The following is a 144,179-nucleotide window of genomic DNA, read 5'->3' as shown; positions in this document are numbered from 1 at the left end:
TCGCTACCGGTCAGTACTATACCCAGTTCGGCGACGCTCCGCGTGCAGCGAGTGGGACGTGACGACGCACGCCGGCCTCAGCGTCGCGCACGTGCTCCGCTTCCACGCGCGGGCCGTGCTCGTGGACCCCTCGCTACCGGTCAGTACTATACCCAGTTCGGCGACGCTCCGCGTGCAGCGAGTGGGACGTGACGACGCACGCCGGCCTCAGCGTCGCGCACGTGCTCCGCTTCCACGCGCGGGCCGTGCTCGTGGACCCCTCGCTACCGGTCAGTACTATACCCAGTTCGGCGACGCTCCGCGTGCAGCGAGTGGGACGTGACGACGCACGCCGGCCTCAGCGTCGCGCACGTGCTCCGCTTCCACGCGCGGGCCGTGCTCGTGGACCCCTCGCTACCGGTCAGTACTATACCCAGTTCGGCGACGCTCCGCGTGCAGCGAGTGGGACGTGACGACGCACGCCGGCCTCAGCGTCGCGCACGTGCTCCGCTTCCACGCGCGGGCCGTGCTCGTGGACCCCTCGCTACCGGTCAGTACTATACCCAGTTCGGCGACGCTCCGCGTGCAGCGAGTGGGACGTGACGACGCACGCCGGCCTCAGCGTCGCGCACGTGCTCCGCTTCCACGCGCGGGCCGTGCTCGTGGACCCCTCGCTACCGGTCAGTACTATACCCAGTTCGGCGACGCTCCGCGTGCAGCGAGTGGGACGTGACGACGCACGCCGGCCTCAGCGTCGCGCACGTGCTCCGCTTCCACGCGCGGGCCGTGCTCGTGGACCCCTCGCTACCGGTCAGTACTATACCCAGTTCGGCGACGCTCCGCGTGCAGCGAGTGGGACGTGACGACGCACGCCGGCCTCAGCGTCGCGCACGTGCTCCGCTTCCACGCGCGGGCCGTGCTCGTGGACCCCTCGCTACCGGTCAGTACTATACCCAGTTCGGCGACGCTCCGCGTGCAGCGAGTGGGACGTGACGATGCACGCCGGCCTCAGCGTCGCGCACGTGCTCCGCTTCCACGCGCGCGGGTCAGTACATACTAGCAAAGAGAATTTGTAATGTGTATTGTCAAAGAAAAGTTTGTAGCGACATAAATTTAAAGACATCGTTCGACACACAAAACTTTTAGAACGCCATTTGACTTTGATGCTTATTATTTTACTGATATGAGTTGAATTTGTTAAATATCAAAAAGTGGCGCCGTCTAATAGACCAAACGCCAAAGGTATAGCATCGTTTTGAGCGATGGCGCCCTAACCTTTAGGTAGTGCCCGGTAAGATGGCGCCACTTTTTGATATTTAACAAATTGAACACATATCAGTGACAGAATAAGGATCAAAGTCAAATGGCGTTCTAAAAGTTTTAATTATATTTCGAAAGATGGCAGTAAATATACGTCGCTACAAAGTTTTCTTTGACAATACACCTCTATTACAAATTCTCTTTGATACTAGGTAGGTTTGGCTATATATAGGAATGCCTCTTAAAATTGGACTCTTTGGAAGCAGAATACAGTTTATTTTGCGGCACGAGTGGATCGCGTACCTCTCGATCCCGTTCTGGCACCAAAGAAAGAACCAAAGAAAGCGAACCGGGCCGCGAGAAGCTACGCGCTACTGCATCTCGACTGCTCGATGTGGAAGCCACTCTGTGGAAACAGTATGAGCACATTGGCGGTGTCGTTCGCCGCACCCCACCGACTTCTGCGTTTCCGTCCGTCATTCCGACGCTGGAGACCACGCTGACTTACAACACAGTGGCTCCTGCTGCCGCACCCATGCTGGCGTCTCCCACGCCGGTGGCGGCCGCAATGATGGCGTCGCCGAGGGAAACAGTGCCGACGCCGCAATGGCACCGCCAATTTTTTTTGTGAACGGCTGCTATGACGATGCATACAATTACAATTTTAATACCGTTCGGTATCTACAAATCTCGTTACACTGGTAAACCTAATGTCGAAAGAAATAGACAATAAAAACAAGTTGACGTAATTTATTTGGACTTCCAAAAAGCGTTCGATAGAGTGGATAACGACGTTCTATTGACCAAATTGGGTAATATGGGGTTTGTACCTCAGCTGCTCAAAGTATTCGCCAGTTACCTGTCGGGGAGGAGACAGTTTGTAAAATACGGAACGTACCAGTCAGAGCACACACTCTCCGGCATAAGCCAAGGATCGAACCTAGGACCGTTGCTATTTAATATTTTCATTAATGACCTGCCAGATAGTGTAGGATTTTCTGAAATAATGATGTTTGCGGATGATGTCAAACTAATAAAAACTATAAATTCCGAAAAGGATTGTAAAGATCTTCAAAATGACATCATCTCGGTATATAGGTGGAGTATATTGAACAAACTCAATTTTAATATTTCGAAATGCGAAATGATGAGCTTTACTCGGTCGTCTCTACCGCTTCACCATAGATACACCTTGGGTGGAGACGAAATAACGAGAGTCGCTACGGTCCGCGATCTAGGAGTCTTGTTCCAACCACAACTTAACTTTCGAGAACATGCCCTTAGCGTCGCCAAAAGAGCGGCACAAAAGTTAGGATTTGTGTTAAGAAATTCACAACATCTAACATCGACAGCTCTTAGAGCCCTGTACGCGGCCTTGGTCCGTAGTGTTCTGGAGTCAAATTGCACGGTCTGGAACCCACACGAGGCTAAATATAGCCTAGTATTGGAAAAAATACAGAAAAAGTACTTGCGAAGTTTGTATAAGAAGCAGTTCAAGAAAAACGAATGAATGAGAATTCTCTCTCAAATCCGTTTAACTATTGATTCAAACCTAGGGTTGCAGTTTAAATTCTCAATTTCCTATAAGTAATGCATAATTATAGCGTGTGACTATGATTTCATGGGTTGAAATAATATGCGTATTTATTCTTTCTATGCCAGTAGCTGTAGCCCTAACGCTTGCGCGCCCGCTGACTCGCCACCAGGAGATAATAGACAGAGGGCCTACTGCGAACCACGTTCGCAGAACCGCGAAACGCGAACCGTCACTTTCTATTTGGTACTAACTGTAACTGTGTATACCTGGCTCACTATCTCATTGTTACAGTATCCGGAGTTGGCAAGCGTAGCACCGTTGCGGCTGCAACCAGCGGACACCACGATTCGAAAAACGAGCGGCGCCGACGTGATCATCACACACGTCGTGTCGCCGGACAAGTTCTACGTCAGAGAGGTATGTCGCAGGTCGCACCGTCTATGGTGGGTTTCTATGTTGACGTCATAGTACCTTTAGGAAAGCAAGAGCAAGGTGAGGTGTATTAGCGTGCTGCAACCAGCGGACACTACGTTTGGAACCTTGAACGGCGCTGACGTGATCATCACATACGTCGTGTCGTCAAACAAGTTCCACTGCCGACAGCCAATATTGTCGGACACTTTATTTTTATTTTATTTTATGTTGTTTGGAAAACCAACAGCTTAAGTAACTAAAACTAGGTTAAAATATGTACCAGAGTAGTGAGAGTAGCCAGTTACAGGTTTCCACAGACAGGATACAAAGGTAAGTAATAGTTATTTGTGCAACATGAGAGGAAAGTTACTTTTTCTTGCGAGGGACTCGAAAACACGAGATGTAAAATAACTTTGCTCTCGTGTGACACATACAACTTTTCACCTCAGTAGTGAGAACATTATATTAGTTTAAAAAAAAATCAACATCAAGAAAAGTTTTTATTCTTGTATTCGTGGCCTTCACTAAATTAAAAATCTATTTTTTCTCACCTGGAGTGAGGAAAGTCGTACTTTCGTCACTGCCTGGAGTGAGGAAAGTCGCACTTTCCACACTCCCTGAAGTGACGAAAGTAGGCTTGGTCGAGCTGCTGAGGTGAAATAGTTATTTTTACAACAAAGTTTGATATTTCTTCGAGTGCTTGTTTTGAGTCCCGTGCAAGCGAAAGATTCTATAATAGATTCACGAGCGAGTAGCGAGTGAATCTAATTTAGAATCTTTAGCGTAGTAAGGGACTCGAAAGCGCACGAGATGTAAATAACTTTGATCTCGTGTAGTACACAAAATTTTTCACGTCAGTCAGCCATCAAAAAATACAACCTGAAAAAATGTAATCCGTCTTCAACACTATTTCACACGTTTTCTGAAAATATTCTAACAATTAAGTTTAGTTACCGCAATAAAACAAAACGAAAAAAATTTCAATAAAATAATACGAACGTAATGAATTAACGAACATCAATTGACAGTTCAATCGCCAACTTTTTTTTGTAAATAAAAACTTTGTATGATACGGTCCGAATTGCGGATACTACTATTTGTCATCTATAGTAGAGATCGTTAAAAGTAGTTAAGTAGAATTATTTACTGCGTAACAATTGCGTAAATTTGTATAAGTTTATCGTTTTCATTGAATAATAAAATACGTATAATATGGTGTTTTTATTAATATTTAAACTTTTATTTCATTAATTAATTATTACGAATGAAGACTCGTAGGTAATTTTGGAACGATGTGGTCTGACTTATTTCGGGGGTCTATTATAAGCCGTCAATATACCGTTGAATTACGTATGCACTTTTTTTGTCTCTTTCTTTTTGCTAATGACGTGAAAGGGACAAAGACAATAGAATCCAAATAATTCGCACTTGTATTAGGCCCCGCACGTTGAAATGACATTCGAATATAAAGGTCACTTGAATGTTATTTTGTCTCTCCCAGTGAGCAAAATGCGATTTTGCTCACTGTTTTTAAGCAGCAAATTACCCTTGTTCTAGCTGCTGACGTGAAAAGTATATTACAGGCTAGCACAACATCAAAATTATTACACATACCAAAACATGTCACGAGAAAAGAAATAAGTAATTTGTTTCTTATTTAAATTATAAATTAAGTTTTACTTTAAATAATTTAGAGGTTTTTGAATATTGCGGGTTTCCAGTTGAACGTTGCTATGACACAGTCAACTAAGAGATGTATTTAAGAGAGAGCTACCGCAAAATTGTAGTTTTTAAGCGGTAATCGCTCGACGTAAAACGTAGATTGGCAGTTACTATTATACTATTATATCGTTCAAAGGCTTTTATCCAGCAGATTATACCGTGTATTAAATTTCTATGGTGTTGTTACAGAGTCGCTTGCAAGCGGACTACGTGAAGCTTTGCGAGGAATTGAACAACGCTTACGACGTTCGGGACGAGAGCGATCTCATTTTCCTGCCAAAGGAGGGTTAGTTTTTCATTTTCATTTTGGACCCGGGTATGTCCTTAAACTACGTCCACAAGAGAGGTATGGGCATTGTGAATGTCATCTCGCTCTGTGTGGTAGGGCACAACACAGCGAATGTCATTCCAGATCTAGAGCAGAGCCCAACTGGGGAAGTACCTCCACCTTACAGAAAATCGCAGCCAAATAACACTAGACCCTACTCATAGTGTTGTGTTCCTGCCGGTGAGTAAGGTTGCCAGAGCTCAACGAGGGTGGGAGGGGGTTAGGGTCGGCAACGCGCTTGTAACTCCTCTGGATTTGCAGGTGTACATAGGCTACGGATACTGCTTACCATCAGGCAGGCCGTATGCTTGTTTGCCACCGACGTAGTATAAAAAAAAAAAAATTAGTTACCAAGCTATGTTACTATAAGTCTTCTAGCCCCACAGTAAGCCATCTAGTGTAATAATGTCCTATAATATTTAGTTGATGAGTTGATGTTGAGTTGTAGTTTGCTGCCTATGGAACTGATGGTCCTGGGTTCGAATCCCGGTAAGGGCATTTATTTGTGTGATGACACAGATATTTGTTCCTGAGTCATGGATGTTTTTAAGTATTTGTATATTATAATATACCGAGTGTGGCCTGTAACACGAGCAATAAATTTAACTGTAGGTTGTCCTCCTCAAACTTACCAATATTTGTTCAGCGATTTTCGAAAATTATTAATTCTTTAGACTTCCTATTTTTCATACAAATTAAATATTACCTTCAATGTACGCTGTCATTAATGTAATTGACGTTGATTGTCACGCTTTAAACATAACGAAATTCGCAATACATTGCTTCTTAGATTAAACTTTAATGTGTTCTAAAAATTAAAATAAAAGTTATTAAGTTGCTGAACAAATGTTGGTCAGCTTAAAGAGTACAGCGTATAGTTTAACTTTTTGCTCCTGTTACTGACCACATCCAGTATATTGTTGTCTGAGTACCCACAACACAAGCCTTCTTGGCTTACCGTTAAACTTAGTCAATTTGTGTAACAATGTCCGTATTATATTTATTTAGTTATTTATTTATAAGAGTTTTGACAAGACTTGAACTTGTCAATCTACTTCATTGTTTGGTTGATCAAGAGTTATTATTTATTTATTTTATTATGTAATCAGCATACATATCACTCGTAACTTTGATATTCAAACGTTATGGGGATCCTATAAACTATACTTGTATAATGTATATATTATCGTTCTTACTTAATAGCACGGTTCGCAGACATTTCTGCTTGTTAAAAATTAATGTACTTGTATATGCCTAAATGAACATATTAACAGTAACTATACGTTACTGCCTGTTACATAAATATGCGACGCACGTAATTGTATAAATACGAGTAGCAAGTAAGCAATAATAGCTTATATTTTTATTTTATTTTATTTATTTAAGGTTTACCAACAGATACAACACTACAAAAAATACAGATAAAGACCCAAAAATACATGAGTAAGTGTCTATCCAATAATAGGTAAACACAACATGCGTCAATCAATCAATTAAGACATAAAGTATAATGTAATATAACATACTTATCGTTAAATTTGGTACTTCGTTTACATGCAGCTAGCGTTTTTATACTATAGCATTTTTATACAAATAATTCTTATAACTACTTTGACTTAAAGATAATATGTCGACTCGGGATGCTTTAAGTAACTTATGTTTAGTTTTTAAATTATAAATAAGTTATGTTTAGTTTTACCTGTTCTCTATACAAGGTGGCCAAAAAATATGTGCATTCCCGTTGCCAGGGAGATTTTGGGATTACACTGAGCAACTTTTACTATGGGACCAACCCCGAAATCGCGAAAAATTTTTTTTACCCTCCCATACAAAATGGACCAGCTAAAATGTATGAAACAGCCAGAATTTTTTTTCGCCATTTCGGGGTTGGTCCCGTAGTAAAAGTTGCTCAGTATAAGCCCAAAACCTCCCTGGCAACGGGAATGCACATATTTTTTGGCCACCATGTATACTTGTAATCCAAGAATACAACACATCTTCGGCAATGTTTGGTTTCACTTAAACTCCATTCGACTCCGACTATCAACGTATTCGAAAACTTTGATGTGAATTTCGTAGGTAGTTTAAGTGTTTTCCTTTAATTTTAGCTATAGTATTTGAATGATCCAGGTTCGGTGTGCGTGGCGCTAGTGGGCGAGGAAGCAGGCATGTTCTGGGCGCGCGCACAGGTGCTGTCGGCGAGCGTGGCGTCCGCAGTGCGCGTGTGGCTGCCCGACACGGGCCGCCAGCTGTCCGTGCCGTGGCACCGCCTGCGCGCCGTGCGGCCCCGCTTCACTGCGCTCCGAGCGCTGGTCAGTCGGTAACTAGTCGCCGGGGACGGTGTGTGTAGCGTCCGTAGTGCGGCTGCCCCACACGGGCCGCCAGCTGTCCGTGCCGTGGCACCGCCTGCGCGCCGTGCGGCCCCGCTTCACTGCGCTCCGAGCGCTGGTCAGTCGGTAACTAGTCGCCGGGGACGGTGTGTGTAGCGTCCGTAGTGCGGCTGCCCCACACGGGCCGCCAGCTGTCCGTGCCGTGGCACCGCCTGCGCGCCGTGCGGCCCCGCTTCACTGCGCTCCGAGCGCTGGTCAGTCGGTAACTAGTCGCCGGGGACGGTGTGTGTAGCGTCCGTAGTGCGGCTGCCCCACACGGGCCGCCAGCTGTCCGTGCCGTGGCACCGCCTGCGCGCCGTGCGGCCCCGCTTCACTGCGCTCCGAGCGCTGGTCAGTCGGTAACTAGTCGCCGGGGACGGTGTGTGTAGCGTCCGTAGTGCGGCTGCCCCACACGGGCCGCCAGCTGTCCGTGCCGTGGCACCGCCTGCGCGCCGTGCGGCCCCGCTTCACTGCGCTCCGAGCGCTGGTCAGTCGGTAACTAGTCGCCGGGGACGGTGTGTGTAGCGTCCGTAGTGCGGCTGCCCCACACGGGCCGCCAGCTGTCCGTGCCGTGGCACCGCCTGCGCGCCGTGCGGCCCCGCTTCACTGCGCTCCGAGCGCTGGTCAGTCGGTAACTAGTCGCCGGGGACGGTGTGTGTAGCGTCCGTAGTGCGGCTGCCCCACACGGGCCGCCAGCTGTCCGTGCCGTGGCACCGCCTGCGCGCCGTGCGGCCCCGCTTCACTGCGCTCCGAGCGCTGGTCAGTCGGTAACTAGTCGCCGGGGACGGTGTGTGTAGCGTCCGTAGTGCGGCTGCCCCACACGGGCCGCCAGCTGTCCGTGCCGTGGCACCGCCTGCGCGCCGTTCGGCCCCGCTTCACTGCGCTCCGAGCGCTGGTCAGTCGGTAACTAGTCGCCGGGGACGGTGTGTGTAGCGTCCGTAGTGCGGCTGCCCCACACGGGCCGCCAGCTGTCCGTGCCGTGGCACCGCCTGCGCGCCGTGCGGCCCCCGCTTCACTGCGCTCCGAGCGCTGGTCAGTCGGTAACTAGTCGCCGGGGACGGTGTGTGTAGCGTCCGTAGTGCGGCTGCCCCACACGGGCCGCCAGCTGTCCGTGCCGTGGCACCGCCTGCGCGCCGTTCGGCCCCGCTTCACTGCGCTCCGAGCGCTGGTCAGTCGGTAACTAGTCGCCGGGGACGGTGTGTGTAGCGTCCGTAGTGCGGCTGCCCCACACGGGCCGCCAGCTGTCCGTGCCGTGGCACCGCCTGCGCGCCGTGCGGCCCCGCTTCACTGCGCTCCGAGCGCTGGTCAGTCGGTAACTAGTCGCCGGGGACGGTGTGTGTAGCGTCCGTAGTGCGGCTGCCCCACACGGGCCGCCAGCTGTCCGTGCCGTGGCACCGCCTGCGCGCCGTGCGGCCCCGCTTCACTGCGCTCCGAGCGCTGGTCAGTCGGTAACTAGTCGCCGGGGACGGTGTGTGTAGCGTCCGTAGTGCGGCTGCCCCACACGGGCCGCCAGCTGTCCGTGCCGTGGCACCGCCTGCGCGCCGTGCGGCCCCGCTTCACTGCGCTCCGAGCGCTGGTCAGTCGGTAACTAGTCGCCGGGGACGGTGTGTGTAGCGTCCGTAGTGCGGCTGCCCCACACGGGCCGCCAGCTGTCCGTGCCGTGGCACCGCCTGCGCGCCGTGCGGCCCCGCTTCACTGCGCTCCGAGCGCTGGTCAGTCGGTAACTAGTCGCCGGGGACGGTGTGTGTAGCGTCCGTAGTGCGGCTGCCCCACACGGGCCGCCAGCTGTCCGTGCCGTGGCACCGCCTGCGCGCCGTGCGGCCCCGCTTCACTGCGCTCCGAGCGCTGGTCAGTCGGTAACTAGTCGCCGGGGACGATGTGTGTAGCGTCCGTAGTGCGGCTGCCCCACACGGGCCGCCAGCTGTCCGTGCCGTGGCACCGCCTGCGCGCCGTGCGGCTCCGCTTCACTGCGCTCCGAGCGCTGGTCAGTCGGTAACTAGTCGCCGGGGACGGTGTGTGTAGCGTCCGTAGTGCGGCTGCCCGACCGAGACGAGCTGCACCTCTTCTATTCTATTGTCTATGTATTCATATAATAGTATTTTATGCAACCGTTGTTTAAGAGAGGTTAAAAAAGGCGAGTGGCGCGAGTAACAATTTGAGGCGAAGCCGAAAATTGTTAATAAAGACGCCACGAGTATTTTTGACCAGTTAAACAACGTTGCATACAATACTTTTTCTACGACCAAACACTTACTTTGAAATAAAATTGTAAATTTAACAAATATTTTTCATTTCATCTATCGCGATTTTGGAGGCACCAAATTTTTATTGACTTCTTTGGCCATCACTGATATTTCTTCAGGCGTAGACACTATCCCCCTTATTCATAAACGTCTACTAAAGTTACGAAGCCGCTAATAATCGTTTGTCCCTTTCCATCATACCGATACGTCGGAAAGGGAGAAACGATTATTAGCGGCATCGTAACTTAAGTAGACGTTTATGAATAAGGGGGTAAGTTTTCGTCTTCATCCATTTTAACTTAAAATACACACTGTTTTTAACACAAAAGTGACGTTTTTATTCGACAACCACAAAAACCACATTCAAGATGAAAGTAGCAAAGAATGGAGAGTACGGGCGGGAAAATAATTGAATTAAAGTAAAAAAAACCTTGTCTAGGATTCACTTATTTGTCAGAGAAGGCCTTTTTAAATAAGGTTGGCAACAATGTATTTCATACAATATTTTTTAAGTTGTAGTTATTACACGAAGTATCGAAAAGTGCCTAAAAGATACTGCGTGTATGGACAAATGTGTTTTTGGGGAATAGACTAAAGACTTGTCTTGACAACTTTAAGGTAGCGTTTTAAAGATGTGTGCACATCCCTTTAAATGACAAATAAAAGTACGGGAGTAGAAAAAATATATTATTGAACTGATGATCATTCCTCAACTTCTCACAGGCAATTGAAAGTCACCTAGCGGGGATAAGTCCAGTGGGCGGGCGCTGGCACGAGTCCGCCAGCGAGTTACTCGCACAGCACGCCGGGCGCGACTTACAGCTGCTCGCGCACGACTCGCGCCGCCGCAGCCTTGGCGCCGTGCTGCTCGACCTGAACGGTCCCGCCTGCCTCAACCGGGAGCTGCTCGCTAAGCAGCTGGCTACCGCGGACGGGTGAGTGACTAGCAGCCGTGCAGGACTCGCGCTGTGCTACCCGATCTGACCGGCCCCGTCTGCTTCAATCGGGAGCAATATTATTAGGATGTAATGGGTTTGTTATTTAATTTGTCTCTACGTGTGTACAATAACAAATTCTAACATTTTCGTAATAAAATTTTTTGATTATAACGAGTACACGTGTACCAGTTGATACCAGTATTAAACGCATAAACTTGCTGTTGTTTTTTGTAGGTCCATTGACTTTGAAGCCCTCACTGCGGAATACTATTCCGCTGAAAAAGAATCAATGCCACAGTCACCTGTGAGTAATGAAAACGCCACATGCAAAAATTATGAAGCGATGACAAGAAGTTACCAGGATGAGTTCCGACCCGGCTCAAAAGAAACACTCCGATTGGAAGCTAAGATCCTTCATTGCGAGTCCCCGTCATTGATATACATCTCATTGGTGCACCAGCAGAAAGCATTCAACGAGCTGTTTGAAGATATTCAGAAATTCTACGCAAAGCGCAAAACTCCGCGCCGTGAAAGATGGAAAGTGAACGATAGATGCTGCGCATTTTGTATGCAGTCACAGACATGGCGTCGAGCGACCATACTCAAAACGAAAAAGGACCAAGTCATCGTATTCTTTACAGATTTCGCTCAAACCGAGACTGTCCCGATTTCGAACTTGAAAAAGGTGCATCCCAATTTTGAAGTGATAGGCGACGCGGCTATAAAGTGTCATCTAGCGGAGTTGATGCCGGCGAACGGGGAGTGGCCCTCGCTCACTAAGGTAAAACTTACTGTTTGCGCTTCACTTTCGGCATACCACTAATGTGCATTTCTTACTTCTTTCAATGTAATTGCATATGATTCATTATATATTTACAGGTTATGACTTGAGAAATTCTAAATATAATTATGTTAAAATTTTAAAGGAGTTCCTGAAAGACAAACTGGAGGAGTACAAGCGCGTGTTTGTGACAAAAGTCGGCGAGTTCAAGAGAGAGGACAAGAGCATGCCGGTACAACTGTGGGTGTACCACACGGAACTGGGCAGCGCGCTTGAGCCCAACGAGTCCGAGTGGCGCTGCCTCAACGCTGAGCTGGCGAGCCGCGGCTTGGCCGTCGATACTCGACAGGTGAGGCGTGAGGGCGCGTACAGCCAGCTGTAGATAGTTGACCGAGGCGTAGACTCGGGCAATCTGCTTTCGTATGTCCGGATGTTCTCCTCTACAGGTCGCAATTCTCAACCGATTCGCGTGAAAATTTATGACCATATTCTATAATTATTATTTTTTTTTGTCGATCCAGTTATTGGATTTTTTTGCTGCATGTGTTTTTTTGTTTTTTGATGCTGTCGTTTAGCTGGCAACCGATGGGGTCTAAAACCCAAAATTGCCTTATGGCTGTACACATCTATAGTGAGGCCGATAGTGTCTTACGCCTCTGTAGCATGGTACAGTAAACGACGCAAAAGGTAGCGGTGGCGAAGCTTGGCAGCCTGCAAAGAACTGCCTGTGTTATCGTCAACGGAGCCATGTCATCCTACCCGACGGCAGCCCTAGAGGCCATACTAAATCTGTCGCCCCTTCACCTGCATCTGTATAGCGGCTGCAAGGAGAGGTAATTGGCTATCGCAAACTCGTGAGACTGTTAAAGGAATCAGTGCACGATATACCTTTTCCTGGGGATGCAATCCGACACTATGGCACTAAAATTTTGTCCACTCAAACTCTACTCAGTGGAACTCCCCAATAGGGAATGCAAACCGGTTTTAACCGAAACCGAAAAACCGGTTAAAACCGGTTTTTTTTACGGAAACCCAAGACCGGGTTTTTAGAATTTGAAAAAATCGGTTTCGGTTTTATTCGGTTTTTTTATTTACCTAACATGCATGCATATTTGCATGTTTTATTCATTAAAAGGGTATAAATCGGTTCTAAACCGGTTGAATCGACATCAAATCAAATAATGTGGTGTTGTGTTAGTTTGATCATTTGTAACGCTAAATGAATTTTTACGGTACAAAATACGAAAATACGAAAGATTTAAATAATTTAAAGTACTGGCAGTGGCAGGACATCCGTGCTGGTGTACGAATTGTATAGTAGTACTTTTTAATAAAAATGGGTATAAAAGGTCTTACTTATAATTTTATTATGTAATGCGCTGTAGAAAAATTCCACGTAATCAATTATATCAATGGCAGCTTTAGAGTCTTTTGTTGGTTCGGTGATACCGACAACCTTTTTTGTCTCTCGCACTAATAGGAAAGGGTAGTTCAAACCCTAAAGAATGGAATTACTTGACTACCTGTGTTTGCCCAGTTTAAGCTAACACCATTAGTTTCTAATATACTAGAAGACAGCGAAAAACTTAGAGCAAAATTTCGGATTGGGCCATTTGATTTAAGACAAAGAACATGAAATTATTAATTGATATTGTCATATATTTAAGAAAAAATGACCTATCCCATCGGTGTCTAACCAACAAACCAAAAAAATAATTTAATATAATTGGTTTGTTCCCATTCCTAGTTACAAATAACTAAGTCATTTGACAATTCCCATACAAATATACAATACAATAAAATAGTCAGATATTCTGTCTTTAATTTCGTGATAAAATCGTGTATATACTATACTAGCATTCGTTTTTACACGTGAATCAATCTTTTCTTTATTCCATGGCGATGAATTTAAGAATTGTTTATCCTAAAAACCTTTTTTTTTTGTAAAACCGAAGAAAAAACCGGTTTTGAAAAACCTCCGGTTTTTGCATTCCCTACTCCCCAAAAGGGAGGACTGATCAAACAGTCAAATTAAGTGGAAAGAAGGAAGCCTAAGGTGGTACACTGATGGCTCCAAATCCGGATCTGAAGTAGGCTGCGGAATATATGGTGAAGCGCCCAGGAAAGGCATCAGCTTAAACCTTGGACGATTCTGCTCCGTATTCCGGGCAGAAGTATACGCCATTAAATTATCCCACTTTTTTTCAACCACCCTATTCGATAATTATGTTTTTTTATCAGTTTAGTTTTTATATGTTCTTCTAAACAGCGGAGCCATACATTTATTAAGTTTTAAGCTATGCTCGCAAGGTCTATAGCTCACAGACTTATTAGTACTAGATAATTCCACATTTTATTCAGATTGAGGGCGTCACCTCTGGACAAGACGACGAACTGCGTTTCCTGAACGTGCGCGGCTCGGTGCAGGAGTGGCTGCTGCCGCCGCTGCCCGGCTCCACCAGCTCCGACGAGGTCGCCGAGTGGCTGCCGGCCGAGCCGCTGCGAGCCGTCGAGTTCACCGCCCTGCCCACGTGAGTGCCAGCTGACGCTCGGTGCAGGAGTGGCTGCTGCCGCCGCTGCCCGGCTCCACCAGCATCCCACGAGCTCGCCGAGTGGCTGCCGGCCGAGCCGTCGAGTTCACCGCCCTGCCCACGTGAGTGCCAGCTGACGCTCGGTGCAGGAGTGGCTGCTGCCGCCGCTGCCCGGCTCCACCAGCATCCCACGAGCTCGCCGAGTGGCTGCCGGCCGAGCCGTCGAGTTCACCGCCCTGCCCACGTGAGTGCCAGCTGACGCTCGGTGCAGGAGTGGCTGCTGCCGCCGCTGCCCGGCTCCACCAGCATCCCACGAGCTCGCCGAGTGGCTGCCGGCCGAGCCGTCGAGTTCACCGCCCTGCCCACGTGAGTGCCAGCTGACGCTCGGTGCAGGAGTGGCTGCTGCCGCCGCTGCCCGGCTCCACCAGCTCCGACGAGGTCGCCGAGTGGCTGCCGGCCGAGCCGCTGCGAGCCGTCGAGTTCACCGCCCTGCCCACGTGAGTGCCAGCTGACGCTCGGTGCAGGAGTGGCTGCTGCCGCCGCTGCCCGGCTCCACCAGCATCCCACGAGCTCGCCGAGTGGCTGCCGGCCGAGCCGTCGAGTTCACCGCCCTGCCCACGTGAGTGCCAGCTGACGCTCGGTGCAGGAGTGGCTGCTGCCGCCGCTGCCCGGCTCCACCAGCTCCGACGAGGTCGCCGAGTGGCTGCCGGCCGAGCCGCTGCGAGCCGTCGAGTTCACCGCCCTGCCCACGTGAGTGCCAGCTGACGCTCGGTGCAGGAGTGGCTGCTGCCGCCGCTGCCCGGCTCCACCAGCATCCCACGAGCTCGCCGATTGGCTGCCGGCCGAGCCGTCGAGTTCACCGCCCTGCCCACGTGAGTGCCAGCTGACGCTCGGTGCAGGAGTGGCTGCTGCCGCCGCTGCCCGGCTCCACCAGCATCCCACGAGCTCGCCGAGTGGCTGCCGGCCGAGCCGTCGAGTTCACCGCCCTGCCCACGTGAGTGCCAGCTGACGCTCGGTGCAGGAGTGGCTGCTGCCGCCGCTGCCCGGCTCCACCAGCATCCCACGAGCTCGCCGAGTGGCTGCCGGCCGAGCCGTCGAGTTCACCGCCCTGCCCACGTGAGTGCCAGCTGACGCTCGGTGCAGGAGTGGCTGCTGCCGCCGCTGCCCGGCTCCACCAGCTCCGACGAGGTCGCCGAGTGGCTGCCGGCCGAGCCGCTGCGAGCCGTCGAGTTCACCGCCCTGCCCACGTGAGTGCCAGCTGACGCTCGGTGCAGGAGTGGCTGCTGCCGCCGCTGCCCGGCTCCACCAGCATCCCACGAGCTCGCCGAGTGGCTGCCGGCCGAGCCGTCGAGTTCACCGCCCTGCCCACGTGAGTGCCAGCTGACGCTCGGTGCAGGAGTGGCTGCTGCCGCCGCTGCCCGGCTCCACCAGCTCCGACGAGGTCGCCGAGTGGCTGCCGGCCGAGCCGCTGCGAGCCGTCGAGTTCACCGCCCTGCCCACGTGAGTGCCAGCTGACGCTCGGTGCAGGAGTGGCTGCTGCCGCCGCTGCCCGGCTCCACCAGCATCCCACGAGCTCGCCGAGTGGCTGCCGGCCGAGCCGTCGAGTTCACCGCCCTGCCCACGTGAGTGCCAGCTGACGCTCGGTGCAGGAGTGGCTGCTGCCGCCGCTGCCCGGCTCCACCAGCATCCCACGAGCTCGCCGAGTGGCTGCCGGCCGAGCCGTCGAGTTCACCGCCCTGCCCACGTGAGTGCCAGCTGACGCTCGGTGCAGGAGTGGCTGCTGCCGCCGCTGCCCGGCTCCACCAGCATCCCACGAGCTCGCCGATTGGCTGCCGGCCGAGCCGTCGAGTTCACCGCCCTGCCCACGTGAGTGCCAGCTGACGCTCGGTGCAGGAGTGGCTGCTGCCGCCGCTGCCCGGCTCCACCAGCTCCCCACGAGGTCGCCGAGTGACTGCCGGCCGAGCCGTCGAGTTCACCGCCCTGTCCACCGGAGTGCCAGCTGACGCTCGGTGCAGGAGTGGCTGCTGCCGCCGCTGCCCGGCTCCACCAGCTCCCCACGAGGTCGCCGAGTGGCTGCCGGCTGAGCCGTCGAGTTCACCGCCCTGCCCACGTGAGTGCCAGCTGACGCTCGGTGCAGGAGTGGCTGCTGCCGCCGCTGCCCGGCTCCACCAGCTCCCCACGAGGTCGCCGAGTGGCTGCTGGCCGAGCCGTCGAGTTCACCGCCCTGCCCACGTGAGTGCCAGCTGACGCTCGGTGCAGGAGTGGCTGCTGCCGCCGCTGCCCGGCTCCACCAGCTCCCCACGAGGTCGCCGAGTGGCTGCTGGCCGAGCCGTCGAGTTCACCGCCCTGCCCACGTGAGTGCCAGCTGACGCTCGGTGCAGGAGTGGCTGCTGCCGCCACTGCCCGGCTCCACCAGCTCCCCACGAGGTCGCCGAGTGGCTGCCGGCTGAGCCGTCGAGTTCACCGCCCTGCCCACCTGAGTGCCAGCTGACCCCCAGTGCGGGAGTGGGTTCATTTACCGTTTCACTAGTCTATAATTTTGACGTATATTTTATTTGGAGGACCGTTTAGCGGCATTTTCTTATGTTTTCTTTTATACGACCTGCTAAAAATAACAAAGAGAATTGTCAAAGTAAACTTTGTAGCCTCAGTAAATTTACTGCCATCTTTCGACACATGATTAAAACTTTTAGAACGCCATTTGACTTTGATCCTTATTCTTTTACTGATATGTGTTAAATTTGTTGAATATCGAAAAGTGGCGCCATCTTCACGAGCATAGGCCGTAGGTATGGCGGCATCTTTTCAAGTTTTCAGTTTTTCACTTATATCTTGGAAACTTTGCGTCTTAGCGACATTACTTACTCAAAACAAAATCTGATTAAATATGCTACAAATTTAATTTGGTCAAGTTTTTCGATATCTTGATTACATTTTGAGATATTCTATCTTGAAAGTTTATTTTAGGGCTCTCAATTTTACGTTGATATCTAAGGTCTGTTTTTTATTCCGTAGACTAAAATGACGTTTCATATGTAAGACATGACATTTCTTAGTACCACATGAAATGTCATTTTAGTCTACGGAATAAAAAAACAGAATATACATCAGTGAAGCTACTAGGCCATGTTTGGTATCGTTTTTGTATAAATCGGGAGTGCCAAATTTACCAATATATTTTTTTCATTATAACACATTTACTTCAGGATATATTCGTCACATTAGTAAACCTTCTTCGACCTTTTATATTAAAAAAAAAGTTAATAAAATTTGCGTGCATCATTTATATACCTAATTTCCCCGTAACCCCGTAACGCTTTATGTCATAAACACAAACATGACTCAACCGCTGAACCGGTAACCCCCCGCACCCAGCTTTCAACCTTAAAAAAAATATTTAAGGGATGGTTTTTGAGATAAAATCTATCTTATGTCTAGTGATCGTTATCAACGTGCAGTTTTCATAGCAAAGCGTGAAGAGAAGATAAGAAGTCAATAATTGTGTTCCAAGCATTTCCCTCTTTAAATGTTTTTGAGCTCTGGCCTATAGGATTGTATTATTCTCCACAGATACATAGACAACGAGGGCGTCATCTACTTGCACGACGTATCGCAGGAGGACGACTTGGAGTTCATCCGCGACACGCTCGAAATGGCGTTCAAAGAGGAGGACCCCAAGGCGCCGTACTGCACGTGGCGCGTCGGCGAGCCCTGCGTGGCGCGGTATTACCTCGACTCCAAGTTCTACCGCGGGACGGTGCTCGAGGTCAACCACGACCAGGCCAACTGCCTTGTTCAGTACGTCGACTACGGCAATTCCGAGCTCTGCGCCTTTACCGACCTGAGGTGAGATTATTCTTGTATACATTTGTCGCTTGTGGTGTGTCGACGAGCCATGCGTGCGGTACAATAAATGGTGCCAATCGTTCCTATTTTTATACTTCGATTACGGTATTAGTAAGTAAAAGGAACCCAACATGTAAAATCTTGGCTTTATCCTGATACATATGTGAAGTAACCGTGTGTTTTAGACAAAGAGAATTTTTAATAGAGGTGTATTGTGAAAGAAAACTTTGTAACGACGTAAATTTACTGCCATCTTTCGACACATAATTAAAACTTTTAGAACACCATTTGACTTTGATACTTTATTCTTTCACTGATATGTGTTCAATTTGTTAAATATCGAAAAGTGGCGCCATCTAATAGATCAAATGCCAAAGTCAAATGGCGTTCTAAAAGTTTTAATTATGTGTCGAAAGATGGCAGTAAATTTACGTCGCTACAAAGTTTTCTTTGACAATACATCTCTATTTCAAATTCTCTTTGGTTTAGGCTAATAGTATCAATAATACTATGAAAATAGAATAATTAGTCATATTAATAGTTTTTATGTAAAAATACTTTTTTTCTATTTCCTTCCAAACTGCAAACTTATATTTTCAGGCTGGGGCAATTTGAATATGGACCAGCTTTTTGGTCCCTAAATTTGTATTTTTATTTTAGGAAACGCATTGCTCTACACCAGATCCCCATCCAATCCCACAAAGTCTCGCTCGCCCGCATCAAGCCCGTCGGTGAGCAGTGGGACCAAACCGTTCTCGACTACATACACAAAGCCATCGTGGAGAAGAAATGCTTCGTCAAAGTGGTAGCTCCGCAGGTCAACGGCGTCACGCCCGTCGACCTCAAGTATGACAAACTCTGGATTAATGACCACTTGGTCGAGTTTGACTTGGCTGAATACATTGACGGCTCCAAGCCTATAGATCGCAAGCTTAAAAAGAAATCTATATATGCTTCAAGTAAACCAGAAAAAAACAATAGAAATGAATCTGAGACAAAAGTTATTGAAATAAACAGTGGTTCCGAACCCGATTATATTGTTGAGGAGGATATAGATTCCTCGCAAGCGTCAGGCTCGCCGGACTCCTTCAAAATGCGCACGCTAGTTGATCAAAACGGCAGTGCGAGCGAGAAAGACAGCTCTAACTTAGTCTCGTATCTGCGACACGAGGATCGAGAATTTAGCTGTAACATACCCGTGATAAACGACACAAATTCTTTGGAATTAATGATCATTCAAGATGCGGAAAGCCATGTGACATATGAAGCACTTTTAGATATTGTGAAGGAAGTGGGAAAGAATATGCCGCCGTTGGATGGTATATACGAGTACAAACCGTGCATCGCGCTCTTCGAAGACTACTGGTACAGAGCATCTATACTAAAGTATAGTGAAGAGAAAAATCTGGTTAAAGTTCACTACGTTGACTACGGAAACATTGGAATAGTTCCTTTGTCTAACGTGAGGGAGATAAGTAAAGATTGGGTGTGTTTGCCGCCGGTCTGCATCACGGCGCGCCTGCACGGCGTGCGTGTGAACCCGGACCGTGTACAGGACGACGTCACCAAAGCCTACGTCGATACGTTTCTCGACAAAGGACCGTTCCGTGCTACTATTGTGGACTATGACAACTTGGTGCCCCTAGTAGAATTAAGGAACGCCGACGGGGAACTAGTGTACAAGAAATTGATTGAAGAAAAAGTGCTATTACATGATACACGCGATTGTGCTGCTTCTGAAGATAATTAAGCTAAGTAATTAAACGATCTGAGGACTGATCTGGAATATGATCTGATCAAAATTTCGAAACTATCATAATCATAAGTTCGAGGCCTTCCATTTTATAGTATCACTATACAGTCTCATTATAGAAATACAAACAGACACGCAATGCACAGCCCAGTTGAAAATTTGAAGGATTTCTTGAAATTTCAACCCTAAGAGGGGGAAAATTGTTTTGAAAGTTTTAATGGTTTCTACGCGGTAGAAATTGCTACTGGATTCTAGAGCATTTATAAAATCTATGCTCCAGTTACTGAGATGTGTAATTAATCCGGACTTAATTTATGATAATTATGATTATTCCTAAACATCCCGTAGATTTCTAATAACCCCTGAAAGAATTGATTATGTTATTAACTATGGTTTATTGTTAAGTTATAAAATTGTTTATTAGGGCAAGTCCTATCTTAATTTTATTATATCCACATGCCTGTGACATAAAGTATATTTTTGTTTGATTTTGTTTATGAAGGATATACACACGGGAAGCGCCCTGAGCCTGAATTAATGAAATATATGAAAACCATCAGTAGCGGCCAAAAATCTATTATACTTTTATTTTCTGCAGGCATTCATTTGAAAATTCGTAAAATTAGACTTTATATTATGTAAACAATGATTGTATCGTCTTGACGAACATATACATTTGCTTACACGTGGTAACGTAGGCAGCCACGTTAGCACAGTGCAAATTGGGGACTTCACACACACACACACACACCAATGAATGTATGTTATAAATATTGAATTTCTTATTTGAAAACAAAGTGAATCTTACCAACAATAAAACCTATATGGATCGATTTTTCATCCTCTATAGCCTCTGGTATAAAAATTAAATTGCATCATTACTTTACAATTTACCTAATACCCACAGGGCTACTGTGAAAACTCGGGCAAGCTAATTATTATATGAGCCCTCACCTATTGCTATTATTTGAGCTTTACAGTTGAGGAAATAATGCCGAAATGACAATACGATTTTTATTTTTGAAAATAAGTCATCTAGCGTCTTGTAGCCAAGCTACCCAAACCCAGTGAACGGCAATAAAACATGGAAGCATTCTGTCCGCTCAATTATAGCCCCACGTAAACTACCCTGAGGTGGGCGGCGCTTACAAACTACTCGATTGGCAACTGCAGTTCGACCGAGATGACAGCTAGGAGGGATGGCTACATTGATTGATAAAAACGTTTTTTATATATAATTAAATTGTTTTCATGTGTCGTGAAGTGGTGCAGAAGTTATTCTGGTCATTCAGTCAGGACAGTGGAATCACCTTTTTGGATATTTTCTATATTGGAATGGGTTGTCAGTGGTTTTGCTTGTTGTAAATTCTAAACCAATGGATAATATTGTGATTTATATTGTCAATAATAAACAATTTTTGGTCTATAACGGTTATAAAGTTTCTAAACCGGTTTTGACTGCACATGTTCATTGAATACTTATTCAATTGACTGAATACACTTAAATAAAATTTTGATACCGATATCTAAACTATTTGAAAGGTAAAATTTATAGAATGTGCGCTTGCCTTGAAAACTTGTCAACACTAGACGGCAACATGTGTCACGCACGGTTCCAATCTTCGAGCAACACCGGCTTCCGACACGTCCCAATACCCATGTCCATTTCTTATCTTTATCTTTTAACACTTTTATAAATGAACAGTTCGCTCAATTGTTTGTTACGGCCGCTCTGTGACAACCAACCCGTGAGATAACCATAGCCGGTCTCCTATATCAATTAAATTAACTAATCATTTATTGCAGAATTAAATTTCCGTACCTATTTTATTAGTAACTTACTAATTATACTAAACCTATGTTATATGTAGATATGTTTTTTGTCACTCTTTCAATGAATTAGTTTAACAAATACACATCTGAAAATATTGATCATTTGAATCTACCCACTACTGTGAAATTTTAACCACAGTGGCGTAGCGTGCCTTGGCGGGGCCCCGTATAAAAATTTGTTTGGGGGCCCTAAGGAAGGGTAAAGATTTCTCACAATAACTCACGTTGGGGGCCCCGTATAATTGATACGGAAGATACGGCGGTAGCTACTACGCCCCTGTTTAACCACCAGCCCTAGCCCTACTCTGCGTAGTGACTTTGTAGGTCATACTGAACAACGTTTATTATAGAACCAATGCCGAAATCGCGAAAAAAAAAATTGGCTATCTCATAGAAATCAGCGGCATCACATCAGATGGAATGTATGAAACCAATTTTTTTTTCGCGATTTCGGCATTATATACCCATAAAGTCACTACGCAGAGTATGGCTGGTCTGGCCTAGTGGGTAGTGACCCTGCCTATGAAGCCGATGGACCTGGGTTCGAATCCCGGTAAGGGCATTTATGTGTGATAACCACAGATATTTGTTTCTTAGTCATGGATGTTTTCTATGTATTTAAGTATTTGTATATTGTATATAATGTTGTCTGAGTACCCACAACACAAGCCTTGGCTTACCGTGGGGTTTGGTCAATTTGTGTATAAAATTTATTATATTTAATATGTTTACACAATTATGAATATTTACTTATGTTGGGTTAGTCTGTCATTTCATTACAACATTTTAACTACATAGTTATCTTTTAATATGCACAAAATTATTAAACGTGGATTATTTGACTGGTTCTTCAAACTATTATGGCATAAATCTATTCCTGTCCAGGTCATATTCTAATCAAAATATGAACCGCGAACTCTCAGCTGCCACTACATACAGCAAGAAGATTATTAAAGTCAGACAAAGCTAAGTAGGCAGCAATTTTGATAACCCAGCCTGTGCAAGTGTTAAGTATAAACGTCATAATTTCATAGACGTTTGACGTTTAAAGTAACACCTGCACTATAGGTTGTCAATATCGCTGCCAACTTATATTGGTATGACTCTAGCGGATTAATGTTATTAGTGTTATTACGCTTATTATTATTGGTAGTTATTGACATAATATGCATTTCATAGCTGTGTACATTAGCGTAATAGGGATGACTACTATTTCGTTTACCGGTATTGATTACAGGCTCTATAAACGTATCGTCTTATTTAAATGTATGCGTAATTGTTTATGTATGCTAATTACCCCGAGAATTTGAACGGCAATGTTCTCTCAAACGCGGCTTCCATGTTTTATTTCCGTTCACTGCCCAAACAACATCCACACATTGAAATTCAATTACTCCATAACAGATGACGCAACTAGCGCCTATGCTGAGTAGCGTCAAATAGTTACTTATTCGAGAATATTCTGCAGTTGTATGTTAAATTGATATCTACATTATCGTGTTAATAAAAAGATCATTTTTGTATTCAGCCGTATATAAGCGTGTTGCAAAAATCCAATTATGTAATAGTAGGTACATTACGATACAAGTGCGAAAAATAGGAAATTCAAACGAGTGGCGATAAATTAAAACACGACCGAAGGGAGTGTTATAAATCGACACCAGTTGCGAATTACCTATTCGCACATGTATCGTACAACGTTTTACAGTACATATGGCCCATTAAATGTTCGACATAGTAACGTAATATGCTAATTTTCGCACTAGTGCGGTAAAGTAGCACCATATGTACTGTAATTGTACATTACGATAGAAGTGCAAAAAATAGTAAATTCGAAACGAGTGGTGATAAATTGAAACACGACCGAAGGTTTAGGTAGTTTTTCAAGTTCTGTCGATATAAACTTGTCTACATGCATTAGATGCGTGTTTGAAACTTGATGGTGCTCAAATTGTACGATAGCGCTTCATTGGTGACGTTTTCAACCAAAAGGTACCTCATTGTACCTTTTGCTTGAAAATGTTACCTTAAATTTTTTATAGGTATTCTATTATTACCGAGGTGTTAATAAAAATAAATCAAATTCTGGTTAGTTTAATTTCACAACGTACGCGTATTCGCCTTAGAGAAATGAAATTCAAAGCTTTTTATATGAAGGGTAGCTAAAGTTCGAAATCTTTCCGGTGGCGCTAAGGTAGCACAAGGACATGGCATGAACCAAAGAGTAAAGTAATCATACTTAGACGTTACTGACCTGACGGAGTGAAGTGCGCAGTCGGTGATTTGAATTTTTTACAAAGTCAAAAATTAGTTCGCTATGTATTGTGGCGCAACCTATTTAAGGTTTTTTGATGGACACTTTTCATACACATAGATTGTTCTCCTTATCTCTATCCTCCATAGGTTATTAGTTATTAGGCTTTTTAGTCGGCAATGTATCAAAAAATCACGCTCGGTTTGTTACAAGGTCTGTAGAGCCCTATAATTTGTCCTGTACTGTGCGCTCGGATATCGATAGAAGATCTTGAGATTTGTTGAATATCACGATGTCTGATATATTTTTAATGTTATTGAAACACGTTTCTTGTGATAATAAACTATTCTAATTTAAGGTAATTAGGTACATCTCTTTTACTAGAACACAAGAACTTGAGTGTATTGTGGAACCATCGTGTAACTAGTTAGTTAAATATTGGTTAAATAGTTATATCTGAACGGTACCCAATTTAACCGTCATTGTCAATGTCACTGTCATGTCATGCTTCCTTAGCCTTACCCCTTTCCACATGATGCCGCTCAAAACAAATACATTTATACATTTCACTGAACATACAAAATGATTTTAGAATACGTGCTCAAATACCACCTCCAAGATTGTATCAATATACTTACGGAAGAGGACATATTAGCATTCTATAGTATAAAAATTGAGTAAGTAAACTAGTATTTACCTATTGCTTCAAATATTATTTTACAAGTATTATAAAATTTAATTTCAGTTTTTTAAAGCTCTTCGAGATATATCCTGATATAGGCGATAAAATACTTTGTAGTCCAGTAGATAGTCTACCACAATGCCACGAAGACATAATAAAGGCGCAACAATATGTACTGGAACAAAGCGAATATAAATCTATCATCGAAAAGCTACCTCATTGCTTTTTGAAGAAAAACGTCCACGCTCGTATCTTTGGACTTCCCGTTTGCCCTGAGCTCCATCGGACAATATTTCCCAAAAATGTGGACTTAGGCTGCTTTTTGAAAGTTACTGGTAAGTCTTTAATAAAAAAAATAATAAATTAGCTTCTGATTGATCATAAGGAATGCTTTTTATTATGATTTAATTATTGTAGGGACAATTGTAAGAGTAACACAAGCTAAAATGTTGGAATATCAACGCAAGTATGTTTGTGTAAAATGCAAGTTTGAGAACTGTGTGCAAGCAGAATTTGAGCACAGGTATGTTCTGAAAGCTCCTTCGAGATGTGGCAATAATCAGGTCAATAAAGCCAGGTGCACGAGCTCAACATTCACACAAGTTAACTTAGTCTCCAGGGAGTACTGCAAAGATTATCAGGAAATTAAAATTCAAGTGAGTTGTTCTGGGTCTACTATAAAGTTTTTTTATTCACAATAATAATTATTACAACTTCCATATACTTGGTATTGATATAACTGGTAATGGCCCTTACCACACTGGATCCAATTCATATGTTGATCTGATGTTTGAGTGAGACAACACTATGTGCTTATAGCAACATCATTTCTTAATGTCCTAAATAATTTTTAATAATACTAAAAACCGAATACAAATAATACTTCATTGGAGTAACAATCATATATATATATATATATATATATATATATATATATATATATATATATATATATATATATATACATATATACAATGTATAATCTAAATACTAATGACAATTGGTTACAAAAAAAAATCTGTATCAGGAGCAGGTAAATAAACTTGGCATAGGCACTATACCAGGTTCCATGTGGGTTGTGCTGGAGGATGACCTGGTAGATTCCTGCAAACCTGGAGATGATGTTCATATCTGGTAAGTGCATACACTTATTATGATATCAATCACCAGTGTAAAGAGTGATTATTACCTGGAATACATCATAAATTGCCATAATAGATGCAAATAATCAAAGATGGTCAAGTGAGAAGTCAAGAACTGGAAACCACTGCAGCAAATTTGCTATTTGCATGAACAAGCTACCAAATGGGTCTAATTGTCTAAGTGCCTCACAAAATAATCTGAAAATATTATACATGCATTTGGGCAATTTTAGTGGAACAGTGCGTCGCCGCTGGCGTCCTGCCATCCAAGCCAAGCAGTCAGAGGTAGAATTGGTACTACAGGCTAACTACCTCGAGGTTTGCAATGCCCAGAAGTCAGAGGTCCTAGCAGCTGCTCCTGATGTCAAAGAGTGCTTTGATGAGTTCTGGGCAAAGTATGGAGCTTGCCCTCTGAAGGGCAGAGACCAGATTTTGAAGTCAGTGTGTCCACAGGTAAGTTCCATCTGTAAATATGATTTGCCTAGTTTATATTTTAAAAATTTGCAATGTAGGAAGACATTGCAAACATAAAGTTAGAATATCCTACAACACCTAACCCACACACCTACTGACATAACATTTTCTTTTTTTTAATTCCGCTACCTAAAGGTTGTCTGGAAGAGATCGCTTTTTAGCGATAAGACCGCCTGTTGTTTACCTCTTCTTTATGTGTTGTATTATTTGTACTGTTTCTGTATTGAGGTGTGCAATAAAGTATATTTGTATTGTATTGTAATATCTTTTAAAAAAATCTATATCCCTGGGCAGACTGGACTTCTACCATGAAGCTAATCTGCTTGTACAGGTATATGGCTTATATTCAGTAAAGCTGGCCCTACTGCTGACCGTGCTCACGGGCGCGGGCGCAGCGGACGCGGAAGCGGGGGCAGAGGCGAAAAGCGGCGCGGGAGACGACAACATCACGCGCGTGCGTGGTCAGTGCCATCTGTTGCTGGTGGGAGACCCAGGTAAATGTCTGATCAGCCTTTTAACTAATGCCATGTACAAGCACAAGCGGTAGGCATTCTATGCTGTGACTATTATCAGCGCTTAACCTTGATTACATGAGACAATTTCTACGAATAATGTTGAGTACATTACAAAATCTTGTACAGCAGCAGTTTTTGACATCATATGTACACGTGGCTGCAAAAGTACATATCCACAATATACATAATTTTTTTTTATTAAAAATACGCACTACAAAACGTATACGTATAAAATAACCATTCTTACACAAATGTCACGAATTGACTAAGTCCCACGGTAAGCTCAAGAAGGCTTGTGTTGTGGGTACTCAGACAACGATATATTATATATAATATACAAATACTTAAATACTCAGGAACAAATAACGGTGCTCATCACACAAATAAATGCTCTTACCGGGATTCGAACCCAGGACCATCAGTTTCATAGGCAGCAGGGTCACACACTCTCACTAGATCGGTCGTCGGAGTTGCGCCAGAAACTGCACTAGGTGTACAGTGTGCACTGTTAAGTGTACAGGGCAGATTTCCATTGATATACTCGTATATGTCTCAGTACTTCCAAAGTGTGTACCTAATTAAATACGTACAGGTACGGGAAAATCGCAGCTGCTGCGTGCGGGCGCTACGCTGGCGGCGCGCGCCGTGCTGACCTCGGGCGCCGGCAGCACGCGAGCCGGCCTCACCTGCTCGGCGCTCAGGGTAACTACAACTAGACTTTCAGTTAATTTGCTTTAATAATTGTGGTCAGTGGTTAGTCATAAGTGTAGACGGTGGTTAGACCACTGTGTTACGACACAGTCTGCGCTTGCATCTGTGCATGATGTTTACGTTAATTATAATGTGACCTGGTCCGACCATTTTCCACTTATGTTACAGTGTAATTTAAAACTACTTACACCCAGGTTAAACAGATTAATTGGCGTATCTAATCAAAACGTAATATGGGGACAGAGAGGGTCGGAGCAAATAAGCCGTTATAAAGAAGAGTGCAACAGTTTGTTAAAATGTATTGACTTTCCTATTGAGCTTACACATTGTGCCGATAAATATTGTAGTGAAATAAGCCATAGGAAAGTCCTAGACACTCTGTATAAGAATATTGTGTCTGCCCTCTGTGTGGCTGCGACGCGAACCGCAAGTAGGAAGCGTAAGTCCAAGAAACAGATAGTGGGGTGGAATAGGCATGTCAGCGATGCGCACAGGGCTGCGAGAGAGAAATTTCATGAGTGGACACTTTGTGGTAGACCGGAAGGTGGCAGGTTATTTAATGAGATGTGTGAAACGCGACGAATATTCAAGTCTCGCTTAAAGTGGTGCCAAGACCATCAGGTCCAAATAAAAATGAATATTCTAGCTTCACAGCACTCCAAAAAGGACTTCCGGTCATTTTGGAAAGCCACAAACAACATGAATTTCCGACCTTCATGCCCTGTGAGTGTTAATGGCAAAACTGACACCAAAGACATAGCTAACACTTTTAAAGATCATTTTATTGTTAAATCGTCTCTAGGACTATCGCAGGATGAGATGAGCGATGCTGAGATCAACGCAGAGCCTGGACCGGGGTACCTTGCTAAAGATGTAGCCAAGGCTATCAAATCTATCTCCCGAGGCAAATCTCCAGGGCACGACGGCCTCAGCATCGAGCATCTCCAGAATGCGGGTCCCCACATCTCAAGAGTGTTAGCTTTGTTTTATACGCTTTGTGTGAGGCACTGTTATTTGCCAGAGGATATGATGAAGACTATAGTTATCCCTGTACCTAAAAATAAAACTGGAGATTTGTCCGACACCAATAACTACAGGCCCATATCCCTTGCGACTGTTGTTGCTAAAGTATTTGACAGTGTGATTAATGTACAGTTAAATAAGTGCGTGAGCCTTAACCCAAACCAGTTTGGTTTTCGACCAGGGTTATCAACAGAAACTGCAATACTGTGCCTTAAGCACACTGTCAAGTATTATTTAAACAGAAAGACGCCAGTTTATGCGTGCTACTTAGACCTGTCTAAGGCTTTTGACCTGGTTTCCTACAATATCCTATGGAGAAAACTAAAAGACATTAATTTACCTAATGAGACCATACAAATTCTGAGGTATTGGTATGGAAATCAGGTCAATAGTGTTAGATGGTCAGGTATTTTATCAGACCCGTACAGGTTGGAGTGTGGGGTGAGGCAGGGGGGTTTGACCTCGCCCACACTTTTTAACCTTTATATAAATGAGCTTCTCGAGGCGCTCGGCAAAACGCATATCGGCTGCCATATTGACACAGTTTGTATGAATAATTTGAGTTACGCCGACGATATGGTTTTGTTGAGCGCATCGGCTTGTGGTTTGCGAAAACTTTTAAGTATATGCGAAACCTACGCCATCCAACATGGGCTAAAGTACAATGTGGATAAAACCCAATACATGGTGTTTGAGCCTACCGGCTATCGAATACCTAAGGTACCTCCCATAAATTTGAATGGTAGTCCTCTAGAAAGGGTAATGTCTTTTAAATACTTAGGCCATGTTGTCACCTCAGATTTAAAAGATAACATGGATATTGAGCGCGAACGGAGGGCCCTGTCGGTAAGGGCAAACATGATTGCGCGTAAGTTTGCGCGCTGTACTAGGGAGGTGAAATTAACTCTTTTTAGAGCATATTGCACCTCCCTGTATACGTGCAGCTTATGGACGTACTACACTCAGCGGGCCTACGGGGCCCTTCGGGTTCAATATAACAACGCATTCCGGGTATTGGTGGGGCTGCCCCGCTTCTGTAGCGCATCAGGGATGTTTGCTGAAGCGCGCGTCGATTGCTTTTATACAACTATGCGCAAAACGATGCACATCCCTGGTGCGCCGGGTGCGGGCCAGCCCCAACCCAATCCTGCGCTCGATTGCCGAGAGGTTTGACTGCCCATATTTGAGGCATTGTGATGACATGCATGTTTCTAGAAGTACCTATTATGTCTAACCACTAGATAGGTGCTTCTAGAAACATAGCTGTCTTAGTAATTATTTAGTGATAAGTTTGTACATATTAACATAGCTGTAAGTGCATACTAACATACTTATGAGTCTAAAGTTACTTGAAATAAATGATTAATAATAATAATAATAATTAGTGCTGGCCATGTTCGAGGCAAAATTACTGCATTAATGTGTATAGCGCCCAAGCAGTTTTTAGGGTTCCATAGCCAAATGGCAAAAAACGGAACCCTTATAGATTCGTCATATCCGTCTGTTTGTCCGTTTATGTCACAGCCACTTTTTTCCGAAACTTTAAGAACTATACTGTTCAAACTTGGTAAGTAGATGTATTCTATGAACCGCATTAAGATTTTCACACAAAAATAGAAAAAAAAACTATACATTTTGGGTGGGGAACCCTTACTTAGAACTGAAACTCAAATTTTTTTTTTCATCAAACCCATACGTGTGGGCTATGGATAGGTCTTCAAAATTTATATTGAGGTTTCTAATATCATTTTTTTCTAAACTGAATAGTTTGCATGAGAGACACTTCCAAAGTGCTAAAATGTGTCCCCCCCCGTAACTTCTAAAATAAGAGAATGATAAACCTAAAAAAATATATGATGTACATTTCCATGCAAACTTCCTCCGAAAATTGGTTTGAACGAGATCTAATAAGTAGTTTTTTGTAATCGTCATAAAATTAAAAAAAAATCATCAAACCCATACATGGGATAGGCCTTCAAAAATGATATTTAGGTTTCTAATATCATTTTTTTCTAAACTGAATAGTTTGCGCGAGAGACACTTCCAAAGTGGTAAAATATGTGTTCCCCCCTCCCCCCCTGTAACTTCTAAAATAATCATTTATTTGTAAAGCTAATTTACAAGTCACTAATAATAATAAAAATGTCAATACTTTCAAAAGAGAGTAATCAAAGTAAATAGCACAATTATTAATTGGTCATTATGAACTCGTCATAATTGTAGAACGGGCGCTCAATAAGCCAACTTCTTAGGCGATGTTTAAAGCTGCTTACGCTTGGGGCCCCAGTTATATTTTTTGGTAGATGGTTATATACTGTGGGGCCCGTCACATGAGTCAGTTTCGAGGACTTGGCAAGCTTGCGGCTGATAGCAACGAGCTTATGTGCATTTCGAGTATTGCGCCCATGTATCATGCCATTTGTTTTATAGGTGTGAATATTTTCACGCACATAAACTGCTATCTGCATAATTACAATAGCAGGTAACGTAAGAATGCCTAACTCTTTAAAAAGGTCTTTAGCCGGTGTATCAATTGGTACTCGTGCAAGGATTTTAATGGCACGTTTTTGCAGGCGAAAGACCCTTTCCCACTCAGCACAGCGACTCCAGAGTTCAGCTCCATATTGCAAAAGAGAGTGTACGGTTGCAAAGTAACACGTACGGGCGACCTCTGGAGTCACTGTCCTAGCAACTCTGCTTAGAGCGAAGCAAGCACTAGCTATTCTGCTGTACAACTTGTCGACATGCCTATCCCATTTCAAACCCGAGTCAATTTCGAACCCTAGAAAGGTTGTGGTGGTGGTTTGGTCAAGCGATGTTCCATCGATCTGAACAGGGAGCGGTGTCATAGAGCGGCCCGCTAAATTAAAGTGAATGTAGTGAGTCTTTTTTAGGTTCAATGAGAGGCCGTTTGTTTTGAACCACAGAGCCAGCTGCGCTGCTGTTGCGTTCAATGCCTGACAGACGCCATCTATGGTTGAAGCTGTTACAATAGCGGCAACATCATCAGCATACATAAGGATGTCACCCGTTTTTATAGCGTCCGGCAGGTCATTTAGAAGCAAAGAGAAGGTTCGATACAGATGATCCCTGAGCCACGCCCATTTGCGCTCCCGATGGATCTGATCTCGCCTTCCCCCCATCACCGACAACGACTTGCGATCTATTTTGCAGGAGGCTTTTAAATAGAGATAAGACAGTGTCCTGGATGCCATAATACTGTAGCTTGCCCTCGAGCACAGCGTGGTCGGCGACATCAAACGCCTTTGAGATATCACAGCACAAGACGGCCACTTGCTTCTGATGCTCTCTGGCGGCCATGATGCGCCGAACCAGCTCGCGGGTCAGGGAAGTTGTGGATCGGCCCGCGCGATACGCATGCTGCCTATCTGATAAACTACCGGTGGAGACTAAAAAGCTAGTGAGTCGAGTACTTTATGCGTATTGCGACTGGTCTTTATGCGTCTATATCACCTCTGCTACCCTTACCTTTAAAAATAGGGGCTACTTTGCTTATTTTTAATGATTCTGGGTAAGTGCCTTCATTTATACAGCGCTTAAAAAGCGCCGCCATAGCAAATGACAAGGGAATTGGCGCTAGTTTCAGTAGTATCATACTTATACCGTATACATCTTTAGAAGCTTTCGGTGGAATGTGGGAAGTTACTAAGCGATATACCTCATCCGCTGTAAAGGGGCGGAGAGCGAGTAGGTAATTCGAGGCGGGCCGAGTATCGCGCAGCGCGCGCAGGGCACCGGCGACGTCTGCGCGCGGCGCCCCGCACGCTGCTGCAGCGCTCAGAAACCTGCAATTCATCGCGTCGACTACCTGTTTCTTACTGTCGAACCTTGACCCATCTTTACGAATCACATCTGTAATATCTAATGTCGGACTGTTATACTTTCCACGTTCTTTATTTATTACACTCCACATCGCTTTAGCTGTGTTTGTACTAGATTTAATTATATTATTATGGTGACTAGATTTGCAACTCTTCACTATCTTATCATATTGAACTTTCATGTCAGATATAGTATTATTCAGTAAGTCATTATTTGGAAATCTATTTCTAAAGTCTAAAATGTCAAAAAAATAAGGATTTATATAGTTTTACTTCTGTGGTAATCCAAGAGGAGTCATGCTTTGTAATTGCTTTTCTTTTCCGCAAAGGAAAACAAATATCAAACTTGCTGACTATAATGTTTATAATGGAGAACGCAAGTTTTTTTGCATCACTATTTTTTATAAGTATCTCGTTCCAATCTACACTATTTATAGCTGCCGTAAAGTTTGCTTGATTGAATTCGGATATAAGAGAATGATAAACCTAAAAAAAAATATATGATGTACATTACCATGCAAACTTCCACCGAAATTTGGTTTGAACGAGATCTAGTAAGTAGTTTTTTTTTAATACGTCATAAAATTAAAATAATTTTTTTTCCATCAAACCCATACGTGTGGGGTATCTATGGATAGGTCGTCAAAAATGATATTTAGGTTTCTAATATCATTTTTTTCTAAACTGAATAGCTTGCGCGAGAGACACTTCCAAAGTGGTAAAATGTGTCCCCCCCCTGTAACTTCTAAAATAACAGAATGAAAAATCTAAAAAAATATATGATATACATAAATAAATAATAAATAAATATTATAGGACATTATTACACAAATTGACTAAGTCCCACAGTAAGCTCAATAAGGCTTGTGTTGAGGGTACTTAGACAACGATATATATAATATATAAATATTTATAAATACTTAAATATGTAGATAGAAAACACCCATGACTCAGAAACAAATATCCATGCTCATCACACGAATAAATGCCCTTACCAGGAGGCTTACCGCGAAAATCGAAGTTCGTCAATTGCGGGCATTTTTCTCTGTCACTCTAATTAGTAATTACGCCTTAGTAAGAGTAAAAGAGAAAGATCCACGCAATTTGCGAATTTCGATTTTCCCGGTAGGCCCCCAGGATTTGAACCCGGGACCATCAGCTTCGTAGGCAGGGTCACTACCCACTAGACCAAACCGGTCGTCAAATTTCCACCATTACCATGCAAACTTCCACCAAAAATTGCTTTAAACGAGATCTAGTAAGTAGTTTTTTTTTAATACGTCATATGGTACGGAACCCTTCATGGGCGAGTCCGACTCGCACTTGTTATTTTGCATGGTTTATAAATAGCACCCTACCATATTTGCGGTACATAACTTGGATCTGAACGTACCTTAACATTAATTTTATTAATTGTAGACTGGATTAAGTATTTATTTTCTTGATCGCAGGAAGGAGGCGAGTGGCAGCTGGAAGCAGGCGCGTTGGTGCTTGCCGATGGGGGAGTGTGCTGTGTAGACGAGCTGGCTCAGCTAAGGCCCCACGACCGCGCCGCCGTGCATGAGGCTATGGAGCAACAGACTGTGTCCGTGGCCAAGGTAAGCAGCTGGCAGCGGGGGTTCTCGACGGGGGAGTGTGCTGTGTAGACGAGCTGGCTCAGCTAAGGCCCCACGACCGCGCCGCCGTGCATGAGGCTATGGAGCAACAGACTGTGTCCGTGGCCAAGGTAAGCAGCTGGCAGCGGGGGTTCTCGACGGGGGAGTGTGCTGTGTAGACGAGCTGGCTCAGCTAAGGCCCCACGACCGCGCCGCCGTGCATGAGGCTATGGAGCAACAGACTGTGTCCGTGGCCAAGGTAAGCAGCTGGCAGCGGGGGTTCTCGACGGGGGAGTGTGCTGTGTAGACGAGCTGGCTCAGCTAAGGCCCCACGACCGCGCCGCCGTGCATGAGGCTATGGAGCAACAGACTGTGTCCGTGGCCAAGGTAAGCAGCTGGCAGCGGGGGTTCTCGACGGGGGAGTGTGCTGTGTAGACGAGCTGGCACAGCCGCTATACCGTGTCACCAAGGTAAGGTGCTTCACACACGAGCTGAATTTTTTGAGAAATTCAGGCTCTAAATCTCTTAATGAATTCAGTTATTGTCTATGGCACCTGTCTTTTTGTGTAAAAAATTCTCTGTGGTCTCGGATTATCTGAATTTAGGTATTATGTGACCATAGAGGTTAAGGCTCTTAATTTCTGAAAAAGATCAGCTTGTGTGTGATGTGCCTAACCGCCAGGCCCCGACATTGAGCGACCGGTGGCGGCGGCGGCGACCGGCGGTGAGTCGCAACCCAGCCACAAATAAAGTATGCCACGAGCCTTGTCGCCGAGGCCCGGCACGAACATTTGTATGGGGTTGGGTCAGCAAGAGCGATGCCGCGACTTTAGAGCGGTGCGACCGGCGGTGGCGGCGAGACGGATCGAGCGGTGCAGCGCAAAACAATTTTTTTTTGTTTTTTTTTTTTCGAGTGGCATGGACACGGAAGCGTTTTTTACTGAAATTTTAAATGTACTTTCGCGTTTTCAAGTACATATGTAGTAATGTCTCCACACTATTTCTTGTGTACTCATATTTTTTCTCTGGGTGCTTTCTAATATACACATGGTATGAGCTACTGAACTAAACTCTTCTGTACAAGATGTTATTGACAAATAAAAACCGGCCAAGAGCATGTCGGGCCATGCTCAGAGTAGGGTTCCGTAGTTACTCTTCCGTCACAATAAGCTAAACTGAAGCTTAAAGTATAGTAGATTGTTAACCAAGGGATGAACTGTGGATGTAGGTACGTCTTTTTACTATGAAGGGGAAACATTTTGCAATAACTCAAGAACAGTTAAACTGATCATGTCCGCTATAGTTTTCATTTATTTTCTTTCTTAAGCTCTACTTCCAGGATTTTTTTTCATATTTTTTGGACCTACGGTTCAAAAGTTAGAGGGGGGGGGGGACACATTTTTTTTTCTTTCGGAGCGATTATCTCCGAATATATTCACGTTATCAAAAAATGTTTTTGAAGTCCCCTATTAGTTTTGAAAGGCCTTTCCAACGATACCCCACACAGTAGGGTTGAAGCAAAAAAAAAATTACCCCCACTATACGTGTGGGGGAGGTACCCTAAAAAAAATATTTTTTTAGATTTTATTGTACGACTTTGTCGGATTTATTAATTTATATATCCATGCCAAATTTCAGCTTTCTAGCACTAACGACCACAGAGCAAAGCCTCGGACAGACAGACAGACAGACGGACATGGCGAAACTATAAGGGTTCCTAGTTGACTACGGAGCCCTAAAAACGAAATATAGTCTAGGCACTGAAGAGCCAATAAAAAAAAGAAGATGTTTTTAAAAACGACTACGTTCCATCCGCTCTTAGTAGCTGCCGGCGCTACTCAAAGTACGTGGCAGTGTTGCATCTCTCATACCCAACCCCCTTCAACCCAGCCGCTGGCGGCCCGGCCGGCGTCTCGCCTTTAGTCTATGTTGTAAAATTACTCGACCAATTTAAGAAGGCTCTGTCTCCATACATATTATTAGCAATTAGTTACAATCTTAACTCGGATTATCATACATTACCGCAAAATGCGATTATATAATAAAAAAAAGCACGCGTGTGTAATATCTGGGGTTATGAGCCTAAAAGCGGTTCAATAAGTTCCACGTTACGAGCAAGTGTGTTAAAAAAAATAATTACATGCGTATCATTCCGCAGGCAGGGATCGTGTGCAAGCTGAACACGCGCTGCGCCGTGGTGGCAGCGTGCAACCCGCGCGGCCGCTACGAGCCAGCCGAGCCGTTGCACCACAATGTGGCGCTGGGGACCCCTCTGCTCAGCAGGTATGTGCTGCTACTGCTGGCGCGTGCAACACACCGCCGCCGCCTGCCGAGCCGCTGCACCACAACGTGGCGCTGGGGACCCCTCTGCTCAGCAGGTATGTGCTGCTACTGCAAGCGCGTGCAACACACCGCCGCCGCCCGCCGAGCCGTTGCACCAGAACGTGGCGCTGGGGACCCCTCTGCTCAGCAGGTATGTGCTGCTACTGCTGGCGCGTGCAACACACCGCCGCCGCCCGCCGAGCCGCTGCACCACAACGTGGCGCTGGGGACCCCTCTGCTCAGCAGGTATGTGCTGCTACTGCTGGCGCGTGCAACACACCGCCGCCGCTCGCCGAGCCGCTGCACCACAACGTGGCGCTGGGGACCCCTCTGCTCAGCAGGTATGTGCTGCTACTGCTGGCGCGTGCAACACACCGCCGCCGCCCGCCGAGCCGCTGCACCACAACGTGGCGCTGGGGACCCCTCTGCTCAGCAGGTATGTGCTGCTACTGCTGGCGCGTGCAACACACCGCTGCCGCCCGCCGAGCCGCTGCACCACAACGTGGCGCTGGGGACCCCTTTGCTCAGCAGGTATGTGCTGCTACTGCTGGCGCGTGCAACACACCGCCGCCGCCCGCCGAGCCGCTGCACCACAACGTGGCGCTGGGGACCCCTCTGCTCAGCAGGTATGTGCTGCTACTGCTGGCGCGTGCAACACACCGCCGCCGCCCGCCGAGCCGCTGCACCACAACGTGGCGCTGGGGACCCCTCTGCTCAGCAGGTATGTGCTGCTACTGCTGGCGCGTGCAACACACCGCCGCCGCCCGCCGAGCCGCTGCACCACAACGTGGCGCTGGGGACCCCTCTGCTCAGCAGGTATGTGCTGCTACTGCTGGCGCGTGCAACACACCGCCGCCGCCTGCCGAGCCGCTGCACCACAACGTGGCGCTGGGGACCCCTCTGCTCAGCAGGTATGTGCTGCTACTGCAAGCGCGTGCAACACACCGCCGCCGCCCGCCGAGCCGTTGCACCAGAACGTGGCGCTGGGGACCCCTCTGCTCAGCAGGTATGTGCTGCTACTGCTGGCGCGTGCAACACACCGCCGCCGCCCGCCGAGCCGCTGCACCACAACGTGGCGCTGGGGACCCCTCTGCTCAGCAGGTATGTGCTGCTACTGCTGGCGCGTGCAACACACCGCCGCCGCCCGCCGAGCCGCTGCACCACAACGTGGCGCTGGGGACCCCTCTGCTCAGCAGGTATGTGCTGCTACTGCTGGCGCGTGCAACACACCGCCGCCGCCCGCCGAGCCGCTGCACCACAACGTGGCGCTGGGGACCCCTCTGCTCAGCAGGTATGTGCTGCTACTGCTGGCGCGTGCAACACACCGCTGCCGCCCGCCGAGCCGCTGCACCACAACGTGGCGCTGGGGACCCCTTTGCTCAGCAGGTATGTGCTGCTACTGCTGGCGCGTGCAACACACCGCCGCCGCCCGCCGAGCCGCTGCACCACAACGTGGCGCTGGGGACCCCTCTGCTCAGCAGGTATGTGCTGCTACTGCTGGCGCGTGCAACACACCGCCGCCGCCCGCCGAGCCGCTGCACCACAACGTGGCGCTGGGGACCCCTCTGCTCAGCAGGTATGTGCTGCTACTGCTGGCGCGTGCAACACACCGCCGCCGCCCGCCGAGCCGCTGCACCACAACGTGGCGCTGGGGACCCCTCTGCTCAGCAGGTATGTGCTGCTACTGCTGGCGCGTGCAACACACCGCCGCCGCCCGCCGAGCCGCTGCACCACAACGTGGCGCTGGGGACCCCTCTGCTCAGCAGGTATGTGCTGCTACTGCTGGCGCGTGCAACACACCGCCGCCGCCCGCCGAGCCGCTGCACCACAACGTGGCGCTGGGGACCCCTCTGCTCAGCAGGTAGGTGTTGCTACTGCTGGCGTATGCGAGCTACATACGGCCGTGGAGGCAGTGTGCAACCCGCTACCTGCTTAGCAGGTATGCGCCCGCTTGCTACACTCAAATGTAGTATAAATGGGTATTTTTATATAGAAATGTTCCGATAACATGTATAACTTTTTTATAGCTCCGTGCGTATTTCATTCATTTTCACTTAATAATTGAGTAACGCCATCTAGTGAGTTTTCTGGTAGAGTTAACATAAATGACGTTTCGGTGTCACCTATTTCAAATTCGATGCTCTTTACGATATGTGACTTTGTTTAAGAATCTCTTTATTAATAACTTTTCATTATCCGAGCCGGATGTACATCTTTGACATTTTTGTTGCACGTAGTCGAGAAAAATCATACAAAAAGTCATGACACTTCATTAAATTGGTTTGTAACTATCTCATTATGTTTGTTTACAGGTTTGACTTAATTTTCATTCTTCTAGACACGAAAAATAAGGCTTGGGACAAGCTCGTCTCTTCGTATATATTATTTGGCGGCGCTCAGACCATTGATAGCAAAAAACAATGGAGTATTGAAAAACTGCAGGTATGATTACTCCAGTTTCTAAAATTCATTTTTGATTAAAAAATTAAAGCTCAAGTATGGCGCAGCTTAGAACCGCCTGGGGCTAAAGTTACACACAAATTGCATCAATCATTTCTTCCAAAGTGGGTTCACTTTTATTTAGTCGGTGGGTGGGGCGAGTGGGAATATATTTTCGTGGATAGATAGGCTGAGCAATTTTTTTTAAACTTGATGCTCTATGTTTGTCTTTATTGATAAGTGTAAGCCACATAAAACAGATGTTTATACTCTAGGTAGTTCATTAAAATACTTACAATTTTATTTAAATACCCTTAGTAATAGCACCCATATCCACGAACCCAACCTCCTGGCGGAGCCAAGTCATTAACCGCCAATCCAAGTAGACACCTCCATAAGAACGCTATGTACCTAATCCCTTCTTGTGATTTTGATGTACTAAATTTACGGTGCGTCAGCGTATTTTGAGCAGCGGTATGGCGATCCTTTTATTTGTACTTTGATTAAGATTTGATTTTGATTTGATTTTTTTTAGATTAAGGTCCGGTTACCGATTACAGATGTACATCGGGCTCGTAGGAGGCGTTCGCACGGAAATGACAGCGGCGGCCAACACGGTGCTGCGCGCCTACTACATGTCGCGGCGCCGCGCGCCCGCGCGGGAGCCCGCCCGCACCACGGTGCGGATGCTCGACAGCCTCGTCAGGTGCCACAATATACCCCCTTATTCATTAACGTGTACTAAACTTACGATGCCGCTAATCATCGTTTAGCCCTTTCCATTATACCAATACGTCGGAAAGGGACAAACGATGATTAGCGGCATCGTAACTTTAGTACACATTTATGAATAAGGGGAATAGTGCTTTAGTACGATTCACATTTACCCGTACCGGGCTAGGCATTAGGGCTAACGCCGCATCGCAGCGGATGTGCGAATGTCCGGCTGGGGGTGGTGGACCGCGTCCGGCGGATAAATCTTAGAAATATTTCATACGTCGAATGAAGCAAACCGCGCGTAATGACATCCTACGTATATTTAAACGGAATCAAAGGCAGCCAGTTACGACACCCGTCCACAGCTAACCGATTAGAAGAAGCTATGTCACATTTAAACCTTTTCCAGGTCGTACCTAGATTGGTGTAAGGTTTCCCCAAAAATCCAAATATGTAGTTAAGTTTCGGTGATTCATTTGAGGGTAAAACTCACTAAACTCATCACATAAATAAATGTTACACAGTTTCTTGTCATATTCTTGTACCTACACAGTTTACACAATAAATATTTCTAATTCTGATGAGTCACATTTCGCGAAACGCCAATCCTATATGAACGCTATATTGGATAGCTAAGATTGAAATTAACCTATTCATGGCCAAAACCCGTCGAGCGTACACAATACGCCGGGCCACCATACAAACCGTTTTTAGCTAAAACATATGACTCAGCTTATGGGTCTCTGGCCTGGCGCGCACGGTAAATAAATCGCCGCTTATGAAGCCGGCCAGTTAAATAATATTATGCAATTTTTTTTTTTTTTTTTTTTTTAATTTATTGAGAAACAAACAGTCTTAAAATAAACATGAGCAACTTAGCTAATAGCTATGGATTGATTTCGTTATAGACCTATATTTTCCTAATTTTAAATTATTCAATGTACAATTGAAAAAATAATAATAGTGTAAACTTATAGCGTACATAACAAAAGCGTAAATTTATATATAATATATATATATATATATATATATATATATATATATATATATATATGTAGAGAACTGAGAAAATACTTAAATCATAGGTACCTATTATCAGGTTGCTGCAACTTTTAACCGTTATTTTAGAAAAGAATATACTGCTCTTTTAAAGAGGCCTAATGAATTGCAAAACAAATCTGCGTCCATACATTTTTCATTGTACTGCCTACATGCAACATTTTGTAACAACAAAACGTAATTTTTTCTTCTTCATTATTAAAAAGTAAAGCTCGCGTTAGTTCCGAACTCCTATTGCCACCTAGCTAAGGATTGGGTTACTTACGAACGAACTTTTTTCTCTGCCTATCAAAAAAAGATGTAGGAATGAACCAAGTCGAGCAAAAAAGCATCACGGCCGTACCATCCTTTTCTCGAAGCAATTCAGACCATTTTCGACCCCCTGTAACTTCGTTGTGGATAAAACTAGAAGACTGAAATTTTCAGTAACCATGCAGGCATCGTAAAGACACGGTATATTTCAAATTTCATTCAATTTGAACCAGTATTTTAAGAATTATAACTGGTCAAATTTCTTAATTTTGTCACTCACTGACTCACCGATCATCAAAATTCTAAGGCACTTCTACCAGACCTAGAAGCTTCAAATTTGGAATATAAGAAGAGTTTGGTGTATGAATCAAGGAAAAACTAAAAAATCTAGAAAAGACCGCAAAGAAAATTAAGCCCATACAGCCAAGTCTTCAGTTAAATTTTTCAATATTGGCTTTATTCGTAACGATGTTTTATTTATGTTTTACGGCAGTTATTATTATTGCGTGCGAAGCCGCGGGTTTAAGCTAGTCCCATATAAATATAGGCGCATGGTAGTGCCCCTGCCAAATCGAGCAAAAAATGGGTATTCCCGTCATGAAAAACGTCATGAAAAAAAGTTCATAAGTCAGAGAGAGGGCTTTAAGAAAATTCGTTGCTGGTAGATATACATATATACAATAAGTAGAAGGTACCGAAAAGGAAAAAAGTAGAACTGTCTACAAAATACAAAAAGAAATGAGATCCCATCAAAAACAATACTTGTCAAAAAAACCAAGTCTCGCAACTCAGTTGTTTTGCGGTAAAAAGTTGTGAGATCCATGTAATACCAAGTCGGTTATTAATTTATTCAGTCTCTACTTAAGCGACTTTCTGTCTTAATACGTCCAGTCTCTAAGACCACGATCGTGGTCCATAACAATTGAAAATCAATTGTCATGGACCACGCCTCGTCAATCAATCGCCTGAAAACACATGTAAATTCAATTATTTAGTGCGAGTTAGAATTTACACGTGTTTTCAGGCGATGGCCAAGTCTCAATATATTTATATAAAACATTAAAGAATTTTAATATTGATATGCGTCACTATAAGATGCTGTTAATTATTACGTAACAACTTAATGCTTCGAGTACGGAGATTCCAGACACAATTGATTTTCAATTGTTATGGACCACGATCGTGGTCTTAGAGACTGGACGTATTAAGACATTTTTAAGGTGTAAAAAGCATTTTTAAGGTGCCTCTATAAAAAACTGCATGGGTACTATCCCTATCTATACCCTACTAAGTTCTTGCTTGGATCACTTGGCTTCAACTCTCTGGAAGTAAGGCGTAATTACAAGTTTTTGACACATATGTGTAGCATATTGAGGGGAAAAAGTGACTGTCCCGACTTGGTGTCAAGACTTGTAAGACTTTCGGTACCGTTCGTGCCAAAGAACCAGCTCAGGCCGCGGTGCTCTAGTATTTTAGCCGTTCCTCTTGCGCGTACAGTTTCGTGCAGAAACTCTCCAATTCTTCGAGCCCTCAGGACAATTAACGCGTTCTTGTCATCAGCCCCTGACTGCGATGTGTTTGCTAGCAGATGGGTAAATGTATGTCGTGAATGTTTGAAATACTGTGAGATGATGGATGAATGATTTGTTTTCTATTGTTTATTGTATTGTTTGACATGAAATTGTATAATTGCATATTTTAAACCACTTGACATATTTTTAATTTATAATATTTGCATGACTTAATTGTAATTCAATAATTATGTACTATTTTGCATGTATACATTTGCCAGCGCTTTGGTGCGAACTGTAATGCTGTGTAAATATATCGTAATAATAAAAAAGTCGCTTAAGTAGAGACTGAATAAATTAATAACCGACTTGGTATTACATGGATCTCACAACTTTTTACCGCAGAACAACTGAGTTGCGAGACTTGGTTTTTTTGACAAGTATTGTTTTTGATGGGATTATATCTTACATATTTAACTTGCTGTGTTTGTTGTTGTTTTATAGGTCAAATCTCGGAAGTTCAAAGTGACCCATTTCCATTGCCTTACCCCTCAAATAAAACAAAATATTTTTAAAAAACTTGTAAATATTTGTCACACACTATTATGATAATACAATATTAGTTAGTGGTGACTATTTCAACTGCCTTGTTATTATTGAAACGAATAAAAAATGAATGAATATTAACATCATTGTTAGTAGATAATTGCCTAAGATATAATACAACGATCACTAAATATTATGACATAAAAGTACAGTGGGAGAAAATCCTCGTTACCTTACCCCTCACACAAAACAAAATATGTATTATTATACTACGGCTTGGTAAATGTTGCTTGCCATCATCTAAACAGTAATCGGTCGTAAAATGGTACAACATCAAACAGCTTTAACACGAAATAAGCTTTAAAACCAGCCAATAAAGTTTATTTTAACTTGCTACGGAAACATTTCTAGTTTTTACAAGTAGCGCCAGGCCACGATGACCCATACCCTGAGTCATGTCAATAACGTCTAAAATATACATATTTTTGGTAACTTTGACATATGGATTTTTTGTTTGCTTGCATCGCGTATGTATCTAGAATACCAGTATGTTTACTATTTTAATAAAAAAATTTTTTTATCGTAATATACCTTATAGAAATGGTTGTTAACTTAGTGGGTACGTACTTTATTACGTTTCGTTTATGTTTAAATTTGAATGGGTTAAATTGACACATTTGTGGTCGATAAATCGTACTATGCCTGGAAATGGGTTAAATATATAATCTTACTTATGTATATTGTAAGCTTCAAATTGTAGTGACATCTAGTTCGGCGTGCTCCGAACTGTTGACACTGGATTAACTAGTATTGTCACATGTTTTCCTCAAGACCCCTCAACAACGTAACGGAAAGTTTGTATCGTTATTTTATGTACCTATCAGACTATCTCAGGCGCACTGCCGGCTAATGCGGCGCGCTAGCATCCTGCCGGCGGACGCGGTGGCGGCCGCGGCGCTGCTGGACCTGTCCATGCGGGACGGCGCGCTCGCCGACACCAGCGACGCGCTGCACGACTGCTTCCACAAGCACCCCGACTTCCACTACCTCTGCACCGCCCGCGCGCTGCTCACCGAGCTGAACCTCCCCGAGATCTGGCAAAACGAACTCTTGTCCTACGCCAAACTGCTCCAAGTCGATCATAAAACTCTAGAAAGCGAAATAGAAAACAAAAGTACAAAGCTCTTCGAAAAATTCGACGACGTCTCCGATGATAATATCCCGTTATCCTCGACTTTAGTCACGAGCTCGTATTTTAAAAAGAAAAACGATGACCATGTGGATTTTGTAAATAGCGATACTGACGGTCGACCCGTATTCGATACTGGGGATAATGTGAATGAAAAGTTTGCAGCGACTTTGAAGAAACATGCGGCGCTTAATAAACTTGAAAGAAAACCACCACTAGTGCAGAAACCAAGGAAAAGGAAGAGGAAAGAAAATTTAAAAAATCTAAAATTAGGTAAAAGGAAAATCGATAACTCTTTAAAAAATCATGTCCTTGGCAATATTTCTGACAGCGATTCAGAAGAACAAAATAGTACAGTTAATTTGAATGGTGTCCCCAGTGTAAATGATATTTTCAATGAAATTGGTATAGATTTTAACTTTGATGACAGCGGAAAAAGCAATAAAGTAATAGAAAATAGCAAGATTTCAGCAGACGGGAAAGCAGAGTCACGCAAGGCTGATGTAGATATTAAAGTAATACAGAATAAAAAAGACAAATCAAGTAAATCATTAGTCGAAAACAAAGAGTGTGAAATAAAATCTATCAGTACACTAAGTCCTAATACTTCGTCAAATACTCTGAGCAAATTAAGACAATTCCAGTGTGTGGAGACACGTGATATAAGTAAATATGAAGAAAAGGTAAACACAAGCAAAGTACATAAAGAAAATGAAGTAGTTCTTAAATTGGAGAATGTGTCTGATTCAATACATAACTCAAGTTATGCAAGTAAGAAATCTGTTACTAGTTCTCAAATGTCTATATTTGAAAGCTCGGATTGTGATATAGATTTAGATATATAGGTAAATAAAGATAAATCATGTATTTTAGTATTTTTTTAAACTATCAGTTTTACCCAGAATATGAATGTTTTTTAATAAAATCTCTTTTTACATTTACTTGCTGGTTATCATTATAACATTTATAACCTATGCTATCGATACATAATTAACGATAACGATTCCTCCGTTCATTAAGTAACCAAGGTATGCATTAGTGAAGCAACGAATAGTGCTTTTCTAAATTTTACAATTACGAATTATAGTAGTTCACCTCGAACTGAGAACTCGCGGTTCACGAAAAACTATATTACTGCCGCAAATGTCAAAAATCGGGCCGCGCCGCAGAAATCGTTTTTGACATTTGAGGCTGATGCAGTCGGCAAAATTGTCGCGCTGCAATATTGCCGCAATAGTGCAGTTGCGGTCAGAATCCGAAAGTCACCTTTACGTCCTTTCGCCCACCCTCAGGTCTCAATTTCCAACTCAATCAGACTAGCGAAAGTGATACTGATACATTACCTACTAATATTTTATATGCCTCCTAAAACTCCCAGTTTGCGTGCCCATCACAATTGACCAAACAAATTTAATACGCTGAACTACAAACATGCGTTTACCTAGTAATTTTATTTAAATTAGAACAACTTTAAGTTATTGCGTAATGAACTCTGATAGTTCGGTTCAGCGACATGGCTACCAACTGCATGTATAACTTTTATTTTCGGCTTTTTCCTTTACTTCTGCTATAAGATATTCCTCGTGCCTAATTTCAAGTTTTTACGAGAGCAAGAATATTAAGAGCCTCGGTAGAGAGTACCATTTTGTACCATTTGGCGTTGAAACTCTAGGTCCATGGGGTCCTAGCGCGCACAAGTTTTTTGGAGAAATCGCGAAACGTCTGGTTGACGTAACTGGTGACTGAAGAGCTGGCGGCTTCCTCGCACAACGTATCAGTATTGCGATACAACGAGGAAATGCCACCAGCATCCTTGATACAATGCCTCAAGGACCTATTTTAGATATAAGCTAGTTATAGTAATCATCTGTATATCCATTATGTATTTTGTTATTGTAAATAAATACTTTTACCAATGATGAATATGATGATTTTTGTATAAAGCATGCGGCACAAACGAAAGTATCTTTTGATTGATACCCTCATGCGTTCTGAAAAATATTATAGTCCAAGATCCCAGAGCCGCCTGACCTTAATTATTTTCTCATGAATAAAATGTATGGGATAATTGATGATCAAATATAATATCGATCGAACTTCACTTCAAGAAGTTCGTTTAATCATCAATTATATTTCGTCACTTCATTTTTCAGATATAATTTTATATTAAGGGGCTGTCAACACCCAATGTCCTTGAAATTGATGTTACTTAAACAGATTTTTAAGAAAGACTATTTGTTTTAGTCAAGTAAGAAAAATATATGTTCATATTAATTATATTTCAAAGACCGTAATTGTACTCGATACATGATTGAACGAAATCGGCTCGATAGAAAATAATTGCAAAGATTGGTCTTAAAATCACAATTAAACGGTTCTATGTCTTTATTGTTTTGACTTATGGGTCTGCAATTAAAATCACAATTTCAAAACATTTATATCTAAACCGCTGACGAGTAAAATATTACACTAATAATCCACTTTTTTTTATTTAAATAAATTTCTTATTATTCCCTTACCCAGGCCCAGTAACATGCGACAGTGCTATCTCATTTACTCCGATACAAATAGACAGTGTGCGCGCTTTAGGTATTGACAGCCTCTTAACCATGTAGATGTTTAGAGATATAAGTTTTGGTTGAAATAAGACGAAAGCTTTGGCTGTCTGAGTGCCTGGTTTAAGTTAAGACGTTCCTCCTAACTAGCACATGGACGCCGGGACGTCCCAAAGAGAAAAAAAAAACTGCCATGCCAATGACCGCAGGGTTTTTATTTTATTTACTGTACGTGACGTATACACCATACTAATATTAGAAATATATTATTAAAAAACATCATAGTGAGACACTAAAAACATATATCTATCTTAGTCCGAAGTAAAATAAGTCATTCAGGTGAAATTTATTTGTTAATGTTAACCAACAAATAAATATTATATATATATAATATTTATTTATCTGACCTACTGTATTTGCAGTTAGGCCGTTACTCATATAAAATATGCTTGGTATGAGATATTTATATTATAGTTTAATATTTCAAATTATTATATTATAAGTTAATCGCCGTGTATTTTCAGGTGCTAGGGATTTATTTTGATCAGAATTTCCAAAACGTGTCTAACGTCATTAAAATTCGTTAAAATCTGATCTATTCAAGAAGAAATATATTTTGGATTTTATCAAATCATGTTCTTGAATTATGAGAAATATATGAACGTGCATAATTCCATATACTTTCTTATTTATTTATTTTCTTTATTGGGGAAAAAAACAGACAGGCAGATGATACGGAAAAGAGGATATTGGTTTTTACATTATAAGTGCAACCTACATCCTGAGACAATTCCCACTAGGATTTATAAATTAATAATTTATAAGTGGCATTGCCTTCGGATTGAGTAAAATAGGTACTAAACTAATATTATTACACTGACGATAATATTAGTAGTTACAGTGCTGAGAAGATTCAAACATATAACATTCAAAAAGCGAAAAGAGGGACTTACACATATACAATGTTAAATATAAGACTAAGTTTATATTGGGCCAAAAGTTCCTACTTAAATTAAGATGAACTTCGGAAGTACGTAATGCTTCATAACAGTAAATTTACTTTAAGTTTGAAATTTGCACGACTATTGTTAAAAATGTCAACCGAGACTAGGTCGTTACTGTACATTTGACACATTCTGCGAAGCGGGGCACGGACTCCGGCGTTACTCGACGCAGCAGGCACCGCGAACAGGGATGCAGTTCGTGTTCTATAGGTTGGAGCACGGAAACCTATGTTCTAGCAGTTCGGGACAGTTATAATGACCCCTACATATATTGTATAATATATGTAGGGGTCAATAAGGCAATAGCGTCTTGGGCGTTCCGTCTGCTAGTCAAACTCTTAAGTTTGTACCGTTCAAGGAGCTTGTCGTATGACAATGGGGGATGGGCCATTCTATAATGAAGAGCTCTCAGGAATCGTTTTTGGACAGCTTTAATCGCGTTTTTGTAGATTGTATAATGGGGGTTCCAAACTTGTGATGCATATTCAAGGTAGGGACGGACTAAGGTAGGACTTACTAATTATATAACAACAAGTAAGATGAGCTTTTTCTTAGAGGTTTGGCTGCCCTAAGAACGAACCCCAGCATTTGATATGCTTTGGTTGTAATTTTATGGACGTGTTGATCGAGAGTAAGCTTTTCATCTAGTGTAACCCCAAATCCTTAACATGGTTTACTCTTTGAACAAGTTCTCCATTTTATATTTGTTTTTTGTAAAAGTTACTTATCGTAGGCTAAATACAGTTTGTTGGTTAGACAATAGGCGTGGAAGCGGTTAAGGTCATCCTGAATAAGTTTGCAGTCGCTTTGGTCATTCACAGCCTTGTAAATTTTTAAATCGTCTGCAAACAAAGCAAAGTTGCAGTTCAAAAAGCATTTATTAATGTCGTTAATAAACAAAGAATATAGCAACGGTCCTAGTATAGATCCTTGGATTACACCAGATGGTACAAGGGATGCTCGAGATTCAAAGCCGTTTATGGTTATTTTTTGTGTGCGATTATCCAGGTACGAAGCGAACCACCTTAGCAAGTTACCCTTGATGCCATTATACGCTAGCTTACGCAGTAACAAGACATGATCGACCTTGTCAAAAGCTTTACGGAAGTCCGTGTAGACCACGTCAACCTGAGTCCGCTTATCCATGGAGATAAAAAGAAAGTTCGTATACACAAGAAGATCGTGACTGTCGATTTTTGTTTCATAAAGCCATGTTGTTGTGGTATAATGTTTTTTTGAACCAGTGGGTAGATCACATGAATTAGGGACTAGCAGTTTGGAGATACAAGATTGTATAGAGATCGGCCTAAGTATAGTTCTTTATTTGGGATTTAGATCCGGATTTATGAATAGGAGTTACATAGGATATTTTCCAGCATTCTGATAATATTCCCTCTATAAGGCATTTATTGAATAAAATCACAAGTGGGTGTATTATTGCTGGGGATGTATGTTTGAGAAAATAAGGCCAATTTTATCAGGGCCCGGGCCTTTGTTGGCGTCCAGTTGTCGAAGCTTGCGCTTAATATCTGAGCCACGTATGTGTAATGTGTATGCCGGGGATAATATTAGCATCCGGTGAACATGGGAGGTCGTCGAAATCGGATATATTATATTTACTTTTAGTTTCGAATACTGAACTAAAAAACGTCGAAAATAATTCGCATATATTATTTGGGGTGCTGGCAGATATATTGTCCAAAGACATAGTGTGCGGGTAGTTTGATTTAGCTTTTTTAAGGATGAGAGTACCTGGGCGACCGAGCTTTGCTCGGTTATAACTATTTATTGTAATATGGTGGTCTATAGGTGATAATCTTAACTACATTTTTTTACTAAATTAAACTTGTCTAAAACAATGAAAATTAAAAAATTATATATAAACCTGAATATGTAAAAAAAAAAACAAAAGTTAGTCACCGGGCGAGATTCGAACCCGTAACACTCGTTTAGCAGTCTGCGTCTTAACCCGCTAGACCAGACGGACAGTGGCCGGCAACACGAAATTAGCGACCATATTCTGCGTCGAAAGAAAAATGCATGAAAACTCGAAAACACGCGTTTTCCCAAACATAAAACTAATCTAGATCGATTGTTTACCCCCAAAAACCCCCATATACCAAATTTCAGCAAAATCGTTAGAGCCGTTTCCGAGATCCCGGAAATATATATATATATACAAGAATTGCTCGTTTAAAGGTATAAGATATATGCCCAAAATGATTTAATATTAGTCTTCATCGCGTTTTGATGAAAAAACTCGTCTTCCTCTAATTCAAGTGAAGTAAGTGTACTTATTATAATTCAATGATTCAATTGAATTAATTATCCAATATCACTTTAAGAAAAAATCTAATTTTCTAACAGATAATAAGTACTTACTGCCATCGCTTATAAGCGACCATGACAATTACTAATTTATATCAAGTTTTGTTATATCTTATTTTGAGAAATAAAGATTCTTAAAGCTGATATTATAAATAGGTATATTTTTATATAAGTATTCATTTGGTTGACTCTTTTTTATGTTATTTAATATAGGGGTAAACCAAAATTGCACATAACATTATTGACGTACGTAGCCATATTATTATAGTTCGATTTATGAATGTTTCTGCATATCAAAATCATTTAAAAATCGACACCAAAATGTAATGTACTGTCAGGGCACCACTCTACATATTAACAGGATATTTTATCAAGATTAAGTTTAGAAATTTCTTTCAAATTCACTACACGTCAGAAAGAATATACTTTAAATAATACTGTGACATGATGTAGGTACACGTAGCAATTCCCACTTTTAGAGACAAGTTATACCTACCCACTGTATTAATATTATATTTATGTGGGTAGTGTAGTATAAAAACAATGTACTATTGTGTTAAATACAACATTTGTGAGTCACTTGTTGATTTACATTCAACCTATGGGCGGGGATTCATACTTCTTTTTTCATTTAATACCGTACTATGGGTTAGGTGTGAGTAAAATTTGGATATTAGATATTCAAATATATTTTAAGTGTTGGGCCATCTAAAACCAAATAAAAAGAAAGCCTCCCTCAGCTTTATAACACAACATGATTCCCATTTTTAAGGCAATAAATTTCCCACAAAATATATGGGTATTATGAAAAATGCACCAATATAAATGTCTAGGCCCTTTGTTTCGTTGTGCGTTATCCGATCTTATGCCTTCGTGTTGGTTCACGAGTTTCACAACCAACCGCCGCGCCGGGCGAAATCGGTGTTCTGAAATACGAACAGACTTTCCTTCGTGTTGGTTCACGACGAACCCCCAGGATGATTTATTCCTTTGTTTCGTTGTGCGTTATCCGATCTTATACCTTCGTGTTGGTTCACGACCAATCCCCGGGCGAAATCGGTGTTCGAAATACGAACAGACTTTCCTTCGTGTTGGTTCACGACCAACCTCCAGGATGATTTTTTCCCTCGTGTTAGTTCTCGACTAACCTCCAGGATGTATGTATGTCCTTCAAGTTGAAGGATTGCACAACGATTTTAAAAACAAATATCTCACAGCTAACACCATAGTACGCAACGAAGATCGTTATAAAAAATGTGGTCTTTTGCCGTAGGTATTTGTGTACTTTCACTTGGTTATATAATTTTGAAAAATACTTTATCACTTTTCTGTTGCTTACATATTATTGTGATACTTGCTCAGATTAATATGACAAGTGATATGTGTACATATTTTTGATTGGTTAATCTGTTCAGATGCATATGTACCTTTCTATGCTCATTTATTTTTGAAGCCTTGGATTTGCTCATATATTTATGAACTCGACTGTACCTTAAGTGATGGATTTATCTATGTATCAGTCGGACAAAGGTCAAATTGTTTGTACGTAGCCGTGACTAATTCTTTGCAATTATTACGTACCTACTGAAATATTTCCCTTAGGTCGCATGGTCCGACTGGCTAGTCCGATCAATCGGAATACGAATATATTTTTTTCCCGCTGGCTCGATTGATCGGAGTATAAGGACTTCTCTAATTCTCGTAGTCCTACTATCGGAGTAACGGGATTTTAAAAGTTCGTCTAGTTCGATCGACCGAACCACGAGGTCGTGTTTTCTTCCTGTTGGATCGATTGATCGGACATAACTGTAGACTTGATATTATTGCTAAGTCCGGCTAATGACACATAAACGTTATCTCATCTTAACTCACTACTAGACACTGGCAATTGATAAGTTTTCTATATTTTCTCTGATAAATATGTAAGATTTTAAATTAAAATAAAATTTGGGTTAAGAATATACCTACAGGGTGGAATTAGATTTTGGGTCAGTAAGGGTAGCTACCAGATCCCGTGCTGCTAGGTAAAAATGGCCTTAAGAGACCATCCCTCGATTTCAAATTGATGAAAATTGGCGGTAACAGATTTCCGGTAAAACATACAGGGTGCGAGAAAAAGGTCATTTTGTTGTTGTTTTTGATGCCAATCGACTCCATTCCTACCCAGGATCACGTCGAAAGTAAGAAAACACTTTTGTTACCAGAAAAGTGTTAAAAACCAGATGTTGGTAGAGTACAAAATTAACCAAAAAATATCGGTCGGACTAACAGGAAAAATAAAAGTTGTGTGATCGGATTAAGAGGATTTTTCAAGGTCTCGTGGTTCGATCGATCGAACTAGACGAACTTTTAAAATCCCGTTACTCCGATAGTAGGACTACGAGAATTAGAGAAGTCCTTATATTCCGATCAATCGAGCCAGCGGGAAAAAAATATATTCGTATTCCGATTGATCGGACTAGTCAGTCGGACCATGCGACCTAAGGGAAATATTTTGTAAGTGGTCCTTCGAGCCGGTTGATCATAATCAATTGGGTACTTGACACATGTTTAATATTATAACAAAATTTAGTTAAATGGATAGAAAATGAGCCATCCATTATAAAAAATAGGAATTTAAAAAAATATATTGAGATTATAAAAAAAACAAGGCTCCGAAATCTCAGAAAAAAAAATCGTCTTTCAAAAACAGAAAAGAAAATTAGTACCATTCGATTGATTACATTTTATTGAAAATAAATTGTATGACAACTATACACATAAACGCAATATTTCAGGGTCAAAATGGCAATTTCCTTGATCTTCCATACATTTAGGACAGACTTATATGATGTGACGTCACATCACCTTATCATTTTGTTAGAGGCGTTTCAATCGTAGAGTGCGAGCGTCAGACTTTAACTCTCATTTCTGATCTTTGTGTTGCTTAAATGCCATGAGTCCAATATAGACATTTGATCTTCAGGAAAATCAAGATCGTTTGACATTATTTACAAAAAACTGTCAAGTAGCCAATTGTGCTGAACGCCAAAAGCAAGTATATATAGGTTAATTGATTGTATTTAACGTGTAAAGTCTAGCCAAATTATGCTGTAACGTTGGTTGCCTAAAGTTGACGTCTGACAATTCGGTTACCACAAAAATATGGCCATGTTCTTCAGCTGTCAAACACGGGGCACAGTTTTTCTTTGACTGCACATCTTATACAATCAATGAAGGTTTGATAAGACCGTATGCGTTGGATTAGTCTTGCCATTTGAGTGGAGACTTAAAAACTTAACATTGACTAAATGAAAATGCTCCATTATTCACGCACGTCCCATTGCGCAAAGGAGTCCCATTGCTGCCTTATGGCTTAAACGGAAGACTAAATTAATTACCATACAACTCCAAAGATGTCCGACCCTGCAGTTGTTCATGCATGCTTCTTATACGAGACCATACTTAGGTGCCATACAATCATAATGAAGGACTGCTTTAAAGTTTAAGGCATGTAAATAAATAAAAAAACGCATTTGAAATCACTACACGGCACCTTATTTTTTGCCCTTAGGTCGCATGGTCCGACTGACTAGTCCGATCAATCGGAATACGAATATATTTTTTTCCCGCTGGCTCGATTGATCGGAATATAAGGACTTCTCTAATTCTCGTAGTCCTACTATCGGAGTAACGGGATTTTAAAAGTTCGTCTAGTTCGATCGATCGAACCACGAGACCTTGAAAAATCCTCTTAATCCGATCACACAACTTTTATTTTTCCTGTTAGTCCGACCGATATTTTTTGGTTAATTTTGTACTCTACCAACATCTGGTTTTTAACACTTTTCTGGTAACAAAAGTGTTTTCTTACTTTCGACGTGATCCTGGGTAGGAATGGAGTCGATTGGCATCAAAAACAACAACAAAATGACCTTTTTCTCGCACCCTGTATGTTTTACCGGAAATCTGTTACCGCCAATTTTCATCAATTTGAAATCGAGGGATGGTCTCTTAAGGCCATTTTTACCTAGCAGCACGGGATCTGGTAGCTACCCTTACTGACCCAAAATCTAATTCCACCCTGTAGGTATATTCTTAACCCAAATTTTATTTTAATTTAAAATCTTACATATTTATCAGAGAAAATATAGAAAACTTACCAATTGCCAGTGTCTAGTAGTGAGTTAAGATGAGATAACGTTTACGTGTCATTAGCCGGACTTAGCAATAATATCAAGTCTACAGTTATGTCCGATCAATCGATCCAACAGGAAGAAAACACGACCTCGTGGTTCGGTCGATCGAACTAGACGAACTTTTAAAATCCCGTTACTCCGATAGTAGGACTACGAGAATTAGAGAAGTCCTTATACTCCGATCAATCGAGCCAGCGGGAAAAAAATATATTCGTATTCCGATTGATCGGACTAGCCAGTCGGACCATGCGACCTAAGGGATTTTTTGGCGCCATCGTATATATATATATATATAGGTATAGTACCTGGGCGACCGAGCTTTGCTCGGTTATAACTATTTATTCTAATATGGTGGTGTATAGGTGATAATCTTAACTACATTTTTTTACTAAATTAAACTTGTCTAAAACAATAAAAATTTAAAAATTATATATAAACTTGAACATATTATAAAAAACAAAACAAAAGTTAGTCACCGGGCGAGATTCGAACCCGTAACACTCGTTTAGCAGTCCGCGTCTTAACCCGCTGGACCAGACTGACAGTGGCCGGTAATACGAAATTAGCGACCATATTCTGCGTCGAAAGAAAAACGCATGAAAACTCGAAAACACGCGTTTTCCCAAACATAAGACTAATCTAGATCAATTGTTTACCCCCAAAAACCCCCATATACCAAATTTCAGCAAAATCGTTAGAGCCGTTTCCGAGATCCCGGAAATATATATATACAAGAATTGCTCGTTTAAAGGTATAAGATATATATATACACATATATGTCTGTTATTAACTGATTTTTTTCTTCTTTTTTAAGCTCAATAGCTATTTTACAACCTACAGGATGTAAATGAAATAAAATTCAAACTGTGACAGTATACGTTTAATATGTAACGTGACTATGTACACCTGGCGGTTCGGGAGCACCGCCTTCGCGGCGTAAACTATTCACAAAATATAGCAGCCGATGGCGGCGACGTCACAATCACAACACAACATGGCAGATCTCTGATCGCAATCACAACGCTGAGTATTCCCGGTTCATCAATTCCTTCCCCCTCGACACATAAAACGAGATTCCTAACAACAGGTCAGTCTAAAATTAGAATTGGAATAAAATTCGACAAAATACAACATTCAATCTTATACATTATGTATGCATCCATATTGCTTAATTTTAAATATGTATGTCTAAGTACATTAGCTACTTATACTAACACTGACACAAGTGAATGCGCGGGCGCGGCGCGTCAAGGCGCGTCGACGCGCCGCGTCCGGCGTCGGCGCCCACACACCGCACTCTTTGTAAAAAAGCAAAATAAAAAAAATATAAATTAGTTCGACTTGTTTGTTCACTTTCTTCACATTGGCAACTAGACGTGTGCTCGACTGTCGGACGAAGTTGACGTCGGTTTAGTTCGGTTCAAGGTCGGCGTAGGGGCTAGCTGGCGCACTTTGTCTTGCCGTCGAGCAGCTTGCGCCACAGGTCGAACTGCTCGTGGTAGCGCACCATGTGGATGGCGACGCCGCGCTGCACGGCACACGGGTGCGGCGCTACCTTCTTGTTGTAGAATTCTGGCGCGTGCACGCGGCGCACGCCGAGCCGCGAGGCCAGCACGCCGGTCACGAACACGTCCTCCAGCCGCAGGTAGCGCGCCGTCGGCGCCGCACGCAGCAGCCGCGGCACCGCGTCCGCCGTCACCAGGTACGCGGGGCCCGTCGCGAAGTCCGGGAACACGCTGCCCGGGTACTGCGCCGGCGGCACGAAATACTTGGAGCGCGGTGCCCGGGCCGGACGCGAGCGCCGCGCTACTTTGCCCCACACGGTGTTGGTGGCGTTCCGCCGTCCGGGCGCTTCCGCGAAGAGCAACAACTTGTTCACGTTGATGAACATGTCGTCGTCCGTCTTGAGCAACCGCGGCGCGCGCGGGCAGTACGTGTCGACCCATTCGAGCATCGACAGCGTTTTAAGCGTCAGGTTCGAGTAGCTGTCGACGGACCGGCCCTCGATGATGTCACCGTAAAGCGCGTCCTCGCGGTCCAGGGCCGCACGGTACTGCGGCGGCGATGCGCCTAGCACGAAACCCAGCGCCACGTCCGTGCGCTGCGCCGCGTGCCCCCACGTGAGCCGCACCGCCTCGCGCGCCGCCGCGTGCGACGGGGCCGACGACACTAAGATCACGAGCCTCAGCCGCGCGCCCAGAGCGGGGCACAGCTCCGGGTGCGGCCGAGTGTGCCCCGCCACGTACAAATCGCGGGTTAGCACCGCGCCCGGTGGGAGCGGGCCCTCAGTTGGAGGTTTCTTCTCTTTCTCGGCGGATGCCTTTTTGCCTTTTACGAGCTCAGCTTTATCGGGCGGAGGTTGAGGCGGTTGCGCTTCTGAAGCTGGCGATTGGTGCGCAGTAGAGTTGGGGGTCGAGTGTACGGGCACGGCGGTGCGGTTGACCTGGGTCGGCAACGCGGAGGGCGCGGCGGGCTGCGGCGCGGGCGGCGGGCGGCGCGCGGGCGCGCCCGGCGGCAGGCGCGCCAGCAGCAGGAGCAGCAGCGCGGCCAGCGCCAGCAGCGCGGCGGCGGGCGCGCGCCGCACGCCCAGCGCGCCCAGCACGCCCATGGTGCGCTCACGGGGCGCGGGTGGGGACGCGGGGACACCGGCACACCTGAAATAAACAGACGGTACATGTGAGCACTCCGAAGTAATAAAAATGTATAATATACAAAATGCATATATGTATATAATGCGCATGACATGAGCGCACAGTTAGTCGCAATAACTCATTGACTTGGCAATAAATTGAAGGGGAAGACTTGAACAGCTGTGCCACCAATTAAACTGACGACTGATAATAATAATTAAAAAGCGGAATACTTATATATTTCCTACGAATTAAAGATAAAGACAGTTTATTTTCCAAGTAGACATATTAATTTGACTTGACCGTTATTCGAAGCTTATTTAATAGAGATAGGCTGCACGTTTCCCGCCGGTTATTGCTATCTCTTTCTATACCCCTTCTACTTTTCTCCCTCCACCTGGCAGTGGGGATGACTTTGGTTCATTCCCAGATTTCAATTTGTTCTTCATTGGCGTCTAGTTTCCCGCCGCGGTTGGTCGCGCTCTCAAAAATATTATACAGAATAAGGATTGGAATTTATTTCGCAATATTCACCACATTCGATATCAAGCGCGACGGTTAAAATTTCATTTTTACGGTATAGTATCTACATACTAATACCAAAATACATTAATAATTGTGTGCAACAATACACGTAAGTCCTTAACATTTTTTGATATTCATGCAAAATATATCCGTAATTCTTTTCATTGATTCTACCCTCATGTGATATAAGTAATTATAAAGTAAAATTAAATACTGGGACTCTAAATATTTGCTGTGGAAAATGTACTTACCCTCCATTTTATAATGAAAATTGCTTAAACGGTTTTACCGTTCGTTCTTTGTTAATTGAATAGCATTTTAATACGGTTATTTGATTTAGAATCATGGACGATGCTAACGGAGAGTGTAGCAAAGCTGGTTCTCAGGGAAAACCTACACGAAATCGTGACCGGTCGTCCAGTTCCAGTTCATCGAGTAGTAGTAGCAGTTCTGCTAGCTCCTGCGCATCAGGCCCGAGGCGAAAACGGCACCGCAAGTCAAACAAAAGGGGGGGCACAAAAAAGGAGTTACTCAGATTGACAAAACTCGTTAGCGGCTTACAGGAACAAATAGCAAGATCAAACGAATGTGTTCGCCCGTACGATTATGTTTCAGATATTTCAGATTGCAGTCGAGATCTTTATGTGGAAAATGGACCAGACCAGGCCCCGCCTGTGCCCCTGGAACCAAAGCCGTTTGCTTTTGGACTCGGTACCAAACTGAAAGAACCGGCTATGCCAGGGACGTCAGAAGGTGAGTTAAAGCTATTGTGTGATATACAGCGGTTGAATCATAATGAATGGTTTAATCTACGCTATGCAGAGATACAAAAAGTGTATAATCACACTCCAGGCTACACTGACTTAGAAACTAATGACGAGGTTAAGGAATATGATCAAAATCCTCACTTAGTCCAGGCAGATAGGGCTTTCGGTGCATTAACTTACTGTATGCTAAAACAGCAGGAGGCCTTACACGCAGCCGTGCAGGATGTGCTGGCTTGGGCCCAGGGAGGCACGGAAATTGTACACGAGGCGCTTCGTGAAAAACTTAACAGTGTTTTTCTCAGTGGAGATTACTACAAGGTTTCTGAAGATTTTTTACAGGTTATATGTGGCCACAGAGCGGAAGTGATTCAAATGCGACGAAAAAATGTCAGAGATAAGTTGGTTAAATGCGCTTTACGAAAGATTCCTCCATCAGGAACGTCACTGTTTAACGCTGAGGCTTTTACGGCTGCAATTGAAAAATATGGCGGTGTGCGTAAATGTTTCTGGCCATTACCTAAGACTCCTGCTTCGCAAGCAGGCCCTTCAAAGATGACAAGTGCTCCCTCGCAGGGTGCAGCACCTCGTAAAGTACTCTCGCAGGGTGCTCGATATAATCACGCACATGCTGGTGGCAGTAACTATGAGAATCATGGCTATACTGATGCAAACAATATCCCACCCTCGCGGGGTGGCTACCATCAACCGTACCCTTCGCAAGGGTATCAAAATGCGTACAATCTCGCTCGCTCTAATACAAGGCCAGTTCCTGGATCCTCCTTTCGAGACCGACAGCCAAGGGACTATCAGCAAAGAGCTCGAGGAGGACGTAAGCGCCCTCATTCCCCCGCGGGGCAGAGACAGAACAAGCGAAGGAGATATTGACTTGTTACAGTTCAGGGCCGGCCGTTTAGCGGACTATTACAATATGTGGAGAGAAGCGAATGCTCCAGACTTTCTGTTGCGAATAATAAAAGGGTATCGCATACCTTTCATACAGAAACCGCCACTGCTTTATCCGAGTCTTCATCAGAGCAACTACGAGTGCCCACACTCGCCCGAAATTACAGCTGTTATCAATCAAATGAAGACTCAAGGTATACTGGAAGTGGCAGAACCTTCACCCAGTTTTCTCTCCACAATGTTTCTAGTACCAAAGAGCGACGGCACTGCTCGCCCTATTTTCAACCTAAAGGCCCTGAACAAATTCGTATTGACAGAACGATTCAATTTATTAAACGTTCATCGCATACCGGACTTTCTTCAACCAAGAGATTGGTTGTGCAAAATAGACCTGTCACAGGCTTATTTCCATTTACCAGTTGCCCAAGCGCACAGAAGGTTCTTGCGTCTTATCTACAGGCAAGAATTACTAGAAATGACCTGCCTCCCATTCGGTCTAACCACAGCGCCAAAGGTATTTGCGTCAATAACCAACTGGATTGCTCAGTCGCTGAGAAAGAAGAATATACGAGTAGTTGTATACCTCGACGATTTCTTGATTGCCCACCAGGTCAAAGAGACTCTTGTCAACCACGTAGACATAGTCCTAACAAGACTAGAATCACTGGGATGGATAGTCAACTACGAAAAATCAGTCTTGAAACCTCAGACAGGTCTGGTGTATTTGGGTGTTTATTGGGACCCGTGGTCCAATCAGAAGTATCTGCCGAAAGACAAATTACCCAAGTTAGTCTCACAGATACGTCAAATTTTAGACACCAACAAGACAAACCGGAAGGGGTTGGAGAAATTGGTGGGACTCCTAAACTTTGCGAGTTTCGTGGTTCACTTGGGAAGGCTAAACTATCGAGCCTTATTAAATCTCCTAAATCGGATTCCAGAAGTTTCGAAAAGGGTATATGCGATACCTCAAGATGCGAGGGACGATCTAGTGTGGTGGATGCACATTTGTCATTGCTCGTCTCGAATTCATGTGCCACCTCCGTCTCATTTTCTGACAACCGACGCATCAGATCTTGCGTGGGGAGCGCAACTAGATTATCAGTCTCTCTGGGGTCTCTGGACGAGTGCGGAAAAAGAGTTGCACTGCAATCAAAAGGAGATGCTTGCCATTCTAAACGTTTTGGAAGATCGTTGTCAGCTCCTGTCTCACTCGACGGTCCTAGTTCAGAGCGACAACAAGACTATTATAGCCTACCTCCGCAACCAGGGAGGAGCGAGGTCGACACCTCTCTTACAGCTAACGTACAGAGTTTTCCAATTGCTGGAGCAATATCAGATCCATCTAAGCCTGTTTTACTTACCAGGGAGGTACAACAGTCACGCGGATCATCTATCAAGATTGCGCGCACCTCCGGAATGGCATCTTCTTCCAGAAGGCACGGAGCGAGTATTTTCCAAGTGGGGAGTGCCAGTAATAGACCTGTTTGCTTCGGCGAGAGCTCATGTCGTAATCAACTATGTATCGATAGACCAAAACGACCACGAAGCCCTGTTTCACGATGCCTTTTCAAAGGTTTGGAATTTCGAACTGGCATGGATTTTTCCACCCCCGTATTTGATACCGAAAGTGCTGACTCACCTGAACCAAGCTTCAGGAACATTCCTATTGATAGTTCCTCGATGGCACCGTGTCTTCTGGCGTGCGGATCTCAAAGCTCGTGCCATAGCAGCTCCCTTTACACTAGGTCACCTAGACAAGATCCTTCTGGACGTGACCACAAATCTACCGCCTCCGAATGTCCACGAAATGACGCTAGAAGTCTGGAAGTGTGGGGGTGGTCGGAAAGTCTAACGGGCTGGAACTCTGCACAAATTGCCCTTCTTCAATCATCTTGGCGCGCCTCTACGCGCAAGACGTATAATACAGCTTGGAAAAAGTGGGTAACTTGGTCGACGCAGCATAAAGTAAATACTACACAGCCTTCGGGTCCAGAGGTTGCCAAATACTTATCAGACCTTTACTTGGTCGACAAATTATCTTACAAGACAATTCTTTTATATAAATCTGTAGTATCAACTCTGTGTAATACGGATTCTGCGGAAAGATTAAGTACTCATGTCCTTGTTAAGCATGTGCTAAAATCCATAGCTTTAAAAAACCTCCAATTTGGAATGTGGAAGTCTTGATTGATTATCTTAGAAAATCAAAAATTAACCATGACAATATTTTTGAGGCTTGCAGAAGAACGGCATTGCTCCTCCTTCTCTGTTCGGGCAGGAGAATACACGATCTTACATTGCTAAATATCGATTGTAATCACTGCATATTCACCGATAATTCTATAATTTTTTGGCCTATTTTCGGGTCTAAAACTGATTGTGCGGATTACAGACAATCAGGGTGGAGATTGCTTACTAATGAGACGTGTAAAAATCTTGACCCTGTTTTTTGGATTCAACAAACATTCTCGATTTTAAAAAGTAGAAGAGAATCCGCCAATTGTAATAGCCTCTTTATTTCTCTCAGAGGTGATGTTAAAGCCGCATCGCGTGCTCTGATTGCAGGTTGGGTTAAATCTGTGTTTAGGGAGGCAGGCATAACGGCAACACCTGGGAGCATACGTGCTGCTGTAGCTTCTAAGAATTGGGTGGACAATTGTTCTGTAGAAGATATTCTGTCACGAGGTAATTGGCGTTCTGAAAATACTTTTAAAAATTTTTACAGACGCGAGGTTATGCCTGCGCCCACCTTGAATAATACCATGAATATATCAAATTTGTTTGCAGCAGTTGATTAGTTATAATTCAGCTAGAATCAATCATTATTAGTTAGTCCTAAGGATATTCTGATTGATACCTATACATATTTATGACTACTTGTCTTCAGAAATGTTGTTTCAAATATTGTTGATTACTTTATCAACCTGTACGGTTTTTAAAATTGTATTAATCTAACATTAATTATGAAATACTAATTAGAAACGAATTTCAGGTAGCAGTACCTGTGCAAATCGTGTTTAAGAGAACAGGGTCTTACTTCCATTGCTATATGTATTCCAATATTTCAGATTTCCATATGGTATTTATCGATTTAAATTACTTTACCAAAGCTGTACTATGTATTGTGAACCCTTAATTAAAACTGATGTACGATCATCTTCTTGTTCATTTTGAAACAATCTAGCATATATATTTACATCCCACAAGTGAACTAGTATACATTTTATACATTCTATGTCACATTGGCATCTTAAGTCCTCCACCAGGCGATAACAAACATGTCTCAATTAAATAAGCTTCGAATAACGGTCAAGTCAAATTAATAGACGCGTTTTACCTACCATTAAAACGCATATTAATTTACTTACCTTATTCGAAGCTTATGAGTAAACTCTGCCTGGTTTAATTTCGATCCAATGAAGAACAAATTGAAATCTGGGAATGAACCAAAGTCATCCCCACTGCCAGGTGGAGGGAGAAAAGTAGAAGGGGTATAGAAAGAGATAGCAATAACCGGCGGGAAACGTGCAGCCTATCTCTATTAAATAAGCTTCGAATAAGGTAAGTAAATTAATATGCGTTTTAATGGTAGGTAAAACGCGTCTATATAAATAAATAATTATTATTACCATTTAAAAAAAGACACATTGTAATTACAGCGTTTGCTAATACATTACAATCTTAATAATAACCATTTTTATTTAACCTAATATGTAAAATCACTACATTAGACTACTTAATTAATACTGCGATTCAAATATTCGTTTACATTGTTGTATGAGTTGTGACCACTTGGATGCGAACACATCAATGTGCGGTGCCACATTAAGCACAGAGTTGAGCGGTGTATAGCGGCGCTTGACGCAGCAGCCCGCTGCGCGCAGGCGGCTAATATCTATAAACTATTGTCCGGTGCACTTCGATCTTTGTAGATGGGCAAAGTAGATGCCCACCAGCAACATATCATAAATAAATACATTACTACAGAGGCCGGGACGAAAGGGGTGGCACGTTTCTGAACGAACCTTTAGAATATCAATTTGTTGCAACCAAAATTAAATTATATCCTCTTCTCAATCTCAATAATCAATCAGAACTCAATAGCAATAGGTACTTGTCGCTAGATATGTATATAAACAAAATTTATATATTAAGCGTTGTAGTCTAAACTGTAGAGTTACAGTTTAAAATACTAAAACACAATGCATTTCGGGTTAAAAGATGCTTAGTAAACGAAACATTAAGCATGGAGTACAACGCCCACAATGTTGAAGACTTTTTAGTTCCTGCCAGTTCTTTAAAATATGCCAAAAAGACGTGTTCTGAGAAACTGTGGGCATTTTTGTTGGTTTTCCAATTTATAAAATTGTCATAAGTAACCATATATTTTGCCTTTGATTTTGTCGGCAGCAAGTTCTGTATAGCCAATTCTGCTTCGGCTCTTAATTCAGGTGGGGTGCAATCAATAATCATTTCTTCGTCGGTAGTTTCATCCGAACTCATATTGAATTATTTATAACAAAACAAGATTACAAACAAAAAAATTAAATCCTATAAAATAGAATTATAGCGAAGTTTCCCGCCAAACCTTTTTTTTTCTATACGGTTAGAGACACGTTTGAGTAGAAATTTTTTCCGCTACCTAATATTTAGATGAAATATTAATATTCCAATGTATATATGAATAGTTAAGAAAAAAAATTATAATAATATGTTACTTGTTATGTTCATGTTGATTTATTATGTAAATAAAACTGCACTAAGTACACATACCAAATCGTTTATTGTTTTTTTTTTAATACGCATAATGGCAGAATGTCATGATGCCTGTGCCACAAATTTATGTGGAATAAAAATTAAAAAAGTGGACTTTACCGGCGACCTTGACTCTTAACGTCTTACGACCTCTTGCTCTAGCCGCACCTAAAATGTCATACTTCGCAGCCTTTTATAAGGAACATAACATCAATATTTCATTGCATGTTTGAGAAAATAAATAAATATTATAGGGACATTCTTACACAAGTTGACTAAGTCCCACGGTAAGCTTAACCCATTCATTGCCGACGCCTCATATTTTTACTCATCACGCAGTGCCGCCGCCTTCCACGCGACGACGCGAATTCGCGTCCGCGGCATTACGTTAACATTTCATGGACGCGAGTTCGCGTCCGCGGCATTAGGTTAACCTATTTCAAGGGCGCGAATTCGCGTCCGCGGCATTACGTTGTCAAGGACGCAATTTCGCGTTTTCGGCATCGTAAGTGAAATTTTTGCGCCTAAAAACAGTTTTTGTCGAAAACGTATTCAGTATAGACGTGACGGCCGTATACTTCAGACGTATATGAGTTTTTAATGGTTTTTAGTAAGATTATAAAAGTTAAAGAAAGTGTTTAGATAATGGACAAAAATATTCAATATTAAATGCAACCCATTTTATTATAGTTAAATATACAGTCGAAAATGTTTAGTACCCCTGGACATAAACATCTCTGCGTATCTAAATTATTTTAGTAGTTTGTATTATTAATTGCCACAATCACTTATAAAGTATATGGCACATGATTAAATTACTATCATTAAATATTTTTCGCGATAAAAGGTAAATGACAATTACCTAATATAAACATAATGGACGGGAATCCGCCTCCGCTTCACCCGAAATGAAAATGTTGAGTATTACAAATGTGTTTATTTTAATAACCGGTAACAGTATACAATTTGTCTTTAAAAATTACATCTCGGGATAAGTTTTTTTAAATAAGTGTTTTTCTAGCAAAAACTATTTTTTCTAAATTACAAATGCACTGAATCCAAAAACCGAAGTATAATATTCTCCTTCAAAAAATAAATAAATAGTTGTTTTCTAGTAAAAAAACGAGGCCGCGAAATCGCGACCCCGGAATTACGATCGGACGTGAATTCGCGTCTTCGGCATCCGAGATAAGAATTATGAAAATTACAAATGCACTGAATCTAAAAACCAGCAACAGTATAATATTATCCTTCATAAATAAAGTAACATTTTGGTATCAGCATTTAAGTACAGTTGTTTTCTAGCAAAAAAAAAACACAACTCGAGGACGCGAAATCGCGTCCTCGGCATAACGATTACACATAACATGGGACGCGAATTCGCGTCTTCGGCATCCGAGATAAGAATTATGAAAATTACAGATGCACTGAATCCAAAAACCAGCAACAGTATAATATTATCCTTCATAAATAAAGTAACATTTTGGTATCAGCATTTAAGTACAGTTGTTTTCTAGCAAAAAAAAAACAAATAACTAGCATTACGATTACACATACATAGGACGCGAATTCGCGTCTTCGGCAATGAATGGGTTAAGAAGACTTGTGTTGTGGGTACTCAGACAACGTTATATATAATATACAAATACTTAAATATATAGAAAACACGCGGAACAAATATCTGTGTTTATCACACAAATAAATGCCCTTACCGGGATTACACCCCAGAATCATCGGCTTCATAGGCAGGGTCACTACCCACTAGGCCAGATCGGTCGTCAAACGTAACCAATGCTCTTATGAACGTCAAATAAAGCTACGCCAGCTCTAACCCTACTACGCTGACCCGAGAATTAAAACATATCCTCGTGAACTGCGGCTGGAGGAAAGCGCGAGTACGGACGATGACGCACTTCGCTTATATTAGGTACTTACATATCTACCTTTTGACACACACTACCGTATTTTTTGTTGAAAGTTTAAAACATATTACCATTATGATATGGTAAAGATGTTACGTAGAATACGCCAGCTTTGCTGCAAAGTAATTGTGACTAAGATACTTCAGATGACTTCGATTCAGCTGATCTTAATCCCTTTAGTATTGATTCAAATAAAATCAAACTTCTAATACCTAAACAAGAAAACTTCCAAGGCTCTCACAAGAGGCGATGAGGGCTTTCAGGGGCGAGAAAATAGTGGTTATGTAAGTTACGTTACATAACCACTATTTACGATAACAATTTGCCGTATTCAGTGCAGTGTCAGAGTGCACTGGATATTGATACGGCGGCTCGGCCTCAGGCAGCGGATCGTATATCGGCACACTCGACACCGGAGCCTCCCGCGGCCTCCGCGCTGTTAATTGCCTAGAGCCCGACTCTACTCGCGACGCACTCGACAGCTGAGGACGCATATCAGAGCTGAATGAAAAATCGATCTTGCAATCACCTTTATTTACACCTTTAACACACACCTCGATCACGTAATAAATGCAAACAGTCGTGCTTATTAAATGCTCTTTAATCGAATTATGTAGTCAGGCCTTGGTGTCTGCGCTTATAGATTATTAGCGAGTGACTGCCTAATTTATCTAATTGCTAGTTACGAGTCGCAAAACGGTTAGCGACGTTGATAAGCATCAGGGATTTGTTTGCGCGGCGCTTATTTTCGGCAAATAGAAAAGATTGCAGTAAGTAACGGAAACAATGTTTACTCATTTATCTCCATAAATAAACTGTACTTATAGTTATAATTCTTTAACTGTATAACAGCTTACGCACAATGCTACACGTGGTCGCTGGCGAATTGCGCAAGAGATGGCGTGTTGCGCGACTACGACTGTATAGGTTTCTATATAGACGATATTTATTGAAAGGTCGGAATCTGGCACCTAGGATTCCTTGCCATCACACATTTCTTCACAATGTTTGAATTTCTTCAATCAGACTAACGACTGACCAGTTTTTATTATTTGTGTTATCCCTACTAATATTACATGAAAATGCGAAAGTAACTCTGTATGTCTGTCTGTTACTTCTTCACGCTTAAACAGCTGAACCGATTTAAATGAAATTTGGAATGCAGATAGTTTGAGGTCCGGGGATTGACATAGGATAGTTTTTATCAATTATCATCATCATTCAACGCAGGCGAAGTTGCGGGCAGAAGCTAGTGCAGTATTTTGATCTGTTGATAACACCAAAGTTTGGTGTTTGTATGTTTGTCCATTATAAGGATGTAAAAAATAACAAATACCTACAGGTCTGGTATGGGGTTCTCTTAATTTTTAATTTCTTTGCACTTGCTGCTAAGGGCCAACACTCGTTTCGATACAACGCCGTAACGTTGCACGACGCCGCGACGTGAGATGACGTCGTATCGTGTGGGTATGTGTGTTGGCCCTAACCCGTTATTCATACTTGCGTATTTATACATGCAATTAATGTTCCCACCCTCCCACCGCAAAAATAAATACGCAAATAAATATAATTAAATATATTCATTGCATGTAAAAATACGCAAGTAAGTATAGCACGTTATCTTTTCGCGGATTAGGAAAGTAATATTTTTTGCCTTAATTAATATGGATTTCCGCAAAGTAATGCCTGATTCTATTCCTTTTACGTCTGTGGGCTTATTGTATTCGTTATTATAAGACTCACTACGATCGTATATAAATCTAATGGCATTATTAAAACTAGGAATTTGGTTTTTCCGTTAAAGATTATTATTTCCAGTTTTAGTAGTGGCAGTAAAGATTATAACTACACATTTGATCGAAAGAAACAACGGTTCACATAACGCGGTTCTTGTGACATTATTATGGACTTACGGAGCGATTATTTCCAAAATAATATTCACTTTAAAGTGAATAATAACAACAACTTTGTGACGAATCTTAAAGTTATATTGGAATTAACTACTTAAATAAGTAGTGAATACAAAATACATGTATATATACATGTCATTAATTCTTAAATTTAATAGTATCGAGTGAAACTATTGTGCCATAGGGACAGACGGACGAACAAGACATATAAGTAACTATACTTATTTATACTTAATAAGAGTTTCGTTGTTGCCATTTCGGCTACGGAACACAAACACACAAATCGAATAGAACTGAAATAGTTTACAGTTATAGTACTTAGTAGTACTACGACCGGATGCACGTCTTAGTGACGGAACTTTTGCGAGATCGGGGTTTTCCTATTATCAATGATTTTCCCCGTACTGGTAAGTAGAATAGATTTTTACAGAAACCTTAATTTGCAAAAGGTGATGGGGGGGGGGAAGGGGTGTAATATTTAATGGTAGAATGTGGGGTGCTAATTAAAAACCTATATTTCTGAGCTTGAAGGGGGAGAGCGCCGCGCCGCTCGGCGCCAAGTAGAAGTATCTCGTCACTCACTATTAAGAGGCAACAGGAGTGGTCATTTCTCCATACAAACGTACTCGACTGTTTCCTCCGCGGTTTTTGAAGCTCCAGCAATGATTTTTTCAACACAGATTATTATTATTAATATCTGTGTCGGACTGTTTTGCTTTTTTTGATATTTTGGTTTCGTAAGGCGCTAGTGCACTTCAAATATTCGCAAAAACGGCCTAATTTACTAGGCTGCAAAGAGAAGCATGGTATTCAAAACTGACATCTATTAGCCTAAAAAGCAAAACAGTCCGACACAGATAATTTCATTACCATTTAGATCTCAAAATTTCGTTACATTTGGTTAAGTTTTGGAGGAGGGAACAGTCGAGTACGAAACATCGTTTTTTTGAGATTTTTACGCAGGATTTTTCGCCTAACCTGGCGTTGTCCTTATCGCACTAGTTTTAAGAACCGCTTCCATTAGCGAGACGGATATATTCGCCTGAAATATTTAAATCTCAGCTCCAGTATCCTCTTAAGTGGCTTTAGGTGCACAGGTAAGCAGTGGTAACATTATTATTGCAATCGCGCAGCAGTCTCCCTGCCTCGTAGAGGTCGCGGAGTTAGCCAAAGACAATAAAGACCACGCATAGACAATTTGCACAATGATAAAAGTGTAATAGAATGGAGTGTGTTAAAGGGACGTCGCAACACGAGCTGAATGGCGAGGCGTTACATTGGTTGCGTAAGGGAGAATGCGCATACCACAGTACCTCACCACTGGGTTGGGCAACGCGTGCTGACGCCGCATGACGTGCTGCGGAAGAAGGCAGATGGTAAGTCACTAGTTTAGCAACCGTAGTATTCATAAACGAATATTCATCTGACAGCGCAATACAAAGCGCGTGATTTAGACTCATAAGCTTTGTTACAAGTACTAATATGTTATCAGAATTCAGAATTGATAACCGATCCAGCTACTGCGATGTATTTTTTTGAATTGCTTTGCTGAACACCGCATTAAGCTAGAATAAACAAATCTCTTATTTACTCAATTGCGTGTCAGATGTTAATTAATAAGTACACTAAGTAGATAATGGAGTGGATCTGACCTCTGCTTAAATAACTTTATTATACGGGTGATAATTATAATAGGTATGCAATATGCAATTGATAAATCAAATACCAAAGCCCCGGTGAGCCCGCTGCTGCCGCTGCGCCCTACTTTTTATTTTTATACCACGACGGTGGCAAACAAGCATACGGCCCGCCTGATGGTAAGCAGTCACCGTAGCCTATGGACGCCTGCAACTCCAGAGGTGTTACATGCGCGTTGCCGACCCTTTAAAAACCTGTACACTCCTTTTTTGAAGAACCCCATACTGTAGCCCCTCGGGAAAACCTCGGCAGGAAGCTCAATCCACAGCCGAAGCGTTCGCGGGAGGAAATTCCTCTTAAACCGCACAGTACGCGACCATTTAGGTTCTAGGGAGTGAACATGAACACCCTGCCGACGGCGAGCGGTGCGGTGATAGAAAGCGGCCGTTGGCATCATGTCAAACAATTCTTCAGAGCACAGCCCATTGTACAAGCGGTAGAACACACACAAGGAGGCAGTCTCTATTTAGACTTAAAAGGTTCAATACCGCTTGTGAGTTTGGGATCGACGACGATTCGTACAGCGCGTCTTTGGACTGAGTCGAATGGTCCAAGCTGGCAAGCAGATGCTCCTGCTCAAAGGTGACAGCAATACTCCATATGGGATCTGACTTGCGATTTATATAGCAGCAGTCTTTGCCCCGGAGTAAAGTATCGCCTCGCTTTATTGAGCACACCGAGTTTTTTGGATGCCAGCGCAGCCTTTCCTTCCAGTTGGCTACGGAATTGGACGTCACTAGACATGTCGACACCGAGGATCCCAATACTCCCTGACATGCTAAGGACTGATTACTTGCATATAATCATCCGTTGTTACGTCAAAATATGGCAAAATTTATTTTACTTACATTTAAGTATTTCCTAATAGCACCCATAATCATGTACAATTGGTGCTATTTGTTGGAATATGGCGACAACCAATAATTTATTCATATTTTTACAAAGCCTTATCATATTTTCACTGTAAATTTGATAATGGGCCGGTGACGTGTCCCTGAGGGCTGTTATCGACAAAGGACTCCATGCCCACGCTCGTGACCAATGTTAACACTTTCGATGGTGCCTCGGAGTTTTGTTGTGTTATTTTTCACCTCAGCAGCTCGTAGAAGGGTTAAGTAATCCTTGTTTGAATTTCATAAAACATTCACATTCGCGAGTGTCCTACGAGTACACACACAGCTACGTATATTCATACGAATGTCAATGACGGGCATTTTAGATGAAATACACAGATCTTGAATGATATCGCTTGATTGCGGGGTATTTCCCATTCCTACATAGTCGGGCGCCGTCTATACAACGGTAGGTATGATTGTTCAAGATGAGAATGCGCAGAATACATAATTCAGTAATCAATTAACCCGCAATTCTGTTAACTGTAGTCATTAGTATTGTAGTAGATTTTGCATTACTTTAGATAGTTATGTTAAGTTTATGTGGATGCCTAATCGCGTGTTTATCGCCAATTGAAAATGAAAGGCGGCGTCTCGTTTATTACCGCCGTCTACGTTGACCATCGTGGCTTTATAAAATACTAGCTGTACAAATACCTATATAATCACACTCGAGTATTGGAGGTACATAATACCTGAGGTCGCTATCGCGCCGTGGGTACTAAATGACCTGACACGCGCTGCATCAAAGATCTGAAAGGCAGTGGCTAAACGTTATATATTAGTCCAAGTCGGATCTAAAATGAGAACATAATTTGTTGCGCGATAGGGTATAGATAGGTTGAGCGTTAAATGACTCCGATTCGATAATTCGAGTCTTTTACTTGTTTGCAGCCATCGTGGCTTATAAAAGAAAAAAAAACTTCATTCAAATCAATCATCAATTAGGTATAGTCCCCTGTGCGAAGTTTCCGCGTCAAACCCAGCGCCTTCACCTTTATCTCAGTCGTGTATAACACATTTAAATAATTAGGTACCGTCACGCAGGTTTAATCATCACTTCATTAATTCACGGAATCATCTTATAAAGCGAGGTTTTTTAATGATTGTTATGTGCCTATGAAGGTCAGAGGAGTAGAAGGACAAGGCTGAGAAATCCCGTTCATGATTCAAAAACACTAAAATTAAGTATCTAAGTAAAGTGAATTGTGAAACAAGAGTAGGTTAGCTATTCACACTTAAACAGACCATATCGCCGTCGAAAGTGCCGCTGTGACCGACTGATCTACACCGTTCCATGTGTTACGTGATCTATCATAACATGGCCTAATGCGAATGAAATTTCATTATTTATTATTTCAGTTGAGACTCTTAGAAGGTAAAAAATAGACTTTCCTGTGTTAGGTTAGGATGAACTGCAGCTGTATCAAATGGTAAGTAGGTAGATTTAGACTTGTAATTGACATACGATAAATAAATTAGCAGGTAATAAAATAATATACAATTTATTTAACCAAAACAGCGAAGTCTCTCCTAAAAACCCCGGGATACGGGCTATCAGCATCAAGTGAAGCTGTCGCAACTTCCACCATTTCGGCATTAGATTTTCGGCAGAGACGTATCGATGAAGCAGATGTGTAACGAAAATAACGAAATCAATGTGGCGAGATAGCTTTGTCGGTTCTCGACCACTAAGTACCTATTGAAAACTGTTGTGCGATCTTCTTGTTTTCCAGTCGGGGTCATGATCCAGTCAGTACTTTAGAGGAAGATGCAGCGGTGAGAACGAGAGTATTTGACAAGATTTATTAAGCTGCTTTTATTTGATACTAACGACGCTGGATCTCCAAATAAATAAAAAATAGGATTAGAATTTTATATTCAAAAAATCTTTCTAATGACGACGTAACTATAGTTCAAATAATTTCAGAATACAAATTTTTAAGTGTCTGGATATGATTATTTCTTGACATTTTCCTAGAACTTTATTCTAATCTAAATTAACCGAACAATTGATGATTAGCTGAACAACGAAAGTATGTAGTCATTTTTTTTAGTTGGTACTTTGAATTTACACATGATTATATATGATCCCGTATTCTTACCCGACCCGACCAAAGACGGCAGTGGTCATGTCGTCTAGGTCTTTGGCATACTTTAATACAACCCAACAGCAACAACCTCATTATACTCAAGTCACCGCCCGCATCTGTCTGTTAGTTCGCGATAAACTCGTAGTTATAATGTAGTGGTAGTATTAGTATCCCACTGTAAAGTCAGCATCAAAAGTAGCGGATCAAATAACGCATCATAAGTATCTATCATTCTGTAACAGCTCAACAAAAAGTGATGTCTTCAATATAGAACAACTAAGAATGTAAAAGATATACTTTAGAACGTGAATTTTAGAAATTTATCTATATTTGCAAAAGTTATTTGGGATGTCAGATACTTTTGCCGCGTTGTTTCATCCGCTACTATTGATGCTGACCCTACAGCAAGAGTATATAAACAGGTTACATTAGTACAGGCTAATTTATGTTCGGCTAGTATACCTAGGTACTTGCAATAACAATAATTACTAGCGGAACCCTCTCTTCTCTCTTGTATCTCCTTTTTTATTAGAAATTAACTACCAAGGTTGTTTTACAAATTTTTATAAATTACAATCTTTCGTGAGAAATGCCCCCGTTAGATAAAATATTATTTAAGTATATCTTAAATAGGCAAATAATCGCCAAGATTATAATTCAATTCTATAAGTACAAAGTAAACATAGAAATGTATCTGTTAGTGTTTCAAATAAGAAATATAAGAAACGGTTTATTCCTTACAAACTATTATTATTGTATCTAAGTACATACCTTACAAACTATATACTTAGATACAATAATAAAAAATGTAAAATCTAAAAATCAATTTGGCAACGCAGTTTTCTGTTGCGCCACCTGTTCCGGTGCGGGACTCGGTAGATTTCCACGAAACCGCCGAAATATCACACACTTCGGCCTGAAGTCCGCGCTCGCGATGTTTTCCAGCAGCGGCCGCGGCACGCGCACCACAAACGAGCTGAAGTGCATGTAATGCCGCGATCGCAGCTGGAATACTTTCAGCTCGTAACGTATCTTCTTGCGGACATATTCCACCAAATCTTCTGCCGTGGCGGAAACATGCAAATGCGGCGCGATACATACAGCCACTAGTTTTATAATTATACTCTGGGATACTAAGTTACTAACATAGTCTTAAAGAAAAATTGTAACTAATATTACATATATGGGTATAATACCTGAAATAAATAGTTCAATTTAAATTTCAATAAAGGGCACCTCGTGGGCTGAGCTCTGAGCTGCGATAAAAATATTGTGGAAAATTCTAACTCAAGCTGATAAACGCGCGAAGCTTCAAGCAGGTGACGCGGCAATCGTTTTAGAAACAACATGTCTTTAAATATGCTAAATCTAAATCCAAACAAACAGAAACTACAGGTTACATACTTTTGTTTGTCTGATTCCATGACGATTGGAACCATTTACCTATCTATTTTGTGGGTGTATTGCGTGGCTAGAAACTAGAAACGAACATCGCAACTTCGGCTACTCACCATTGACTTTTATATTACTTCTTAAAGACGGGTTTTTACGGGCACTAAGAATGGGGCCAGCACACTCGTGAGCACACGAATGCGAACCAATCGCGCAGTCCAAAGCAACTAGTTGCGATCAATCGCACGCGTGATGCGTACTCATCAACCAATTTGTGCCATTCCACTAATCCACTAGTGCACACGAATGTTCGGTCAGAATTATATGAAAGGAGCCTAATAGGCCTATCTATACTTTTGAATACTTTTTGCTACTCACTAAAAGTAGAAAGAGCACGCGCGCACAAGGGCGCACGTGACACAGCTTGAGTTGTAGCATCCATAACCTACAATAAAGTCCGCTTTCTATTGGGTGGGCCTTAAGCTTGTTAGCCATTGTCATTATCACAATACACAATAATGTTTTTAAATTTATTTTCCATTTTGCTGAATAGGTACATTAATTATTTTAGTCATACCATAATTTGTATGATTGTTAGCTTTGATTTTTACTCATGATTAATAATTATATTTGAGTAATTTCCATTACAATACATTGATAAAATAATACAAGGAGTGTTGTAATACCAATAATAGAATTAGGATAATAAACAGTGTACATTTTACATCCATAAAAAATGGGGAAAAAATTGTAACAGAAAAGATGCATGAGAATAGAATTTTCCTACATTAAATGTAATAACAATAACCAAGCCAGTAAAAGAGTATTAAAATATTATAGTATACCTAACAATATATACAAGGTAATAAATAAATATTTTTGAATACTTTTTCTACATATTTCTTTGAAATAATTTAAATATGTATGTAACCATCTTCTTCTTCTTCTAGTAAGCCAACTGAGATATAGCTTCTGATTACACAGGTGTGTAAATGTGTACTGACTGGTTTGAATTAAAAATAAGTAACTGATGATGGAGGAACTTAGCCCATTTATCAACTAACAGCTAGTTATTTTCAAAACAAGACTTAATGACATAATATTTTGATATTTGATATCTTAAACTGAATGCTTATGTTACACTTATGTCTCACCTGTATTACATGGGTACATTGTGGTTAATTAGGATTATTATGAACTTACAATTCAGGGAGACATTTTGTGTGATGAGAGAGTATTTTTTCCCTCATCAGGGATGTCTTTGTACTCGTAGCATTCAGTATAAACATTTTATATGCTACTGCTCAATACTTACAATTAATACACTCTTTGTCTATTGACTACATTTTGCTTCTTATTATTTCAAAACAAGTATAAGCAATATATATTCAGCATTTGGTAGACATCTGCTTTTTTAAGGAATTATTTATATTTATGAAAATAAAGCATTTATTTCAACATCTTAGAAAAGTAATGTTTTTCTGAAATATTGATAACTCTTTTATGTCTAGTATGATGTGTCTAATGATCAAGGAGCCCAGAACTTATACTAATGTTTGTATTCAGGATCTATCATGTTTCCTTACAATGTATTCAATGCATAAACATTAATTATTAAGTTATACAATTGATTGATTACTACTCGAGAGTCATGGTCCCAAATCACACAGATTTAATAACATGATTGGTCCCAAAGAGTAATTTGTGCAAGCCAGTATACAACATAAAAACAACTAAGTACTTAAATACTGCTAATTTGCCATTGTTGAGACATAAATAGACCATGAAATTACCAATAAAGAAGGATGATTATAGATAACAATGTTGAAGTGTTAACTAATGTTGTAAATGCTAAATTGTTTCATGAAATCCAATGATTTGCTTAATAATAAATAGTAACAATGCGCCTAGACAGTGGTCGGTGGTCAGACAGCCTTAAGAAACCAAATAGTGTAACTCCCAGTACAATACACAGACAATTCAATAAATATAATAACAAAACCACAATGGGACAAGCAAAAGCAACAACTGTGCAAGTTGTGACACAATGACAGATGCAATTCCCACTAAGGCACTGGATGATGTGTTATTGAAAACAAAACTGCTTATTAGAATACAATAAGTTCAACATCACTTTAAGGCATCAGCGTTTCTCCGAGTTATATGATCAAATATACAGTTAATAAGGTAATTTATTAGTTGAGAGACAAATTCCGCACGAATGTAAATATGACAATATTAATATTACTCGTAATTTTCCTAGAATACCTGTTAGGGCACTTTCGAGGGAACGTTAATAAAATGTGTTTAATGCACTTACCATGCGAGTGCTGAGGCTTAGTTGGTAGGGGAAGTAGCAGCTAAGGTTTTTGGAGTTGACACATGGCAGGTCAGCTGCTCCTCTCACTCACTACACGAAACTCGGGCTCTGCGGGCACCCTGACCGTGCACTCTACTCCGCCACTCACCCATCGAATGAAATGACGAATGACGTGACGTGACAGTTGACTTGAAAATCCACAGATAGTATAAATATACCATAATTGCGTTTCGTATCTGCACTTAACGCATACTTAATGTTATTTAATTTTATTTATTTATTTCAAAAGACAGCAATGGTCCATAATGGTTAGTAACATTGAAGGTTTAAAACTAGGTGTTAGTAGAACAAATACAAAAAGACAAAAAAGAAAAGCGAAAAGTACAGAAACAATAACAAACAATCACCTGGTAGCGGTCACGATACCCTCAAAATGTCGCACAACAGGTGAGTCGTATCGGCCCGCTACCGTAGCCAGGATGGATAGTGTACATTGACCAAAAAAGTGTGTCCATATGAAAAGTCAAAGTGGGCCGTTGCATCTCTTTCTAATTAGGGTGACAACAAGTCATATTTATGTGGGATATTAGGATAACATGGAATATATAGTTTGGTTAGGATCTTTTCTCATTCGTGCCTAGTCAGAGAGAATCATATTATGGCCACAGATTAATAAATAGTTACTACGTAACAGACACATAATTTCCATACAAAAGCGAAAATACCTACGCTATAATAGCCTACAAAATCTTAATAATAATACCTGCTGCTCAGGACGAGAAGAAATGTACCATAAGTACGCACACAAAGAGTCGAGACTGTGTTGCCTGCCGTGCGAGTCACGTGCCATCGTAAGAATGCGCTAGGGTTGTACCTATGATGTTTATTGTAATAAAACGAATGTAGCGAACCAACCATATTTTTTATTAGTCAATCAAACATGTTTTAGCAAATCATTATATAATGATTTATATATTTTTCCCTTCTCGGAATTCTCTGTTATTAAATTGTATAGTTGAAAATATCCTTATTCGCGTAAATATTTTTAATAAATGCTCATACGGAAAACAGAAGTAAAGCGACGGAAAACCAACGGTTTCTAAAAGTTGTAATGCGGTGCTACCAGGCCGATTCATTGTGACGTTGTCCAAATTATTTAAAAATACTTTTTTTAACTCTTCAATATAATTATTAAACGTTTCAGGTGGGACTTTTAGCCCGCCATAAAAAGATGAATCTTTATTATAGGCTTTAAAATGAGTACATACAGTGTAGTTTCGTCTTTAGGTTTCCCCTGACTTTTACATCCATCAACTGTAAAATAATTACGTTGTTTCGGCATTTCGAAGCGTAAGCGCGGGAAACGTGCGGCGCAGTGCGGTGCTAGCACTCAGGCACAGTACAAGAACAGTAGGTAATCTTCATAGAAATGTGCCGCTACCGGCTTGAATGTCTGCGTGCGCGCCGGGGACCGTGTACGCACGCGCTGCAACGCACACATTAGCATAATATATGGGGGAATACGGTGGCGGCAGTGTGGGCCGTACGCCGTACCGCGACTGTGATCGCGCGCATTCGAGTACCCTGCACACCCACTCGTATTTGCCTGCTCTTTACCGGCCTTTATTTATAAATTGATAGAACATTTCATTATATTATATAAATAGAAACCTAGTGCTACTCATAATACGCAAATAATATTTAGCTAAAAATAAAAGTGACAACCCTAAGCGCCAACGCAAGAGTAGGCAAATAACTTGCCGAGCGGCCTTAGATTCACTACTGTACTTAGTGTACTGTGGCTCAGGCGGGCGTTCGGCGGCCCTCTGTCGGTTGTATCGTCGACGATACGCTGAGCGGTAGGCATATAGCGCGTGGCCTTGAGCGAGTGACGGAGGCCTATTATGGCCCCTGAAAAGGGATAAAAAAATAAAAAAAATAACTAAAAATGGTTTATCCCGTATAAGTGTTAGTATACATTATACAGGTTGGTACCTCTTTTTAAGTAAGTAACAGATACTTGTGTGTGTGTGTGTGTGTGTGCGTGCGTGCGTGCGTGCGTGCGTGCGTGCGTGCGTGCGTGTGTGTGTGTGTGTGTGTGTGTGTGTGTGTGTGTGCATGTGTGTGCGTGCGTGTTAATGTTTTGGTAAAACTGGCACTGAAAACTAATTCTTACGATTCATTTTGTAGTAACCTTTGCAAAAACTAGGTTTGTCACTTTTTGACATCTATCAATAAGGATATTTAGACCAAAGAGTAAAGTAAAGGAAAAAAGAGCCCTCTTGAAGCATTTTAAGGAAACTAATTTCGAAGCGCTATCTCTAATTTGCATCAGGAACTAGCTATGTATGTGTGCGTGCACATCTACATATGCATCCGTATGTACTTTCGTACTACATAATATTAGGTCTACTTGGGCGGTTAACAAGTAAATTTTTTGTTTGATTTCTTGTAACTTTGATAGCTTTTTTGTTTACAAGATATCAAACAAAATATTAACTTGTGAGCCACCCAAGTAGACATATGTAATATTATGTAGAAAAGTTTCAAAAGAATGGAAACCAAAATAAAGACATACTTTATAGTTAAGCAAGTATATGTTTATTGTTTTCAATTTGGTATACAAGATGTTGTAAGTACTTGTATTATTCATCTTTGTGTACAAAGCTGCATTAGCTTCGTCTTCTCTGACTTGTTTTCTCAGTCTGACTTAGAACTCTTTCATGTGCGCATAACTGACTTGCCTAGTTCTCAACTGAGCGTTTCTTCTTTGACCTTTACATTACATCCAACTGGACTTGGATTCAAGATATTCCGGAGGTAAAGTAAGGACAGGTAAAGTGCACATTAGGAGAATTCCTGGTAATTTCGTCTCGCTCTTTAGCTCCGTAAATAATTCGCTCCAGATATTCTTTAAACACATGAGTAATGATGTCATGGTTTGGGTCCTTCTTGTACTAAAATGAACTTCAGGCATAGGACGTATGTCTTGTCTAATATCTACGCACGTACCTCCATAGATGCACTCTATCTCCTCTAACTTAGCGGAATCAAATTGCATAAATCTAGGCAGTGTCCGCGGAATTTTTTGTCGTAAACAAAATTAAAATAATCATCGGTTGTTTTCATTGCTGCTTGAGCGCTAAGGAGGATGGTATTTTCTTCTTACCTTCGAAAATATCTGAACTTCCCGGCATTGCCTTGAACACTGTTAAAATTTTAAACCTCCAGGTTTTGTAACATTGGAACTATTGGGATTCTAATTTCCCCTTTTTGAATTTGACTCGTATTTAATGCTGGCTCCGATTTTACTCTGCTTTGCTCTGCAGTTTAAAATTAATAGCGAAATTATAAGTTCATATCAATCATATCTTTGTTTACATTTATTTGACAGTAAACAACAGTTGCTAGGTAACAACATTATGATTAAAACTAGGTTTTGACATACAATTTCTAAGTGTCGCCCCCCTGATTTAGACTACGCCCCATAGGGACCACATGGGACCGTGCGCGTTGGAGGGTCTGCCATCTTGTGGTCTGAATCGGAACCATAAACAGGCACATTTACACGTCGTGTTTTCTTGTGCAAAGTAGGTTCTGCCATCTTGTGGGCTACATCGGAACAAAAAACATCACATTTACGCCTCGCGCCAAAAATCTGACGGCTCCTGTGCTGCCTCCTATAGTTCATGCACGCTCCCTATAATGGCATCGTCGCCATCATCGCCATCAAAAAGGCGTTTTGCACTAATAGTAACTTATAATAATAATGTTTTTTTTATTGGTATTAATTCTGTAACTAGGCGAAAAGTTTATATGACATTTTAGTCTCTAAATGTGATCAGGAGTACACTGTTAAAAACTTTCGGTTTCCTCATGTTACACCGAGTATATACGTAATCCATTCTATATAAGTTAGACATACATTTCCGTCAGTAAAAAAAGGCGGCAAATTTGAATTTTAGTTGCAATCACAGTTTTTAAGCTGCGGGCATATTCCTGGGCATGTAACTCCTTTATAGGAATAAAAAATCCTATACGTACACGGACCGCTCTGACCTGGCAAGCCTGTGTGCTTCAGTGACCAGCCTATTATGGTGTATATTACTGCGGAGGTTGTAATTGGTGTTAATGCCCCTGCAATTAAACATATCAAGGTTTTCGTGCATGAATCTTGCTACTTGGTTAATAAATAGGCAGGGTAAAGGCAGCTTGTGCAAGTGTCAAGTATATGTCACAATTTTATATTAGTTTGTCGTTTAAAATAACCTTCGCACTGTCTGTGGGCTGTCAAAATTGCTGCAAACAAATCTTGGTATAAGGAACAGAATCTCCATATACCAAAAAGTGTCCGACAAAAAACCATAAATAGGTGGCGCTACAATACCTAGAATACTTGAGAAAAAAATCTAATCATAGACAGCGCACTTCACTCCGTCAATAACGCCTGGGTTCTTAGCTACTCTAGCGCTACTCTGAAGAGATTTGGAACTATTATTTATTGACAGCTGGAAACTTGCAAGAGTTCTGTCTACGGAGACTCTGTTCCTTGCCTCTACCTTCCACTTCCACACTTTGTCTTGTATTTTTATGTCGATGGCCTAAGGCGAAACCTCGTTAGTTTTTGGCGTTTCCCTTGAGATCCGTGCTATCGAGGTTCCACTGTAGTTACATTCGTAATATTAACTTTAGAAAAAGGCGATTATATTTGTATTCGTATTTTTCAGTTTTGTTTCATTATTTTTATGTTATTATCCGGATGCGTTAGTTATTACGTTTAGCCTGATTTCAATGCGTGCTGAGACTTTAGACGCCGTTATGCGTTAGAGGGAGCAAGCGACATTGCTATCTCATTCCACCACATACCTGCGTCCTCAGCCTCAATCGCACAAATCGCACAAATAGATAACCATGTATTATGTATTCACAATGGAGGCGGTTTTCAAGCGCGGTGCTTTTTTTATCGAGCACTGTTAGGTCTTATTCGCACAAGAGTTTACAAAGCGTTGCGTTACGTTCTATTAATCTACTCACAAATCCCTTTCAGTTGATACTCCACATGGTATGTTCAAAAGATCTTTATTTCTTTTGTGCCGCCGACTTTACGACATCACAGCAGTTACTACCCCTAACATTTTCGCGCTTGTCATCTCATATTTATTTGTATTCAGGACAATACCGAGTGTATTGATACCATATATTACAGTTGTGTGCAATATAATAGCAGTACATAAGAAAATGTAAATTAAGGGAAAACTATAACTTTAGATCAATAATATTGTATCTTTTTATATAATTATTCTGCATTACTTGATATTGTTTCAAAATTAACTGTAACCTTTACTTAAATGATGTTGGAAGTAAAAAAAATATCATGAAAATCGGCTGTTTTTACTAAGTTGCGGAAATTCCTATAAAAACGTAAAACCCTACGAAAAAAAATACAATTGTGTACTATAATTGTAATTTAGAATCTTTCCTATTATTCCTCAAAGCTTTACATCTAAACCCAAGTCATCCAAAAAAAAAAAAAAACTTTTCTATAAGACGATCTTCGTAGCAGAGTGTACTGCTATTATATTGCACACAACTGTATATATCCATATACGAGATGACTTGGAACGGAAAGTTACCTAAATTGGCACCCTACTAAGTACTAATTTGCAAGAGCGATAGAGAGGCAGTTAACGATTTACGACACTGTCGGGTTAATTTTGCAGTCAATTCCATTAGATCCATTTACGATATACGTAATAACGTGAATAACTGGTCTACAATGCGCATGTGACACTTTATCCGGCGAGCAGTATGCTTGTATGCTACCCATTACAGTATTCAAAAAAATTAACACGTTGTTTTATAAGTTCTATTTATTTAGTTGGACAATTGAATACCTAGTATACTCGTAACAACCTAAAGCGCCCAGTACATCCACACTTCCCGATAACGGGTCCGGCCAGAAATCAGTCCCGATTTCGTGCCTGATAATCGCTTTCCGGTTCATGGAATATCAGCACATCGTTAACAATATTTGAAATGTAAAAAAAATACTTTGTCTCTAATTGCCAAAAATGATTGAATGATGAATGAATGATTGTTTGATATTTTTGCTTATTAACTATTTTTTACATTTCAAATATTGTAAATGATGTGCTGATATTTGATGAAACGGAAAAATATTCTTTCTCGGGCCCGAAATCGGGTGTGATATCAGGGGGCCTACCGCAAAAACCGAAATTCGCAAATGCGGGGATCAATAGTGATTATATGCTCTTTGCGGGGATCTTTCTCTCTTACTCTCACTAAGACGTAATTAGAGTTACAGAGAAAAAGGCCCGCAATCACAGACCAACCCCTAGGCGGTTTTCTGTGCCCGTAATTGACGAACTTCGCTTTCCGCGGTTATAGCCCAGGCCTGATAAAGTGTGGATGAGATTGGCAATTTAACAATAAGAGACCTTTAGCGGTCGGTTGGCAATTAACCATCACACAACTGACGAGTTTTAAAGTTGGTACCATTTACAACAAGTACAAAGTTTGGTAATTAATTTGGTTGCAGATTATATTTACCAACAATATCGAGTATTTAGAAAGATGAGTAGCGATTGATTTTTTGCAGGCAGAGGGTTATGTAGTCATAATCATCTCTATAGTATCTAATAAAAAAAGTAATAGTCTCGAGCTGTAGGCAGGAATAAGATATCTATTGCAGCTGCGTATACTGCCGCGGACGAAGCGGCGTGCTCTCCACTCCAGACTCGCACGCCTCGGAGTCATCGTCGTCAGGCGTACTCGCGCCCCACTGTTGATCACAACATAAGATAAGTAAGACTATATGATCGCGTAATCGCGATAAAGCGTGATTCTACAAGTTTCTATTTTTTATAGTAATTCTAAACTGGTGGAATCCCGCCTTTACGATCGGTCAACATTGTATAAATTCCCACAATTTCTTAAAATGTTGAGTCGGTTATATCTATTAAGTATCTAAGGGTTCTTTTTGAGAAGAACCTGCTTACTGACGGCCTCTCTTTGAGTAATAGGTATAGCTAACTCAGTTAAATTTTGAAACCATTACCTTATATCAGGTTAATAGTTATTATCAATTCGATTTAGCAGTCGGCAATAACAATACACCCCTATAGCGCTAAAGTTAGCTAGCTCGTGTTATGAATCGGATCCAAAACGTATTAAGAAAACAGAGCTGTTGGCAATTCGTAGCGCTAGTATTGCAAAGTCAGATTTCAGATGACAAAGTCTGGACATGGAAATGGTAGGTACCATTATAATCGTCCTATTTTTTATAGTAATGTGACGATTATGGTGACTTTCCACACTCACTGCGAAGTTCGTGCAGAGTTAGGTTGGTCCGACTCTAACAGCTGGCTAACCTGTGGCGAGAGCGGGTGTTTCTTGAGATGAGTGTAGAGAAACATGCCGTAGAGCAGATTTGCGGCGCCGAGCACGCGCAGTGCTGTGGCGAACCCGCAGCGCCACGCCAAAAGCCCGCCCAGCGCAGGGCCTGTACACCAAGGAGGAATCATTACCAGAAGATTCCAACACGATTTAAAAGTTATCGGATTGGCAGTCCTCACGCAACATCCTGTACACTAGGATAACGTTACCAAACGCTTCTAATAATAGGATTCAAAAGTTAGAGGATTTGGAAATGGCAGACTTCAGGCCCTTGCGCATTTAACATAAAGAGTGTGTGACGAACGATTATTCTAACTAAAATTAAATACTAAGGGGTGTTTCGTAGCAAGTAAATATCTGTGTCGCAAAAGCACCACGCACTACGCTTGCCACGCCGCTTGTAAAGATATTCTTTAGGAAATGACGAAATCCCCTAATTTAGGCAGATACAATTTTATTTGAATATAATGATTGTTAGGTATTTACTCAAAATAATACTCTACGTCAAAAAATAAATCACCTAGAGCATAAGCAGCGCTGGAAGCAGCCTGCAGTAGTGCGGCGAGGTGCGGCACCTGCCGCGGCGCCCGCGCCAGGAGCGCTGGCACCAGAGCAGCATCGGCAGCGCCCAGCCCGCCGCCCAGCGCCGCGTGTGGCAGCGCTAGCCACCACACCTGCCATGGTCCACACACCACAAACAATGGTCAATTTCAAAACAAATGTGGACTTATAGTCCGTTTTCTATTGGGAATGCTTGTATGGAGAGGTATACATTTTTGAGTACAGCAATGCCATTTGGTACGAATGTTATACACGTCCACCTTAGCCCAAAACGCCCGGTAGCCAGGTCGAACTCCGCGACATGTGGGGGTAGGGGGGGGGGGGAGTCAAAGTACAGAGCTCCCGGCGCTCAGAAAAAAATTCTGACGGATTACTTTGGACCTTTGAGTCAAGTTTGGTGTCGTTATCAGATAATTAAATGATGACCAGTCCATTCCCCATGCCAGTTTTTAGGGTTCCTAGCAAAATATGACGCAATCCTTAAAATAGTAAACTTTTAGTAGTGACACAATGCAAACAAATCCGTATAGTTTTATATTTTTGTATTAAATTTTGTTTATAAAAATACTGTCCGAAAGACCATTTAATGCAGATCATAAAAACATTAACATTAAATACACAAATAATTTTATTGAAAACAGTATAAGTACAGTGTTAGCACTTAAAGACTAAGGATTAAGGATAAGGAAAAGTTTACAAATGCCTGAACTAGGAGTTCCTGTGTTTCAGGCAGAATAGGACCATATTAATTAATTTGTAATTATTCGCTTAATTATAATTATAAATAGTACACAATAAAAATCTGGTAGGGTGATAACCTTAACAAAATAACTTATTTATGTATTCTATATCAAAGTACAGTAAGAAATCATTTTACGACTATTAGTAAGTTCTCTGTATCATCGTATGTCATTTTTTGAAGGGCGCGTCGTAGAATATTCTTACAACCAGCATAGCTAAGTGGGTATAAGTCTAGTTTTGAATTTAACCTGTTGTACAAATAAGGGCCCAAAAAGACAAAATATCTAGATGAAAATACGTGTTCTCTTTGTACGGTTTGTATACATATAATATCTTTGCGCCTTTTGTTACTATATGCAGTGTTGAAAGGAATTTTGGTGTGCTGCTTAAGTGTTGTGCTTAATATAAATAGTTGACGAACAGTTAGTACTTCACATGCTTTATAAAGGAGTTCAGTGGGGTATAAGAATGGGCGGTAAGTAGCTACCTTTAGTACAGCTCTCTGGGCTCTTTCTAGGTTTATTAGTGTTGTTTTAGCTGTACCACCCCAGGAAGAAATACAGTAACTTAGTATCGATTGACACAGTGAAAAGTATACTTGCTTGATTAAAGTTTGGTCACCTATCGATCGAAGTTTTTTAAATACAAATATTAATTTTCGAACTCTATTGCACAATGCTTCAATGTGATTTTTAAAAGAGAGAGTTTCGTCAATAATGACTCCCAAATACTTAATGTTGTCAGTAATAGTTATAGATGGGCATGTACAGGGCTTATTTGTTTCGTCCTCACAGTTATGTGCGTAAAGTGTGTGATTATTTGACATTGGTTTTTGTATTTGTATTAACATTAAATATACATTTAACTATTTTCAATGTAAAATAAAATAATTATTGCACGTACCTTCTTGATTTTTGCGGGTGGCGTGCGGGCGTCGCTCGGCGGGGTAAATGATTTTCAACAGCTCCCGCAGTAACAGCTAAGATATTAGATGGTTCGAATGTGCATATCTTGAGCCCAGGACCGTCAAAAACATACGGGGATTATGCTGCCAATGTGTTTTCATCCTTTCTGATTAGATAGCTATCTAATGTTGAAAGACTGATCGACGTGGTTTGAGATACATACCTATAATACAAGAAAGACAACCTTAAGAATACAACTCGAGAAAAACGAGGTTCTGGCCAACGCGTATTAGATGGCGAACATTCCAAAAGGATGGATGATGGATCACAAGGATTCCAAAAGGATGGTCTAACTTTCTTTGTGAGGGATCAAACAAAGAAGAGCTACACCATCTTTTGTCGTCACATTGTTACTCAAACATAGAGTTCCAATCGGTAAAGGGTTCATCATAACATTCATAACTGATGGTGACGAAGCTTTGAATAAAACTACTCCGACTGAAAATGTGGCACCGGGCAATCACGAAGAAGCCGACACACGGATCATGCTTCATCTTGCTGATGCTCTGCTGAAAAGACACTCCAAATTAATGTTAAAAACAGTCGACACATCATATCTTGTGTTCCAAAGCTAGAAGGCCTAGAATACGAACCATAGGTACACATTGGAACAGGACGAAATCATCAATATCTGGCATGTCACACAATAGCTTCATGTCTAGGTAACGGACTTATTAGTATCCAAATCAATTTCTTGACAAGATTTACAATAACATTTTATACTAAAGAAATGGTTGTCTTTTTTGTTTCAAGTCCTGAAAGAACACATGTTTTGCCCTTATATTCTTTTACCGGACGTGACACTACCTCATATTTTAACGTAAAGGGCCAAAACCGCATTTGGAGCATGGAAGGCATATCAGAATTTCACACGAGGGTTTGGAGCACTTTACAAAGGGGAATATGCAAACCCTGAAATTAAAAAAAATGTGATAGCTATATGTATGACAGGTACCTAAGGATACGATATTTAAAATGCTATAATATTTAAAATATACTAATAAAAAAATGCATTTTTATTAGTATATTTTTGGTTCTTCAGGTCATGCCCCTCTGTGACAATAAATGAGTGTCGTAAGCATTTGTTTACAAAAAAGGACGAATCGAAAATATGCGTCCTACACAAGGTTGTACAGGCTGTTTATATTTGGCCCTCTGAATGGGGTTGGCAAAAAGAAGAAGAAGCGTGGGAGCCACTGTGGACCAAGTCCTATGGCTGCTCAAGCATGCCTAAAATGATTAAGACGAAGAAGCGTGAAATCTTGCAGTTCCAGGTGCAATGCTTCAAACGCCAGCTCAAATGACTGAGTTATGTAATTGTGGAGGTGGTTAATTGTGAATAAAATTTACTCTCAAGCGTTCTATTAGTATATATCTTTATTTTTAACAAAGACCTGACTTCGTTTATGAATTAAAGATGGTTAAAAATCACACTAATATTATAAAGGCGAAAGTTTGCGAGTGTGTATGTTTGTTACTTATTCACAGTCAAGTGGCTAGATTAATTTTGATAAAATTTGATATGGAGGTAGCTGACACCCTGGATAAGACATAGGCTACTTCTTACCCGCCGGTAACACCGCGGGGTACAGCTGGCATACAATTAAAAAGAAGAAAGACACAGGTAAAGAGAGAAAAATACATTTGTTTTACGTAATAATAAATAAAAGAATATCTAGGTATAGGTTAGGTTTTTTATAACGTGTTTATATCTTTTGTAGTGTTTTATGTTTTTATATTTTACTTTTATATACAAATTGTAAAGCCTAACTTAAGAAGAAAGATAAATAAAAGAATACCTATTACGATTATGATATTATTGTAAGTAATTTAATTTATAAATATTAGGAAAGCTACGGTCTTCTTTTCGTCCCCTACGCTGCGCTGACGAACGTCGCATTACTTTCAATATTTTATTTTACATTTAAATTAGTCAAAAATATATTTACTTCCTGTTAGAATCTGTATTAAATGGGCCTTCGGACAGTATATAAGATTTTCTTTCAGGTATGTATCCCAAACCAGGTCCAGTCTTTCAACATTAGATGGCTCTCTAATCAGAAAGAATGAAAACACATTGGCAGCATAATCCCAGAATGTTTTTGACAGTCCCGGGCTCAAGATATACACTACAGCCGAACCATCTAATATCTTAGCTGTTACTGTGGGAGCTGTTGGAAAACATTTACCCCGCCGAGCGACGCCCGCACGCGCCCGCAAAAATCCACTAGGTACGAGTACGTGCAATAATTATTTTATTTTACATTGAAAATAGTTAAATGTATATTTAATGTTAATGTTTTTATGATCTGCATTAAATGGGCTGTCGGACAGTATTGTTTATAAACCAAGCTTAAAACAAAAATATATGTATTTGTTTGCATTATGTCACTACTAAAAGTTTATTATTTTAAGGATTGCGTCATATTTTGCTACGGAACCCTAAAAAACTGGTATGGGGAATGAATTGTGCATCATTTAGTTACTTGATAACGGCACCAAACTTGACTCAAAGGTCCAAACTAATCCGTCAGATTTTTGTACTTTGAACCGCCCCTTAACATGTCGCGGAGTGTTCAATCTGGCTATCGGGCATTTTGAGCTTAGGTGGACGTGTATAACATTCGTACCAAATGGCATTAAATGCCAAATAGAAAACGGACTATTAATTCAGTGTGGCGAGGAGCGGCACCCGTCGCGGTTCACACAGCAGCAGCCACCACACCTGCCGCCACGAATGTAACAGTCAACTACAATAGTTATTTGTACAACAAGAGAGCAAAGTTTGATATTTCTTCGAGTGCTTGTTTTGAGTCCCGTGCAAGCGAAAGATTCTATAATAGATTCACGAGCATAGCGAGTAAATCTAATTTAGAATCTTGAGCGTAGTAAGGGACTCAAAAGCGCACGAGATGTAAATAACTTTGATCTCGTGTAGTACACAAAATTTTTCACGTCAGTCAGCCATCAAAAAATACAACCTGAAAAATGTAATCCAGACGGACGGATCACTATTTCACTCATGTTTTCTGAAGGTATTCTAACAATTAACTTTAATTACCGCAATAAAACAAAACGAAAGAAATTTCAATAAAATAATATATATATAGTCCTCCTCATCGTTTTCGATGACGGCGACCCCAAATAAACACATTATGGACGTTGTCTAGCATGAGCCCTAATGTGGCTGGCCAGGCCGAACTTGCTCTTAAATACTCTATTGCACGCGTGACAATAATACGAGAATAATGAATTAACGAACATCAATTGACAGTTCAATCGATAACTTTTTTTTTATAAAAAAAAACTTTGTAAGATCCGGTCCGAATTGCGGATACTACTATTTGTCAACTATAGTAGAGATCGTTAAAAGTAGTTAAGTAGAATTATTTACTGCGTAACAATTGCGTAAATTTGTATAAGTTCATTGTTTTGATTGAATAGTAAAATACGTAAAATATGGTGTTTTTATTAAATTTTAAACTTTTATTTCATTAATTAATTATTACGAATGAAGACTCGTAGGGTGTTTTGGAACGATGCGGTCTGACTTATTTCGGGGGTCTATTATAAACCATCAATATACCGTTAAATTACGTATGCACTTTTTTTGTCTCTTTCTTTTTGCTAATGATGTGAAAGGGATAAAGACAATAGAATCCAAATATTTCGAACTTGTATTAGGCCCCGGACGTTGAAATGACATTCGAATCTAAAGGTCACTTGAATGTTATTTTGTCTCACTTGGTGAGCAAAATGCGATTTTACTCACTGTTTTTAAGCAGCAAATTACCCTTGTTCGAGCTGCTGACGTGAAAAATAATTTACAGGCTAACGAATAATGTAGTCGAATCTTTCTGTGCGAGGATGCGCAGCGAGGGTTGTGTTTGTTATAATTTCATTCACCTATCCTCGCTCAGCGCAGCCCTAGTCGACAATATTAGGTACCTATATTGGTTCTTCCTCGCTACACATCCTCGCACATCTCTGGTGAAAATGCAGCCTTAAACCTAGCTATACCGTGGGCGCGTGCGGGAGTGCAAGCGCGGCGACGCCGACGGCGGCCTGGCCCGCCAGAGCCACGCGCTCGGCGCCGAGCGCGCGCGCCGCCAGCCCCGCGCACGACGTCGCCAGCAGGTAGCCCGCGCTGTCCGGCACGAACACGATGCCCGTCTGCCATCGCTGCACATAACATACTCGATTTAGTGTATGAAATATAAGGCCGCGGTTAGGACTCACGCGACCGGCGGTGCGGCCAGCGGTGCGGTCAACGCCGCCTGCTGTCGCCAGGATACCGTCGTCCAGAACAGGGCTACAACCGCGAAAATCGAAGTTCGTCAATAGCGGGTATTTTTCTCTGTCACTCTAATTACGTCTTAGTGAGAGTAAAAGAGAAGGATCCCCGCAATTTGCGAAATTCGGTTTTCGCGGTAGGCCCCCAGGTTTTTTCAATTCTATACAATTTTAACAAGCTAAGCTGGACGACGCAAGCGGTTGGTTCGACCGACTCGATACAAATTTAGGTACCTAATTTAATTATACTTGAATGAATCTGTTCTGGACGACAGCGGCGGCAACGGCGGTGGGCGGCGACGATGTGACGTGGCGTTGTCATGACTATGCATGTGTGAGAAACACACAGCCCTCCCCATAACCACACGATACATTCCAGCATGTACCTGCGGGTGGAAGCGCGCGCGGATCCAGGGCGGCAAGGTTGGCTCGAGGGCGGCCATGACGCAGGTAGTGAGCAGTACGCAGCCCGCGCAGGCCGCCGCTGGCGCCGCGTAACCCGCGCCTCGTGCGCTGAACCACGCGCCGCCACTGCCGGTCACCTGGGGGTCCACATCATGTTATTTAAATGAATGCGTTGCTGACATTTAGCGACCATCGACTTGTAACATGAGAAAGTCTATTAATTAACACGCTTTTATTAGGTCGACCTGTATGTAACTAACTATGTAATGGAATCTATTAAGGTAACTAATATACCATCTTCCAAGGATCGTCATGAAAATTGGCAGCTGTATGTAGTTCTAATGACAATACAATAATATGGTACTGTCGAACTGATCTGATGATGGAGTCGGAAGATATGAACTGGAACTTCATGATGGAACATCGTATCATAGCTGTGTTTGGATTTGTTAGAAAAGTCTTGTGATGAACTTTGACTACGATTAGGTTTCAAGGTCTGATGATGAAGCCGGAAGATAGGCACTGGCATTCCATGATGGAATATCGTATCGTAGTCGTGTTTGCACTTGTGAGAAAGGTCACGTAATGGACTTTAAACACGATCAGGTTTCACATTTATAAAAGCGTGTTTTCTAGTGTTTTTTAAACTATTAGGTAATTTACGAGTATTATATATATATATGTAGGTATACCTAATTTCATACTTTTATCCTACAGGCTCGTCTGAAAATATCGATACGAATAAAGTCCTAAAATATGTATACACGACCTTATTGCCCGTATATTAGGGTGTATAGATATTTTTGGCACTTTATCGTCCGTATCTATATTTTCAGACGTGACAACAACCTTATTTTAAGGCAGCAGTGATGACACTCCTGCAATAATAAGTGCCAATTGATCACTGATACCTTTTAAGTGTCAATCATAAGGGTAGTTTACCCTACTGGTCATCGATCAGTGGTCAGTTAAATATTTTCTGCTCACTTTTGACGAGCGGTTTGGCCTGGTGATAGTGACGCTGATGGTCCCGGGTTCAAATCCTGGTAAGGGCATTTATTCGGTGATGAGCATGGATATTTGTTCCTGAGTCATGGGTGTTTTCTATGCATTTAAGTATTTATAAATATTTATATATTATATATATCGTTGTCTAAGTACCCTCAACACAAGCCTTATTGAGCTTACTGTGGGACTTAGTCAATTTGTGTAATAATGTCTTATAATATTTATTTATTTATTTATTATTACTTACCCGATTAAATTCCTCTTTTCGTAAATAAACGCATTGTAGAGCTGAAACACACCATTTTTATTTAAGTATAATATACCTATAGTACAGCCTTAATCTGCTAATATTACGACTCCGTTTAGTGTGTACATATTACAAATAGCGCCGATATCGGTATTATAAATTAAATCATAAGTCATTATAGGTATTTAAAAAAAAGCGGCCAAGTGCGAGTCGGACTCGCCCATGAAGGGTTCCGCACCATTTATGACGTATTAAAAAAAAACTACTTACTGGATCTCGTTCAAACCAATTTTCAGTGGAAGGTTGCATGGTAATGTACATCATATATATTTTTTTAGTTTTATCATTCTCTTATTTTATAGGTAGAAGTTACAGATGGGGGGGGGGGACACATTTTACCACTTTGGAAGTGTCTCTCGCGCAAACTATTCAGTTTAGGAAAAAATATATTAGAAACCTCAATATCATTTTTGAACACCTATCCATAGATACCCCACACGTATGGGTTTGATGACAAAAAAATTTCTAAGTATAGGGTACCCCCAAAATTGATTGTTTTTTTTCTATTTAGGTGTGAAAATCTTAATGAGGTACACAGAATATATTTACTTACCAAGTTTCAACGGTATCGTTCTTATAGTTTCGGAAAAAAGTGGCTGTGACATACGGACGGACAGACAGACAGACAGACAGACATGACGAATCCATAAGGGTTCCGTTTTTTGCCATTTGGCTACGGAACCCTAAAAAGTAGGTTACCTAAGTTAACCAGAAGCAAAGCAGCCAGCAAGAGGAAACTCCAAGTGGCATCGAGTAGCCCGCCCGTCGGGTAGCCAACCAGAACGCCTGCGACAACAAACACAATGCTGCAATGGTTCGAGATACCCGGTCACCGCCATGGTTTAGTTATATATTTTTTTTTTTTAATTCATTAGGTAAATACAAATAAAACTCGAATGTAACAATTTGTTATAATATATACTGTCTCTTCGCAACAATTTTTTTTATTTGCCGCCTTTTTGTACTGGCAAGGGCGCTGTGCCAGAGTATAAGCATTATGATCTACAAACTGGGTGTTACAATTACAGTACAGTATAGAATACAGAATGAACTTTTCGATTTAAAAAAAACTTGTGTGCACCTAAAAATAGCAAACACAACATTTATGAAAAATTACAGTTAGCTAATAGTTACATATTATAATTCAAATCGGTGCCGTTGCGCGAACCTTGCGTCGAGCGGCAGCTAATATACGAGTAGCACTATCTGGACGTAATTCGATGCTGACGCTCGGGAGACGCTATTTTAATGTAAGGTGTTCAACAAACCTAGTGCCACAGCGCCTAGTAGTGCCGGCAGTCGCTGCGGTGCACAGGCGGCAGCCAGTGCCAGCCCCGCCACGCCCGCCAGCGCTGATCCCGCGCCGTGCAGCACGCGCCCCGCACCTGCACACCTAATATCAAACAAATATTTAAAAATTACCTTTTTAAAAGCTTTTATTTAACTTGCAATGTATGTATGTTTGTTCGGGTGGAATCTTGCAACTCAATTTTGAAGCAGATATCTTCAGCCGATTGAGCTAAAATTTTGTATACACGTTTAGTTTGGATGACAATGCATGATAAATTATGTGACGTCATTCTAAATCCAACATGGCGGACCATTCAAGATGGCATGGGTATCAAATGAAAGGGATTGTTGACAGTAACTCGAAAAAATATGTGACGTTATTCTAAATCCAATATGGCGGTACATCCAAGATGGCGGAATAGTTATTTTTAATGCACTTCTACAATATGGGTATCAAATGAAAGGGATTGTTGAGAGTAACTCAAAATAACTAAAAAGTAAAAAATACAATAAAAGTAAAAAAAATTTTTTAATAAAAGCTTTTATTTAAATGCTCTAAAAAGAAGGAAATAAAATTTTAATCATCAACTTATAACCTTATTAATTATACACAATTTATATGTTCATAAAAGCTTGTCGCGAGGTTTAAGTACTTATAAGTATTAAATTAAATTAAAATGTTTGAAAATTTTAACTTAGCACATCAAGTTACTTAATTAAAGAGGTACCGTACTAGTTTGTTTATACAATTAAATCGCGCGACAAGCTTTTATGAACATATAAATTGTGTATAATGAGGTTATAAGTTGATGATTTAAATTTTATTAAAAAATATTACTTTTATTTTCTCCAATATGCTTGGAAATGTTCACCTTATTGTAGCAAAAATAGTACGGGAAGTTCTTCATTACGGTCAAATAAAAAAAAACCGACCACGTGCGAGTTGGACTCGCACAGGAAGGGAACCCTTCCTGTGCGAGTCCAACTCGCACGTGGTCGGTTTTTTTTTACCATTATATATAAAAACGGTAACCCATCCAAGTACTGACCCCGCCCGACGTTGCTTAACTTCGGTGATTGGATGAGAACATTGAGAACCTCGAGATAGTCGAGATAGGAAAGAAATAATTAGTATTTTATTATGTTTTTAGTATTTGTTGTTATAGCGGCAACAGAAATACATAATCCGTAGAAATTTCAACTGGCTCACTATCACGGTTCGTGAGATACAGCCAGTCGACAGACGGACGGACGGACGGACAGCGGAGTCTCAGTAATAGGGTCCCGTTTGACCCTTTGGGTACGGAACCCTAAAAATCAAACCATTATTGTAGTGTTCTGGCGGACGGGAAGTTTTTACTGTATTGTTTTTTACTTTTTTAAACATGAACCCACTAAGAAAACTGCAAACAGCCTATTACTCGTAACATAGCCGCGGCGGGCTTTCTATTGAATGGCACTGTATGAATGGCAGAATAATTTGAGTGCTGGCAGATTATTATATGATTCGTATTTCCTCGCATATTTGGAGAAAAGCACTAGGTACATTATCCAAAATGATCCAAGTTGGTCGTCATAATTTATTATTATTATTGCAGAGGCCGGGAAAGGGCAATTGGTAGATGAGTTTCGATTTTGTCGGACGACGCGAAGGGAAGCGAAAGAAAACAAATCCACGAATTGCTATTCCTGCCAAGGCATAAAGGCCTACTAATGTACTATTCACTGTGAGAAACATCAACCAGTATCTGTTTAATGAACACTATTCAATATATATTTCGCTAATTTACCAAAAATATTGACTTTTATTACGCATATCTATTAATAACCGATATTGATATTTCATTGTAGAGCTAATTAAGGTCCAGTCAATCCACCCTTCGGCCGTACGCTGCGCCCAACCCACTGAGCCGCTACTCGACTGGCTTCGCAGTCCTTTCACCAAACCCACACCGCCATACCTACTCACCACGCGCCGCCGCCCGCGCCGCACGCCGCGAACACGCCAGCCGCGCCAGCCAGCAACGTCGTGCCCGCTCCAAGCGCGCGCGCCGCTCCTCCACACGCAGCTCGCGCAGCCCACGGTGCCGCCGCCAGCTGTGCGGCAGCCTTCGCTCCCAACACCACGCCCACCACTGCCGTGCTTCCTCCACGTCGGACGCTCTCAACTACATCACGTTACAAGTCGATACAGAAAGGAACGGATTAAAAGTTTTACACAAATTCGGCGCCTAATCAATCAACCTAAACACTCGTAACAACTGATCATAAGAAAATGCAAGTTATTTATATTTAAGCACTTTATTTTATGTAGGTAAGTTGTAAATTTTGTAGGCGAGATACCGTCACGGTGCTCCGCTAAGACTACTGGACTACCAGTCTGTCTGAAGCTGAACCATTATTTGGCTAGAAAAATCTTTAGCGCATACGAGCTACGACGTAGCATCGTAGTTAGTATTTCCCGCTGTAGAATGTGTGCGCAAGCTACATGTACGAAGTACGAGCGAACCGCACGGACGGTGACATCATTTAAATATCAAAATTGTACGTTGCATAATTACGCAACGTTGTCGTTTTGCCTCTACCACGCATTTTCGTTAAATACCAGGAAACTCATCATGTTATGGGCTAGGACATAGCGCTACGCTCGTAGGTGTGAATGTGTTACATAGCTTGCCTAAGGTATGCGCGTGAGTGTCGTTGTCGTGTGCGATGGCATGGCGCACGGTGTGGTTGAGCAGCGCGGCCAGCGGCGGCGGCGCGTCCTGCGCCGTCCAGCGCGCCAGCTCGTCGCCGCGCACCCAGTCCGGGATGATGGGCACTGTTACAACATTAATGTGGTTTAAGTTACGCTACTGTGTGTACAACCGATTTTCGTTGATACTGTAACTTTTGACTTACATTCTGGCAGAAATCTGAACTAAATGTCAACTGTAGGCACATATTATTAACAATTGGTTTTCAGGAAAGGTAACTAAAGACGGTTATATTAATATCTATTGTCATAATTATAGAAGCATTTTTCACTTTCAATGTTTTTGGGCTCTTTTAAATAATAGGTATTGTATTTTTTTAAAAGATTATATAGCCGGGGCAGAGACTGATATAAAAAAAATGGCGCGACGACCTCGACCCTTTTTGCAGCGACTGGCAGGAGCATGCATCAGACCTTGACGTGTTGTGGAAAAAAGAGGCCTTTGCGCACCACTGAGACACAAAATAGGCTACAAAAAAATGCAAGTAGCTGCGAACATATCACAGGTTGCTAATTTACCCCCTCCATAAAATAACACTATTTACCACCTGGGATACAGATACGAACTTACTACTTAAGATTTAGGACTAAGTAGTACTCACCTAACACGGTTAGGAGAACATTGTCTAAGAAGAATGTCAGGTAGACGAGCACGAAGGCCACAAGACCTCGCTCCTCAGCGCTCATGCCGCGTCCGTAGCCTCCCACTCAATGCCGCAACCACGACTCATGCCCGACAGCAATTCATTCGGCTATAAGAACACAGTATACCGAATCATACTGTCTCTATCGTTCTTAAAACGTTTGTAAAGGATAAGCGATACTCAGTAGTCATGTTTTGTAGGGGGTTGGAGGCTGCAGAGGCGCGATAACAGAAGCAATCAGTGTCCAATCAGTGCTCGGCGGCGCGTGTGCTCGCCCGCTGCGTAACGAGATCACACGCTTGCTGCACATCCACTTAACTACTTCCATTCTTTAAACAGAATAATTTGTTGGATAGATTTTTAAAGTTGCTGTTCTTAAATTTAAGTAATATCTATATATATCTTAGTTTAAATATCTACGAGAAATCTCACAACAGACAGATATGGATTGCCGTTTGACAATTTCGTACCAAAGATAATATACATTTTGTTTCTGTCCCTGATTGTTTATATCCATTGTTTATATCCTTGTTTGTTTGTGAACATTTGATATGTTTCATTATTAAAGGAGACTCCTTGTCTGTAATACAAACTACCCGATTTCTGTGGGGGAGGCATGTCAACTTAAATTCCAGGCAGGAGGCATGTCAAATTAAAGGCTCCAGTTGTTAAATCCTCTAAGTTATCAAATGTTAGGTGGGTAGTTGTGCAAGTATCCAGGGAGATAAAAGAACATACAGTAGTTTACACTTTTCAAATGCTTGAATCTCTGGGGGCCTAGGCTAGATGATAATCGTACATCGACAAACGCTACACGTAAAGTAAAACGAAAAGTCTCGTCGTCGTGATTATTTATTCCATACATTATTTAAAGTTTCTATTGGCGTTTTCTACCAACGATTATCACTTGGCTTGGCCTTTAAACACAGGGCCATTTTTTATCTGGTAGCAAGTGTATACCTATTAACTTTCAAGATCCAGAGGCCAATTCTAACTTACAGTTTGACATCAAATTGATATATAAACGATGTCATTTTGTCTTCATTTGACCGCGCGTCTCGCTCGGGCTAATACAGGTACGAACATGTAAGAGCAATGCACGCGCGAATGATAAATGACATCATTTAGATGTCAAAGTGTACGTTCGAATTGGCCTCCCAGTATAAAAGTTATCTTCGTTTAAGCGTAATTGAATCCCAAGTTCTTCTTACATTGGACTCTGTAAAGCGATTCACTATTAGGTAAGCGAGGCGAATAACCGTCCGGTTCACAGCTGTGTCGCCCACTCGTTCCCGCATAACAATGGAACACAACCCTTAAATAACATATTTTAATACGTGTGTAGGGTAAAATTTGTATTTAGGTAACTGTCTATTTGTCTAACGAATCGGCAATTAATGGCTGCTAAACAGTGATATTTTTACGCAAAGTACGCCAGGCACTTATGCACTCGACTGTACAACATAAGATTTAACCTGCATGCTGATTATTGTCAAAATTGTCGTCATCGCCTTACGCGCGGCTCACTTGTTTCGTGGCCTTCCGAAATATGTCAACCCTATCAAAATTATAGTGAAAAATATCAGAAAAAGTTATTTATGTTACAAAATTTTAGTTCAGTGTTCCAATAGTAGGTTTTAATTATTAAAATGTCTAAAAAACCATTAGGTGAGTATCGTGCGTTGAACATCGTAAATAGTTCTTCCGCTAAGTTGGTAGCCGGTGCAGTCGTCAGCAGATACGTCTGAGCGGCAAATGTGTTCAAAAATATCGCAGCATGCTTCGGACAACACTTTGACAATAGAGGCGCGTGTCAGATATTTGTCAGCACTTTGGGTCAGCAGTCAGCAGCACATAGCTTTGAGCATGACTGAGTACCATGCTACGGCGCTACATTTTCTACTCTACGGCGTAGCACTTCCGCCCGGGGCGTATTTAGAAATAAAAATCCATCTAAGGTGTAGAGTTTGTGAAGTTGGGGCTTTGCAGAGTTAGAAGCGTGGCTCTACAAGAGATCTGATTACTTTTTCACAGTGGGAGCCTTATCGTTTGACATGAAAATGTTTTTGATGGGATTTCACTTCTTTTTGTAAGCTGCTTATGACAATCTTCCATCCCCTAACTTAAAGGCTTGGGGGTGATTTACTATAAAAATCCTGAAATAGGTAACAAGGGGCATCATTTATACAATCTGCTTTTTTTACTGATTCCCCATACAAACATCAACCCCTTTTTCCCCCTAGCGTCCTTTTCCTTCCCCTTTTCACCTTTACGGGGTGATATTGGGGTTGAAAACTATTCTTATCCTTCCCCATAACAAAAAGTATCTACATACCAAATTTCGACTAAATCGGTTCAGCGGTTATTGATTCGCCATACAAAAATCCACCCCCCTTTTCTTCTCCTTAGGAGATATATATATATATATATATATTTTTGTTTATGTACTAATACTATCCTACATACTTAATTTAAGCTTCCTAGGATTTCAGGAATACCCTTAGGGTTTTGATGATTAGTGGGTGAGTGAGTCAGTGACGAAATCGGGGTTTTTTAGATATGAATAAAGTCTAAAGTATGAGAGGTACGCAATTGAATTTTTTTATGCTTAATAAGTCTACTATTGACATTATATCTCGAGAATTTTGTTTATTTGGTATAATCCAAACCCAAGTTATGAGGGTTCAAAAAACGACGAAGCGCTTCGAGAAATGGTAGGTAGTGCCCTACTTGCGCTTCGCTTTACTGGTCTTGGCGGGAGCACGGCAAGCAAACACGCACGTACGTTCATATGCAGAAGCACGCACATCTTGAGGCGTACCTACTCAGATTATTAAAATAAGATAAAGATCATTTTCAAAATATAATATCGTTCCTTCTTTATATGTAATTATCTTGCTACGCTTTGTGTTATGTTGTGGCTCTATAGCGATTAGCTCGAAGCAAAGTATTCTCTCGACAAAGAAAAAGTTCGTACAACTGAGACGCACAATAAGATCATAGTAGTGGTTTGTAGCCCATAGCATAGTTTTTCAGATATGTAGTAAATATCCCTTGTAGAGCCGTAACGACGATGTGACGTATCTAGAAATAAATAGGTTAAGTATATTCATGGTATTTAAACGCCGCAGGGCCGGGACCCGGCGCCTACATGCTGCCGACGACGGTCGGGTTCCCGGCGCACGACCCGTCGCGCGATCGCGCGCCGATGTACTCATTCGGTACGCGTGCGGACTGCCGCGTCAAAGCTATCGGGCCGGGCCCGAGCTACCGCATCGACCGGGTGACGCGCGACGGCGTCGTGACGTCGCCTAATTGGAGCTTCGGATCCAGGTTATTATCGTTTTCATGACATTGGCGCGTTATTATCGTTCAACGACAGCTACGGAAAGGGAGACTGATGGATAATTATAATATAAGCCCTCCTACGTGGACACATTCAACTGGTCACATGTGCAAAGAGTACCTATTCAGAAACAAAGCTTTATGCTTAGTCCGTATTTTCTCGGATGTGATTCATTTTAGTCAGACAACCAGTGATAGTAATGGCATCAGTGCAGTTATTGCTGTAGAAAATAGTACAATTAGAGATTTAGAGACATTGCGTTAACTTACACATAGTTTGTTTGTCCTTCAGTAAGTATTCGACTGAAATAGTTTCCGCCTGGCCACTGATATGTGTTTTACAGATTTCCAGTACGGTCGACGCTCCGCACGCCAGGCCCGGGCGCTCACGCGCCGGAGCGCTGCCCGCCACAGACAGCCAGAGCCCCGCAATACTCGATGGGCGCGCGGCTCGGCTACGCTCTGAAGCGAATGGTGCCCGCGCCCAACGCCTACGCGCTGCGTCTGGGCCCGGGCACGCCCGCCTGGTCCATGGCGCCGCGCTCCGGTTACAACCTCAAGTCCAAGTCGCCGGGGCCCGCCGTTTACTTCCAGCAGAACACCGATGTTTACAAGACTAGGTTAGTCACTGGCGTTGTAGTACACTATAAAAATATCAAAAGCCGAAGGCGTACCTACTTTAGATACTTACTACATGTTATAGGACTTATATGGTAGTAAGAAATAACGAGAACCAATGGTATAAATAATATTGCAATCGCCACCGTAGAGCCGAAGCAGCTCTCATAGTAGTTGAACTTCTTAGAAAATACCTATACAGGATGTCGCAAGCACTATGGGTCGAACAAAGGCTAATGATAACTATTATTTAGTGTAGTCCAACGGAAATATTAAGCGAAAATGAATGGTTTCGGATAAATGTCATGTTTGTGTTACAGGCAACCGATTTACTCGCTGGGTGCGCGTTTGGGCTTCCAAGGCCGCACCAAGACCCCCGGACCTGCGGCTTATCCACCCAACCTCTACAACACTAAGAAGGTAAACACACACTACTTGCAAACCTACCTCTATGGGATGGGACCGTATCACTCAGTGGCGTCCAGTGAAGCTGTTATTGACTTGGCAAAATTAGAATAACTATTGTACTATCTCTATCGCCAATTTTATAAAAATAATATATACGTTGCAGAATCCGTACTCGTACTCGTTCGGTATTCACCACGGCGCTTATGCGCCGCCTATGATCGTCAAAGAAGACACCATGGACTGCCTGTGAAAAGTATAAGTTGTCGTCGTAGGGAGTTAAAAGTAACGAAAAAGTAAGACACACGTGAATTTATTATTTTTTTCGTAGGACTAGGAAGCTAATTCAGATTTTTTATAGTATTTTATGCAACAGTTGTATAAGAAGGGTCAAAAAAGGCGAGTGGCGTGAGTTACAATGTGAGCCGGAGCCGAAGGCGTAGGCGAACATTGTAAAGGAATACGCCACGAGAATTTTTTGACCTACTTATACAACGTTGCATACAATATTTTTCCTACGAGTCAACAAAAATAAATCTTAATTTAGGTAAACAAATTACAGCAAAAGTATATAGCCAAGACGCGCGAGCATACCTTGTTACGCGCCCGGCCCGCCCCGGGCCGCGGCCGGCCGGTCAGCGACACCTCGTAACTCATGAGGCCCTGGTACTTGCTACTTGCTAAATTAATATTTTTGACAGTTTTTTCTCAATTTTGGCCACCGTAGGCTACGGAGACTAACAACCAACGCTAAGCGGTCTTCGTAGTCTATGGGTGTTGCTATATTACGGGTGTCACATGCGTGTTTCTGACTTATGAAGTAATTATTTTTACTATGCAACCAAATGAATATTTTGTAAGTTGGCAGCAATGCACTTAGTTTAAAACTGTATTCGTTTTGGTTTTGTTAGGTTGGTAGCCATTAATCGCAGTAACGTTATAGCGTATAAAAGCACAAGAGCTTTTATGAGGAATAGACAATATAGACTTTTCTTGAAATCTTTTATGTATGTTCTTATAGTTGGTCAAACCAATTTGTCAGTAAATAAGAACAATAAAAACTATACTCATCCTTTTCTTTTGGATGCTAGTACTAGTGTAAGACAAAGATAGTATGACTCCCTCTGTCTATGTTTGAAATGAGATAGCCCTTTGACAAACTATATATTCGTGTTAATGAATGCATAAATGACAGATAACAGTAGAGGAGTAGGAAAAATATCATACACAAGTATTGGATTTCAATTTCAGTAAAGACGCTCGCATATGAGCGCAAAGCGCGACGCACAAGATTAAAATCAAACTGATATCATATTTCATAAATCTTAATATGCCTGTAACTTATTTATGGTATTTTAAACTATAAGTCTACCTACAAAATGTATAAAAGAGCGAGGACAATGTGTCTTGATCAGAGCTGAATGAGTTAACACATTCACCGCTGAGCTAGTCCTAGCGCTACGTCGTAGCAGATAACCTGGGTTTCTCGACATGAAGCGAAAATGCTTCGTAGAGGCAAAACGACAACGTGACGTGATTAGCGCTGAATGAGTTAAGGGGGGCCGTAATAAAGCCAGGAAATTAGAAACGCGAACTTGCAACGGAAGGTTTGGCGATCGGTAATGTAAATAAAATATATCTAATGATATACAATTGCAATGAAATTAAAATTTGACGTTTTCGTGTTTTTTTTATAGAGCCAATTTTAACATGGTAATGTTATGTTGCCCTTGCAAGTTTAATCTAGTATTAGTGTGATTTTTCATGGTATTTGCCTTTGTAAAAACGTGTCACCATTCCATATAAAACTACAATTTTGCGGTAGCCCTCTCTTAAGTAAACTGTCTACTTATTTTCAGAAATAGTTGAACCGGCCGAATTCGCGTGGTCACGCTGGGACTTCGTTTCCATGTTCGGTGCCACGACTATAAGTACTTGCCTGGAATGGGTACTTAAGTAAAGAAGTGCAAAGACGAAGACCATATCTGCTGAGAAGGGAAATACCTTTAGGTACAATGGAGTTTAAATCATGTTGGTTTTAAAGATTTATGTTGTATTTCTTTTGTTTAAAATGGAGTGCAACAAAACAAATGCGACTATTCATGCTGACTGCAATTCCATTGACATGCATGTTTTCTCCAATATAAAAATCGAATATACTTTGGAATGAAATGTATATTAGTAAAGGATTTTGAAAATGAGATTTTGGCCGTAAGTCGTCGATGAAAAACAAATTTTATCCGGAATTATTAAGTAATCCAGAAAAAAACATTTTTTTTTATTGTTCGGTACCACTAATTTTTTGAATGCACAATTTTAGTGCGGAGTACGTAAGAGGTGGAAAATTTAATTGTTAGTGGAATTGTAAATCTTCGGTTTGTACAGTGAAAGTTAGTTTGATTTGCAAAATTACCATGTTGTGTGTGTTTTATAAAATGTAATTGTGGCGAAAATGTAGAAAAGTTTAAATACAGTGTTTACGATGTAATATCAAAGTTTTTATTGCAGTTAAAGCAGCAATATGGACTCAGTCCTCAAAATATTGTGCGGTGAAGGCCGTGAAGATATATACCCCTACTCTTTTTAATCTCGGTGTCCATACAGAACACTTGAATTACTCTATAAATACGCTACCGAGCACAAAACAAAAGGTTTGTTGTGCTCGTTTGTGTGCATTGCGTTTATAAGATAGATGTGGTCAAAGGTGCTCTGGGGAACTAGCTGTAACTAGAGTACTCGTATTCTTGGGTGCTCTCACCCTCTCTCTGGAAGGAAAAGACACTATTTAAAAACTAATATTTTATTTACACTTCCTACTTAAAAACTAGGCATCCTTATATCTGTTTTTATTACTTGAAATACATATTCCAAGAGATATAAAGTTTCAACACAAAACACTTGTTCTCTAAACCTTGACTACTTTCATCACAATCTGTGCATATGGCTGAAATGCGATAAAAAAGTGCACTCTAAATAAACCTTGGCCTCCCGTTGATGCCGTATGTTGCATAAAGCATCATATCGTATGGAGAAAATAATATCGTAGCAATCTTTAAATAACTCGACACTTTTTATGCAGTATGCAGCATTAATAAAAAAAAAATAATGACAAAGCCAGAGATACATTTAAAACTTGCGCAGCGATCGTAGCTTGTTATTGCGGCGCATGCCGGCGGCGCGCACGCGCAGCCAGTAGGCCTTCGTGTCGGGGTCTAGCGATTCCAGCGGCGGCGCGGGGCCTGTGTGCAACTCCCAAAGCCAGTCGGGGTATTCACTGTCTGGGCCCAGCTGCAAACCAAAGGATTATAATGAAAACGTTTTCTATCTGTGATATCCAAATGGATATGCATTAAGTTACTAAGGAGAGGGGGTTAGCCAAGATGAATTGCTAACTGCCTCTTTTAGTGTGCATGGAATTTCTAGGTTCTGTATACTTCTACCTGTTTGCAGTCTAGGAGAATGTGTTTTGTTGTTTCCTCATCTTCCATGCACACTCTGCACATGGGGCTGTCTGTTTTACCCATATTGTGTAGATGTTTGTTAAGTGTGTTATGTCCTGTAACCCGACAACCTGAGTGTTTTCAGCTTCATTGGTAGTTGGGAAGTGGGTCAAATTTAACTTGCAAGATTTGACCCCTACAAATATACATAGGTACATTGCAAGTTAAATAAAAGCTAAGCTTGTTCTTTACAAGCTCTACCAAACAAACCAAATGTGTATAATGTTTTCCTTTATGTTCTTATAATACATATTGAACAGGGGGGAGAAGTCAACCTTTTCTTATTTTTTCTTACATAGGAGTGGGGGTGAAAAACTGGCAAAAATTGTCTTACATAATAAATGAATGTCACCAAAGGATGCGGACATCATAAAAACCATAAAAATATAGTGACAGGTCATATTATCAGACATGTTTGGCAGTATTGTCATATTATATTAAATCTCTTGGTATGTTGTTTTAGCAATATTTTGAGGCTACATTCCAAATTGTGTTTCGGACAGATTTATAAGAAAACCCACAGATCTATTGGGAGCGTGCACGATGCCAGCGCCGCTTAGCGTTCGCAACTATTGGGGAGCTGTCCAATAATGAGCTCAACAAAATAAAGATTATTCCTTAAAAATGTTTACTATAATACAGTTACCAATGTGCGGAATCTTTTCGTTTTTAATGTTAAACACACTTGACTTTTGCTTTACTGAAAATAGTAAGAATTATCTGTGTATTTTATATTATTCGGTTATCTTCTTCGTTGTTGTTTCGTTACAAATTAAATGAAAAAAATTTATATTTCATTGTGTTTGGAGGCCCACTTCATGATCCTCTTCATGGGGATACGTATGATGCTTTCAAGTATAAAAGTTTTGCCCTTCTTCATAGGTTTTAATCAACTCATTTTATGTTAAAACATATGTTCTTTCGCTTATCACAACGTTTGTTGTGACAGACGACAGACAACTCTGTGTGCCAAAAGTATGTTTCTGACGAGCTTTCAGTAACTGTCATTATAACTATATTACGATTACCTAATGTTGGTACACTGTATTAGCCATACTATTTTATTAACATCCAAGCAAAACTCTGCATTGACATAGACTAGACAAAATGTTTAGCCGTTACATTGGTAAGCCTGGAATAATACTATATGATATAAAAGCCTAATTTCTAGCTCGATGTTGGAAATATATAAAGTTTACTATTACTGTTTCATCCAGTATCATTGCAGTTTACCATTTATTAGTTATTGTGACATATTTTTATCGTAAATATGATTTTAAAGCAAAAAACGTGAACAAAATAATGGAATAGTATGGGAATTGACAGAAACACACGTAGCATTTTTGCCACATTTGGCCACATCAAGCGCTGTGATTGTTCCGGCTTCCCCCACTACCCGCTTTTTCACGCTCCCAATATGCTAACATAATGCAGTTTGTCAACTTGTGTAAGCGAGGCATAACCATCTGGTTTTATGCTCTCTTTTATACTAATTTCTCTAGTGCCTTATGATGAACTGTCTTGCTTGGTGATAAGGGTCAATTATGATTAGCATAAAAGAAACTATCTGGTATATGTACAGATTATTGGCAAAACACCATGATGACTATAGGACAGCTACCATTTAAATTTGTTTAAATGTTTGCATACCTTGGGGTCTTCTCCTGTGGTATAAATATTGGCACCACACACTTGAGTGACAAGCTTCTGTGGGTCCGTCTCGACTGGCAATTCACGCTTCTCCATGGTACCCAGCTTACCTAGCTTCTTCTTTCCTTTGCCTAACCCCATTACTCCTGAAAAAAGACTGTTGTTAAAGTACTGACATAGTTAATATTGGTGTTATAAGTGGTATAGGTACCAGATTATTATTGTCTGCTTTCCAATTCTTTGGCCTTTCAAGTCTGTTCGAAGATACAAGACACTCGAGGTCTACAGAAGGGGAATGTTAAGGACTACAAATTTAATAGATTTAAAAATGAATATTTTTAGTTCACAATGCATTTTCCTCCCTCTTGCATATAGGACATTCTAGATGGTCGAGATGAGAGTGACCATTCGTGATTCTGTTATGCCGGCTGTACACAGTCGTCGAGAGCCTCGTCGCGACTCGGCACCGCTCCGATCCAATGGGAGAAGCGCGGGACGAGACGAGGAAGAGCAAGACAAGAAGGGAGCAGTATGTACACACTCGTTCTCGGCCTGTCTGAACGAGTGGATACAGCTCGCATTATAAAACATATATTGGACTTGTAATCGTTGTAGTAAGGATGGTACCTCCAGCGGCGGATGTTGTTTTCTTGGCAGCGGCAAACAACGGTGCTGCGCTGTGCATAGCGCGCACGTCCGCCGTAACCGGCATTGCCAGAAGTCGCCCATATAGGACGCGGTACATTACTAATGTCCAATTAATTTTATTTACAAGAAATACGAATAATAAATAGGTTTCGCAGGGTTACTAAGATTGAGGTTAGGTTAGAAATTTTTGAAATAGACATTACACTGTGCGTTTAGAAAATCATTTGAAAATAATTTGTCAATTTGTCACAACAACACAATTTTTTTTTTTTTGCCGTATTGCTATTAGAGCTGCATTTATTATTGGAGTAAATGAGACTGAAATATCGTTACAGCTTAATAATAAGAAGAGAACTAGAAACATGAATTTAACAGCCAGAGAATTATTTGAAATTTAAATAAGAAGCGAAAAATTCTGAACGTAGTCTGAACCGCTCCAATACCAAACCCAGAATTATTACAAAGCATGAAGTGATTGTGAATAACCAATCTAAAAGCACGGACTTATAAGATTAACCGGATAGGGTACATGGCCAAAAAGTGTGTCTACATGAGAAGTCAAGGTGGGCCGTTGCATCTCTTTCTAATTAGGGTGACCATGAGTTATATGTATCTGGGATATTAGGATAACGTGGAATTTGGCCAAGATCTTTTCTCATTTGTGCATAGTCAGAGAGAAACTTACTGTCTTTTTGCTGTTTTAGTATTATGGCCCCTGAAAAAGGATGGATATAGTTTATTCTCTTCTGTAAAACACTTCACAAAATCTTACTTAATTTAGTCGTCCTAAAAGCTGTTACTGATAACTGATAGGTGTACCGGATCGCTACCATGATCGATTGTGAGGAAGGTGAAATGAACTTCGATTTTCGCGGTTATAGCCCTGGATTCCATGTGGATGAGATTTATATTTTCTAATTAAAATACTTAAGGTGTTACGATGCCGGACATGTGTTTGAAAATTAATAAATGGCGGCCGTTAGCCGCCACTGTCGAACTCAAAAATGGTCACGATTTTTCATTTGTAGTCTGCCTCTTTCCCACTCATGGTATGTTCATATGCTTACGTTTTGCACACTTTAACTATCTTTAATTCTTTAAGCGTCATATACTCATCGTAGATATGTGATTGCAACTAGTTTTCAAATTTGCCGCCTTTTTCTACTGACGGAAATGTGTGTCCAACCTATATCGAATCGATTAGGTTTATATAAATAGTTAGTAAAACCGTTTCGGACTTTGGATTTCAATTTTGGCTGAAATATAAGAAGTTGCAAGCAATATGCGTTTATGTCGCAGTAAACCAAAGTGTTACTGCTGAACACTAAAAGTGGGTAATTGCCATATTACATGGCAATTAATTATAATTATTCTGTAATAGCTATCATTCCACCAGTTTAATCATGCCGAAATATAGACTTTTAGATAAACTTACTTAAGTATTTAATAAGAATTGTTTCACATCGTGCTGACATCATGGTCACCCTAATGAGTTTGACAATTATCGTCTTGTATTTTTATCTTAAAATTGAATGATTGTGTTTCACCTGTAAAAATTTATACCACAATCAGCAAAACTTTCACTTCTCCAACCTGTCACACAACATTTTTTACTATTTTTTTAAATATTTCGCAATTAAATGCTGAGCTCCACCATTCACGTGTTTTGGAAATATCTCGAAAATATGTCATCAAGACAAAGACAAACTTTGAATATTAATTGGTATCCCCATAATTAATATTCAAAGTTTCTATAATGTTTACCATATTAAATATATGTTTTTTTTTTGTTATGCACATGCTTAGTTTAATCAGTTAATAATATTGACATCATAATTATTTATAAATTACTTAAAAGATTTGAGAACCGCACTGTGTATATAGCACTAAAATAGTATAAGAAAGTATTTAATTTCAGTAGTATATTGATATATATGTAAATACCAAATAAATACTACCACAATGGTATGTTTTTAACATTGGCAACATGTGCGAGTGAGACACCGCGCTCCACTTTTGCTATCTCAAGTGGACCGTTTTCTCTAGTCTGGTAAGAAAACCTTTCTGCCTCCGTGATAAGGTTCAATTTACTATATTAAAAAAGTTAGAGTGTGCTCCATTTTATATCTCCATGTCTAAAAGATACTGTTAAAATGATAATTATGTTAGTTCAATAAAGAATGTAACTTGCATACAAATATCATCTTTAATGATTTATAGCCAGTGTTCATGTTTTCCATCTAGACTACTAAAACGTAGTGATTATATGCTCTTTGTACACTACACCCATATACTTATGGGTGGTCTTCGAACGTCTTCTTGAGTTGTTATTTCTGACAGATGTCACAAATATTTTAATTGTCAAAATATCAAACTAAATGTCAAATAGTGATTTCGCGATCAACAATCCGTTTTAGTGGGCACATAATAATATTTGTCGGAAGTAGGGAGTTGCGTTGCGATAAGCGAACAATTTGTTTGTTCGCTGACACATCGCTCGCAAACCTCTAAATTATTTGTGCAGGTAAGGCCTTTTTTAACACTTAAAGGAAGCGAAGTATACAATAATGTTTAGATTCGAGTACTTTGTGTGTTTTCCCTATGACGCGGTAAGCCCCGCGGTGACTAATCTCGATTAGTCTATCTCGTTGTGTGCCGCGATATCATGTTGAGTTCAGATTCTGCAGAAGAGATCTCAAGCGAGATGTCACACGACCACGACCACTTTTTCGACCACTTCAAGGTGAGCTTACAACTGTAAGGTCGCACTGTAATCCAGTTCGATGTCGATTGACAATTGTTCTGTTTTACAAAACTTGGAGTATTGTTCAACTATGACTATTGTTTTATGGTCAAATCTTTCTAAGCGTTTAGACTTTAATGTGCCTACTTAGTACTTTTGTATTTTTATTATTCTATATCTATGCCGAAAAGTTTTTTAACAACAATGAGTGCGTGACTTGACTAAACAAACCAAATTGATTTCATAAAGTTATCAATGTGTAGCTCTTATTATATCCTGTAACTGTAACTGTAACTGTAGGATAGTAATATCTAGAACCCGCTATCGGAGGTGCAAAATGGTAGCTGTCAATTTCCAGCCATTCTTAGGGATGGGTAAAAATTATTTTGAAATACTTGCTACATGTCGATAATTATAGCTATATTTATTTTATTTATTTATTTTATTTACATGGAGAACCAACAGCTATAACTATGCTAATAACAACATAAATAGTGACACAGAGCCAATTATAGGATCTCACATATAGCAACATCTTAATATTTAACATTAAGTTAAATAACACGCACTATTTTACATAGGCACATGCAATAATATGATAACAACGTTATGTATAGGGATGTTCACTGTATTTAAAATAAGTTACACCATGCTTGAAATGAATTAAAGCACCAGAATATTACTAGAAAAACGTAGACAGAAGTTATTTTCAGACACAATTTCTATTTTATAAATTGTATAGTAAAATTAGTAAATTAATACCTAACAATCTATTTTATACATATTAAGTAGCAAACAGAAACTGCATTTCTTATGATCAATGAAATATCTTATAATAAATATATTGGACTTAAAAATTAGAAATCTGGAAGCTATACCTACTTCGGGCACGGGCATACATACCAACTACCTGACAGTATTTTCAATTGAAGCAGCTTGACGCCAATTCACGCCTCGCAGAAGGAATGGAACAATTGAATATGTCAATATCTAGCTCTCTTGTCACATTATTTAAGCGACGACTGGCTCGAATCAAAAAACTATTTTGCCTATATTTGGATGAAACACATTTAACTGAAAGAGGGGGAAAATGACGTTTAGACCGAGTAGGCGTATTAAATGAAAGTTTGTGAAGCAGTTCGGGGCAATCGAGATTACCACTTGTGATATTGAGAATGAAGGTGATGTCAGCTATCTCACGACGTTTATATAACGGTATCAAATGGTGTTTTTTGCACATACTGTAGTAGTAAGTTGAGTCATAAGGGCATTTGAGTTTAAACTTAAGAAATTTTAGAAACTTTTTTTGAATGCGTTCAATTCTATCAATGTAGGTTCTATAGCAGGGGTTCCAGATTTGGGAAGCGTATTCCAGTTTACTCCTAACTAAAGAGCAATAGAGAACTTTCAGCGTCTTAGCTTGAGTAAAATGACCAGAGTTACGCATTAGAAAACCCAATGATTTTAAGGCATTACTTACAATATTATCTATATGCATATCGAAAAGAAGTTTTGAATCATGTATAACACCTAAATCTCTCATGAAATTAACCTTATTCAATACTTGATCTCTGAGCGTGTAGGTAGTAGGGATCTGATTACGCTGTCGTGAAAAAGTTAATGAGAAGCATTTAGATGGATTTAAGTCAAGCTTATTGGCTTTACAATACTCATCAAGTCGCACCAGATCTGACTGGACTAATAGAGAATCATGATTTGATTTTATTTTGCTGAAAATTTTCATGTCATCTGCAAAGCATAGGAGCTTAGAGTAAATAAAGCAGTCGCTGATGTCGTTAACAAATATATTGAACAGCAAAGGTCCAAGCAGCGACCCCTGAGGGACTCCGCTCGGCACCGTTACCCATCCAGACATATAATTGTTAACGACAACAGCCTGTGATCTGTTATCTATATAAGATGAGAACCATCTTAGTAAGTCCCCATGAATCCCTATGTCGCACAACTTCGATAATAATATGGAATGGTCTATTCTATCAAAACACTTACAGTAATCGGTATAAATTACATCTACTTGGAAGCCACTATCCATCGCTTCAGTGACATAATCATTTAAAATAATTAGATTGGACACAGTGGACCTACGCCGAAGGAACCCATGTTGATCAAGGTTAAAATAGTTCTTTAGAGTTTCATTTACCTGATTATAAACAACCTTTTCTAATACCTTAGACAATATGCATAGTTTAGAAATGGGCCTATAGTTAATTATGTCGGTTTTAGCCCCCTTTTTGTGGACTGGAGTAATGTAGGCTGACTTCCATAATAAAGGAACAGTGCATTCTGAAAATGAACGTTTAAAAAGTAACACAATGGGGACAACAACAGTTTTAGCACAATTGATTAAAAATTGTGCTGGTAGGTCGTCAGGGCCAGCGGACTTAGAAGGGTCTAATTTTAATAGAATATTAATAAGTGTTTCTGGATTAACTTCAATGTGAGACAGGGTGGCTGTGGAGTTAACTCTAGGGTTAGTCCTTGGATCGCGGTTGCTATCATTTCTATCACTTGGTGACGAGAACGTGGTTAGGAAATAGTCAGAAAATGCTTTGCATATCTCGGCACCAGTGTTAACAACTTTGCTGTTATATTTTAAGCTACTGGGGATCCCATGGGAGCCGGAGCGCGATCTAATAAATGACCAGAACTGCTTGGGATTTTTCACTATGTTCTCCTCCACACGACTCATATACGCATCAAAACAATCCTGTTCAAGTTTTCGAACTCTGTCTCTTAAAACGTTATAGGAAAGTAGGTCAGATTTATTTTTATATATCTTGTATTTTTTTAAATATTTGTACTTTTCTCTTATTGCCTTTTTGAGTGGAAGTGAAAACCAGTCGGGGTATGAGCCCGAGTGTATTTTTTTACTAGGAATGAACTTACTTCTTAGCCTTTCATAGGTCTCGTAGAAGAAATCAATACATTCGACAAAACTGCGTTTGGAGAACTCACACTCCCAATTAATGGATGCCAATTCTGCGTTTATAGAAGCGTAATCGCCCTTATTATAATAATATTTTTTTCGCGGAGCAGGCGGCAAGGATTCAATTACTATGTACTTAATGTATATAACTAATGCTTTATGATATGGGTCTATAGGTACAAGGGGTTCGGAACATTCACATACGCTAACAAGGTCGTTGGATAACACCAGATCCAACAACTTGCCATATTGATTAAAAATTCCATTATATTGGCATAGATTGTGCAGATTAATGTCATCTATAAAAGTACACTCATCACCACTTCCGTAACTAGACGGAACCATTGAAGTACCGTGCGCTGTCCACAATATACTACTCATATTAAAGTCTCCAATTAATAAAAAATTATCGTTAAAATTATTTAAAACGGCATAATATAACTTATCTAAGTAATACCTTAGTTGTTGCGAGAATGTGTTACCCTGGTTTTGATTACATAGATATAAAACACATAAATGAACTGTGACCGACCTTTTACTGATGTCCTTAAGTGACAGTGTAACCCACAGGTCCTCGGCTGAAGAGTTATAAGATGGTTGTGGGATTACCGCTAACTCTTTGCGTGTGGCGATAATCACACCGCCACCACGGGTTTGTCCCGTCAAGGATAGGTCCCGGTCCCGGCGCCAGACCACATAGCGATCGTCAAATAATTCCGCGTCCCGTATCCCGTCCACAAGCCATGTTTCGGTCAATACCACTATATCATAAGCTGCTAAACTTAAATTGCGATAGAATGTTAACGTTTTAGAACGAAGTCCCCGCACATTCTGATAGTAAATTGTTGGAAAATTGTTTATATGTCGATAAATTTCTTTACCATAATGATAGTCTAAGACTTTAATTAAATGTGTTTATTTTATAAAATAGGACTATATAATTACAAAATGAACATGTATTAAACATTTTTAATTTTTATAAATAAAAATCTTCAATCTTTCATCAATATGAAATTATAGTTATATTCATAGCGCAAACCATTCATAAATGAATTAAAAACAAAATGTAAATCTCTATTTTATTTCCACTAAAGGGGATACCGTATTCTTAATGAATGATCAGGTTCACAATTAACTTAATATATTATTATCTAAGCCCTGTTTATTTTTAGAAATACACTCGCATGCAAAAGTATTGCATCACTTTGCATTTTTTCAACTGCAGCCAATAATTTTGTAAACCGGTTATTTTCGATTAATTATTTCAATGGGATCATGTCCCTTGAAGTTTTAGCTTTACGAAAAGTTAAAAAACATGGAAAATGGCCCAGTATTTTTCAAATTATCGGCATTTTCCCTATTTGTGAGCGGTTTCGCGTTATCACGCGCACGAGTTGCGCTACCCTTGACCCCTATAAAACGGGGGGTAGGGGAGGGGTTGTTATCAGTCACTTATCAAAAGTTGACCGGTACACATCTCCGCATATTTTCCTGTGAAGAAGACCTGTGAAAAATGGAAACCACTGAAGCTGAAGTCCGCCAAGTCGTCCAGCTCCTGCAAGAGGGGCGTAGCCAACGTTCAGTAGCTGCCACGCTGAATTTAAGTCAATCTACAGTTTGCAGAGTTTACCAGAGGTTCCAACGGACTGGATCCTTTACTTCAAGACCAAGATGCGGCCGCAAAAAGTGTACATCAAAGAGGGACGAACGCTTCATTGTCACAACATCGACACCTGACAAGCGTTGCCATCCAGCAGCGTCTGCGTGAGATACGAGGAGTGGCTGCCAGTGAGTGGACAATAAGAAGAAGACTCAAGAAAGCAAACTTGACACCCAGGAGGCCTGCAACGGGGCCCAGATTGCTGGCGCGACACCGTACAGCCCGAAGAGAGTTTGCAGAAAATCATATGGACTGGATCATTGAGCAATGGACCCCAGTTCTCTTCTCGGACGAGTGCAGAATATGTTTGAATGGATGTGATCGAAGAGGAAGAGTCTACTGAAGGCCAGAAGAACGGTTCGCCGAATGTTGCTTCTCCGAAAGGGTCGCCTATGGCGGTGGATCCGTGATGTTCTGGGGCGGCGTTTCCTACGACGCGCGAACAGAGCTGGTTTTCGTGCCTGGCGGGGGCCGTGGCGGTGGATTGACCGCTGCAAAATACATTACTGACATCCTGGAGGTACATGTTGTTCCTTATGCCGGTATTTTTGATGAGGGATTCATCCTAATACAGGATAATGCCCCGTGTCATACCGCTAGGGCCACCGCAGCCTACCTTCTCGAAGTGGGCACCATGGACTGGCCAGCGATGAGCCCGGACCTTAACCCCATTGAACACGTGTGGGACTACCTGAAAAGGAGCATTCGGAAGCGGAATCCTGCCCCGGCCAATGTTGAGGAGCTGAAGGGAGCCTTGCTGGAGGAGTCGGACGCTATTCCACAAGATTTCATTAGAAAATTAATTAGGTCTATGAAAAACCGCTTGATTTGTGTGAGGAGGGCTAGGGGTGGCAACACCAGGTATTAATTTAATAATAATAATTTATTTTGTATTAAATAAATGACTTTTATTCTTAACTTTCCTAAATTTATTTCTCGACCATTATGTCGCTACTTTCAATTTCTGATTTTTTTCAGTCTTCAGATTTGAAATTTCATAAAATTTCCCAATTTTCTAATGCGTTAGATTATAAGCTTTCAGTTGATACCAAAATTTTCAGAATCGGTTCTAGAATTACAAAGATATTGGGTGCAGTTGAAAAAATGCAAAGTGATGCAATACTTTTGCACGCGAGTGTATATGTCTCGTAATATATTACTAAAACTTTTTCTAAGTTAATGGGCGTTAGACTTCTTCTTCTGTAGCTGAAAATCCGTTTTAAGAAGGAAAAGACTTTTCTACTTTGACAAAAGTAATGGGCAAAATTTACATTTGGCGTAATTTTGTACTGTATTCTTATCTGCATCATCTGTTATTTCGACACTTTTGCCATCCAACAAACTTTGTAAATTGTGTACTTATCAGTGTAAGTGGCCAGTAGTAACCTCCATTGAAAAGGTTTATCTCAAGAGCGTTCATGCACTGCCCTGCAACTCGAAACACAAGAAAAGTAAAATAGCGTTTTTGTTGTAGTAATAAGGGTTTATATTTCTAATGTCAATGATTATCATGGATCCCAAAAAAAACATGTTAGATTGTAGTCAAATAAATGGTACTTATACATAAAAAAAGTAATTGTACAGAAAAATCAAGTATTGATATCAACATCATCAATATTTTTACCTCTTCCATCGCTGCCTCTTCCTAAGAACTTGACAGCTACCATTTTGCACCTCTGATAGCGGGGTCTAGTAATATCAAAGAGAATTTAGTATAGAGGCTTATTGTCAAAGTGAATTTGGTCCCCAACAAAATTTACTGCCATCTTTTGACACAGGACTAAACTCTTAGAACTCTGACATATGGCTATTTGACCCATGTTGTTTCACTGATATGTGTTAAATATCAAATTGTGCCACTGTCTACTCGAGTATAGGCCAAATTTATATCGCCATCTATTCAAGCATAAATTTTTCTTGATTGTTCTTGGCATGTTGTTTGGCAATTGTTTTTCTTAGACTCTATTTATCTTATATGGAGTTATATATATCTTTGGTAATATATTTATTATAAAAACAGGATATGGAAAACATGTTAAAAGATAATTATATAAAGGACTTGGTGGAACATGGTCAATTTTTGCATGATATTATAAGGATAAGGACTACACCAGAACATCAATCTTATCTACGATTGGATACTGATCCCCCTATCAGTGTTGCCTGGGTATCCCATATTGTATCTGTAGTGCTAGTACAGATCTCATCATTTAGATCACTCACATGCTTGATATTTTTCAGTGACTTCTATTATTATAATAAAATAAGGGTGACAGCTGGTAACTACAGTTACCAAAAGCACGTGAGTGGATAGTGCTGGCAGAATTTCACAAAGGTATAAAAAGTGTTGAGATGAGAATCTATAAGGTCTAATAATGGCATGTCTATACACAACACATTATTGTTTGCATGGCCACTCTCTAAATGGTGAGATCTATATTATGGTACCAAATAGTAGTGTTGAAGTGAGCAGTATCGGGCTAAGGTACTGTAAGTTACCACGCACAGGTTTCAAAAGGAATTAGTCCTCCACTGTTAACTTCTTACTGCTTGTAATCAAAAATATTTGTTGAAATATGAACTTTAATGGATACCAATAGAGTTGAATATCATATCCACCATATATGGCTTTGTATGCAGTAAGGGGTTAATTGTGGTATTTGTGGTACCTATTCAAATATTTGTAACTAAAATACATATAAGGCTGTAGTTAGTTTTCTTACTATTTTAATTGTAAGTAGTAAGCAATTTTTGTGAGATGGTATTACAAACTATACATATGAATAGTACAAATTATAGTAACATTAACACTTGTGTAAATAAAAGTTAAAGGCCTAAAACTAGCATAGAATTTTTATTTCATATGAATAGAGCTCAACGAGGGGAGGGAGGGTTGTTACTGTTGGTAGGGCCGGCAACGCGCATGTAGCTCCTCTGGAGTTGCAGGCGTACATAGGCTACAGAGACTGCTTACTATCAGGCGGGCCGTATGCTTGTTTGCCACCGACGTAGTATATAAAATAATAAAAATTCATGATTTTTGAAATGGCAGTTCCATTAAAACTTTGTTGGTAATGTACATACAATATGAAAATATTTTAATTGCTCTTTAGACTAGGTATATTTGAGATTAGTTATGTAATTGCAATGGTTTAATGGTGATTAGTCATGTAAATACTTCAGAAATTTTTGTAGCCAGACTTGTTCTGTTTCAGGGCTACACAGTCACCTGCAAACATATTTGGCTTTACATAAGCTTGTGGTTGTGGCTGATATTTCTGCCTGGATCTTTGTGTAATATATTGTTGTAGGTACACTATTGCAAAGCGGTTGTGCAATTGTGCATGCACTGAAAGTCAATAAAGCTGAATGAAGTTATAATAGTTATTGCAACAGAAACCCTGACTGTGTTAGTTGTTAAATTTGGTTTATGACAACCTCATCGTTCATATTACTGTCCTATCATGCAATGAAAATAATAAATAGGTTATTTTGTTAGCGAGTCATGTTCTAAATAACTTATTACTATCCTTATTAGGCAGGCACAATTTGGTGCCAACAGCAGCACGCTTAAATTTTCATTTATAGAGCTTATGTCAATAATATGATAAATGTTTATCAATGGCTTATGTTTGTATTGTCTGACACAGGTTTGTTTATGACTTCCTTGCTGACACTGTACCCATAGTTAATAAGGCTCGATGATCGATTGCGATTGGAAAATGATGTGAAGGCTTTACTGCATACAGACCTGTTGTGAACATAGTCGACTATGCTTGGATGTGCGAGTGGGATATAGCTATATACGTGCATAGTGCTGTCTCGCTCACATACCGAAACGACGTGCGTGAGACTGAGAGTGATAACCGCTTGCTCGATCGCCCCCTTACTAATATGTGAGGATGGCAAACATTCGAATATTGCTCGTCTGAATATTTACAGAGATGCAATTACGCGAAATCATCATTATACAACGCAGCTATGATTATCAAGTTACTATTTACATATGTCGTTACAGTTTAGTTACATATATGTATTTAGATAATGGTGCGTCATTCACTGTCATGAATCATGAATCTCATAATAACGGAAATACTGCCTTGCTTATTGTAGTTTGCTGTATATAGAAATGTGGATAATTAGTTAAAAGAGACGATTTAAGTCCCTGTAATGTAATACCTTTGTGTGCGGTAGTAACCCAATGTGTGTTATTACACATAACTGAAATTAACGTGCGAATGCGATGTCCAACTGGAATTCGTGGTGCCATTATAATCGTTTCGCGTGTGCCAAATATTTTTTGAGGGATTTGATCGGTCCGACCTCGCATTTTCTATTAGTTTACTTTTCTGTTGGGGTTACGATTTTGTAGGTACATACATATGTATTTGTCATTATTTTACGTTAATATAATTGCAGTGAATTGCTTGTTTGTAGAGCCGAGCGATGAGCACGGGCACGCTCTTGCTGGCGCTAGCGCTTTTGGCGCTGCTGATTGCGCTGGTGGCCTGCTGCTGCCGCCGGCGTAAGGCGCAGGGGCAGGTTCTATCGCGTAAGTACCATCTACATCACTATATCATCGTTCACGTACAGCTAAGCGATGAGCACGGGTACGCTCCTGCTGGCGCTAGTGCTTCTGGCGCTGGTGGTGGCGCCTGTGGCCTGCTGCTGTCATCGGCTTTAGGCGCAGGGGCAGATGCTGTCGCGTAAGTAGCACCTACATCTCAATAACACCGTACACGTAGAGCCGAGTGATGAGCATGGGCACACTCCTGCTGGCGCTGCTGGTGACGCTGGTGGCCTGCCGTTGCTGCTGCCGGCGTAAGGTGCAGGGGCAGGTGCTGTCCTGAATTGAATTACTCATATACTAGCAATTTTATACATAGTAGTAAGGTAGTGTGTTTCCTTACCCTGACATTAAGAGGGGGTGTAATCTAGGTTTTTGTTATAGAACAATTTTACACAGACTGTGCTAGTCCCACAGTAAGCTCAGTGAGGCTTGTATTGTGGGTAGTAAGACGACGATATATATAATATATAGTTTACAAGATATGACAGTGCAGGGACAAATCACACTATACGCTGATGTAAATTGACTCTTGGACCGTAAATTAACATGGAAAGATCTTCTATGTATTTAAGTATTTATAAATATTTATATATTATATATATCGTTGTCTAAGTACCCTCAACACAAGCCTTATTGAGCTTACTGTGGGACTTAGTCAATTTGTGTAATAATGTCCATTAATATTTATATATACACCGTGTTTTTTTTGATTTGCGTTAATTTCAAGGGTGCATTCCTGAGCTTAAATTAAGTAACTTTCTCGAAGACACCGGTATTCTAATTAACTCCATTTCGGAGATAATCAATATTTTATTTTTATCTTATAAAGCTCTTACGAGTGTGTACACTTACCTTAGGGCCCGTTCACATATTGATTAGTGTTTAGTACGGGTTAATACATTTGCTTCTAAACGTAAGTACTATCTTGGACGATCGATGTTCGAAATGACATTGACATGTCACAGTTTTCAATTGTTTGATTGAGATTAATGTAATGCCCGTGCAACAACAACGCTATACGCAACATTTAATTACTTTTTATAACAAAAACAAATGTAAAAAAAATATATAAAAAATTTTTTTTTTTTGGAAAATTAACTATGTCATGTAGTTTCCTTAAACGTACTTACCAATACCCCGAAGTTAATGAAATTAAATAAAAACACGGTGTATATATATTTTTTAAGATCACATTGAAAGCTTGCGGACTAAAATCATTCAACTGACTGGCTCACTCAGGCGTACGGTAGGCTATTTTCCACGCAGAGTTAAATATATACCTAGTTGGTTACTAAGTTCTGTTACTCGATTTGCAATCTCTTTATTTCCGTTAAAACAACCTACCTACGTACGACGTCCCGACAATGCTCGCTATAACCCCAAGTATCAGCTCCCTACAGTCCAACACGGCGGCGGCTCCCTTATGGTGTGGGGCTGTTTCAGTGCAAGTGGAGTTGGTCCTTTACATCGAATAAACGGCATCATGACGAAGGAAGTTTATGAAGGAATATTACAAGATGTGTTTCTTCCCTGGGCACGTCAAAATTTCGGCAGAGCGTTTATGTTTCAAGGTTTCGCAAGATAACCCGAAACATTCGTCTAATCAACCTCCCCGACATTCACGATATAATCAACAAGAGAACTATCAGCCGCGAGACCCGAGGTCACAGCCTAAGAATTGTTCGCACTCCCACTACTACTAAAGCTGCATATCATTCTTTGTCCAACCGTGTCGTGGCGGCTTGGAACCGTTTACCGGATAGTGTTGTAACTGCTCCCTCGGTCAATGTTTTTAAAAACAGATTGGACAAGTGGCTTTTAAACAATAAGTTAGACTGATGTTACTTAGTGATGTGATACGACTTTACAAACTTTGAACTGTATAATACAGGACACTGTGTGACATAGGCTCATCAGCTAAATAGCTGCTCGCCTATAATTATATAATAATAATAATAATAGCCCCCAGGGCAGCTTGTGGCGAGCTGAATGGGAAGTGACGTCCTTTGGGTCCCATACCCCCGAGAGTCGGCCAGGTCCCTCTCCGGCTTGCCTTGATTGGCCGGCTGGAGTGAACACTGAGCAGGGGCCGCAGGACTCTCACCTCTGGCTTGCCTTTACCGGCCGTCCAGAGTGGGGTGTCAGAGCTATATGCTCGCAGGGTGGAAGTGAAATTTGCATAAGACGCGAGTTGGCACAGTGGCTGCTTACAGCCACTGGGTAGAAAGCGGCGTACACCTCTCCACACCCTGAGCCGCTCACGCAATGTTGTCCCCTTGTCGCTCCGTGCGAGCGGCCGTTTTCGGGGACCCATATTGTGAGTTGGCAAGTCACCACCTGCCCATTTTGTCGTGTTTTTAAAAACATATGATCAGGGCAGGTGCCATAGTATTCTCCATAGTCTCGGTTACCAGTCCACTTGCAACTCAACCCAATAGCCCGGTTTATTTTGGTACCCTTTTTTTACAATAGTCCTACACTAACCGGGGCTTGTCCTTGGGTGCACTGCTATAGTGTGAACAGGGATAATCGTCGGTTGGTGTCACGTTACATTAAGAGTAAATTGTCTTATTACAAGGGGCCTCTACGTGTTGGCTTCGGCCCCACGCACGCCTTCCAAATGTCCGGGACCCCATGGTCCCGAGAATTTGTAAAAGACAGATAATAATAATAATAATCTTGTTAAACAATGGTTCAAAAAACGTAGAGTGAGGGTTTTGGAATGGCCCAGTCAAAGTCCGGACTTGAATCCTATAGAAAACGTATGGAAGGAGCTAGGTCGTCGTGTGAGTGCAAGAAATGTCAACGAAAGATTTGAACAATTAAAGGAAGAGTGGGAACGCATTCCAAGTTCTTTCCTCGAGAAGTTGATTGCATCACTGCCCCGAAGATGCCAAGCTGTTCTTGATGCAAAGGGTTTCAGTACCACGTACTAATCTAATATTTTGATTTTCAGTGCAGAATCTGTAAGTTTTGTTGTTTTCATTATTAATAAACCACTTTTACCTATATTTCGAGTATTAGTTATTTTATGCACTTTTTAATAAACTCGTACAAAACGAGTTTTTTATATGGTGTCATACAAATGTAGTATATGATTTTACTCTCCATCTAAAGGACTTTCACATGATAATCGTTTAGGCAGCCTTAGTCGTTCTCATAAAAAAAATACTTAAAAAAACACAAATATGATAGATTATTTTCCGCTACTGTAACTAGCTTGAATAGCTATTTTATATTGGTATGGTATGCAGGGTAACAAATAATAAAATGCAACTGAAAATGAATTAAAAGTAGACATGTTTTTGTATTTTTTTTCTATCGAGCCATCTTTTAATGTATTTGGGTTTTGGTTAGAGTGCCCCTGAAAAATATAATCTAGTTTCCGTGTTAATTTTTTCGTGCATTTCCGTTGATTAAAACGTGTAACAACTGTATAATAATTTTGTGGGCTACCACAAACCTCTTACCTCTTACCTCTTAAAACCGTTGTAAGTACATAACTGTGCTTGTAAGTAATGCTGATATGTTGGTGTTGACTTGCAGCCCCGCCGCCCGCGCCGCCAGGGCCCCTGCAAGCCGTGCAGGCGCCCTACCCACAGCAGCAATACGCGCCTGCACCTTACCCTGGTGAGTACATCGTACGCTTATGCCCTACGAAATATACTCGTACGGTCCTGATTTTCAACAGTGTTATCTAAAAAAACAACATGTAACGACATGTCTTATATGTTTTTTTTATATTTTATGGTTTCAGTGAACATGCGTGGAATTTATTCTTAGACGCTATTTGACCTTGCACTTTTATTTAGTTCAATTGTCTGAGCACTAATATTGTTAAATTAAAGCCATGCCATGCACGAGTGAGCGCGAACTATTCTTGACTATGACAAATCTAAGCGTTAACGATAAGGCCGTTATGCATTAATACTTGATTCGTAATCTGTGACGTTTTAAGTGGATTACAATACGTAAGATACTTTGTTGTGTCATCAAGGAATGTTAGGTATTTATTTGATACACGGTGGATCGCTTTTCTTCTAAAGTCTTAGTTGTAGTGTAGATATTATTTATGATATTTATTTGTTTGCTATCCGTCGTTTGCGAGCAAATGCAAAGTAGTGGTGGTCCGTAATAGTTTTTCGGTTCAGGCGTACGGCGTACAACAGGGGTTGTATAGGTTTAAAACTGAAGATGGAGGTCGTGGTTTATAGTCTTGGCTCCTACGGATGTGTTTATAAGAATTAGATTTGATATTTAGTGTCTAGGTAAATTCTCAGAATTCAGAGATTTTTGTAATGAAATTATAGTTACAATGTTCATATATTGTTGCAGTTGCTACATCGTATCCGACACAGTCGGCCGCACCATATCCGGCGGTCGCACCGTATCCAGCGGCGGCGCCGTATCCGGCGACCGCGGGCCCCATGCCCGTGCCGGGCGGCGGCTACCCGGCGCCGTTCCCGGCCCCGTATCCCAGCGCGACTCCGTACTCGGCAGCCCCGTTCTCGCAGCCGCTCCCCGACGCGCACTACCCGACCGCGCCTAGCGCGCCAGAGGCGCATGGTAAGTAGTAATCTCAATAAAACGTCTCGCGACGGATTTACTAGATCCAACGGAATAGGCCGTGTCGTCAGGAATCTCGGGGTTTCTACACTCTAATCCATTACTTAGAGGTCTCGGTATACCGTTCATGCCGTACCGTTGCATTCACATTGTATGAAATTTTTATTTACACATACGGTGGAGAGAGAACATGAGTGAAGTGAACAGCTAATTAATTCGTAAATTATATTTTTTTTATTGATCCTTAGATCAGTGTTGGAATATTTGGGTCTTAGGCATACTTTTTGTTGGGTGTTGAATGGTGCTAAAGTTCCGGAGATGTTAAAATAACTCCTGCTCAAACTTATTTTCATTGACCTTTTGCTGCGATAATTATTCCCAAATTACTGTCCGTCGAATAGTTTCAAGCAAAAAAAAAAAAAAACAATCTTAACTAACACTTATGGCTATATATAAAAACATTTCACGGAGGTTATTTGCGCAGCGTTCTTTGGCGTGCCGCCGCCGGGCTGGATGCCGCCAGGTGAAGTGTTGCTTTAATTTGCACTTGCTCCTAGAAGACAGACAATGACGTCAATGACAAAGTGATACATTTAAAGTCTGCTTTTTATTCCCAGGAATATAAATAATAACACAAACAATGAAATGGTTTAGGTACAAGTTCAAATAAAGAACTCGTAAATAATTAATAAATCACATTCTTGTACAGACATGGAAATTTTAGTGTCATCTTAAATGTAGAATTTGTATCTCGATACAAAAATGGCAAATTTTACCTTTGCTTGTGTTTCCGTTCAATCATCCATCGTTGCATTCGCCTCTCTATATTTCGAGAGCTTCTCAGGGGGTTCCACTGTAACAGGCCAGGATCATAGACAAACTGTAGGAGCTCATGGAATATAGGCACACCTTATAACAAACAGGTGACATCATCTAAATGTGAATATAAACTCTGGGAATAAAAATCATATAAGCGGCATTTATTTTAATAATTAATGTGTATGCAAGTGAATTACACTTTTACTTCCCTAGTGCATGCCATTAGGTCCTCCTGCACGCTAAAATCCCATTTCGTTATACTAATAATATCAATAAAATAAAATAGATTGAATACTAGTACTAAGACCCTTTCTTTTGATTGAGAATTAGCAGTTTTAGGTAAGGTGCTATATAGGGCTATAATTTTTATGAACACACACATTTAGTATAGGTACGAATTTCATTTCGTCGGTAAAAAACATAAATATTTCTTAGATGTGTTTGACCTGGAGATACCGTCCAAGTCAGTGGCGAGCCTGGGGCCGGCGCCGGCGCGGCCGCCGCGCCGCGCGCGCCCCGCCCGCGCGCCGAGCCCCCTTAACACAGCGTAATCGGTGCTCGTGACATTGTCAGTCAATTGTTTTATTTTTATTTTATATACTCATTAAATACAAAAACATTGTAATCGGGAATTTGATTTAGTACGGACTGAAATTTGATATATGTCGTGTTACTTATGACTGTAGTCGGCGTAATGTCTTTCTGTACCCCTAGTGTAACTTTGATCGACATCATAACGTGACGAACGCGTTTGCGTTAAGTCTCATTTTGTATAGGATTTTGAGGTTCCAAAACGTCCCGCTTGGCGCGCTCTTTCGAAATCCAATACAAAATGAGACTAAACGCAAACGCGTACGTCACGTTTGGAAATCGAATTTAGTTACACTAGGGGTACAGATTGACATCTTTCATAATCAGACATAGTCATGACATCACATAATAAACCGAAGTGGCGTATTTGCCAGTGATTGGGAGTTAAGAGCAATTCCTAGCTGAGCAACTTTTCAAATCTCGAATTTTTGAAGCTATGTTTCTGTCGCGCTGCGGTGGGCGGGAGCGGGAGCTATCTAAGTGTGAGTGCACACACACAGACGCGAGACGTGAGCGCTCACTCATTGCGCGCCGTTGCGTCGACATGTCGACGTCGCCCGCGAGCCGGACGGAATTCATCCTGCGCTGCCCGAAGCAAGTTGTTTTTGGTCTCATATCATATCACAGATCTCATATTTTGATCACATAATATTGTTTTTCATTTTTATATTATACTGTATCTATTAATTACCATATAGGTAAAAACTGCAAAAAAGAATGATGTCCCTGCTTCGGTCGTCGTCGTACAGTCAAGTGCAAAAATATGTATCGAAAGAATCTTCTCATAAATATGGTACTACGCTCTTATTACACTGGTATAAGATGCTATGAGCCATATTTTTGAGTAAGATGTGTACACCCATATTTTTACACTTGACTGTACCTATCCGTGACAGTAAGTCGGGTGTGATCATGGTGTGTTGTGAAATTTTGTAAGTAGGTATAAATATATGGTTAAACTACAATCTATTTTGCTTGTAGTACGATGGGGCTAAACTTGGGTCGCCTTATTGAAGAACGTATCGCAATGACAATCTGAGTAAAGTATGTTGGGGTAATGCCGGACAATTTTGGGATCAATTGAGAGAACTCGTGAAAAAACGTTTTTTCAAGATCTCAGCACATGATAGATTCTTGAAGTACGGAGCAAATCGTTATATAATAACCGTAGATTCGGCCTGAATTTTGGTAATCTTCAATATAGAACGGTTTCAGTTTTGTACCTGTGTAAAGATGAGACATACTTTTTTTAGGGTAACGAGTGTTTTGCCATCAAGGGAGAACATAGGATGGTGAAAAAAAGTTGCTTCTAATGGAAAGAGAATAAGATATCACAAAAAAATTGGTCCGGTTTCTACCCTTCTCGAATGTATATAAATTGCAGCCACCAATAATTACAAACTTAAAAGTTGTCATCGAAAGTTTTTAATTCGTATTTTTGAATCCGATCTTAACCCTGATACAAAAATTGGTAAAATTGTGGCTCTCAAACTTTGATACCTATGTCAGAAGGAAATTGTGGCTCTCAAACTTTGATACCTAATATAAGGCAATTTGATATGTAAGCAATGTGCTAAGAAACCTCTTATTGTAAGGTTTACCCGAAGTAATAAAATAAGAAAAACGACTAAAATAATAGATAGGTTTCGAAGTTTTGACAATTTAAGATCTCGTGAACTGTACAGGTTTAGTGAAAGTGTAAATGTATTGTTTATTGAAAGGAATGTACTGGAAGATATTACGTGCTTAAGTAGGAGTGACAAAAATCGAAATAAAAAAATAATCGTGCCCAGTCATTTTTAATGAAGGTCGCCAAAAAAATAAGAATCAAACTTAGAAATCAAAAAGACTAAGTAGTTCTTTAAAAAGGTCAAAGTCACTGAGAGCCCATCTTGAAGTATGGAAAATAAGTAAAATTGCGATTTTATTGGTATAATTTTGAAATTATATATATAGTTGATATACAATCTTTTTTTTTTATAAAATGTAAGGATCGCATGTAAAGAGTAAAGTAAATATATAGGAAAAGGGAGCCCTCTTGAAGCATTTTAAGGAAACTAATTTCGAAGCCCTATCTCTATTTTGTATCCGAAACTAGCTATGTATGTATGCGTGCACATCTACATATGCATCTGTATGTGTAGGTACTTTATTGCAAAAAATTGCTCATTTGCTATCTATTTTACTCGATTTTGTTATAAAATTCAACATGTATCATCATCTCTATACAATATAAATACTCTTTATTGCACACCTCAATAAAAGAATACAATACAAAAGAAAACAGAAACATAAGCACAGGTAAACAACATGCGGTCTTATCGCTAAAAAGCGATCTCTTCCAGGCTACCTTTGAGTTGCGGAAATTAAAAAAATGACATTGTCCGTAAGTAGGTGTACATACACATACAATATACATACATACAAAATAGACTCCCAAAATCTCTTCCTTTTGATTTACCGTCGCGTTGGTAGTGGTACTGGATAAAAATAATGGTACGAAAGTGTGATCAAGAAAACAATAAATGTTATAATTAAGTAGGTCAGTAGGTAAATTGAAGAAAATTTAAAGTTTGACAATCACTGCTGTTTTTTAAATAGGTAAAGATCGGGTTGTTTCTCTCGGATCTTTACCTGGAAGGGTCAAGATCGGATATCGGTCTGCAGCAGTCCTAGGTCTGTTTTGATTGGATAGTTATATAAAAAATATCGAAAAAGAAATTATACATTAAAACAAAAACAGTTTCGTCACAATACGCAAAATAAATTACAGGGATCGGATAGAAGAAAAAAATTGCGAAAATATCTTGCTCCCTGTGATTGCGCATAGCACAAGCCCGACGCCCTGAGCGACGCGGGGACACTGGCAGTCGAGGCGCAATGAAATGTCATCTTACACAATGTTGTCAACATTAAAAAAATAAAGCCAAATTAGGGAGACATGAATGTCCTACGTTCTTCACCCGCATCCGGTATTTACCCAACATACCTACCTTAATCGTTGAACCGCCGCATTTCAAAATGGCCCATATTTTGATATCGGCTAGCCGTATTGTAATACGGTGGATTATACAATACGACTGCGATACTTATATATAAATCCCCTCGTTAATGTAATTTCATTTTTGCTATCTAGTGGCAAACATCAAAGTAGTTATCTTTTACTTGTGACGCACAAGACAAGTGTGAGCAATGTAAAATACTATAAGTATTTCTAAAAAAATTGTTTTGTTTATTGTGATTATACGTAGTAAAAGAAATTGTGATTAATTGATTATTAAATTCGCAAAATGCTGTCGTTTTATTTAAAATAATGAAATAATTAGACCAGTTCCGAAAGTACCGGGAAATCCCTGTTCCTATTTCCACCAGTACCGAAAATCCCGGTTCTTTAAAACAGTACCGGTTCTGCAATCCCTAATAAGGATGTTATGCCCATCACTAATCCTTCTGTGTACGTATATTTATAAACTGTCTCCGCCTCCAATTCGTGCGATAAGGACAACTGCAGCTCGGACTAAAGTTCACTCGCAAAATACTCAAAAATCGAGGTTTCGCTCTCGACTGTTTCCTCCTCCAAAACGCAACCAATCATTATGAAATTTTGGAAATTGAAAGAGGAAGAAATAATCTATGCCGCTATGTTTTGATTTTTTGGATATTTATTGTCATATTTGTATACTGTGCCTTTTTTTACAGCCAATTCAATTGAGCCGTTTTTGCGATTTTTGAGGCGCTGTAAGTTTCTTCAAAATAAAATAATCCAAAAAAGCAAAACATAGCGGCACAGATATTGATGATATTGATCTTATTTGAAAAAATCATTGCTCTAGGTTCAAAATCCAGGGAGGAAATAGTCGAGAGCGTTTGTATGGAAAAATCACCACTAGGAATTCCTCTTAAGAACCAAATTATTACCAGAACATAATTTTCTTGTGAGCCGTTTTGTAGGCGCACCAGTAATTAGTAGAAGCGGATTGTTTTAAATTGTAGAATTTATTAGATAGCGTTTCCTTCAAAATCTCTCGTTTCCACTCACGTTCTAAACCCACATTTTCTATTTCCTTCTGTGGCACACAGTATGCTAAAAACTCTTTCTTTAGGCGCACTTGTTATTTGTATAATGAATCTCTTAATGATATAGATATTTTTGTTCATTGTTTGTCCGCGTTCAAGAACAAAGTTCGGCAAATTTTGTTTTCTAGAAATTGCTCAATTTGGTTCCAGTCATATTTTTCATACTTTTGTATGTTTTCTTAACTTACTTGCATGTAGTACACAACTAAACCGGTAATTTATAATTGCGTAATTTACGTTTCTATGTAATAGTTTTCTTAGTAATGTAGGAAACTTTAGGCCTATTTTTAAGTTCATTTACTTTAGACATATTTGTAAAAGGCTGTTTGTTTTCTAAATAAATTAAAAAAAAAAACTGTAGCAGTGTTATACATTTGGATAAAAAGTATTTGAAATTTGAACACAAATTTATTACCTTAGTTTTTTCCCTCTTACTGCATGTACTGATGATTCTGTGTGTAACTTAACGTCGAAGACAATTTGTTTGGTGAGTCCAGTCTCTTCTTCAACTCTCCCTCTCTTTTGCACGAGTAGTTTGATGTTGTAGACTGTTGTTTTGAGGCGCCTTTGAGTAACTAGTAATTATCAATTGTATTAACAAAGGTATTAGATATGTAACACGCAAGTTAATTAGTAGGTAGACCAAGAATACAATATTTTATGTATAAAATTACGGCTGCGTATATTTTAGGCCCACGGGAAACTTTCTACAAATTTTGTCACACTTGAAATCTTGCTTTCGTAGGCTCGATGTGTACGCACTGTAATATGTATACGTGAATTACGTGATATAATCACAATTGTACTCAAAAGTGGTTGTTTACACAGCGCTGCCGCCGTCGTACGAGCAGGCGACGGGAACCAAGAACCCTCCGTACCCCATGCACTAAGCGGCGATGCTACGCTCACTATCGTCCTGTGTCGTCGCACCAGCGCCACCTAAAAATACGTCCTCCAGTTTCAAGACCCTCCTTACAGGGATTTTGTCTAGAACTTACTTAGTTTTCTATCGTTTTTTTTTTTTCTAATCTAGCTGATTGAGTTAAAATGTACCTGAATAGGACCGTAGCTAGAAAAAGTTTGATTTTAGAATTACAGCACGCAGGTGCAGCGTGTTATTAGGTAGCGTTAGGTATTAGGGTGGTCCAACTTTGTATGAAAAAAAAAGTATAATACATTTTATCTCCACATGGTCGCTATGATTTTGACATTTGCAATAATCTCATACAAATAAAAAAATACGACTAGCATAATTTTAGTATAAAGAGCTATTAAAACATGTCCAAATATATAGAGGTACAATAAGTATAGTTATGAAATGGCAGAGCCGGCGGATGACCGAACGAGATGCTCATATGGAACTTTCAGTAGGAGTAATAGAGAAAGCGCTATGATTGTTTGTCCTTGTCACAGTCTCAATTGTTTTTTATTCCCCACCGTTAATTTTAGTATGGCTTATGGTGGGCAATAAACAATAAATAACCCGGCCACATTACGTAGGTTGTTTTTGGTATGTTGTCAGGAATGTTAAAACGTGTTTTTAATTAGGCGCATTGCGTATATTCTTTCCCTCACGGGCGCACGAATATAGCACATCTAGCTGATCCTACTATCTATGTCCAAAAAGAATTATTGATGGGTCAAATTATTTTCATGTTTGTACGGCAGAATTGTTTTATTGTGGAAAAGGAATATTTATAATTTTATTTTTTGGGCCACCCTATCAGGTATTGAAGACCCCTATCGCGCTTCAGTTGTGGTCTGCGGAAAGTGGCGATTATATTGATGATCTGAAATGCTGCAAAATGTTAATGTAGGATGAATTTTAAGAATGGGATTGGCTTAATAGCTATAATATAATAGCTATCTACATTTGAAAGGCTGCTAAGCTACGATCCTGCTATGTACGTACCTATTTTATTTTCTTCATGATATTGAGATTCTATTTTATTATGTAATTATTATATCTGAGTATATTGAACCTAATGGTGGATCTCCTAATGCTCAACAGAAGTCTTGAAACCGGAGCTGCCGCTGAGAGCGCGGTACAACTGAACAAATGTGATTTTATAAGAATTAGTAATCAATGTTTAATTAAGAATTTAATTTTATATTATTTTAGTGTTTTACATGATTGTTGCTATCGGCCCTTATTTCGAACACAAAAACAGTTTGGCAAAGGTATAGTCGATGTTTAAGATTATGTTTACTGTTCTATACCTTACCTTATAGCCGACCGTACATTTGATGTACGGTACTATTGAAAAGCGACTCAAGAAGTCAAGACTCAACTCTCAAGACTGATTAGAGACGTAGAGTTTGACGCGAAATAGTCCGCGTGTCTGTAAAGGTCGGCCTGTAGCAACGAACATCGAGTCACAAACTCACATGACTGCACACAGGGCCGCTTCTTTTCTTGTTTTAGTATTTCTTCTAGAGGCGCGTATAAACGAGCAACATTTTCAAAGCTACCGTTGGTATCTGTAAACGTCAGAGATATGACAGCTACCTTAGGCGATGTTTAATTGTAGCGCCTCTGATGTTTGGATGTCTTGGGTCTAAAGTTGTATGTGGCATTTAGGTTGAAGCGGCTCTGTGGAAACCCTTCCTAAACTGCCTCTATTTAAATTGATTATTGTTACAAGAGATTATTTCTTCTGACGTCACTGCTCAGATTGACATGTATTTTGTCAAATGGTAGGTTATTGTAAATATGTTTTATAAATAGTCAAAAACAATCTTTATATATTATTTGTGTTCTAGCTAGTAACGAGTCTGAGACATACCTCCAATAACTCAAATAAGTCTACCAATTTAAACTAGTCGATGTAAACTGGACTCTGTGTCGACTCCAATAACTCAAATATGCACCTAAGTATAAATTTCTAATATTCATGTACCATCACGTTCAGCGATTGTTGCGCCATTTAGGGTCCTAGCTAAAATGGTTGTTTAATACTTATGCTATGAAATGTCCAATTTAACTAGAACCCTAAATGGCATAACAATAATCACGGAGCGGACTGTATATTATTTATCTGTCAGTTAAATAAGTATGTAGGTAGGTCCTTCCTCATAACTTGGTAACGAAAATTTCTAAGCGCTCATGTTTAAATGAGTCAGTATGCGCAGCGAGAGAATGGCAAACTTAGAAGTTTATCTATTTAAATAATTTTTCACCGTGTATACTGAAATGATCAATTGCATAAGTACTAGCTATAATAATATACTGGTGTGCAATACTGTTCGCAACAAACTCCTTATGAGGTTAGGCAGAGTTTGGTGACATGTTCAGCTAAATATCATTATTTTTTTAAAACAAAATTGACGTTTAGATAATGGTCAGATAAAAGAAAAATACGAAGATACGTGATTTCTAATATTCATGTACCATCACGTTCAGCGATTGTTGCGCCATTTAGCTAGCTACATGTTCTTATTAAATTATATGCAATAATGTACCCGTTACAGTAATTGTTCTGTGTACCTATATTATAATATACGCATAAATGTTTTAATACATAAAATAAATGGTGATTTAGAAGTTATATAAATTTATTTCCCCTGGAATTATAATTATTTGGCTTTAAGATAGAATATTAAGGTGCATTTTGTTAATAAAATATTTGTCAACAATGTATGAATGTTTTGTACCTACCAAATATAATAAATTGTTAATTATTTACTTTTGTTTTATTAGTTTTTGGATATATTTTAAAAAGTTTTTAAATACCTGGCGTTCAATGTCGCTTCACTTGACGGCTTATGGCTGAGCGCTCTATTGGCCGGGTCCTCTACACCTCTGCTTGGCGGGAAAACAAAAACGATCGCAGCACTTGATGTGGCCAAGTTGGTGAAAAATCTCGCGGTGCTTCGGTACCTCTCAGTTAGTATGTTCGCGATAAACTCAAAAACTAGGTACTTAACGATTTTCATGTGGGTTTTAATTTATAAATAGAGTGATTATTATTGCCGAAGGTTTAGGTGTATAATTTGTTAAGGTTTTGTGGAAATTAGTTAAAATATGACGATGTTTGCCAAAGATGTCGGAACAAATCACGCTGTCTAGGAACTTTAATCGAAAACGCTGCCTCATCTGTTTGAGATATAACAACACAATGTATGTTTGGATTGTCTCTCTTTGATTGGTCTACAAAAAAGTCCGCGGTGGTATATATCTATCTTTTATGCGTCTAAGCTTTATTTGGCACACAGTCTCAATGATACTTGGACTAATAATAATTAGGTACTAGGGTTGTTTCCATCTACAAATCTTAGGGCAGAATTGTATCCCAATAAATTCTTTTGGATTATAAGAACATGTTAAACTACTTTTAGGGGACCTGTAATGACCATATTTTTGTTAATATTGAATTTAAAATATCTTTTGGCACACGTCACGTGACCAAACTCGAAACGTCATTGAAGATTCTGATGACGTCACAACTCTCGGATTGACACTGTTGACAGTTAGGCGATAAACAACAAATGACAAATGTCAGTTGACAGTTCGTATCTTCTACATATCCCTTCGGGTGGCAAAGTCCGGGAGCCGGACCTGTCGTAAAGTGGCAGGGATTCGGGAGCCGGACCTGACATAACCAGTTTTTGAATGGCAGCGCCACAGATTGAACGGAAGCAGAAGTGGCGCGGCCATTTTGGAAAAAATACCGTCAAGTGGCGGGCCCCTCACAGGTGATCATAGCGAATATTCCGCGTGTTAGAAAATTTACCATTTCTCAAAAAAAAATGTATGGATGCTGTATACAACGTGTCCCAAAACTCAACGATAAGCCGGCACCAGAGGATGGAGCTGCTTATGATTAGTCGAAAAAAAATAAGGAAAAAAATATATCTCAATTATTTTAGAAATTACAGAAAAAAAATGAAATTCATCGAAAATCGACATCCCTAATGGTATTTTTAACGACCATGTCACAAATATTCAAATATTACTGTTTTTTTTTTTTGTTTTTGGAAACTTAAGTAGCCCTGCTATCTAACACAGTTCTTAAAAATACCATAATACATGTAGTTTTTACACAAAAAATAATCAAAATTCATTTTGTCCCTACAATTTTGAAAGATTTTTTCTTACAGTCCACTTTCAATCATCATGGTGTAAAAAAATAGTATCGACACCACTATGGCAATTATTTTCAAAAGTTGACGCAACTAACCAAGATTCCAAAATGGTATAATACTTTAGGAATTCTAGTCACAAAAAAAAACAACGAATTTTTAAACAAGAATCGACATTATTTAATGTTGGCGGTAATCACTTTTACTGTACCCAAAAAAGGATTTTTGTTGTTGAAAAATGTTGAATAAATGCAAAGAAATGGTACAATTTTTTTTTCCTTTTTTTTAAATTCATTTACTACATTAATAATACTACAGTAAATGTTCAAATTGCCTGCCACCGGCATTAATACAGACATGACATCGCCTTAGAAATGATCGTTTTATCCGTCGTGCATATCTTCTACCATTGATATGATCCGCAGCTTGTGTGATTTTTTGGCGAAGCTCGTCCAATGTTGCTATGGGTTTTGAGTAGATTTTGTCTTTAAGACAGCCCCAGTAGAAGAAGTCCAGGGGGTTCAGGTCGGGCGAACGGGGTGGCCACAAGATAGGACCAAGTCGCCCGATCCAACGCCCTGGATACTCTTGGTTTAAGTATTCTCGCACTGCACGGGCATAGTGAGCTGGGCAACCATCATTTTGAAACCACATGTTTTGTAAATCACGTAAAGGCACGTCTTCTAATAATTCAGGCAAGTCGTTTTGTAAAAAGGTCAAATAGCCATCACCATTAAGGTTTCCTTGTAACTCAAAGGGTCCAATTACATTTCCATTTAAGATGCCCGTCCATAAGTTAACCTTGAATTGATACTGAGATTTGTCTTCTCTCATCAAGTGCGGATTTTCATTGCTCCAACTAATGTAAGTTGTGTAGATTTGAATAGCCATCTTTCTTGCAGGTTGATTCATCCGACCATAGAACTTTGTCTAAGAATTGGGGATCTTCCCTGTGCTTTTGCAGCATCGCACGGCAAAATGCGACCCGATGTGGTCCGGTGTGGTGTGGTGTGTGGTCCCGCGGTAGTAACGTCTGCACACGCCTGTAGTGATATGGGTGAAGTCTGTGACGTTTTAGAATTCGATGTGCAGAACTTTTTGGTATTCCCGTAGCTAGTTCTATGGCACGTACCGAGGTAGTTGAATCGTTTTCTATTTCATTGAGAACTTCTTCATCGCGTTCCAATCTAGGTCTTCCAGTGTGTCTCCTGTCAAATGGTAAACGACCTTCCGCAAAGGCTTGATGTACATTAATAAACACTCGATAATCCGGATGTCTTTGAACATTTGGGTACCTTTCTCGATACAATCTGCTAGCAGCGTTAGCATTGCATCGGCATTCTCCATAAATGAGATGCATATTAGCGTATTCCAACGGTGTGTACGGTAGCGGCATGATAAACGCTAAACAATCCAGAATACGGAAAAAGTCCAATACACAAAACACAATCACAGTCCAAAATAATGCCAGGTCAGTACAGTTTGCAGATCACCAGTCCAAAAAGCAAAGCCAAGAGTTGTTAGTATGAGAGCCACATCAATTAATACGGAACGGTGCACAGCGAACAAAGGATCAGAGTGTACTGACTTGAAAATTGTATTAACTACCCACATTTTCCATTGAAATTTTAAAACTTGCAACAACAACCCTTTTCAAAAGTGATTAATATCAACATTTAAAAATGTCGGTTCTTGTTTAAAAATTCGTTGTTTTTTGTTGTGACTAGGTTTCCCAAAGTATTATACCATTTTGGAATCTTGGTTAGTTGCGTCAACTTTTGAAAATAATTGCCATAGTGGTGTCGATACTATTTTTTTACACCATGATGATTGAAAGTGGACTGTAAGAAACAATCTTTCAAAATTGTAGGGACAAAATGAATTTTGATTATTTTTTGTGTAAAAACTACATGTATTTTTGTATTTTTAAGAACTGTGTTAGATAGCAGGGCTACTGAAGTTTCCAAAAACAAAATAAAAAACAGTAATATTTGAATATTTGTAGACATGGTCGTTAAAAATATCATTAGGGATGTCGATTTTCAATGAATTTCATTTTTTTTCTGTAATTTCTAAAATAATTGAGATATATTTTTTTCCTTATTTTTTCTCGACTAATCATAAGCAGCTCCATCCTCTGGTGCCGGCTTATCGTTGAGTTTTGGGACACGTTGTATAGACCATGTATCCTTATATTGAGCATTAAATACCCTATTTGATTATATAGTAATTTATGTCATTCCATATAAGTGAATTTCGCTAGTCTTGATCAAATCTCAGATCATAATTTTTTTTCTACTTTCATGTATATAAATAACTATGATCAGAAAATAAAACAATTAATTGTAGAAAACACAGATTTAATGACTAAACTATACAATTATTTACACTTATAAACCTTTTTATTACCCCTCACAATACAATATTTTTACAATACAAGGTTTGGCGGGGCGGGAGTATGTCGCAATTTGTAGCTAACTTTACTCGGCGCGGCAATTCGACCGTTATTGAATGCCATCCTTGTCTATAGACGAATACATCATGCAAGTGTGACCAAGCTAACAGTAGTTTTGCCCGTTCTAAATTAGGTGCGAAATATGGTATCGCACAGGGTCCGGGAGCCGGTCCCTGCCACTCAACGGCTTGTTATGTCAGGTCCGGCTCCCCGACCCATGCCACTTTCGGAGCGATCCGGCTCCCGGACACTGCCACTTAGCGGTATATTTTCCAAAATGGTCTTGCCATTTCTCTTGCCGTTAGACCGCTGGCGCTGCCACCCGAAGGGGTATGTATGTAGTTATGTCAAACCGTAAACTGTGACGTCACACAATTTTCAAAGAGCGTTTTGGGCGCGAAAGCATCTGTCAAAATATATTTTGTTAATTTAACATATTTAAAGCCGTTTTTAGTATAAAAGTTGAATTTTAGGGCAACTTTTAGTTAATAAAGAACGTAATACAAGCGTTTCAAAAAATTGGAAACAACCCTATTGTACTCTGTTCCGTGTTTGAGCACTAAATTCATAATACAGCTTTGTCTTCGGCCTTCGCTTTTAGGCACTTGTACTATTGTTCTGAAACATCCCATATTTTAATTATTTACAGCTCATTACAATCTCATGTATTTAATTTTTGTAGTAATTAAGTAAACTATCAAATGACACCACTTTTTTCTAAATATGTCCATGGACTAATGCGAAACTAAACACTATTTTAGATCCGAATGCGTGGTTTCGAGCGCAAACTCAGCGCTATCCACCTCTGTTAGCGGTACATTCAATTCCAAATATGTAATGGCTACTTTCCTAAACATCGATATAAAATCTATGCTTGTAGCTATTATAGTCGTAAAGGCACTTTCTGTCACTTACATCAGTAGGGCTAAGATGGTCGGCACTTGATCATTTGTCACCATGCCTGTCACGTTCTAACAAGTATGTAAGCGCAAAAGTGACTGGCATAGTGACAAGTGATAAAAATGGAACCATGATGCCACCGCTGGTTGTTAATCGGACGCCTACAAAAATAATATTATTAAAAATGCGTGATGTTGCCATTGGAACGCGAGTCCGACTCGCACTTGTCCGGTTTTTGAACAGACTTCAATTTCATACCAAATGATATGTTTGAAGTTGGTGCCCTACATTACAACTGTAATAATAGGTATTATAAACGTGGAATTAATTCTGACTGTCTCTTTGTTCGGGCTAAAATTACTGATGGAGAAGAAATGCGAATACGCTCAGAGCATTCACGCGTATAACGAGACTAAAGCAAGGTGATGCCCTGTCACCTATGCTTTTAAATTTAGTTTTAGAATATGCGGTTCGAAAGGTGCTTGCACTAGATATCGGGCTAGAACTGAATGGGAAGCATGCGGTGATAGGGTATGCAGACGATTTAGCCTTACTTGGAGAAACGAAACAAGATATTGCCGAGTCCGCTGCAGTCCTGGAAAAGGTCAAAAAGTTGGGCTTAAGTATAAGCCATGAAAAATCCTCCTCCTGGTGGCAGAAAGGAGGATACTTCGAAAGATACTAGGCCCTGTGAGAAGAGGAGATGGCAGTTTGGGACTCCGCAAAAACGTCGCGATTGAAGATCTTGTGGCTACACCCATTATTGTCGGCGAGACAAACGCTCACCGTCTCTGCTGGCGTGGCCGTATCTGGTATCGGACGTCCCAGGTATCGCTGGAGCGATGCTGTTGAAGCGGACTTGCGCGACCTCCAAGCCGATAACTGGTGGGAGAGGGCACAGGATCGAGACAACTGGCGTGTACTCGTGTCGGAGGCCAAGAATTTTGGACCGCTCCGCCATTAAGTAAGTCTCTTTGTTACCTTTTCACGGTTAAACATCTGAATCGATTTAGGTAAAATTTGGCATGAAGCTAAAAAGTTTAAGCCCTAGTAAATCCTATGAGATTGACAGTGGGAGCATTTTCCAGAAAAAGGCAGCGCTAGCCGTGCCACCCCCCGCGGCTGGCGCCGGAGTGGCGGCGCACTTGTTGCGCCGTCTGCCGTCCCCTGCTCTCCGCGTCTCGCGTCCTGTCTGCCTATTAACAACATTTTTCGTGTATTTGGCTTCATCTCTGATGTAGTCTGATCTCTACATACGCAACTACTACGCGTCACATGAGGTCTGATTTAAACTGGTTCTTAGGCGGAATCATGGGAATGTCTTACAGGACTAACTCAGCTTTTCAGCTGAGCGCCTGTCGAAACCGCGATTTACTCCCTTTTAGTACATTGACGGCTTGATATCAATTTCTGAGCACATTAAATTCTCTGGGATTGCAAATATCGTTTTTAGAAAATTTGCCAAATATGTATACAATTATAGTGCTATGGTGTATTAAACGTGACGTCTACTTTAAGTATTAGTTGTCTGGTCGCTGGGCGTAGGTCACACACGTATAAAAATGTTTTATTACTGATTGTTTTTCGTACCTATTGAAACTATAATAGTAGTTGTGGCTAAAAGAGTAGAGTGTTTGGCAAGAGAGTTAACCAGTAGAGCTGGAACAGAACATTTCTCAAGGAGGTATGTACATAGATATGTTTAATTGATATATTCTGTGGCCAACATACACATTGTCATTGGTCTTAGGTTACTTAACACAATTTTCCAAATATGAGTCCACTTAGATATAGGTACCTACCATATTAATAATAGTAGATATTTCTAACTCTACATTACCTAGCCCAATTTGAAAGTCCTCCGCGCGCATATAATTTTGCTGCGCCCAAAGTTTTGCTGTCGACAAATCGTTATAGAAATGCAAAAACAAACATGGATATCCTGATAATAAAATTAATAAGGTTCCCTTTCTCAGAGCTATTCGCTGTTCTGTTTGCGTGCTGTCAGTCATTTACACCGCTCAGTAAAGAATTATCTCAGTGTAGCAAATCTAGCCACAAGATGGGGCGCGGCGGTGGCGTGCCTCCCTCCCGGCCCCCCTCGCAGGCGGCGTACTTCGTGGCCCTGGCCGGAGTAGCGCTGCTGCTGCTTATGCTGTGCTGCTACTTTCTCTACTTTTGCATCAAGAAGATCAACGGTCAGTAACTGCAGCTGTAACTGTAACCTAACCTAATCATGTTTATGGGATGTCATACTGCTTAAATAAAATTGTTAGCTTTAACCTACTTACCATATTTACATATAAGAGTTAGCAAATCATCAATTTTATAAATCGGTGACTGTTACTTTTATGACTCCAAGATGAGTCTTCATGGTTAAATATCGTGATATCTACACATACCTCATTGCATATAATATATTATAAATATTATTATAGGACATTATTACACAAATTGACTATGTCCCACAGTAAGCTCAATAAGGCTTGTATTGACGGTACTTAGACAACGATATATATAATATATAAATATGTATAAATACTTAAATACATAGAAAACACCCATGACTCAGGAACAAATATCAATGCTCATCACACGAATAAATGCCCTTACCAGGATTTGAACCCGGGACCATCAGCTTCGTAAGCAGGGTCACTACCCACTAGGCCAAACCGGTCGTCGAATAGGAATACTATATTCTTTTGATACAATACAATGGAGACTAATCTCTTGTTCGCGCTAACTGCTATCCTTACCTATCTTCAAATTGCTTTGATAATATTACAGAACTGTCGGAGCACGAATCATTATGTGGTGCACCCGCTTCACGCGCTCAACCTACGCCCGCGCGCAACGACGCCTACCCTGTGCAGCCAGGTGCGTAAAGCATTTACCCCTTGCCATCCAATTACATCAACGACTTCATAATATAAGTACTAGGCAATTAGATGGTAACGTCTCGATAGCTCTTGATGCAAGGGTAATTGTGAGAGCGCTTAATGATGTAACGAGAAGTATCTGACCGTCTTGGATAACCAAGCTTATTTATGTATGGTTGCAGTGGTGAGGGACAGTGCAACAGCGATGGCAAAGTTATGCAAGGAGCTGCCGAGTGGCGGCGGGCGGGGCACCGTATTCCCGGCGGCAACGTCGCCCGCGGCCCTGCTGGCGGACACCGGCGCGGGCGGCGCGCGCGCTGGGTCGCTGGCGTCAGGCAGCGACGGCGCCACCCTCAGCGACGATACCGCCACTACCGGCACTAGCATGGAGTCCCCCCCGCCGGCCATCGCGCCGGTACCTGACAGGTAAACCATCCCACCCAGGATCATTTAGATGAAAGTAATTTTCAGTCGTGACAAATATATATATCGGTCACTTGTGCTTGTTTTGCAATATTACAACTTTTTGTCACCTTTGCCAGAGGGCCTTACCAGTGGGTGTCTGCATTTAAAAACTCATTCAATTGTCCGATACAATCGGTCACACAATTTAACGAGTTTTCAAATTCAATAGAACCTACAGATATAGGTAGTGAATAATGCTTTACCATCAGTATTGGGAGCGTGCACGACTGTCACGCAACCTAGTGTCCGCAATTCTAGGGGAAAACGTCAATTCACTACATCTTATAAAACTACTCCAAAACTAAAAACTACTGAACGGATTTTCATACGACTTTCATCTATCAATAGAGTGATTCTTGAGGAAGGCTTAAGTATATAACTTGTTAAGGTTTTGTGTAAATTGTTTGAAATATAACGATGTTGTCGGAAAAAATCACGCTGGCTAGGAGCTTTAATCGAAAACGCTGCCTAATCCGTTTGAGCTATAACAACACAATGTATGGTGGGGTTGTTTCTCATTCATAGGTCTACAAAAAAGTCCGCGATGTGAAATGTCTATCTTTTAAGGATAACTTACTATATCCATTCTTAACTTCTAGAAAAAGATCACGTAATATGTGCCATTTGCAAAGCTATTTGCATGGATACATTATTAACAATTATCAAAATAAATACGTTAGTTTATTAAGCATTTCATACAGATTACAATGGTCCCTTACACCATACAATTTAAATGAATATTTCAGGAGTAATCGTAAATCAAAGTTTCATTTCGAGCCATATAATCGTACGAAATGTTAAAGACGCTATCCGCAGTTAGTTCAAATTTTTACCACCTTATGCGCTGGGATCGCTTTATTTACCCCCACCATGCACTTCGCATGGTCCCAATACGAGTAGCATTCGTATTTACACAGAAACGCACAAACGCTTGCACCTACGAGTATCTGTGCGTTTCCGAGTAAATACGATGGCGACGGATTGTTCAAGCTATTTGCATGGATACATTATTAACAATTATCAAAATAAATACGTTAGTTATATTAAGCATTTCATACAGATTACAATGGTCCCTTACACCATACAATTTAAATGAATATTTCAGGAGTAATCGTAAATCAAAGTTTCATTTCGAGCCATATAATCGTACGAAATGTTAAAGACGCTATCCGCAGTTAGTTCAAATTTTTACCACCTTATGCGCTGGGATCGCTTTACTTACCCCCACCATGCACTTCGCACGGTCCCAATACGAGTAGCATTCGTATTTACACAGAAACGCACAAACGCTTGCACCTACGAGTATCTGTGCGTTTCCGAGTAAATACGATGGCGACGGATTGTTCACTACATCTGTACTTACTGGTGCTGAATGTAGCATAATGTATGTGCTACTTGGTTGAAATAAAGCGACATATTCGTACCTATATACTTCATTAGTTAGTTTCTAATGATGAACGGTTGGTGTCTGTGAAAAGAAGACGAAAAAAATAATTTTGTTTGAATAACATTTCTTCTTATAAACACATCGACTAATTTAGCGCAAATCAAAATCCTTCTTACGAGTATGCCTGTCAAATTACTCAAGGGTTATATACAGACGGACAAGGATTCAATCGGAAAATTAGGCTTTATAGCTCTCAACTTTGAAGATACAAGAACCTACTTATAATTGCTGTGTATGACTCACACACCTACTCGAACTACTTATTCATATTTTGGTGTTCTAAGACTGATGAAAGCGTATGTATGTTGGACCAACTATTTGTGTAAACTCACTTTATGTTACTGATGAAACTGGCAAAACTTTTAACCCTTACCCGATAGGTATTATAACGATAAAACGCATTCACACAAACATTTTAAGAACGCTTCCTATCTGAGCCTGACCTAACGGATAGAGATTGGATTTCATTTGTACTGGTATGCTATGAAAGGACGCGTAGTGTTTCTTTTAGCTGTATAATGTGTAATCTGTTATGTAAATGTTAGTAGGTATGTTCTAAGGTGTGTAGTACTGCTTCTATTTGACACGCTCTTTTCAGTGACAGTAGTAATGTGTTTCGCGGTTAAGGTGCTAGCACGCTACGTTGAGGTGGTATTGACATTGTTTATGTATTTAGCTCGGTCATTTTGTTATTTAAATTAAGTCTTAGATATGATAATTAAGTATGTTACTATTATCTAGTTAATAAGGTAAAGCCAAAATTTTGATAGTTGTGATTTTTGCAATATTGTAACGTTGTCTATATTTTGTAAATGTCTATAAAAAAATTGAATATAATCTGTTTATCGTGTACCATGTTATATCAATGAACTATGCATATTATCGTGTTATTAAAAGTTAAGTACTTATATCCGCTTTTAAAATGCATAATGTATCCTAATATTTATATCGTATTTAAATATTAAACTTATCATAAAATAGCGATGAAAAAATTACTTGTAAACTTGTACATTATATTTACTATAATATATATTTTTAATAATTAATAAGTTTGTACCATGCTAACACCATAGTAACTACCTGTACAAGTATTCTGAAGTAAACCGAACTGTTAAAAAACTTTTCCTTGGCTCATTAGTCATTACAATGGAAAGGCACTACACTTGCCATGCTAAGCGTCTTTAGCTAATCCATATATCAACTTATGTGGCAGCGCGTCCAAAGAACTCGATTTCACCGGATTATTGCCTATGTCAAGATAACTTTATCTTATAAGCGACGCGTCGCCACTGCAAATTATTGACATAAATAATGCCGATGTCGTTAAATAGTCAGGAATCAGTAAACATTTACCCCCTTATTCATAAACGTGTACTAAAGTTACGATGCCGCTGATCATCGTTTGTCCCTTTCCGACGTATTGATATGATGGAAAGGGACAAACGATGATCAGCGGCATCGTAACTTTAGTACACGTTTATGAATAAGGGGGTTATTTTGCAATATTGAGCCTAATGGTTAGCCTCTAGGGTTCATAATAAAATTAATAAATGTAGTGGTTCATGCCTTGCGTCCTGAGTCGAAGTTGTGATATTTTGACAGTATTCTAATCGACTAAATAACTTGACACTGTTTATAAAAAAATAAAGGAATAAAAATCTCGTATTGTTTCATTTTGTTGTAATACATTTCTTTCTACCTTACCTTGATAAAATACGCAGCCTCTGCCCTGCCTATATTTGTTATATTGGCGTTATGATTATAACTGCAAATACTACAAGGCAGGTAATGATGTGTTTAAAAACAGTCAGTTACAAAAAAATATTGGTACCTAAGAGTATCTAAAAAAAAAAACATGGGCTAAATAGGTATAAGGATAAGTGAAACTTCGTAGGTTGGGTTATTAAATAATCAATTAAAAAGGAAATTAACTGAAAACCAAATTTATTAATTTTAAAATAGTAGGCAATGTCAATAATGATAGCTACATCAAAAGGCCCAAGAACGTTTCTGTAAATCTTAATTGCAAAACTAATTGACCTAACTAATGTGATTGAGCCTTAGGTACAACTGATGAAAATGTAATACATGTAGAACACCTACGAGTACGCAAGTATAGTTCGTGTCATCACCGATGACGCGCAGATTTGTCAAATCTAACTTTTATAACATGACATTACGAGACAAGGCCCGCGTCTTCGTGAATGACACAATGTATACACGTGAAGAAAATAATCTCAACAAACGTGCCTCAATTCAAATTGACTTAACTCTATGATGACTGAATGATTCATTATACTTACTATTTATATACACCGTGGGCCAATTAAACCCGACAGATTTCAAAGGTGTATTCTTGACCGCATTTAGAGACTAAAATGTCGTACAATGTTTTCTGAAATCGGTCTTGTTTTAGAGATAATGACAATTTCTGTGAAAATTTGTTTCTTTTATAACTTAGTCAAAAACGCCTTTTTAGCTGTGACGCTGCCACTGTGACTTGGTTTAGTTATTAAAGTTTTAAAGTAAACTCGCAATTTTCGTCTGTAAATAAAAAAAAAACTTTACTTATTCGTTGTAATGATTTTTTTTTCACCAAGGTGTAAAAATAAATAACGTGTCGTGTGCAGAAAACGCAAAAGGATTTTTTTTTTTCGGCAAAAATAAAATTTTTTTTTTGGCGAATTTGGCCAAAACTCATATAACATTTTTTGCTCCTTATGACCTCAGGAATGCGTGGTTAA

At 40.6% G+C, this 144,179-nt stretch overlaps 9 protein-coding genes across 11 annotated transcripts in view; 6 read left to right on the top strand and 3 right to left on the bottom strand.

The window, feature by feature from the left end:
- LOC133516263 (uncharacterized) overlaps positions 1 to 8,611 on the top strand; it is a 29,803-nt gene extending 21,192 nt beyond the window's left edge. The window contains exons 14-17 of the mRNA XM_061849100.1: positions 1 to 919; positions 3,068 to 3,193; positions 5,102 to 5,198; positions 7,371 to 8,611. The exon at positions 1 to 919 is cut by the window's left edge and continues 124 nt beyond it. Of these exons, the coding sequence (XP_061705084.1) occupies positions 1 to 192 (192 nt within the window). The 3' untranslated portion in view covers positions 193 to 919; positions 3,068 to 3,193; positions 5,102 to 5,198; positions 7,371 to 8,611. The remainder of the gene's footprint in view (positions 920 to 3,067; positions 3,194 to 5,101; positions 5,199 to 7,370) is intronic.
- An 872-nt stretch (positions 8,612 to 9,483) lies between these two features.
- LOC133516656 (uncharacterized) lies at positions 9,484 to 22,382 on the top strand. Its single transcript, XM_061849674.1, has 14 exons — positions 9,484 to 9,593; positions 10,576 to 10,787; positions 11,025 to 11,571; positions 11,717 to 11,920; positions 13,933 to 14,102; positions 14,374 to 14,599; positions 14,749 to 14,852; positions 15,124 to 15,349; positions 15,499 to 15,602; positions 15,752 to 15,950; positions 15,996 to 16,316; positions 16,362 to 16,456; positions 17,673 to 17,948; positions 18,609 to 22,382. Exons 1-14 carry the CDS (start codon positions 9,486 to 9,488, stop codon positions 19,696 to 19,698), a joined length of 3,882 nt encoding a protein of 1,293 aa, XP_061705658.1. The 5' UTR covers positions 9,484 to 9,485; the 3' UTR covers positions 19,699 to 22,382.
- Positions 22,383 to 23,707: 1,325 nt separating this feature from the next.
- LOC133516261 (DNA helicase MCM9-like) lies at positions 23,708 to 46,283 on the top strand. The gene is made up of 12 exons (XM_061849099.1): positions 23,708 to 24,465; positions 24,534 to 24,805; positions 24,888 to 25,126; positions 25,498 to 25,604; positions 25,846 to 26,065; positions 26,418 to 26,580; positions 27,194 to 27,303; positions 33,629 to 33,775; positions 35,931 to 36,055; positions 38,407 to 38,536; positions 39,094 to 39,239; positions 43,503 to 46,283. Exons 1-12 carry the CDS (start codon positions 24,371 to 24,373, stop codon positions 44,650 to 44,652), a joined length of 2,904 nt encoding a protein of 967 aa, XP_061705083.1. The 5' UTR covers positions 23,708 to 24,370; the 3' UTR covers positions 44,653 to 46,283.
- Positions 46,284 to 54,737: 8,454 nt separating this feature from the next.
- Positions 54,738 to 76,047, bottom strand: LOC133516258 (beta-1,3-galactosyltransferase 5-like). Its single transcript, XM_061849096.1, has 2 exons — positions 75,684 to 76,047; positions 54,738 to 56,526 (listed from the first exon to the last, which is right to left on the bottom strand). The coding sequence occupies exon 2, from the start codon at positions 56,478 to 56,480 to the stop codon at positions 55,311 to 55,313; it is 1,170 nt and encodes a 389-aa protein (XP_061705080.1). The 5' UTR covers positions 56,481 to 56,526; positions 75,684 to 76,047; the 3' UTR covers positions 54,738 to 55,310.
- Positions 76,048 to 82,227: 6,180 nt separating this feature from the next.
- On the bottom strand, positions 82,228 to 99,852 carry LOC133516655 (synaptic vesicular amine transporter-like). Its single transcript, XM_061849673.1, has 12 exons — positions 99,684 to 99,852; positions 96,027 to 96,176; positions 95,299 to 95,490; positions 94,639 to 94,849; positions 92,648 to 92,772; positions 92,079 to 92,165; positions 91,320 to 91,360; positions 90,046 to 90,201; positions 89,387 to 89,548; positions 83,620 to 83,773; positions 83,075 to 83,205; positions 82,228 to 82,485 (listed from the first exon to the last, which is right to left on the bottom strand). The coding sequence occupies exons 2-12, from the start codon at positions 96,109 to 96,111 to the stop codon at positions 82,387 to 82,389; spliced, it is 1,443 nt and encodes a 480-aa protein (XP_061705657.1). The 5' UTR covers positions 96,112 to 96,176; positions 99,684 to 99,852; the 3' UTR covers positions 82,228 to 82,386.
- LOC133516259 (ciliary microtubule associated protein 1A-like) lies at positions 97,577 to 102,931 on the top strand. Its single transcript, XM_061849097.1, has 6 exons — positions 97,577 to 97,736; positions 99,200 to 99,401; positions 99,758 to 100,033; positions 100,352 to 100,451; positions 100,603 to 100,732; positions 102,296 to 102,931. The coding sequence occupies exons 1-5, from the start codon at positions 97,718 to 97,720 to the stop codon at positions 100,687 to 100,689; spliced, it is 684 nt and encodes a 227-aa protein (XP_061705081.1). The 5' UTR covers positions 97,577 to 97,717; the 3' UTR covers positions 100,690 to 100,732; positions 102,296 to 102,931.
- Positions 102,932 to 103,220: 289 nt separating this feature from the next.
- LOC133516260 (large ribosomal subunit protein mL54) lies at positions 103,221 to 106,438 on the bottom strand. Its single transcript, XM_061849098.1, has 3 exons — positions 106,214 to 106,438; positions 105,587 to 105,732; positions 103,221 to 103,724 (listed from the first exon to the last, which is right to left on the bottom strand). Exons 1-3 carry the CDS (start codon positions 106,329 to 106,331, stop codon positions 103,563 to 103,565), a joined length of 426 nt encoding a protein of 141 aa, XP_061705082.1. The 5' UTR covers positions 106,332 to 106,438; the 3' UTR covers positions 103,221 to 103,562.
- Positions 106,439 to 108,584: 2,146 nt separating this feature from the next.
- On the top strand, positions 108,585 to 131,890 carry LOC133516257 (nematocyst expressed protein 4-like). 3 transcript variants are annotated; one of them, XM_061849095.1, is made up of 6 exons: positions 108,585 to 108,758; positions 118,022 to 118,136; positions 121,701 to 121,784; positions 122,490 to 122,720; positions 123,205 to 123,243; positions 129,036 to 131,890. In XM_061849095.1, the coding sequence occupies exons 2-6, from the start codon at positions 118,031 to 118,033 to the stop codon at positions 129,095 to 129,097; spliced, it is 522 nt and encodes a 173-aa protein (XP_061705079.1). In that variant the 5' UTR covers positions 108,585 to 108,758; positions 118,022 to 118,030; the 3' UTR covers positions 129,098 to 131,890. The 3 variants fall into 3 exon arrangements, with proteins under 3 accessions (XP_061705079.1, XP_061705077.1, XP_061705078.1); XM_061849093.1 differs by lacking the exon at positions 108,585 to 108,758 and adding an exon at positions 108,765 to 108,977; XM_061849094.1 differs by lacking the exons at positions 108,585 to 108,758; positions 123,205 to 123,243 and adding an exon at positions 108,778 to 108,977.
- Positions 131,891 to 137,504: 5,614 nt separating this feature from the next.
- Positions 137,505 to 140,346, top strand: LOC133516256 (uncharacterized). The gene is made up of 3 exons (XM_061849092.1): positions 137,505 to 138,842; positions 139,432 to 139,521; positions 139,706 to 140,346. Exons 1-3 carry the CDS (start codon positions 138,578 to 138,580, stop codon positions 139,951 to 139,953), a joined length of 603 nt encoding a protein of 200 aa, XP_061705076.1. The 5' UTR covers positions 137,505 to 138,577; the 3' UTR covers positions 139,954 to 140,346.
- Positions 140,347 to 144,179: the final 3,833 nt, after the last annotated feature.

Source organism: Cydia pomonella, chromosome 3, assembly GCF_033807575.1.
Source record: "Cydia pomonella isolate Wapato2018A chromosome 3, ilCydPomo1, whole genome shotgun sequence".
In the NCBI taxonomy this organism is placed as follows: domain Eukaryota; kingdom Metazoa; phylum Arthropoda; class Insecta; order Lepidoptera; family Tortricidae; genus Cydia; species Cydia pomonella.
Note: the sequence above shows the minus strand (reverse complement) of the source record. Positions and strands in the feature narration are given on the sequence as shown.

Coding starts and splice junctions, on each gene's coding strand:
- LOC133516656 (XM_061849674.1), top strand. CDS start 9,486: ATGTGTGTAGCGTCCGTAGTGCGGCTGCCCCACACGGGCCGCCAGCTG. Junction 11,921..13,932: donor TGGCCGTCGATACTCGACAG/GTGAGGCGTGAG, acceptor CATTTTATTCAG/ATTGAGGGCGTCACCTCTGG. Junction 14,853..15,123: donor GAGTTCACCGCCCTGCCCAC/GTGAGTGCCAGC, acceptor CGCTCGGTGCAG/GAGTGGCTGCTGCCGCCGCT.
- LOC133516261 (XM_061849099.1), top strand. CDS start 24,371: ATGATTTTAGAATACGTGCTCAAATACCACCTCCAAGATTGTATCAAT. Junction 24,466..24,533: donor TTCTATAGTATAAAAATTGA/GTAAGTAAACTA, acceptor ATTTAATTTCAG/TTTTTTAAAGCTCTTCGAGA. Junction 27,304..33,628: donor TCACCTGCTCGGCGCTCAGG/GTAACTACAACT, acceptor TCTTGATCGCAG/GAAGGAGGCGAGTGGCAGCT.
- LOC133516258 (XM_061849096.1), bottom strand. CDS start 56,480: ATGGGCGTGCTGGGCGCGCTGGGCGTGCGGCGCGCGCCCGCCGCCGCG.
- LOC133516655 (XM_061849673.1), bottom strand. CDS start 96,111: ATGAGCGCTGAGGAGCGAGGTCTTGTGGCCTTCGTGCTCGTCTACCTG. Junction 94,850..95,298: donor GAGCGTAGCGCTATGTCCTA/GCCCATAACATG, acceptor GTATCGACTTGT/AACGTGATGTAGTTGAGAGC. Junction 92,166..92,647: donor ACTAGGCGCTGTGGCACTAG/GTTTGTTGAACA, acceptor TTGTTGTCGCAG/GCGTTCTGGTTGGCTACCCG.
- LOC133516259 (XM_061849097.1), top strand. Junction 99,402..99,757: donor AATTGGAGCTTCGGATCCAG/GTTATTATCGTT, acceptor TGTGTTTTACAG/ATTTCCAGTACGGTCGACGC. Junction 100,034..100,351: donor ACCGATGTTTACAAGACTAG/GTTAGTCACTGG, acceptor TTTGTGTTACAG/GCAACCGATTTACTCGCTGG.
- LOC133516260 (XM_061849098.1), bottom strand. CDS start 106,331: ATGTACCGCGTCCTATATGGGCGACTTCTGGCAATGCCGGTTACGGCG. Junction 105,733..106,213: donor AACAACATCCGCCGCTGGAG/GTACCATCCTTA, acceptor GTCTTTTTTCAG/GAGTAATGGGGTTAGGCAAA. Junction 103,725..105,586: donor CCACAGGAGAAGACCCCAAG/GTATGCAAACAT, acceptor TTTGGTTTGCAG/CTGGGCCCAGACAGTGAATA.
- LOC133516257 (XM_061849093.1), top strand. CDS start 108,900: ATGTTGAGTTCAGATTCTGCAGAAGAGATCTCAAGCGAGATGTCACAC. Junction 122,721..123,204: donor TAGCGCGCCAGAGGCGCATG/GTAAGTAGTAAT, acceptor TTATTTGCGCAG/CGTTCTTTGGCGTGCCGCCG. Junction 123,244..129,035: donor GCCGGGCTGGATGCCGCCAG/GTGAAGTGTTGC, acceptor TTGTTTACACAG/CGCTGCCGCCGTCGTACGAG.
- LOC133516256 (XM_061849092.1), top strand. CDS start 138,578: ATGGATATCCTGATAATAAAATTAATAAGGTTCCCTTTCTCAGAGCTA. Junction 138,843..139,431: donor TTGCATCAAGAAGATCAACG/GTCAGTAACTGC, acceptor ATAATATTACAG/AACTGTCGGAGCACGAATCA. Junction 139,522..139,705: donor CGCCTACCCTGTGCAGCCAG/GTGCGTAAAGCA, acceptor GTATGGTTGCAG/TGGTGAGGGACAGTGCAACA.